General features: G+C 46.9%; 1 protein-coding gene across 5 annotated transcripts; it reads right to left on the bottom strand.

Moving 5' to 3' along the window:
* Positions 1-51825: 51825 nt before the first annotated feature.
* Positions 51826-126393, bottom strand: LOC116586549 (core histone macro-H2A.1). 5 transcript variants are annotated; one of them, XM_032336667.1, is made up of 9 exons: positions 126164-126393; positions 116838-117043; positions 94801-94907; positions 94167-94364; positions 76733-76843; positions 67672-67762; positions 63217-63306; positions 61013-61187; positions 51826-52585 (listed from the first exon to the last, which is right to left on the bottom strand). In XM_032336667.1, the coding sequence occupies exons 2-9, from the start codon at positions 117007-117009 to the stop codon at positions 52420-52422; spliced, it is 1110 nt and encodes a 369-aa protein (XP_032192558.1). In that variant the 5' UTR covers positions 117010-117043; positions 126164-126393; the 3' UTR covers positions 51826-52419. The 5 variants fall into 5 exon arrangements, with proteins under 5 accessions (XP_032192558.1, XP_032192559.1, XP_032192555.1 ...); XM_032336668.1 differs by having other exon boundaries at positions 76733-76840; XM_032336664.1 differs by lacking the exon at positions 67672-67762 and adding an exon at positions 69475-69574 and having other exon boundaries at positions 126164-126392.
* Positions 126394-144179: the final 17786 nt, after the last annotated feature.

Below are 144179 nucleotides of genomic sequence, written 5' to 3'. Positions count from 1 at the left end.
GGAGCTTCAACATGTGAAAATTTGAAGGGACAGAATTCACTTCACAGCATTTTGTAGAATTTCATTTAATATTTCTGTTTTTGTTCTGACACTGTAGCCTTTAGCTATACTTGGTGATCTCCAGACTGTTTCACCCATTCCTGATGGATCCTTTTCTTTTAAGTCTTCTGCCAGAGAGGTGATGAGGTTGTCACCAGGTTACCTTGAATGAAGATGGACAGCTGAAGGCTTGGGCATTTCTCAAATAGATTATAAACCATTCCTCCTTTTAAAAAAATGTACACTCATCCCCATTTCCAGAGGTAATGTTACTGCCAATTCCTGAGTGTTTGACTTTTGGTTTTCATCACTGTTGACTTAACGACTATATTTTTCAAATCTCTTAAATTGGTTACCACTTACCTAGCTTCCAAAATGTTCTCTCCTGTTTTCTTTGTTCTGTTTTCTTTGTTATACCATAAAAGTACTGTTCTGTTGTCACTTAGTGGCATTTCTGGACAGAGTAGAGGTAAGTATGTGTTTGTTTAATTCTCTGTCTTTAACAGGACGCCATATGTCTCTTTCCCTTGAAAGCCAGTGGAAGCCCAGCTGATGAGTTAGCTTAGATTCCCGTTCCATTTCTCCCTCAAATCTAGTGTTTCCACAAAATGTCTCCATGGATTATCCAAATGTGTTTGATTTTGATGCATCGATTGATTTTTGAGGACTGATAGTCTGACGTCACTTGACCAGAACATATGATATGCTTTCTGAGCTCATCCCAAATACACAAATCTTCTTAACAAATCCAGAAAACAATTTGTGTTTTGAGTTGAACAAAGACTCCACATCTTCCCGAGCATCATTTCCTTACATTTAAAAACTAGATCTATTTCCAAAGGAAGCTAACCCATATGTGGTTGGTTTTTTTGTTTTGTTTTGAGATGTTGTTTTGTTTTGTTTGCTTTTAATACATCAGAATATTTCTTCATAAAACACTAGTGAGGTCAACATTCTTTATTAACTTTTTCTTAAGTGAGACTTTTTCATTAGTTTTCATTTAGAACATTTCCCCACCCCAAAATTTCCCAGCCACAGCTAAGCTCCCAAAGATCTGAGTTTCTTTTGAAGTTTTGACTTTTGTTGTGTTCTAAATAGGGCAAACCAATGCCTTCTAAAATCTTGTGGGGTTTGTCAGTGTTGCCCAGGTGAGCAGATCTGCACCCAGAACCCACTCCAGAAAGCATCTTATTCCCCGGTGCCTTGGGCCAGGAAGAAAGCACATACCTGCAGCACTCTCTTGTTCTAGTGATCTACTATGACTTTGCGTAGATAAGAGTAAGAGATGTGCCTTGGAGAGCTCACATCTAGTTAGAAAGTCTAGGAAAGAAGGAGAGGTTCTATCATTTCTTCACTACCTACTGGGGCCAGGTAATGGAGTGAGTGCTTTGCCTTTATTATCCAGTTTAAACCTAAGGATAAACATGTATTTCATCTAAAATTGATACCCATAATAAGCCTTCCAGATAGATATGGTTGTACACCATTTACAGAATAAGGGTACTGAGACTCAAAAGGTTACTTAACTTGCCCAAGTTTGCATAACTAGCACGTGAAAGGGAGGCTGGTTTCCAAAGGGGGCTGGATTCTAACCCATGAAAATCTGGGAAATGGTTGGGTTCCTGGCGTGGAGTGAATATTCAGTAATGATGTGGCATCGATGTCCCGGAGCCCAAGGTGCATTGTGTGAGATTGAGAGGAGACGGATGAAGGCTGCTACCATGAGAGAGGTCACGCTCGAGGTGACTGTTATCCCGGATCTGTCTCTGTCTGTGCTGCAGCCGTGTGTCCACCCACATCACTGATGTCTGTTTCCGGGATCCCGCTGGAGCCTGCCTGCTGCCCTCGCTGCTTTCCTTCCTGCTCTCTCTCTCTCTCTCTTTTAAAGATTTTATTTATTTATTTGACAGACAGAGATCACAAGTAGGCAGAGAGGCAGGCAGAGAGAGAGAGAGAGAGAGGAGGAAGCAGGCTCTCCGAGGAGCAGACAGCCTGATGTGGGGCTCGATCCCAGGACCCTGGGATCATGACCTGAGCCGAAGGCAGAGGCTTTAACCCACTGAGCCACCCAGGCGCCCCTCCTTCCTGCTCTCTTAACTGTCCATTCACCACACGGCAGCCAGAATGATCTTTTTTCTTTCTTTTTTTTTTTTTTTTTAAATTCAAGGTAGAATTTACCTACAGTGAAATGCACGTAACTCAAACGTGTAAACTGATGAAACTTTGACAAATGTATACTCTTGCATAATCAACACCGGAGTCAAAACATTGAATATTTTCATCACCCCGGAAAGTTCCGTTATGTCCCCTTGGGGTCATTCCTCCCTCTGATAGGCAACTATTCTTATTACTACAACCATAGATTAGTGTTGCATGTTCTTGAGTTTCATATAAATGAAATCACACAGTGTATACTCATTTGTGTCTGGTTTCTTTCACTCAGAGTAATGTTTTACGATTTACCCAAGCTGCTGTGTGCGTTAGTAGTTCGCTATTTAAATTGTTGAATAGCATTGCCGTTGTATAAAAATACCACCGTTTATTTATTAATTTTCTTGTTGAGGGAGCTGTTGGGTTGTTAAAGTTTGGAGCCTTCATAAATGAAGCTATTACAGACACTCTGGTATGAGAGATTTTTGTGGACATACATTTTATTCTTTTGGGTGAGGAAGAATAGAGCTACTGGTTCTAAATAAATCTCCCTTTAACAGTTTAAGAAAAGGTAAAAAATTTTTCAAGTTGTTTATCATTTAGTACTGCTACAAGCAACATATATGGAGTCTGTTTTTTTCTCTTCCCCACTAGACACTAGAATAGGTAAAAATGAAAAAGACTAACAACACCCAGCACTGGAGAGACAGGGGATCTGTGATAATTAGATGTTGATACGGGGGAATATAAAGCTTGACCCTGTTACCTATTTCAAATGAATGTTTGGAAATACGGGATGATGTAGGAGTCAAGGTTCATTTCCCTCCTATTATTATCCAGTTGTTCCAGCATCATTTCATCATCTTCATCTTCATCATCATCATCATCATCTGGTGCTGCTCTGAAAAAAGACTTTCCTTTTTCATTTGAACTGCTTTGGGTCTTATGTCAAAAATCATATATGTGGGAGTCTTTCTGGGTTATCCATTCTATTCCCTTGATATATTTGATGATCTTTATGTTTTTGCTATGCTATCTTAATTTAAAACTTGTTTTTATAGAGGTCTAATTGACATACCATTATATCAGTTTCAACATAATGCTCTGACATTTGTATATACTCTAAAATCATAACAAATCCAGTTATATTAATTTATTACCATACATAATTGTAGTTTTTTCTCATGATGGGAAATTTCAAGGTCTGCTCTCTTAGCTACTTCCAAAAATGCGATAGAGTACTCCGAATTCTAGTTACCATGCTGTACATGATATCCCCAGGACTTTGTCATCTTCTAAGTGGAAATTTCTACCTTCTTACTACCTTGACCCATTTCACCCTCCCCACTCCCCATCCTCAGGCAACCACCATTCTGTTCTCTATATCCATAAGCTCAGATTTTTCTTTGTTTTCTAGCTTCTACATAAAAGTGAGATCATAGGGTGTTTGTCTTTCTTTGTCAAACTTACTTTTTATTTAAGCCTTCTTTAATATCTCTTCTATCTTATAGTCTATGGTGTAGAGATCATACATAGCTTTTTTAAAAAATGTATTATTGGTCTTCTATATCTTATATTAAATTTATTTCTAAGTATTTTGTGTTTTATGATCCAACTGTAAATGATGTGTTTTAAATACCATTTTTCTTTGTTGGGAACCAGTATATGCAATGCAATTCACTTTTGCATTTTGACTTTTATTCTGTGACCTTGCAAAACTCCCCCATTAGTTCTAATGGTGTGATTTAGGGGTGTATGTATTCCTTAAAATTTGCCACATAAATAATCATGTCATCAGAAGAGAGTGACTATCTCTTTCTGACTGATCTTCATGGCCTACTTATTTGTTTACTTGTTTACTTAGCCTTCTGTACTGAAAAGATCTCTAGTACGGTGCTGAATGGAACTAGTGATAGGATCTGTCCTGTACTTGTTCTCTGTCTTAGGGAAGAAAACTTTCAACATTTCACCATTAAATATAATATTAATGCTATTAGCTGTCACTTTTTTTCTGTAGGTACCATGTCATAGGCGGTCTCCATGATGGTCTCCAAAGATCCCTACCTAATTTTTTTCACTTCCCTGTGCACTCTCCTTTCTTGAGTATGAGCTGGCCTTATTGACATGCTTCTCATTAGAAGCAAGATTAGAGGATCATGCAGAAGTGTTGAGATGTCACTTTCAAGTTTAGGTCATACAAAGACTGTCTTTCATCTTGGAGTTCACTCTCTCTTGCTCCTTTGCCCTAGGGGAAGCCACATGCCATGCCATGAGCTGCCCAGTAGAAAGGCCCACATGGGAAAGGACTGTGGGTGTCCTCCAGCCAACAGTTAATCAGGAACTGAGGTCCCCTTTCCAATAGCCCGTGAGGAACTGAATCCTGTCAACAGCCACATGAGTGACCTTGAAAGTGTCTCCTCTTCTAGTGGCATCTTTAGAGCAGTTGGCAGCCTCAGCCACAGTTGGATGGAATTCTTAGGAGAGCTGCTCTTGAGCCCCAGGCTCTCAGTAAAGCCATACCCAGATTCCTGAGCCCAGGAACTATGAGATAATAAATGTTTATTGTCCCTCGCGTTCCTGGTTTACTAAGAATCTGCTTCGTGACCAGGCACTGAATATTGTTAAATGCTTTTTTGCACCAGTTGAGATCATTAGATGGTTCTTACCCTTTCTTCTGTTAATATGGTGAATTATATGGCTTTTCAGTTAAGCCCCACATGGTCCTAATATATTATCCTAAGTATATATTGTTGGGTTCAGTTGACTAATATTACTTCAGGTTTTGCCTCTGTTTGTGGGAGGTACTAGTCTGTGCTTTTCTTTTTCCTATTAAAATATAATTTACGTTCCATAAAATTCAGTATTTTATTTTATTTTAAAGATTTTATTTATTTATTTGACAGAGATCACAAGTAGGCAGACAGGCAGGCATAGAGAGAGAAGGAAGCAGGCTCCATGCCGAGCAGAGAGCCCTATGCAGGGCTCGATACCAGGACCCTGAGATCACGACCTGAGCTGAAGGCAGAGGCTTAAACCACTGAGCCACCCAGGCACCCCAAATTCAGTATTTTAAAATTACTGTACAATTCAGTGGGCTTTAGTATATTCACAAGGTGTGTAAACATCAGTATGTGTAATCCCGTAACATTTTTATCACCCCAAAAAGAAATCCTGAACTCTTCTTCAGCTTTTATCCAAGCCCTGGGCCACACTCATCGAGTTCTATCTCTGTGGATTTGCCTATTCTGGACATTTCATATAAATGAAATCATACAGTCTGTGGCCTTTTGCGTCTGGCTCTTTCATTTCGCATGCCATTTTTAAGATTCGTTCACGTTGTATCACTACTTCATTCCTTTCCATGGCTGACTAACATTCCATGGTATGGATAGCTCACATTTTGTTTATCCCTGGTCACTTGTCGACATTTGGATTGTCATCACTGTTCAGCTGTTAGGAATATTGCTGTGAACACATGAGCAAGTTTTGATGGAGACGTATATTTTCAGGGCTCCTGAACATATGCTAGAGTGTGAAATTTCTGGGTCACCTGGGTAAGTCTATGTTTAAGTTTTGAAGACGTATTACCAAACACCTTCCCACAGTTTCCCACCATTTTAAATTCCCATCAGCAATGTGTTAGGGTTCCAGTTTTTCCACATCTTCACCAATACTTGTTAGTACTACCTTCTTGATTATATCCATCTTTGTGGGCATGTAGTGCTGCCTTCTTGTGTGTGTGTTTTTAAAAAAGATTTATTTATTTATTTTAAAGAGGTGGAGGGAGGGGCAGAAGGTGAGGAGAATCTTAAGAAGACTCCCCACTGAGCGCAGACCCTGATGTGGTGCTCAATCTCATGACCCTGAGATGACAACCTGAGCCCAAACCAAGAGTCAGGCGCCTGGGTAGTGCCTCCTCATTGTGATTTTGATTTGCATTTCTCCAATGGATAATAGTGTTGAGGATCTTTTTACGTACTTATCACTGTTTGAATATCTTCTGTGGAGAACTGTCTGCTCAGCTTTTGTTCATTTTTTGAAAAATTAGGTTATCTTTTCATTATTGTGGTATAATAGCTCTCTGTAGATTCTAAATACAAGTCCCTTATCAGATATGTTTTTTGCAAAAATTTCCTCACATTCTGTGGGTTGTCTTTTCACTTTCTCATTTTTTTTCAAAGATTGTATTTATTTGTTTGACAGAGAGAGACTGAGCAAGAGAAGGCACACAAGCAGGGGCAGAGGGAGAGGAAGAACAGGTTTCCCATTGATGCGGGGCTCGATCCCAGGACCCTGGGATCATGACCTGAGCCAAAGGCAGACACTTAACAACTGAGCCACCCAGGGACCCTCACTTTCTTTTTGATGTCCACTGAAGAATAGTGTTTTTAATTTTGGTGATGCCTAGTTTACTTTTTAAATTTTGTTTCTGTTAGTCATATCTAAGAAACCGTTGCCCTATCCAAAGTTTTCTTCTAAGGACTTTATAGTTTTTGCTTTTACAGTTAGGTGTTTGATCCACCTGAAGTTAATTTTTAAATAGCGTGTAAAATAAAAGTCCGTAGTCATTCTTGCACCTGTAGATATCCTGTTTTACCAGCACCATTTGTTGAAAAGACTACTCCTCCTTCCATTGACCTATCTTGACACCTCTTGTCAAAAGTCAGTTGGCCAGAAACCTTTGGGTGGCTCAGTCTGTTGAGCGTCCAACTCTTGATTTCAGCTCGGGTCATGATCTCATGGTTGTGAGATGGAGCAATGCATAGGGCGCTGTGCTCAGTGGGGAGTCTGCTTGAGAGTCTCTCTCTGCATCTCCCTCTTGCCCTCCCTTACCCCCCCACATGTGCTTGCTCTCTCTCTGTCTCTCTCTCTCTCTTAAATAAATTTAAGAAAACCCTTTGGTCGTAGATAGATGGGTTTTGTTTTTATGGAATCTCAGTTCTACTACTTTTGTGTATATGTCTCTCTTTTTGCCAGTACCACAGTTTCTTGATTACTGTAGCTTTGTAGTTTTAAAACTGGGAAGTGGGAATCTTCCACCTTGTTGTTATTGTTCAAGATTGTTTTGTCTGTTTTCAGTTTCCTTAATTTTTATATGGATTTTAAGATTAGCTTGTCAATTCCTGCAAAAAGGCAGCTGGAATTTGTATAGGGATGTGTTCAGTCTGTAGATTAATTTAGGGAGTATTGCCATTTTAGCAATATTAAGTCTTCTGACTCATAAATGTTGGATGACTTTCAATTTACTTAGCTCTTAATTTCTTTCAACAGTGTTTTGTAGTTTGTGGTTTTCTTGTATTGACTTTGTTTTTTGTGTGAGGGCAATGCTGGCTTTACAGTATTAGTTGGAAACTGTTCCCTCTTTTTCTAGTTTCTGAAAGACTAGTATAGAGTTGGTATTCTTTTCCTTATGTGTTGGTTTTAACTCACTTTAAAAGCCATCCAGTCCTGAGAATTTGGGAATATTTTAAAATATGAATTCAGTATTTTTAAAGGATAAAAGGAACTGTATACCAAAATAGTCAGCTTTACATTATGTTAATTTAGAAAATAAAACAATACGGAGCTTTTCAGATTTTTAAATTTCTTTTTGGAGTCAGTTCTGGCATTTTTCAAGAAACTTTCAAGCAGCTTTTTCAAGCATCTTTCAAGAAACTCCACTTCTGTTTAATTGGCAAACTTATTGGCCAATAGTTATTTATAAAATTCTCTTATTATCATTTTGTTGTCTCTAGGACCTGTAGTGATGTCTCTGTTTTTATTCTCAGAATGAGTAATAGTCTCCTTTTCTTTAAAAGTCTGACTAGATTAACTTCTTCTTCTTCTTCTTCTTCTTCTTTTTTTTTTTTAGATATCTGCTTTTGGTTTCATTGATTTTCCTCTCTTTTATTTTCTATTTCATTAATCTTTGTTCTTACACTTATTATCTTGTTCTTTTAAATTATTTTGGGTTTATTTTGCTCTTTTTTTTTTTTAAGCTCCTAAAGGGAGAAGCTCCAGTTTTAGATGATTCTTCTTTACTAGTATAAGCATTTGAAGCTATGAGTTACCCTTTAAAGCGTGCAACAGATATGTTGATTTTAGATATGATTTTTTACTTAGTTATGTTTTATTTTGATTAATTCAAAGTATTTTCTAGTTTCATGTATTTTAATTTATGGTATTTGGTGCATCCATATTTAGGATTGTGTCTTTCTATAAATTGACCCCTTTATGGGCACCTGGGTGGCTTAGTTGGTTATTTGACTCTTGGTTTTGGCTCGTGATCTCGGGGTCATGGGATTGAGCCCTACAACAGGCTCCGCGCTCAGTGGGGAATCTGCTTATCCTTTTCCCTCTGCTCCTCCTCATGCTCACTTGTGCACTCTCTCTCTAATAAATAAATAAAGTCTTAAAAAAGTAATACATTGACCCCTTTATCATTATGAAATATCTGTTTTTACGTGGCATTATTCCTCAACTTAGAGTTTGTTTCTTATTAATAAAGTCACTTAAGCTTTTTCATGACTAGAGTTTGTCTGATAGATCTTCCTATGTATTTTACTTGTAATATATCTGTCTTATTTTAAAGTGGTTCATAGAGAATATATAATTATGCTCTATATTTGTTATTCTATCTAGATTGAGACTCTCTGCTATGCCCTTTATTGTACTATTTAGAATTAAGTTTTTATTTTGTAATTAAATGTAAGGATAGATATGGTTGGATTGGGTTTAACTGTAGCATGCTGCTATTTATTTTTCTGTTTGTTCCTGCTGTTTTCATACATTTTAAAAAGGATTTTCCCCTGCCTTATAGAGGAATTGGGGATATTTTTTTTAATGATTCCATGTTAATGCTACTCATGGCTTATTAGGTTCACCTTCATTTTACTGTTTTTTTTTTAATTTTTATTTTTAGTTGTTACTTTAAGTTTTAAAATGTGCATCTTTAACTTGTCACAGTCTATCTTTAATATTATGCCACTTTATTTATAATAGGAGAATTTCACAATTGTACAGTTTTACATCCCCCTTCTTATCCCTTGTGCTATTTTAAAATTTAATTTTACTTCTACATAGGTTGTAATACCATATATGTATGTATGCATATATATTTGTATTAAACAGTCACATATGTCTTAAATTTTGAAAATTTCTATTTTGTAACATCTTGAAACTTAACAGAAAAGTTGTAAAATTCCTAGAGTTCCTATATATCCTTTACCCAGCTTCCCTTAATGTGAACTAGCATCTTGCATAACCATAGTACAATTATTAAAAGGAAGAAACGGATATTGATACAAACTGTTAACAACACTTTATTCAGAATTCACCAGAATTCGTACAGATGTTAATTTTCTGTTCTAGGAGCCCATCCCCATTCTTTCGTTCCAGTTAACACTCACCCTCTCCTTAATGGCTAGCAATATATGACAGGTCCTCATCTTTATTTACCTTTGATATTCTTGATACTTTTGAAGTAATTTTATGGAATGTCCCTCAGTCTAATGTTTTCTCATGATTAGATTGAGATGGTGCATTTTTGGCCAAGATAGCCCGGAAGTGGTGTGCCCTTCTCAGGGATCTTCTCAGGGAGCATATGATGGTACGTCTTATTATTACCGGTGAGGTTTACCATTGGTCACATAGTTCACGCCGTGTCTGCTGGGACTCTCTACTGAAAGTTACTATTTTTTCTTAATAAATCTCTTGGAAGAAATTCTTTGAGATCACACGAATAGTCCATTTCTCCTCAAACTTCCTCTCACTAATTTTAGCATTACAAATCTTGTCTGCAGCAATTGCTGTGATGTTCTAATGGTGATTTTCGATTTCCCTTATTCTTTCTGCCTGTATTAATTAGAATTTTTCTGTAAGGAATAACTGTCCCTTCCCTCTCTGCATCCTCTTTCTCTCAATATTGACCCATGTCTATTTATCTTATGCTATAGTTTACTCTCTCATGCAACTTTTTGCCCCACTTTGGCCACTGGGAACTCTTCGAGGTTCCTGAACTTTTCATATGTCCTCATCCTTTTCTGAGTACGTCTGTACCTTCTGGCACCTGTGGTGCTCCCAGGTCTCCTTGCATTTTATCTGCCCCAGCTTTGGCTTTAACCAGCTTATCCAGAGAGCCCTGGTTATGGTGACAGTGGTTTTTGTTTTCTAATTGAGGAATGATATTTAGAAGCTAAGATCTAAGCAATAAATATACTCATTGTTATGGGGATGTCATTGTTTCTAGGTTCTACTGGGCACTACGTGGTGATACAGATAAAGGTGTGTGTGTGTGTGTACTAATATATATACATATGTACTAATCTATGCATACACTCATTTACATTTACTTTTGTAACTGTCTCAGTATATTTTAAAAACTATTAGTTCACATGGTTACTTCTAGTATTGATACTGGTATCCAACCCATTACCAGCATTCATTCTGACCTTTCTCATTTGCTTACTTTTAACTGCCTCCTTGGATCATTAGAAACCTAGTTTTTATTATTTGCAAGATGTGTATTTATTTGTTCAACTCTAACATCCATATAAAGCTGCTTCAAAATTCCCAATTCATATCTCTTTGAGAAACAACTTTAGTAACTACACCATACTGTTTAGATGCATTTCTTTTTCTCTTTAGCTTTACAGTAACTCAGCAAAATTTAGCTTTTGAAAGTTAATTGGGGACACCTGCATGGCTCCTTTGGTTAAGCAGCTACCTTAGGCTCAGGTCATAATCTCTGGGTCCTGGGATTGAGTCCCACGTCAGGCTCCCTGTACCGCAGAAAGTCTGCTTCTCCCTTTGCCCTTCCCCCCACTCATTCTCTAGTCTCTCTCTCTCTCTCCCTCTCTTACACTCTCTCTCAAATAAATAAATAAAATCTTGAAAAAAATGAAAGTTGCTTGGGTTAGTTCTTTTCTTCCCTACCCTCTCCAGTGTGTTTACGCTATTCATTTGTGATACTCAGGCTACAATTTACGTTCCGTCTTGGGTGCTTACCACATCCTGGTTGATTTTATTTTATATAAATTTACGTTTAGTAAAATTTGCTCTTGAAAGTTTATAATTGTAAGATTTTGACAAATGTATAGGGTCTTGTCTGCATCAGGAGTCATGATGCAAAATGGTTCTATCACCTCCCCACCAAGTGCTGTCCCTTTTTAAAAAGATTTTATTTATTCATTTGAGAGAAAGAGAGTGAGCCTGAGCTGGGGGAGGGGCAGAGGGAGAAAGAGACTCCCTGCTGAGCCAGAAGCCCAACGTGGGATTCAGTCCCAGGCCCCAGAGATCATGACCTGAGCCAAAGGCAGACACTTAACTACCTGAGCCACCTAGGTGCCCCTGTGCTGTCCCTTTTTATCAGTCTCTTCCCCACCGTCTTGTCCCTGGTAACCACTGATTTCTCACTTGTTTGCCTTTTACAAAATGTCATAAAAAAGGAACCAGACAATGTGTGGCTTTTTTAGGTCTGACTTTTTTCCTTTAACCAAATGCAGTTAAGATTCATCCAAATTGTCTGAATCAATGGTTTGTTCCTTTTTTATTACTGAAGAGTATTCCATTGTACCCTTGTGCCATTGGAATGGTGTTTATCCACTGACTGGTTGAAAAGCATTGGCATTGTTTTTAGCTTTAGGTGATTAGGAGTAAAGATGTTAGATAAACGTACAGGTTTTTTGTGTGAACATAAATTTTTATTTCTCATGCGTAAATACTGAGAACTGAGGATTTTTGGTCATATAGTATTTCTGTGTTTAAATCTATAGAAACCTGATAAATTGTTTTCGCAACAGTTCTGTCATTTTGCATTTCCACCAGCAGTGTATATGAGTCCCAGTTGTTTTGAACCCTTATCAGCAGCTGGAATTGTCATTTTGAAAAATTTACACATTGCAATAAGTATGTAGTGATTTCGTTGTGGTTTAAATTTGTTTTTTGCTTAATGACTAATAACATGGAACATCTTTTCATATGCTTATTTACCCTCTGTGTATCTTTGATGAAGTGTCTGTTTAGATTTTTTGCCCATTTCTTAGTGATTGCTTATTTTCTTATTGTTGAGTTTTGAGGTACTTTATATATTCTGGAAACAAGTCCCTTATTGAATACATAATTTGTGAATATTTTCTCTTATCCCATGGCTTGTCTTTTCATTCTATTAATAGTGTATTCCTTTTCATGTTTTTACCTTTGATAAAATTGAATTCATCAATTTTTCTTCTATAGATTATAATTGTGGTGTAGCCAGAACATTTTGGGGAGAATTAGCCTTTGAATGATACTGAGTCTTGCAATCCATAAACATGGATTTCTCCATTTACTTTGCTTTGATTTCTTTCATCATGACTTAGTTTTCATCTGTAGATCCTGCACATTCATAGATTTATACCTAATTATTTCAGTTTTTGGTGATATCGTAAATAGTACTACTTTATTAATGTTGAATTCCAGTTGTTCATTGCTAATACAGAGTAATACAATTGATTTTTGTTTGCTGGCCATATATCTTACAACCTTCTTAAACTATTTGTGGGAGCCATCTCAAAGGTGGCCATCTGCTAATAGAGACAGTTTCATTTCTTTCTTTCCAATCTGCATGCCTTTTATCTTTTTCTTGCCATATTGCACTGGCTAGGACTTCTAGTATGACCTGAGTAGAAGTGGTAAGAGGGGACATCTTTGCCTTGTTCCCAACGTTAAAGAGGAAAGTGCTCCATCTTTCAGTCTTAAGTATTTTAACAGTGGTTTGTTTTTGTAGATGGCTTTTGTAACGTTAAGGAAATTTGCTGCTGTTACTAGTTAGATGAGTTTTTATTCTGAGTGGATTTTGCAGTTTGCTATGTCTTGGTTTTTCTCCTTTAGTTGGCTAACATGGTGCATTATGTTGGTTGACTTTGCATTCCAGGGATAATGCGACTTCATTGTGATATCTAATTCTATTTTTGTATTGCTGGGTGTGACTTGATCATATTTTGTTGAGGATTTTTGCATTTGTAGTCATCAGAGATATTGCTCTGTAGTTTCTTTCCTTATATAATATATTTATCTGGTTTGGTATTAGAGCTATGCTAGCCACATAAAATAAGTTGATAGTCTATCCTTTCTCTTGTCTGTCAGAAAATAACTTGGTTTAATTAATGTAGTTTAGTTTAATACTGTTTTAGTCAGAAAACAAACTTTGTTTGATTTCAATTTTAAAAAACGTATTAAATCTTATTCATGGCCCATTATATGATCCATCTTGAATAAAATATCCATGTGTACTTGAAAAGAGTGTTTAGAGGGCGCCTGGGTGGCTCAGTCAGTTAAGCATCTGCCTTCAGCTCAGGTCATGATCCCAGGGTCATAGGACTGAGCCCCACTTTGGGCTTTTGCTCAACAGGAAGCCTGCTTCCCCCTCTCCTATTCCCTGCTGGTGTTCCCTCTCTCACTATGTTTCTTTCTGTCAACTAAATAAAATCTTAAAAAAAAGAAAGAAAAGAATTTTTATTGTAATAGTTATGGAGTAGTCTGCTCTATAAATGCCAATCTGGAACTCTGTTGTTAGTGATCCCAACTACCTATGTGCCTATGTTTTCCTGAGGTATTGAGTCTTTTATCATTATATACTATCCCTCTTTTTCCTTGGTAAGCTTCTTTGTTCTAGAGTCTATTTTGTCTGGTATTAATATAGCCACTTCAGTTCTCTTTTGATTGGTTTTGATATGATAAGTCTTTTTTCATCTTTTTACTTTTAACCTATTTGTCTTTTTGTATTTAAAGTAGGGTTCTTTGGGGGGTAAACACCCACTAGTGCAACTACTGGGTATTAGGGGAGCTCTTTCTTTAACATCTTGAGGAAACCCCATACTGATTTCCAGAGTTGCTGCACCATTCTCACCAATAGTGCAAGGGGGTTCCCCTTTCTCCACATCCTTGCAAACACTTGTTTTCTGTCGTTAATTTTGGTCATTCTAGCTTGTGTAAGGTGGTATTTCATTGTGGTTTTGATTTGGGGGAAGAAGTCAGGGAGGGAGACAAATCATGAGAGACTCTGGACTGCGGGAAACAAACCGAGGGTTATAGAACGGAGGGGGAGGTGAAGGGATGGGATAGCCAGATGATGGGTATTAAGGAGGGCATGTGTTGGGATGAGAACTAGCTGTTATATGCAATTAGTGAATCACTGAGCACTATAGGAACTTATGATGTACTATATGTTGGCTAACTGAATATAATGAAAAATAAAAAGAAAAATACAAAATCTTTAAAAATACTGGGAAAAAATAAAGTAGATTTCTTGGATACAGCATAACAGTGGGACTATTTCTAAACAATTCACACTCACAATCTCTTTTAATTGCTGTATTTAGACCATTATGTTCAAAGAAATTATCAATAGTTACATTCAGGTCAACCATTTTATTGTTGTTCTATTTGCCTCCTCTCTTTTGTTTCCCCCATGTCTCATTTCATGCCTTTTTTTTTTTTTTGATTAACTGAATCTTTTTTGGTCCATTTTCACTAATCTGTTGGCTTTTTAACTACATCTTTTTAGATATATTTTTTAGTCTTTGCTCTAGAGATTATACAACAAAATCCCAACTTTTCAGTCTATTTAGAGTTCATGTTTTACTGTTGCAGGTAAAATGGAAAAGGCTTACAGCCATAAAGATACTCTTAACCACCCCCCCAATTTATGTTAAAGTTGTTTTGGGTATTATATAAACATTCATTGGGTCCTTCAAAGCTTCAGGGTTCTGCCAATTATCATTTTTCTTCCAACAATCTTTTTTAAAATATATATATATTTTTAAAATTTTATTTATTTGAGAGACAGAGTATGAGAGGGAGAGAAAGCATGAGAAGGGGGAGGGTCAGAGGGGGAAGCAGGCTCCCTGCTGAGCCCGGAGCCTGATGTGGGGCTCTATCCCAGGACTCCAGGATCATGACCTGAGCTGAAGGCAGTTGCATAACCAACTGAGCCACCCAGGTGCACTTCCAACAATCCTGTGTTTTTTAAAAACTTCAAAGGAAAAAAAAATTCTCTTCTATTTACCCTTCCTGCTTCACTTTCTTCATTCCTGAAGATCCAGGTTTCCTTCTGGGATCATTGTCCTTTAGCCTGGAAAACTTCCTTTAGCATTTGTTTTAACACTATCCCACTGGTGATGCATTCTCTCAGGTTCCTTCTTTGGAGGATGTCATTCTTTTGCTTTCATGAAGGAGATTTTCACCGGATGCAGAGTTCTAGGTTTTTCTTTCAGCACCCGAGTGATGTTGTTTCACTGCCTTCTAGCCCCCAGGGTTCTGATATGAAGTCCGTAGTATTTCAAATAGTTGCTCCCCCTGTACAATGTGTTGTTTTCCCTAGCTGCTTTCCAGATTTTTGCTTTATCTTTGGTGTTTTTGCAGTTTGCTTTTGAAGTATCTGGTGTTCTGTTCTTTGCTTTCACTGCGGTTAAAACTACCAGCATACCTCGTTTTATCGTGCTTCACTAAATTACATTTTGCAGACATTGCAAAATTTTTACAGATCAGAGGTTTGCGGCAACTTTGCACCGAGAAAGCCCGTTGGTGCCTCTGATACCATTTTTGCAATTGCATTTGCTCACCTTGGGGCTCTGTGTCACATTTTGGTAATTCTCATAGTGTTTCAAACTTCCTCATTATTTTATTTGCTGTGGTGACCTGTGATCATTGATCTTTGGTGTCACCTTTGTCATTGTGTGTGAGTATCCCACACTGAGCCTATATGGGACAGCGAGCTTAATTGATAAATGGGTGCGTTCTGATGGCTCCAGCGACTGGCCAGTCCTCTCTCTCTGTCCTTGGGAGCATGGGCTGTGGATGAGAGTGTCCATCCTACTAGCTGGTAACACCTGGGGAGGGTTATGCTGGGCATTTTGACATGGCTGACTCAGTGATGTATGGCATCAGCATCACGATATCCTCACTTGGCTGTTTGATCACGGAGACACTTTGACATGGTCTAAGGAAAAACATTTTAAAATAAAATTAGAGCTTACAGGGTTGATTTTTATTACCTATTGAGGCAAATAATAGATGTCCCTGACTTTAATCCAATCGCTAAAATAGGAGGGTCTGGAATCGGGGAGCCTCTGGGTTGAGGTAGGGGTGAGAAAGATGTGATTTTACAACTTGTATTTCCTGGTGATAAGGCAGCCGTTAACACTTGGCTGATTTCTTTTTGGATGATGGGTGAAAATACCCTGTATCTTTATGAAAGGCCACTCTTTGTTAGGCATCCAAAGGGCAGGCCTGGGGGTCCAGGCACGAGGGGAAACCAAGACCAGGGTGGCCTCATTCTGCCAGAATGGAGGGCTCTGGACCCTCACAACACTAGCCTTAATCCTCCTGCCCCAGGACATTTTTGTTCCCTCCCCACCACCCTACCCATGCCACACTCTTGGCTGCCTCTCCTTGTAGGAGAGCACTGGGTTTGCCTGGGAGAGCACTGGGGTGTGGTGAATGGACACAGACACCGTGCTTTCTCTTCAGACTGCTTCTTTGATGTCTCAAGGTTTTCATGGGTCATTTTTGCCTTTCCTGGAGGCATGTGCTGCATTGGCGGAAGCAGAAGCTCCGATCAGAAGGCTGTCTTAAATCTCAGCTTTATTGGCGGGAGACGTTGTCTACGGGAACCGTCAGTTTTTGAATCAGGTGGACAGGGGCTTAGTGTGGCTCTTGCCACTTAATCGAGCAGGTGAACTTCTCTGAATCTTGGTGCTATGGGCTCAATTGTGTCCTAAATTCATGTTGTAATTATACTCACCTTAGCCCCCAGTGTAATTATACTCACGGTGTGTGTGTGTGGGGGGGGGGTTAAGGAAGGAATTGAATTTAGATGAGGGCATGAGCAGGGGAGGGGCTCATGATAGGATCAGTGCCCTTGTATGAAAAGACACAAGAGAGCTTGGTCATGGGCTTACCCAGAACCCCCTGCCCTCCACCCTGCTGTGTGAGGATGCGATGATAGACAGTTTGCAAGCCAGGGAGAGAGCTTTCCCCAGGGTCTGACCGTGCCAGCACCCTGATCTTGGACCTGCCAACCTCTAGACCTATGGGAAATTAAACTGGCTGTTGAATACCACTAGGCTGCTGCATTTTGTTATCCTGAGAAGACTAAGATGCTTGCTTTTCCTCTCCTGTAAAACGCAGGTTATGATACTTACAGACTGTAAAGCATTTGTACTAACTATATATTCGTGACCAGTAACCTTCCAGTTACCAGGCGTTTCTTTCATTCATATCATCACAGTTATCATTGTGATAATATACATAACAAGAATTTCATTTCGGGAAAGGAGATGTCCCCCTAAAATGAATGATCAGGATTGACTCAAGTTTCCTTTCTTTGGCAACAAATTCGAAAACAAACTGTGTTTCTGAACTAAACCACTTATATCACATGCTTTTCTGCCTTCTTAAACAGTAGCATAAAGATAACACCTCAAGGTGCGTAATGTTGGTAAGGGTATGGTTTTGTGAACCTGTCTCATGAATTTGTACTTGGGATGTTGAACATTTCTCGTGTGTTATTTGCTGTCTGTGTATCTTCTTTGGTGAGGTGGCCAGATCTCTGACACGTTTTCGTTGGGTTGTTTTCTTTTAAGAGTTATCCCAGTCTGTGGGCTTTCTTTTTATTCTCCGAACTGTGTCTTTGAAAAAGCAGAAGTTTTAAATTTTACTAAAGTTGAACCCATCAAATTTTCCTTTCACGGATGTGTTTTTTGGTGTTGCTTCTGGGGTTTCAGTGCTGACCCAGAACAGCTCTACACCTGTACAAGTAATTGATTTTGTTTTTAAAAACCTACAACTCAAGAACTTGAGGCCCAGGTGATTCCACTGGTGAACTCTATCATATAGTTAAGGAATAAATAATAGCAAGTTTATATTAACTCCTTCAGAAAATACAGGAAGAAGAAATACTTGCCATTTTATGAGCACGGCATGACCTGCTAACAAAACCTGATGAAGAAGTACATAAACTCTCAGATCAATATTTTTCCTGAACAGGAGAACATAGGAGGCACATTGTGGAGACAAAAATCTTTCATGTAACTGCATCAAAACAAATCCAGCGGTATGAAAATGGATACTACATCATGACCAAGCAGTGTTTATTCTAGGAATGCAAAGTTGATTTAATACTTGAAAATCGATTATTTTAAGCCACCTTAACAGAGTAAAGAGGAAAACCATGTGATCATCTTAAAGACATAGGAAAAGCATTTGAGAAAAATCAACATCATTATAATAAAAATGTAGCAAATTGGAAAGAGAAGGGATTTCTTCAATCCAATAAAAGACATTTACCAAAAACCTATAATTTATCTCAAGTCTAATGCTAAAACGTGAAGCACTTTCTTCCTAAGATTAAAAGTAAGATAAGTTGTCCACTTTGATCACTTCTGTTCAGTACGGGGAAATCCTAGCCACTGCCGAAAGTCAAGTAAAAAAAAAAAAAATGGGCCTACATATAGGGAGGGAAGAGTTAAAATTGTTTTCATTTGGGGGCAATATGATCATGTATGCAGAAAAATCCTAAGGAACCTATGAAAAAACAACTAGAACTGAAACCATGAATTGAGCAAATTCAGAGGATAGTTTCATTTGTGTATATGAATTGTCATCCATTTTTTTCCCCCATATACGAGGAGCAATTAGAAAATGAACTTCAAGAGAGAATTCCACTTGTATTAGTTATAAAAATCTGGGGAGCCTGGGTAGCTCAGTTGTTAAGTATCTGTCTTCAGCTCAGGTCATGATCCCAGGGTCCTGGGATCGAGTCCTGCATCGGGCTCCCTGCTCAGCGGGAAGCCTGCTTCTCCTTCTCCCACTCCCCATGCTTGTGTTCCCTCTCTCACTGTGTCTCTCTCTGTCAAATAAATAAATTTTTAAAAAATCTTAAAGAAATTTTTAAAACCCATAAAATATATAAAGGGAAATTTAATGGAATATGTGTGAGACCTCTACACTGAAAACCACAAAACATTACTGAGGATATTTAAAGAGACTTAAATAAATTGAGAGAGGTGTCATGTTCATGGACTAGAACACTCAATATAGTTAAGATGTCAGTGCTCCCCAGTTAATGTAATTCCAATCTGTCATGGTGAATTTTTCTGTAGAAATTAACAACTTGATTCTAAAATTCCTATGGAAACACAGAGGTCCTAGAATATCCTAAGTAATCTTGAACAAGAAAAACAAATTTGGAGAATTTAAACTACCTGATTTCAAAACTTACTATTGAAGTACAGCAATTTCTGGTATGAAGGTTAAAACAGAAGTAGCAAAATCGATTTTATCTGTAAAAATTGAAGCAATACACAGAATTAAAAAATGTAAAATAGGATGTTAATTATCTAAAACATGGAGGGTGAAGTAAAAATGTGCTTTAAGAATGTGTTTGAACTTAAGCAACCATTAACGTCATATGGACTGCTATTTACATAGGAAGTTATGTATGAACATCACAGTAACCACAACCCAAAAACCTAAAATAGTTACATTTAAAAAAAAATAAAAAGGAAGGAACCCATGCATAATACTAAAGAAAGTTGTCAAATCACGAGAGAACAAGAGAAGAAGAACAGAAAACTACAAAAACAACCAGAAAACCAGGAGCAAATGGCAATAAGTAAATACTTATCAATAGTTACTTTAAATGCAAATGGACTAAATGTGCCAATCAGAAGAGCGGGTGACTGAACAAATCCCATCTTTGTACTGCCTACAAGAGACTCATTTCAGACCTAGTGATACATACAGACTGAGAATGAAGGGATAGAAAAAGATACTCCAGGCAAATGGAAGCAAAAGAAAACCTGGGGTAGCAGTACTTACATCAGAAAAAAAAAATAGAGTTTATTTTATTTTTTTTAAGTAGGCTCCATGCCCAGTGCAGAGCCCAGTGTGGGGCTTGAACTCAGGACCCTGAGATTAAGACCTGAGCTGAGATGGAGAGTCTGATGTGTAACTGACTGAGCCACCCAGCTACCCCTAAAAAAATAGACTTTAAAACAAAGACTGAATCAAGAGACAAGGAAGGACATTACACAACGTTAAAGGAGTTAATCCAACTAGAGGATACAATAATTACAAATATCTGTATACCCAGCATAGGAGTAACTAAATATATAAAGCAGATATTAATGGATGTGAAGGGAGAAATGGACAGTAATACAATAATAGTAGGAGACTTTAACACCCCACTTACATCAATGGATAGCTCATTCAGGCAGAAAACCAAAAAGGAAACATTGTCTTTGAATGACACATTAGACCAGATGGATTTAGCAAACATATACAGAACATTCCATTCCAATACAGCAGAAACCACATTCTTTCCAAGAACACATGCAACATCTCCAGGATAGATCACATGATAGGGCACAAAATAAGTCTCAGTAAATTTAAGAAGATTGAAGTCATATCAAACATCTTTTCCAACCATGGCAGTATAAAACTACAGCTTACTTACAAGGAAAATTTTGGAAAAAACACAGACACATGGAGGCTAAACATGCCAGTAAACAATGAATGGGTTATCAAGGAGGTTAAAAAAAAAAAAACTGGAGACAAATCAAAATGGAAACATGATGGTTCAAAATCTTTGGGATGCAGCAAAAGCAATTCTAGGAGGGAAGTTTATAGCGATACATGCCTGTCTCAAGAAACAAAAAAAAATCTTGAGCAATCTAACCCAACACCCTTTACATCTAGAAAAAGGAGAACAGAGTCCAGGGTTAGTAGAAGGCAGGAAATAAATTAGAGACTTAAAAACGTAATAGAAAAGATCAGTGAAACTAAGAGCTGGTCTTAGGCTTATCCTGGTGAGCACTAATGTATAGAATTGTTGAATCGCTGTGTTATACTCCTGAAACTAATACAACATTGCATGTCAACTGTACTTCAGTTTTTTAAAAAAGATGCTACAGTTTAAGAATTCCTGAAATAGCACTTTCTTGTCCCCGAGGACTCTAGTGGCATATATTCCTGCATTCAAGTCAGTATGCAATACCCAGTAAAGATTATCATAGATTTTGCAGTCATTCACACTAAAATGTTCCAAGCATTACATTAATCTTCTGAGGAGACACAAGATGAATCATTAAAACAAAACAAAGATCTGGTTCTTTGCAAATATAAACAACCTTGATAAAGCTTTAGCCAGACTCATCAAGAAAAAAAGAGCGGACTCAAATAAAATCAGAAATGAAGGAGGCTATGTTAAACCAACACTACAGAAATACTAAGGATTATAAGTGACTGCTACACAAAAAGGATATGCCAACACATTGGACAACATGGAGGAAATGGATCAATTTCTGGAACCATACAATCTTCTAAGACTGAATCAGGAAGAAATAGAAGATCTCAACAGACCAATTACGAGTGACGAAACTGACTCACAGATCAAAAACCTCCCAGCGAACAAAAGTCCGGGACCAGATGGCGTCACAGGTGAATTCTATCAAACGTTTAAAGAAAAGCTAATACTGATCTTTCTCAAACTATTGCAAATAAGAGAAGAGGGAGGAATGCAGATCAGTAGTGGCTGAGTATTCCTGTTCATGGATAGGGGACCCAACTGCCCAGGGAATCAGTGGGGGATAGAATTTTGGGGGACAGATATGTTATGCATCTCGATTGTTGATTGTGGTTGTATGAATATATATAATCACCAAAGTTAATCAAACTGTATCTGAGTGTTTTTGACAAATTGAGTGTTATTGACTACGATTTATACCTCAGTAAATCTGCAGAATAAGAAAATATTTCAAACACACACACACAAAAGCTGACCTTTCCAAGTGCTCTCGAGGATATGGATTAACTGTAAACCTCACACACAGTCAAAGTGTAGAATTGTGCAGCCTTTCTGGGAAGTGGGTTGGCAGCTTGTTTTAAACTCACATTCCCGCTTGACTGTCTTCCATTCCTAGGTATTTATTCAAGAGAAATGGAAACATATGTCCACCACCAGCTTTTAATATGCATATTAAGAGCTGTTTCATTCATAAGAGCCCCAAACTAGAACGAACCCAAATGCTAATCAGCCCCACAGTAACATACAGGCTATGGAGGAAGAGTTGCAAACACAGTGTGCCGAGACAGAGACGCACATCTTCGTGATTCCATCTCCATTAAGTTTTACAAGAAGCAAAGCTGGTGACTGAAGGACACATGTATCCTTGGCTGGCAGGGAGGGGAACTGAGTATAGAAGAGTACAGGGGAGTTTTGAGGGTGCTTGAAATAGTTGAGATATTGACTACAGTGCTGGCTACCTGTGTGTGCCAAAATGCAACAAAGTATGCAAAATGGATACTTTTACTTCACCTAAATTTTGTTTCAACAAAGTTAGAAGAAAAAAAAAAAAAGATGCCAACCAAGACCTTGAGCCCATGGGAAGTTTCAACACGTTCCTCAAATCATAGCCCGATACAGATATTCTGTTTAAGATCCTGCAGCCCGATCTGAGACATTCCTCATTAAAAACAGGGGGGAAAAAATGTAGAAGCTTCTTTTTTAGAGAGGGGAAGTTGGCAAATCAAGTCACTCTCCTTAGGACTTTGCTACCATTTAACGGGAACTTTGTATCTCTCTAGAGTCTAGAGTCTCTTTGCCTTGGCTCCCAGCACACAGCAATTTGTGAAAGATGGGGAATTGCATTTTTGGTTCTAAGGACTCATCATGCTTTCTGTAAAGGCGAGGTTGTCCTTACAATTTCTGGAAATATGAGCAGGGGCTGGCTTTTCAAAAGGACCACTAAGTCCCTTGTTTCTCCATTCATATCTATTGTACACATAAGAAACTTGACGCTATAGAGATAATTTCCATGGGGGGAAAAGCCTTGTTATTTCAATTACCTAGTGGCCGTCATTTAAAGTATTTATTTTATCTAGATAATTGATCCACCAGCCTGCTCTGGAGGTGGCGTAGATCTGCCGCCTTTGGAAGTGGGCCCTGTTATTGAGGACAGGGATGTGGCTGGCCTAGGTCAGTGTTTCACAAGCATCCTGTTCAAGTTCACCCTCGAGCCGGGCACCTGGGGGAGCTGCCATTGTGTCCTTCTGTCACTTGTGGCTCAGGTCACCATGTGTGCGTGGCATGGCTTGTAAATGGGGAAATGGGATTCGAGCTTGGAGCTTGTGACACCTTGCTATGGAAAATAAGTGATGACCCAGAGACAGCCAGGGAGACAGTCCCGCTTTCCTTGTACCTCAGATGCCAGCTTGCTTCATCTGCCCACCACGAATTGCTGGCCTGCCCCACGTGTCTGTGTCTGAGGGTCACGGCCAGGGACAGGCCACATCACCCTCCCACAGCAGCCGGCACAACCTGTCTCTGAAGTCCTTGAGAGTCTGGCCCAGTCTGGCTCCCCCCCCCCCAAGTTTTGTAGAAATTGTGTCTCCCAACCTCTCGGCCCACCTGTAAGATCCCTCAATTTTCTTGTGAAAAGACCAACCAAAAGTTCTCAGGGTTTCAGGAGCTTGTGTTACCCCCTCCTCTACCAAGCGCATTTTACACTGGATTGAATTTCCCCTCTTTATGCAGGAATTCAGCCCTGTGCACAAGAATACCACCAGGGTCATAAATATTAAGAACAAATTTTTCTTTCCTTTTTCTCCTGCTTTGCCCCAGCCGTGGTGCCAGCAGCAGAACAAGGCAGGTGTGTAGTTCTGTGTGGCTCGCGTGGGTTCTGTGGGCTCCCCGTGGGCAGGGGGTGCTGGCCTGGGTGGTACTTGCATTGCCGAGGCAGGAGAAAGGCTTTTGTGCGTGTTCAGAGGCTGGGGTAAGGTTCACGGTCAGGTCATGGCGCCAACATTCTTTTCTCGGCCACAGCAGCCGCGATGGGCCCCAACGGGAGAAGCCCGGGCAGGGGGGCACGGGTCTCAGGAAGCAGAGCTCCAGCTGCTGTGTTTGGTTTCCCTTTGGTCCCAGGGATTTAGATAAAAGGGCTGCTTTTATTGATTGGGGAGCTTGGGGGAGGGAGGAGGCTCTTGATGTCAGCCTTTGCCTTTTTGCTTTTCTAAGCAAACATTTATTGAGCATTTACTGTGTGCCCGGCATCCTGCTAAATGCTTTTCAGGCGTTATCAGTTTGAATCCACAAGACACCCCGTTGTTGGAGTCTCTTTTTGACAGAGGGAGTGAGTACAGCTCAGGAAGGTTAAGTTACCTGCCTAGGGTCACACAGCTTATTAATGGGAGACTCTGTGGGCCCTGGAGCCCTCTGTCACTGGGACTATTACACTTGTCCCCTCTCTGTTCTTCTCGCCCTTCCCCCTCCATGCCTGCCCCATGCACCTGCTTCTGTGCCACCAGAGCGGTCTTTCCAGAACTCAGCCCTTCTCTGCAGTCATCAATGGCCTCCCTTTACCCACGGTGCAAATTCACACTGTGATATGAGCTCCACTTACCTTCTCCTAGGAGACCCACTGAGCTGGGCCCTTTCCATCCTGGGCTGCTGTCCCTCATACCGAGTTGCCCCTCAAGAATCCCTGAGCCCAGGCCTCCTGCCTGGGTCTCCAAAGCCCCTCCTGGAAGGGCACTCCCTCCCTGCCAATCACAGCTCCTCTGTCAACCCCCTGGGGTCCCTGGCATGTGTGGCCTTGGTAAAATGGAGTTCTGGGGGGTAGGTGGTATATATTGTTTCTTTCCACCCTGTTCCCTGCACAGAGACTGGCCTGTAGGGGTGTTCTGCTAATGCTTCTTGTGCTAACTTGGGTGGGCAAACTTAATTTTAGCCTCTTTGTCGTTGGCATGCAAGGTGCTTCATGGTCTCAGGACTCCTGCAAATGCCTTCCCTGACTGGCATGGGCCCCATCCCTGCCTAGTAATAAAGGTAGAGGAAGAAACTGACCAGTGATGGGAGAGGAAGGTGCTGCTTCTCCGTGGGCGGGTGGGCTGAGGAGGACGAAAAAGATGATGACCTAAGGGCCCACCATCCAGGGAGTAGAATGGGGCCCAGGCCTGGGCTGAGGGTCTGGCTGGCTCTGGACTGACATGGGAAATGCTGGGGTAAGATACGGGGATGGCCAGGGCTTGACATCAGTCCTATGCAGGGACCTAGTGGGAGGGCAGGTTAGGGGCTTCTGGAAGCACAGGTGTTACCTGGCTCACAGGAAACCAGAGGGGCAGGGATTATCCTATTTAAGATCTCAGAGACAGATGCCATTTGCTGAAATGAATTAGGACCCCAGATGGGTATGTGAGTTGCAAAAAAAAAAAAAAAATCCTCAAAGAGGTATTACTGGGGGATCAGTGTTACCCACTCTCGTTGATGAGCTGATCATGCTTCCACGGGAACGTTCTCACTGGGTCCTAAGGGGAAGTCTCCTGGACCTCAGTTTTCCTCCTCTGTGGCGTGAAGTTCCAGCACAGCGACTGCCTGACCATGCAGGGGGTGGTGTCCCAGAGAGAGACTCACCCAGCCTGTGCTGGGTCAGTGATGAGGGGGCTGCCCCAGGACACAGTGTTCCCGAACCCCCTAACTTCTGCACTCACTCTGCAGGATGGCATAGAACTTGACCCTCCTGGCTCATTGCTTCCACATGGTAATAGTTCATTCCCTTTTATACCAATTCTGAGTCTTAATAAGAGTTTCTTGGTTGAGGGGCAAGTCTCTTGCCATGCCTAGCCCACCGTGTAGGGTACTGATGGGTTCATTTTGCTCCTGACAACCGTTAGAGCTGTGCAGGGTTGGGGGGAGGGGTTGAAATTGTAATTTGTGAAATGGAGCAGCTGGGGCTCATCCTAAGGTCACATAGGTGAGTGGCGGAGGTAGGGGGCAAGTCAGGTTTGGCTTACTGTGAGCACTGTTATCCCGGGCCACCCTGCCAGCCTTGATCTGACCAGCTCAGCCCTCCTTCCCTGGCTCTCCAAACATGCTGACCACTAGGTGTGCCAACCAGGTATTTCTGCAGCCCGCCCTCTTGAGGACCGGTAGATTGTGGCTGGGACAACCCGTCCCTTGCTGAGCTGAGGCCCGTGTGCGGCTGAGGGCACTCTCACTCTGGAAGGCTCTTGGTAGAGGCAGCTTGGGGCAGCCTTGCTTTGTTTATAGTGAGCTCCCAAGCTTGATGGTTCAGAGAAAAACACAGAGAATGACCATCTGGGTGACGACACCGGCTCGCAGGCGTCTGTTGGTGCTGATACACCCTGGGTTACGTTAGAGGGGCCCACAGGCTGGCTTTTCCACTGAAGGACATTGGAAGGTCATCTGGAGGGCCCGTGGCTTGCTGGCCACTGCAGTGTGAGGGCCAAGGGGCAGGACTGGAGCTCCGGTAGGAGCTCCTCTATCTGTGTCCTCAGGCCCAATCCGGCTTCTGATTCTGCTCCTCTCCAGTGTGGGAGCCTGAGGGTGCCGCTTAGCTCTGAGCACTGACTGTGAGGTTGGCGGTGACCATGAGGACCCGCATGGTGACGATGCCGGACGCTCCCAGGATGGGCTCGTGGGTCACGGAAAGCAGCCCCTCAGTGCTACAAGGGCTTGTGGTTTGCTGGCTTATGGGTGGTTGGCGCGGCCCTGGTGGAAGGGAGTCCTCCCAGGCCCCTCCGGCGGAGGCTGGGGTGTGTGTTGGGGGGGGTGGAGGCCAACTGGCCTGCTGACCCCGCAGGACAGGTTCCTCTGCAAAGTGGACCCCGCGCCTGGCCTGAGCCCCTTCTGCACGATAGACACACGGAGATCCTGTTAAGGCCGAGGCGTCCACTGTTCAATCAATCAGGCTAATCTGCCTGGCCCTCGATAAGGGCAGGGATCAGGTTTCAGGGAGATTTTCCCGGGATTACTTCTAGTAGCCGCTCAGTCTAGACGGGCCTCTCAGTTACAGGCGCACAGACAAAGGCGAGCACCGGGAGTGCCCGGCCACAAGGCTGCCCGGAGCCCTGCCATGGGCCGCTCCCTCCCTCCCAGCCCCTGCTGTCTTCCTGGGCGGCCGGGGCAGGGGAGAAGCCAGCTCACTGACTAGGGGCCTCGTGGGTGCAAGGAGGGTCCTAAGCCCCTGCAGTGTGCCCAGCAGGGCCCCAAGTTGCCACAGTAATATGAGCGGTTGGTGTCTGTGGTGTCCTCACTCTGTTCCAGGTGCTGTGAAGGGCACAGCTCCCCTTTATCTCCTTCAGTGGTCTTATGACGGAATTACTCTTGTGCCCATTTTAAAGATGAGGACAGTCAGGCAAGGAAGGTGGAGGTAGACAGTGGTGGAACTGGGATGTGAATGGGGACCTGTAGTTGGGCTTTTTCTGGGAACTCGGGCAGGGATTGGTGGGTGAGAGAAGGCTGCCCAGTGCTGAGGGCATGGGCAGTGATGTCTACCCACCGGCCTTGATTCTGGGCTATTGACCTGGTTTTGCTGCTTGCTCTGGGACTGGGGCAGGCTGCTTTGGGATGTCAGTTTGCTCGCCTATAAAATGGGCATGGCAGACAGGGACAGTGCAGGTCAGTCAAGAAGAGCGTGTGGAAAGTGGTTTTGGGAACGGTGAGGGCTCTGCCGCTGCCAGTCCCTGGTTTCTGACTTGTTGTCTGGCCATGAGCGAATGAATGGATCAATCTGAACAGCCTTCCTTGTGAGGGAGAATCCGCAAATCCTGTAGTTCCCGCCTCTCCCTCCCCAACTCCCAGTGATCCTTGGAAATGTGGGGAGCAGCTCAAGGCTATAAGGGACGGGGAGCTGTGGGTATGATTCCCCCTCTCCAGTTTTCCTGGAAGGTGAGCAGATGGCATGTCCCCCCAGCTGCCCTTCTGGGGACACGCAGGTGTGACCCCTCCCACTCAAATACTGCTGTGTCCAGATGGGGGGTGTGTGTGTGCACTTCTCAAGCTTTTGGAACAGAACCTAGAGAGGGAGCTTAAGAAAATGTTTTTGGGGGGCTAGAATAGAAGCTTTGGTCTTGTCTGTGGATAATTGAGGGGAGGGAGACAGACACATGGTAGGCTTACATGGCTCTCCATTTTATGACTTACCTGCCTTAGGTTTGAAAGTCTGTCGATTACTTTCTGGTTCTCAGCATCCCACAAAGTTGAAGATCTGCCTCAGGAGAACAAAGCATCACTCATTTAATGGATTAGCTTTCCCCAGAGCAACAGAACCAAAAATTAATACCTAATAAAGAATAAAAACAGGGGCACCTGGGTGGCTCAGTGGGTTAAAGCCTTTGTCTTCGGCTCAGGTCATGATCCCAGGGTCCTGGAATTGAGCCCCGCATTGGGCTCTCTGCTCAGCAGGCAGCCTGTTTCCCCCTCTCTCTCTGCCTGCCTTTCTGCCTACTTGTGATCTCTGTCTGTCAAATAAATAAATAAAATCTTAAAAAAGAAAAAAATAGCAAAATTTGTAAGTTTGACGAGACCCTCAGGCATTGCTCTTCTGTACAAATGGCTTCTATCTCCAAGCGTTTTTTTGTTTTAAAAGGCCTCAAATCAAAAATTGACCTTGTATATGAACCTTAGTGGGAGGAGGTTACACAGAGATAGCCTTGGGTGGACTGACATGTGCACCCCTTCCCCCAGTATGGTACAGTTGTCTAACATGTCCACTGTGTTCTTCAGAGAGGAGTATACATTGACTGAGAGAGCCTAGCGAAGAGGGAAGAGGAGGTCTGTGTTCAAGGGACATAGGGACGAAGCATGAGGAGCTCATGGAACTTGGAGTTTCAGTGACCTGAGTCTGAGACGTGGATCCACCATTTCACCAGCTGCGGGTCATTTGGCCCTTCTGAGTTGAGCCTCTGCTTTCCCATCTGTGAAATGAGGAGAACGGTAGGACTGAGGTTGTCAGGCCGTTGTGAAGGTTGGTCTGAGATGGCCAGGCATGAAAGGGCTGTGTGAGGAGAACAGTCTTTCAGAAGGCCTTGCCCTTGGGAGGATGAGCATGGAGAGCCATTGGCAGAGCCATCGATTTAGTGGCTGGGCCTTTGTTGTGGGCTCTGGGGGTGTTTAATTTGCCCTGCATAATCAGCCTTGGGTGCCTCGACTCATTTCCATTTTCACAAATGCATTTAAAATGCCACTGGGCTCAGAACAAATGCCAGTTTAACTCTGTAATGGAGTCTTGGGTTTTCGCTGAGCCACGCATGGCTGCTCCCAGCACGATGAGCAGAATTACAGTGAAATCAGCGTGTGTTCATGGACGTTGACTGTGTGATTAGCATCTCTGGAATTGTCGAACCCTCATCTTTTCCTCGGTCCAGGAGTGAGTGAGGTCAGGGAAAGAGAGGTGGGAAAGGAGTCTCTGGTGGAAACCGGAGACATGCGCTACAGAAAAGGGAAAATGGCAGCTTTTCTGCCACCCTTTCTCTGTAGAGTCTTGAGTGAATCACTTGGCAGCTCTGGCCTTCAGTTTCCTTAATCGGTCAGATGTGACCATTCCTGTGCTGTCTGTCCACTAGGGTTTTTGGAAGACCACATGAACATATGTACTGAAAAGACGTTTAAAAACACAGAATCTTGTGCAGATGTATAGAGTTGTTACGGATGGAAGAATAGGGTGTGTGGGTAAACGTTGGCAACACATGACTTGTCAGGTTTTGTAGTTCCATTTTTGGCTTCGGGGAGCTACGAGGGACTTGAAAAATAGGCCAACCAGGCAGATGTTTATATTTCTAGGAGCCCACACTGTGGGTTTTTTTATGATTAATTATACATTAGTCCATTTTCACAAATAGAGTGGTGCGGACAAAATGGTGGCTCTTAGAGGCGAGCACTGCATGTAAGCCTTATCCGTGTCACCTCAGGCTCAGGCAAGGGAGACTATGTGCCCAAATCATGCAGTTAATAAGAAGTGGGATAGCATGTGAGCCCCTGAAATCTGTGGCCCTCTAGTATCGCCAGTAAGTCATTTACAAGTGTTTGATCTTTCCTCCCTCCCTTCTTCTTCCCCTCTTCCTCCCTTCTTCAATAATTGTGTCAAAAAGTCCTTGGGTGTTGGCTGCTCTGGTGGAGTGAGAAGCTTGGCAAATCTTCACCCCTCCCCCCAGAATAGTGATAAAACTGGATGAAAGTGTCAAAAACCACCATTTAGGTGTCCTAGAAACTCACTAAAATCACACTTTTCTGGCCAGAACATAAAATGATACAACCAGCTTGAAAACCAATATAGATTTGGCAGTTATTTACACTAAAATATCCCCCCAAAAGTTAAACATAAACTTACTTTCCAACCCAATATCCACTCTTAGGTATCTTCCTGTATAGATCTCCTTCATCTCACAGTGGGTTGGGTATCCCAAGGATCTCATCCTAAGTTGTCAATAATGTACGTGGCAAGTGTGCTTAATACACCTAACCTACCAGACCTCCTAGCTTAGCTGAGGAGACCGTACATGTGCTCCGAACACTGATATTAGCTTCCAGCTGAACACGATCATGTAACGCAAAGGGTCGAACCTCTCATGGCATGTTTGGATACTGCACTGAAAGTGAAAAACAGAACGGTTCCACGGGGACAGGGTGGTTGTAAATTACTGGTGGTTTATCCTCAAGATGGCATGGTGACCGGGAGCTATGCCCCCCCCCCCCCCCACGGCCAGCACTGAGAGAGAGTATCGTATGGCATATCGATAGCCCAGGAAAAGAGTGAAATACAGAACTTGAAGTCCACTTTCTGATGACCATCACAGAGTTGAAAAATCGTAATGTGAACCATCTTAAGTTGGGGACCATCTGTGTTGGATTTCCATTATTGCTCTTACCGATCACTACAAAGTAAGTGGCTGAAAACAACACAAATGTATTATCTTATGGCTTTGGAGGTTAGAGGTCCAAAAGGGGTCTCACTGGCTAATATCAGGGTGTCACCAGGGGTGCATTTCTTCGGGGAGCCTCTGGAGGAGAAACTTGCCAGCTTCTGGAGGCTGTCCACAGCCCCTTGATTCATGGCCTCCTTCTTGCACCTTCAAAGCTGGCAATAGTGGGCTATATCCTTCTCATGGAGTATCTCTCTGACTTCTTCTGCCTCTTCTCCTTTGAAAGGACACTTGTGGGTACAGTGGGCTTGCATAGGGAACCCAGGGTAATCTTGCTTTCTTTGCACCAGCCGATTAGCAGCCTTAGTTCCATCTGCAACCTTAATTTCCCTTTGCTGTGTAATGTAACATATTCACAGGTTCTGGGGATTAGGACATGGACTTCATATAAAATAACCAGGATGACCTTGTTTTCTGAGGGTTGGCTGATCGAGCACATTGGTCATCTTTGGAAGCCATTGTTCTGCCCTACCACACTACCCACAGTAAAAGAAAATATGTGTCCACACAAAAAGCTGCATATGAGTATTTTCACAGCCTTGTACATGATAGCCCCAAACTGGTAGCAGTCACAATGTCCATCACCTGGCTGATGGATAACAAAGTGTGACATATCTAGAAAATGGGGGTATGATGCATCAGTAAAGAGAGAGTAATGATACACATTCAATCCCAGATGAGCTTCAAAAACATGATGCTAAGTGAAAGAAACCCGTTGCAACAGATACATAATTCCCTGTACATTTGCCTCTGAAAGAGGCAAATCCATGGAGACAGAAAGCAGAGTGGGCAGAGTGGGTGCCTGGGGCTGGGGAATGGGGCCTGGCTGAAATGGACAGTGGGAAGTTCGTTGGAACGATGGAAGTATGTGCTAAAACCAAATTGTGGTGATGGTTACACAGTTATATGAATTTACTAAAAAATCACTGAGTGGTATTCTTTAGACTTGGTTGATTTTATGGTCATTGACAATTCACTAAAGCTCTTTGAAAAAAGAAAGCACTGGGGGTGCCTGGGTGGCTCAGTGGGTTAAGCCTCTGCCTTCGGCTCAGGTCATGATCTCAGGGTCCTGGGATCGAGCCCACTTTGGGCTCTCTGCTCAGCGGGGAGCCTGCTTCCTCCTCCCTCTCTGCCTACTTGGATCTCTCTCTGTCAAATAAATAAATAAAATCTTAAAAAAAAAAAAAAGAAAAAGAAAAAGAAAAAAGAAAGCTCTCATGCAGGGCCAACAGGGAAGCTGGCAGAGGTTAAAGGCCACATGAAGAAGGCGGCTCACTGTGGTGGCAGCCTCGCGGTTTGGAGAACTTGGTTATAGACACCGGGATTGAGCAGATAAGTGAATACATTGAGAGTGAAGGAGGCTGATTTTCCCACTGTTAGAGGAGGGAGTTACAGATAAGGAAAGGGGAAAGTGAGAATGAACACAGTTATATTGGACTGTAATTGGAGGTATTTGTGTAAACGTGCGGCTTCCGATATTGATAAATGTAGAAATTAGCGTGTATGTAACTATTACCCATACATATAGATGTGTATCTACATTACAAATATTGGTACTCTCTTTCCACTAGGAAGGCCTAGCAACCAGGACAAATAGCACACCTGGTTTGCCCAGTAATGTTTTCTAACACCACGTTCCACTAATGGGGACTAGGAATCCTTGGAGAAATGGCTGATTCCAGGGACAGGGCAGGAAAAGCATGCAATATGCTCGAAATATTTTCTGCCAGAAAGTCAGGACATGGTTGAAGGGGCTCCCACTAGTGCAGTCTGGGACATTGGAGCATCAGAATAGATCATGATAGTAGTGATGATTTAAACCCACAAGAAGGCCATCCGTGAGTCCACTTTGGTGTAAACGATGATGTGTGGGAGAAGAGAAAGCTCACATCATAGTAGAACGTCAGCAGACCAATATAGAAGCAGTAATGAGGTTAGGAAAATCTCCCTGCAGCAGGCATTATAATGATAATTATAATATTATAACAGTCATTATATAATAGTCATTATATAACAGTCGTTATTTATAATAATGATAATTATCCAGGCAAAACTAAATAATTAAAGTAGTTTCGCATTAAAAATGTTAAAATTTCATCTCTATGTGAGAGCGTGCCACGCCTTGTTCTTGGCTCTAATTCAGAACTGACTCAGATGGGAAGCACTGTTTGATTCTGCCCTGAATGGTCCCAGGCCACTTTTCTCCAAATTTCTTTTCATCTGTGTGGTGCTGCGTTCCTTCTGTCTTCGTGTGCGGTGGGTAACCGTCCCCTTTCTGCTCTTGCCACTGTGTCACCTGCAGGTCTCCTAGGCAGTCTGGGACACCTGTCCTGTGGTGGCTGGGACACCACAGGAGCAAGCTTGTCAAGGGCTGCGTCCTCTATTCTTCTGGGACTTGCCATGTGGGGACAGGGCCTGGGCTGTTGTGCATGGAGGCTGTGGAGTCTGTTTTGTCTGCTCAGATTCCTTGTGGCCTCTTGCCGGCTCCAAAATTATTCTGAAGAGCTGAGAGTGCCATCACCTTTGGTTTGGGGGCTTTTTGTTTCCAGCAGCATTGCTTGACAGGTCAGTGTGGGAATGGGCATGTTCCACTCGACGCCACAGCCCACAGGTTGCCGGAGGCAGTAGACTGGCCAGCACCAACTGTGGAGTGAAGCGTCCTTTGACAGCCGATTGTAGGTGAATGGTGACCTCAGGGGTGCCTTCCAAGAAAACACTATGCAGTGATTCTTCGTTGTTCCGAGCTGGGTAATGGCCTGTCACACCTCTAGGCCCAGAACGTTTTGCCGTTTCTTCGCTTGCCAGTCCACACATTCCACAAGACTCTTCGTTTGCATGGTGGCTAGGCCCCTTTGAACCCCAGAGCTGTCTCTCTCCTTCCTTCTTGGAGCCTGGGAGGGAGGGAGTTGGGAGAGCAAATCCCCAAGACAGCTGTCATCTCTGGAGACCACACTGCCAGGGGCACCTTTGGGTGTGGGGATTTGGGCAGGACAGATGGCCCTGGGCTCTGGGAAGCTGTCCCAGGAAGTCTGGTTTACCACACACAAATAGATGTTCATCATCCTGGAGCTGGAAATTAGGTTTCTGGACTGATTTTTATGTGCTGTTTATGTTGGCCACTGTCCTTGGAACAACCTTGGCCAGCTGAGGGTTGAGGGAAATCATGCCTTGTCCACTTGGAGAGGGTCATTGAAAAAGGGATGGGCTGGCTGGCCAGGGACTTTTCTGATAGGGTCTGGCATGCCCCTGCCTGACAGGACTCGGTTCTGATTTGGGCTGAGTGCTCCCTTGGGAGTGGTAGCAGGGGTATTGCCAGCCAGGAGAGGCCCCAGGAGCGTGCTTACATCAAGTAGAAGGCACTTTTTTTTCCAGGGAACAACCCTCATGAGCCAAGGAGGGTCTGCCTCTGTGGCTATGCCGCAGAGCCTTTGCGGGGCTCTTCTTGCTTCTTGCAGGCCCTGTCACGTGGATTTGAGAAGCACCCTGGCACATTCAGCCTGTGTGAGAGAAAACACAGGCTGGGAGCTAGCGCTATGGCCTTGAGTCTCGTGTCTGCCAAGAGAATGAGACAGTGTGTGCAAGCATTTCCCCTTTCCCTTTTGGAGCTCAGTGTCCTCATCTGTCATTGAGGGGGCCAGAGCAGAGGCCCTCGAGGTTTTCTTCCGGATGTCATAATACCTGCAGAGACACGTGCCTGGCAATTCTCCATGGTAAAGGGTATAAGTATTTGTTGCCATAGGGAGACCCCTTGGCCTGGAGCTCATCCAGGCAGGGGGTGCATTGCCTCTTTGCAGGCAACATGTAAGATCTTTCCTTTGTCTTTGGCGTTGTGCAGTTTCCCTGTAATACGTCTATGTGTAATTTTTTTTTTTTTAAATACTACTTAGGATGCCCTGGGCTGCCTAAGACTGAGGCTTAACACCTTTTACCCATTCTGGAAAAGGGTCTGTCTGTCAGGATTTATCTCTTCTCTCCTACTCCATTTAGGAAATCTGTTGAGATAGTTCATAAATAAAGTTTCTCTTTCTTCCATTTAATTTTTCAGGGAAATACTGAAACCAGCACCATGTCGCTCGTAGATTTCCCTCATAGATTTGTGTGTTGGCTCTGGTGTAAGGGTCAGGTTCAACTCTGGTCCACAGGGCACTCGTCTCAGGACCCAAGCAGAAGGGGCGGCAAGTACCTGGGAGGTCAAGACAGACCGCGGCAGTGCCTTTCACCTTGGCCTATTTCATGTCTACTCAGATTCCACTGGCCCAAGTACCTCATGTGGCTCAGCCCAACTGAGCGTGTGGAAAGTCTACTTGACTCAAGGAGGGGGTTGAGGGGAGGTGGCTGTTGGCTAAACACTAATGCACTCTACCCCCGCCTGTCCTCTCAGGCACAAAGACTCACTTGAAGACTCAGACAGAAATGTGCTTCCTCCTTCCCCAAGACAGGATGGAAGTTTCATCCGGTCAGTCCAGCAGGCTCAGGATCTTGGGACTGACATCATTTCTCTTGATCCAGAGGCCTGTGAACTGAAGGGACGAGCATTTGCCTCCCACACCCCTCAAAAAATCCCCTACACAAAATGCCGTTGAAGAGCAGGGACAAAGTAACCACAATTATCCTTCAGTTATCCCTGAAAAGAGGAGAAATGGGAGGCACCAAGCAGTGGTCCAGGGTAGTCTTCCTCCTGGGAAAAATGCTGTGAGATCCTCTTATCATGGGCTTAGGCAGTGTTCCTGGATGAGGTCCTGGTTCTGCTCTCTCGGTGTAACACCTGGGTCCACAGCAAAAATACCTCCTGATTGGGGATCTGGGTGGCTCAGTGGGTTAAAGCCTCTGCCTTCGGCTCAGGTCATGATCCTGGGGTCCTGGGATCAAGCCCCACATCTGACTCTCTGCTCAGCAGGGAGCCTGCTTCCTTTTCTCTCTCTCTGCCTGCCTCTGCCTACTTGTGATCTCTCTCTCTCTCTCTCTCTGTCAAATAAATAATTTTTTTTTTTAAAAACCTCCTGATAAAATAAAACCTTAAAAAACAAAAACAAAACAAAAAGCTTCCTGATAGCTCCAGTGGCTCACAACAAAAATATTTTTTACTCAGGGGTCTACAGGCCTTCTGTTCTGCTCCAGGCTGTAGGTCAGGTTCACGTGATTGCACATGTGGGGCCCAATGTTGAAGGGTGACTGCTCTCTAGGGTACGCTTCTCTCATGCTACGTCCCAGAGTGTGAGCCCAGCTTACAATTCTTCAAGCATTTCTTTCATGTCTCTGCCCCCTGTTCTGTCCTATCTCTGGACCACTTCGTGAGTTCTTTCTTTACATCTTTTCCACTTGAGTAATTCTTGTGCCAGCTGTAGTATTTACTGGGTTTCTGATTTCGTTTTTCATTTCTAGAAACTCTAGTTGATCGTTTCTCAAGTATGCCTGGTCAGTTTGGAAATTTTCTTTTTCCATTGGGTTTAAGCTCACAGGCCTTATTTCATGTTTCGTTTGTGTAATCTGGCCCTTGGGGGTCAATTTTGCTGCCCTACCTGCTGACTTTCTCTCATAGTGGCTTCTTTCCTTGGATATTTGGTCATTTTTCATGGTGAGCTCATATTTAGCTGATGGTCATCTGCAAAATTCCCGAGGGCCTGGGCTGAACGTGTGTGCTCTTTGAGAGATCATGTGAATGCTGCTTCTTGGTGTCCAGCAATGTCATCTACCTGAGGTCACTTGAAATCTACATGTATCCTTGGAGGGCCCCCGATGGAGGAGGTGTTGTAAGTTCACCTGAGTGAAGGCAGGCTTGAGTCATGCCCTCCCATGGGACACTCCCTGGGTCTATCTCCCTCACTCAAGTCAAGGCTGGACATGGCCACGTTTCCTGGTGCTCTCCTTTTCCAGTGAGTGGACAGGAGGGGGTGTAACTTCCAAAGATCTAGGTCCAGACAGAGGTTCCAGTTTAGCCCTCCCCTGTTTTGTGGGCCAGAGGTTTTTTCTGCTTCTGGGATCAGCTGATGCCCCAGGGTAGCTGTGGTTTCAGCACTCACATGGCTCAGGCTTCTTCAGTTTGAGCTCTTAGCCCTGTAGGTTCCCTCCTCTCTCCCTCCTTCTTCCCTTTCCTTCCTCCCTTCCTCCATCCTTCCCAATGTTTCTTCTGTCCTTCCTCTTTCCACCTTTGATAAGTCTTTGCATTTAAATTTCTATTTATTATGTCTGACCCAGCATTTCTGGATGTTTACAGTGGGAGTGTGGCCTGGTACATTGCCAGGAGCTGGAGGCTCCAGAAAGGTGAGAGCCAGCCGAGAGATGGGCACTGTGTGCCGTCGGGGAACCTCGGGGAGAGCTCCCTCCACATTCGTGACTGTATAGAAAGCCATACTGGCCACAGGATCTGTGAGTTTTTCTCAGAAATTCCTTTGGGTTTGGGGTCCTCAGGGAGCAAACACTAAACCACCACCTTCCCCATGGCTTACGGGAGTGAGCCTACAACTGGCAATGGGCTTTGTTGAGTGGAGCTATCTGGTTGTGTGGATGCACAAGGCGGGGGTGAGGGCGGAAGTGGACAGTTTTGGGGGTTTTGCTTTATTTAAGGCCTCAGAAACCTTCCATGAACAGGCCAGCCTTTGCCCATAGAGGGTTTCCTCCCAGGGATCCACACATCCCTGGACCTTTTAACAACCTAAGAAAGCTAATCAGCTCTCTATCCAAAGAGGCACCGAGCACAGACAATTACCACAGCACTGAAGCATTTCAAGGCTGTTATAAAGAAGGCTGAGGCAATGACAAGAAGGCAGATGGACTGAAACATTGCTGCCTAATCCCCAGCACAGACACAGGACTGGTCACTGCTCTGGAGCAGACCCTCTGTCCCTGGGCCTCAGTTTCTCTGCTACCTAGACATTGCCCATGGCTCCATCCACTCTAGACTTGTAGCATTCATTGACTCCAGGCTTGAACATGGCTCTAGGCCCATGCTTTGCACGGCTTCCCACGGAGGAGTCCTTGATCCATTCAGAAGCAAAGAGAAACTATTTTGCAAATGATTGAAAAAGAATTCTCTTAGAGAGTAAGAATTCCATGGGGTGGTTAGCAGGCAGGCCTCAGGATTTGCAGAGAGATACCAAGCATCCAGATAACTCAGGATGTGGCAGAGGGATGCCAGCTCTTCGAAGGGGCTGCCAGGCAGCCTCGGCTCCTGCCTGCAATGCCTCCCCAGCCTACCCCTTCCGGAGTGCACAGCCAGAGGGCTCCTGTCCTCCTGGCCTCCGCGGCTGGGGTGCTACAGGGACTGGCTTCTCGGGAGCCACAGTTTAAAACTACCCCTGCCCTTGAGGGTTTGATCTCCCGCAGCAGATGATAAATTGGCCGCAGGCACTGAACCAATTGCCCAAAGAGCTGGAAACATCGTAGCCCACCCTCTGCCTGCCATCGCTCACTCAAAGGAAGAAACAACACTCAGCCACGATGCTGAAATAAAAATAATTCTTTCGTAGGTTTGCTGAGCACCAGATTCTAGGTAGGTTTCTGGACCCTAAGTTTTTCTCACTGATTTAGGAGCCTGCTTGCCTCCCAGGCCTGGGATGCTTTGCATGCCAGCATTGATGGCTATGGCCTGGAGTCTAAAAGAGCTGGGACTGAACGTTCAATGACTTACCCAAGGTCACACAGGAGACCTTGGGTAAGTCATTGAATGTTCTTGGTTCCCTTGTTATCAGAAAGAGGAGAACGGAATCTTCTGTGCAGAGCTGTTTCGGCACTAAGCTGCCATTTATGGAGTGCTTGCTGTGTGCAGGGGACGTGTACCGTGTCGATTAATATTTGCAGTAACCTCATGGTGGGGGGCGGTGGAAGGGTAGTATTATTCCTATTTTAGAGATAACTTGTAGGCTCTGAGAGACCAGGGGATGCACCCAAGACCACAGCTGGTACATAGCACAGCTGGGACTGGAATCCAGAAGTTGACGTGAATTCCTGCCCTTTGAAGGCCTTGCACACCTTAGGGGCACAGTAGGCACAAATGAGTGAACAAAGAGAAGAGAGCTGCGTGCGTTGTCTCGACCATGCCGGGCCTCGGGCATGAACCCAGGATTCCTGTGAGCTGGCAGGCAAGCAGACGGCCTCTTGGGGATTGCTCCAGTGCAAGGCAGGGCAGGAGAAAGCCCTCGGGGGTGCCCGAGCAGACTCTTCCTCTTCCTCCTGGGGCAGGCAGGCCTCTGTGGAGGCTGAGCCCAGATCCTGGATCCTGGAGGCCGGCGCAGGGTTGCTGAGATTTAAGGAGTAAGTTCAAAGCAGAAAGGAAGCTCTCTTAAAAATGAAGGGCAGTGTGAGTGTCGGGGGCCAAAGGAGGATGGTTGAGAATTCCTAGTAAAACTTTACAGCTTCCGCATCTCTGCTCCTCTAAATTTTCCCATGAAAACTGCGTGTCTGGGGGGCCGTCTCGGCTGAGTGAGGGCAGGAGCCGCCCGTTAGCCAGGCCAGGCAGGGCTTTCCGGCTTCATTAGTGGCCGCACACGGCCCTGGTGGACGGCAACCTAATTGGGGGCCACAACACAGGCCCATGGTGGGGAGACACTGCTGGCCGTGCCCTTGGGGGCTGAGATGGCCTTGCCGTGGCCCGCCCGCCCTGCCGGCCGGCATCTGCTCAGAGGAAGCTCCGCTCTTGTCCCATTTATGCATATTGACTTAGTGGAGTGCAAACACGTTAAAAGTTCACTTTCTCCTTTATAGGAGTCTATAAAAAGGCTCTTAAACTGGAGTCTCAGGGCTTGAGCGAGACAAATGTAGGATTGGGCCTTGGGGAGGGTGCCGTCCGTCCCCCGGCCTTCAGCACAGAGGCGTGAGCCCATTTTGGCCATTTCTTCAGCTTGGAGTCTGGAAGCCCCGGCTTGGCTGGCCCAGCCGCAGAGGACTCGTGCCCGCGGGCGCAGGGCTCCAGATGTTTGGCTTCTGGTGAGTTCCTGCGGAGGGCTGGCCGCCCTCATGGCCCACTGGGGTGTAAGAGCCAGAGAGGTGGCTTGCCCGGGGCCTGTGGGGGTGCCTGAGATCCTGGGGTCTCTAAGTGAGCACAGGAGAGGAAATGTCCCAGGTCCTCAGTGACCGGCTAAGTGAGCTTCGTGATAATTGTCCCTGGTGACTTGGATCCCGGGGATGGCCTGCTGGGGTGAGGGAGAGGGTGGAGGTCCAGGATGGAGTTGTGCCTCTGGAACCACAGAGCCCACGGCATACCCGTCCATGTAAAATGTCCCCTCTAAAGAGTGACTTGGTAACCAGGTCAAAAGCCCTGGGGTCAAGCCTTGGGGGGTGATTTGCAGGCTCTGGGAAATGACTTTTGCTTCTCAGTCCATACTGTTTCCATCTGTCAAGTTGGGAGCCTGTCCCTGCTCCACTTGCCTGCCTCTTGGGGCGGCCGTGGGGCTGCAGTGGGAGAGGAGTGTTTGGGAATGGTGGGAGAGATCTGTAGAAGGTGGCCCTGGCGTGGGGTTCAGCACCTGGCACTCCTTTGTTCGGTGTACAGCTGACGGATGGGTCAGTGAATGATGCTGGAGCATGTACTGGTACTCACCCCAAGGGCCTAGCTGGTCACCCTGTCTGGCTCACTGGGTCTCAGTGACTTCCATAGCCACGGCTTTGGGCAGGAACTCGGGAGCTGGTCCTGCTCACAGGCACACACCCTGGGGTGTCCCCCTGATACCTGCCGTCCCCTTGGTCCTGCCTAGGGCTGTGCTCACTGAAGGCACTTGGTGGCGCAGCTGAGGTGTCCACCTGTTATCTCCCTACCCGGTGCCTAGGCCTGGTGAGAAGGTCCCTTTGGGCACTGAGGGTGGTGAGGGTGGAGTGAGGGCAGCCCCAGTGGCCAGCAGCAGCCTTCACAGGCCTGTCCTGTGCAAGGAATTCCATACAACAACCAAGAGCGAGAATGAGCCTCGACCCAGGCTCAGAGAGGTCAGAGCTTTCCTGAGAGCAGAAAGTGTTCAAAGCCAAGGGAAAGGCAGAAGGGAGATAGAAACCTTCTGGAAAGAATAGCCAAACCTCTGGGTGCAAATCTCATCAAGGCATAGGAGGTTAGCATGGGTTCTGCCCCTGAGGGTCAGGCTGGCTTTGAAGTCCGAGCTGGTCTTGTCTCTCTACCTTGCGTCAATTCCTTAGTCTCCCTGAGACCATTTTGTCATGAGTAAATTGGGGATATGTCACTAACTGTAGAATATCTGGGGGGCTTCAATGCAAGAATGTGAGGCAGCCAGCACGGGGCCTAAAACAGAACTATCCTGTACATGGATATTACTATTTCTACCACCATGATTAGCAATCACTGTCTTTATCACTTTTGGTAGCCTAGAACCATTTGCTGGTGGCCATGCCCTGGCCATGCTTTTTGTTCCATACACTAAATTAAATGGTATGAAAAACTTGGGGTATCTTTCTGGAGAGCTTCACAGACAGGTTCTAGAACACTGTTACCCAATACACAAGCCACCCACCATGCTGAGCACTTAAAATGTGACAAGTGAAAATGAGGAACTGAATTTTATATTTTACTTCATTTTAATTTAAACAGCCTTATGTGGTTAGTAGCTATCATATTGGACAGCACAGTTCTAGAAGGTTCCCTGCGAACTTGCCTAGCTCTTCTCTGAGCCGTGTTAGTAGCAGATGGAGAAGCGTTTATCAATAATTCCTGCACCTTCTGCTACATACAGTAAAGGCTGGGTTAGAATTGTACATGGTATCAATAACCACCTGGCCAGAGTCCTTTGAACTTGGCCCACATAGAGATCAGCTGGCTAACTCTCAAACACGGACCAGAGCCCAAGTTTGGGTGTGGACCTGCCATGGCTTCTAACATTTATGGGAATCTGAGCATTAGAAAGAAGTAGTTCACGTTTTTGTCCCGGACACTATGCTGCCAGCTCTCTTTTACAGACAAGGAGACCACATCCCCAAGAGGTGGGGTGACTCACCTAGCCCCTGATCCCCTCCATGTTCCTCAACCCACAGAAACAGAGGGCCAGCCAGTTTTCACACTGGTGGAATGCCATAGTACAGCTCAAGGTCATGGGCTGCGGAGCTGTTCTCCCGGGCAGAACAGGGAGTAGCTTCCCATTTTATAGCTGTGAGAATGGAGGCTCAGAGGGGCCAGAGGACCTGCCCAGAGTCCCCAGGGCCTTGGTCCGTCTGCCAGGGGCAGGGGTGGTGCTCAGGGCCTGCTGGTCTCCGAGCCGGCTTCTCCCGTCACCTGAATCCTTGCCGCCGTGTTCCGACTTCCTGCGGCCGCTGCCAGAGTGGACAGGCCATACCGCAGGGCAAGTCTGCACCAATGGGAGCCCAGGCTGGGCCCTGAGTGGGGTGGTCCTGCCTCAGCAGGGCGGGTGTATTGGTGGGGGGGTGGCTGACAGCTGACAGCCTTAATAGGCACATTGTCCCCTTGCTGCCGAGAGTGCCGCCCGGCCACTTCCTCACACGCGGCGCGCTGATGAGCTCATGTCTGAGGCTGCGGGCGGCACAGGGCAGCCGGGCTTGGCTGCAAGGAGGCCCGGGGCTGGCGAAGCCCGCGCGGGCTGGGGCCGGCAGGGTCGTGAAGCAGAACGTTGTAATGAGCGACGCCGGCTGGATTTATGGGGCTGCGCACGTGCGCCTGGCCTTCCTGCGAGGGCCTCCGCACGGGAACAAAAACAAGTCCTGGCTCGAGCTCGGCGCGACTGGGTCTTAACAAGAGCCCACTAATTACTGGAAGGCCCCGGCCGGGTCCCCAGCCTGTGGTGGAGCAGAGCTCGGGGCTGGTTCCTGTGTCAGCGGTGGCTGTGCGGGGTCCTGGGTCTCTACTAGGGAGGCCCAACCGGAAGCCCAAGGCCCCTACCACTTACTGACAATGGCCTTGCATAAGCCGCCGACCTCCTCCTCGCTTCTCCTCATCTATAGAATGGGGAGTGTCCCCTCGGAGGCCCCTGGGAGACAGCACTGGAGGACGAGCGAGAGCTGACGTCACAGTTTTCCATTCCTAGTTCCGAATCCTGGGTCTGCTAGCTTCTGCTGTGCGACGTGGCCAAGTAACTTGACCTCTCTGAGCCTCGCTCCCTCACCTAGGAAACAGGGATCAGAATCCTCATTTTGTGGGGTCGTGAGGAGGATTTGACCGGTGAATGCACATTGACTCCTTAGTGAACCGGGCGCTCATGCCACTGCAGCTTCTCCGTGCACGGTCCCATCTAGCTGTGTTGTGTCTCTTGTTTTCTGCCCTGATCGTGGAAGCGGCAGATGGGTTCTTGAAGGCCCTTTGTTGTTGTGACTCTGCTCCTGTCTCATGGTGTCTGGGCAGCAGAGGGTCAGACCCATTCTGTCAGGGACCTGTGTGTCCCTGGTGCTCTTTCTGGTGGTACAAGGGCCTGATGATGCTTGAATCCAGGCCTTGGGCATAGCAGGCAGCAAGACTTTGCTCTCCTCTCCTGGGGCTGGAGCTGTGAGAAGAGGATTCCTGACTTGGGCTTGTGTACTGGGCCACAAATGCCGCGAGGGGCCCACCAAGGACACCTGTCCTGGGGCCAGTACTCTTGCCTGGAAATTCTGTGCGTCCATGCTCACTGGCATGAAGGCAAGGAGCCCTTGGCTGCAGGAACTCAGGGGTCTCTCCTGAAAGCATTTTCTGCCATTTTCCCTGTTTATTGATATCGTGGATTTAGCATCTAGCCAGAATGTTCAAGAGCCAAAGAAAGCAGAAACACCAGATGCCATGAGATCTGGGCTGTGGTTAGCAGTGTGGCACGAGTGTGCTGAGCTGGGGCCTGGTGCCAACATCAGACTCCACTCTGAAGCCACCGTGTGCCCACATGAAGCCAGAGAGCCTGCGGGGTGGTACCCCTGGCTGACTCGTATAGGGCTGGAGTGTCAGCAGTGATCATGTTCTCCCCAGTCTCCTCACTGCCTTCTCTGGGTCAGGCGCTCTGCCTGGTGACTGGTCTTCATGGTCCTGCGTGGTCCTTCGTGGACTCTGTTGGAGCCGTGATTCATGTAACCACTGAGAGCATGCCCCTTCCCGCCCTAGGCCCTCAGGGCAAGGAGCTGAGGGTGCCATAGAGGGCAAAGGTCCTGATCCCCGGCCTCATGGAGGGCAGGGTTTCCTTCACTTACTGCTGCGTGCCCGGGACCGTATATAGTGCTGGGCCCAGAGGGCTCAAGGGATCTGTGCGGATGAGTGATACTCCCTGTGTGTTGGGGAGACAGGCTTGTCAGCACAGGACAGCTGTCCAGGAGACACAGGGCTATGGCATCTAGCCCTCCTAGAGGGCATCTAGGCCAGAGTGCGATGGGATCCGGGAAAGCCCCCTGGAGGAGGTGGCAGGGAGGTCTAAGAGCAGAGACATGAAGGGTTGAGCAGGATTACAGGTAAAAGGTGGCAGGGCTGTTTCCAGCCTGAGGAACTGGCATACACAGAGTCCTGAAAGGAAGATGAGAGTGGCCCGAAACAGAATCCGTATCGGTGGAAAGAGAGGCAGAGGTAGGCAGGTGAGGCAGGCGAGGCTGAGCTGCCTTCCTTGGAATCTAAGCCTGCAGCAACTTTGGACGGCAGCTTCTGAACTTACATGGGTCCCTCTTCTCTTATCCATTCTGCAGATGGAGATGCTGCAGGGGATGGTGAGGACTGAGCCAACTGTGTGCACGCCCGTGTCTTGCAGGCTACAAAGGGCTGAACAGGTGAAGGCTTTGGGTGCTGGGGTGACTGGGGCCCCTTGAGGCCAGGGAGGGTTCAGGTGAGGGCCCCCTGCCAAGCGATGTCCCTCAGGTGTCACATCACCTCAAGGTAAGCTGTGAGCATCACCACAGTTATTTGGATTTGCCCGTAATTACATTCTAGATGCACTGTCCGTGGCTGTGGACAAGTGTATCCTACGCACTTTGGCCAAGGGAAAGTTCCCCACCATTGGCCCACCCCCTGCCCACGGTGGCATTGACCCTCTCCAGGATGGGCCAGAGGGCCTGGTGAGCTCTCTCTGGGGCTTGGGAGGTTGCATCAAGAGGGCACCAGAGGCAGGACCTCCGTGGGACGTAACAAGGAGCTGCCGGGGTTCAATTATGCGCCAGCCCCGGTGCTGGGCCGTGTGACTGACAGCTCATTACCCTGCTGCCATTTTGGGCGGTGGAATTTAATCTCCCAGATGGGAAGCAAATCAATTTGTCCATCCACTGCAGCTGAGCCTGCTCGAAGTCTACCCTAATTTATTCTCTTAAGCTTCAGAAGCCTGGCGGTGTTAAGGCAGAGAAATAGCGGCTTTCCCGGCCAGCCCAGGCATGGAGTGCACAGGCGGGCATGGTGAGATGCCGGAGCCTGGGGCCTGACCAGACAGCCATGGTGGCCAGCGGGGGCTGTGCCTTCAGCCACGGTTCTGGTGTGGGTGGCTGGGCTCATCACTGGAAGAGGCGTATGTGGGGATGGGACTGGCATTGACAGCCAAGTCATCGAGACCAAAGTCGCCTGCTCCCTGGGCTCAGGGCCAGAAGGGACTCCTGCCAGCAAGGCACGTATGATGCACTTTCGTGTGTTCAAGGGCTGGGTTACCCTACGCTGTGGTCATGGGTCTCATTCTAAGGCTTTGGACACAAGATTTGGCAGGTATCATTCTGGGACTCTGAGCTTTCTGCCCTCAGTCAAGTGTGGCCAGACGCTCGTAGCCACGGTGGTGACCTTCACCCTGTGAGGCTGGGACAGTTTTCAGGGCAATCGGAGTCCTCTTCCCTGGTGATTACATTACCTGTGGCATGTGCTCTGGGACCTGTCATGGCTCCCTCTCCACTTTGGGTGCAGGCCCCAGCAGACCTCGGAGGGCAGTCTAGTGGTCCCTCCGGAAGGTACTCAAGGGGACTGTGAGCAGAGGTCTGCATTTACATGGTAAAACTGGCCTCTCTGAGGAGAAACTTCGGCAGCTTTGTGGGAGACAGATTTCGGGGTGCTCCCGTTCAAGGTGGATGTTTCTCTGCACATCCTTCAGTGCTGCATTCTGCTGACACAGGACTCTAGAATCTTCTAGATGTGTGTGAGCGTGTGAGAGAAAGTATGGGTATCAGGGGTGTGGGAGGGGTGATCCTCCCTTTGGTGGGAGTAGGGTGTGAGCAGGATGGTGGCTTCCACGGAGAGAGCACTTTCTTTCTGGAGTTGGACAAAGCAGCCCGGCTGAGTTGATTTTTAGAGGTCAGAGAAAGGCCAGTCTATTTACACACCTTTGCTGAGGAGCATGGCGGGGCAATGATGGGGGCCGGGATTAATGAGCAGGTTTATTACCTCCCTGTCAGGAGGGTCATGGGATATTATTTTGATATCAGGGGGCCCCCAGAAGCAAACACAACGGGTTAGATTCTCAATAGAAGAAATGCTGGAGAAAAAGGGAGCCTCACCCCTGGCCATTGAGTGTTTCCCTTTCTTCTCAGCCAGGGCTGGGCCCAGGACCCTCCTCCCACCCCAGTGCTTTCAGGGGGATCCCTCCAGGGCCGCACCAAAGCCAGCTCCCAAGATAACGTTGGACGGTGGCGCCAGGCCTGGAAAATTAAACATCGCGGTTGCTAGTGAAGGAAGCAGTCACGCCAGCCCCCAGCCACTGCGGCCTCTGATGGGGAGCGCCGGCCTGGCCAGGGGCACTGACAACACAGCCCGAGTGCCAAGTGAGGAAACTGCCTGAGGACTGCCTGCCCCCGGCCCCGACCAGCCCAGGCGGGTCTTCCAGCCTCAGGCCCCAGGACTGGACTGGGATTGGTGAGACTGCACGACAGACCGAAATGACTGTGCATCTCTTCTTTTTCAGTCTTCGCTTCCCGCCTTTACTCTGCCAGGGCAGACTGTGGCTGTGACCAAAGGTAGCCGGCTGACCCCTCAACAGGAAGGAGGAATTCTGCCAGATGGACAGAGGCACAGACAGAAAGCCCCACATGCCAGGGATAGGGACGGGGAGCAGAGGCTGCATGTGGGGTTCAGGTCTGGGCTTCTCAATCCCCAGCAGACCCCATGGCTCCCCTAGCTGGGCCTGTAGACCTATGTGCCATCTGGCTACTTACCACCCATGCCCTCGCTCCCTTGGCCTAGGAGACCGTGGCCCATCCTAGGAAACCCTGGTGTCTAGGTCATCTGCTGCACAGAACCTTCCCTGCACACTGGGCCAGTGAGCACGACTCCCTCCTGTGTCCCTGCCTGTCCGACAAGCATGGCTCCGGGTCTCCCACTCTGCTGGACAGAGGCACTGTCTAATCTGCCTTTGCAAGAGGCCTCAATTTGAGGGCTCTTTTATAGTATGTACCCAGCAAATCTCGCTGGCCCCTAGATGCTTTAATTACATATTTCTCTTCATCTGTTCTCAAACACGTCTGTTTATGCTGCCAGGGCTGGCCACAAAGGACCTGTCAGTGTATAGGCAAGAAGGCCTGCCTAACTCGGGTGAAACTTCATGGTGCATATCAAAGGAAAGGCCACCTTTGGGGGTTCAGATAACATAGAGTGGGGAGAGCTTTGTAAAGTCTGACAGCTGGGTTTGAATTCCAGCTGTAGCCCTGAGGGTTGTGTGGCTTTGGGGGAATATGCCTCGCCTGGAGAGAGGTGTGCTGTATTTCTCTCATCTATAAAATAGGGATAGTGTTACACTGTTGCGGGGTTGCGGTGGGAAGTAGCAGGTATGGGTGTAGAGGACCGGTGTGCCTGGGGTACACACACAGGAGTTATCATTTTGGGTCCCCTGGGTCCCAGTGGGAGCCATGGAGCTGTGTGAGATCTCAGATGCGGGAGGTTGAGGGAAATGTCTGGGTTAGGCAGGGCAGAGCTCAGCTGCCGAGGGCTGGGACTGCTCCTCAGGAACAAAGTGGGGGGTGTTGTCTGGCTGGTGCCGCCACCAGATCGCAGGGCTGCGTGGCCCCCAGGTTGCAGAATAATTTCATTTTTGGTAAATTTCATAACTGCCAACCAGTCTTGTGAATAGAGGCGCATGTACACTTCGAGTTTCCCTCCCAGTCACACCAACCTCTTTTTAAAGTAATGAGCTGTTTTCTTTTTTCCCTGTAAACATGAGGCTGACATCAGAGAACAATTTTTGATCCTGGTTTTAAAAGCTAACTGGGTGGTTTGGACATGATGGGAATCCCAGGCAGTTGGCTGGCTTCTTTCCTCCGTTTCACTGAAAAGAATTTCTTCAATGGGAAATGCATCTCAGGGGCGAGATGCACTTTGGATTAGTGAAAGTTTAGAAACATTTAGGTGATTATGGTAAATAATTCACGCAAATCCTGACAAATGCAACCTACTCTTTTGTGCATGTAGAAGGGCGAGCAGAAACCAGCCCCCTTCCTCTATTTGCTTCCCAGTCCTTTTAGCGCCATCTAGTGGAGGATCCCCGCTAAACACAGGATTGGCTTCTGTGGTCCGTCCTTCAAAGTTGAGGAAATGCAGTTCACATCTAGAAGATTTTTAACCCTGAGTTTGTTCTGTGTTTCAGTCTCTGAGTTAGAAATACCACCCAAACTGCCAAGGAAATGTAGAAAAAGAAAAACAAAGCTGGGGGCATCACGTTGCCTGATTTCAAGCTCTATTACAAGGCCGTGATCACCAAGACAGCATGGTACTGGCACAAAAACAGACACATAGATCAATGGAACAGAGTAGAGAGCCCAGATATGGCCCCTCAACTCTGTGGTAAACTAACCTTCGACAAAGCAGGAAAGAATGTCCAATGGGGAAAAAAAAATCTCTTCAATATATGGTGCTTGGAAAATTGGACAGCTATATACAGAAGAATGAAATTCGACCATTCTCTTACACCATACACAAAGATAAACTCTAAATGGATGCAAGACCTCAGTGTGAGACAGGAATCCATCAATGTCCTACAGAATATTGGCAGTAACCTCTTCAACATCGGCCACAGCAACTTTTTTCAAGACATGTCTCCAAAAGCAAGTGAAACAAAATCAAAATGAATTTTGGGGACTTCATCAAGATAAAAAGCTTTTGCACAGCAAAGGAGACAGTCAATAAAACAAAGAGGCAACCCACAGAATGGGAGAAGATACTCACAAATGACCCTATGGATAAAGGGCTGGTATCTAAGATCCATAAAGAACTCCTCAAACTCAACACTCAAAAAACAAATAATCCAGTCAAAGAAGGGGCAGAAGACATGAGCAGATACTTCTCCAAAGACACACGAATGGCTAACAGACAATGAAAAAATGTTCAACATCACTAGCCATCAGAGCAATTCAAATCAAAACCACACTGAGATACCACCTTACAGCAGTTAGAATGGCCAAAATTGACAAGGCAGGAAATGGCAGGTGTTGGAGAGGATGTAGAGAAAGAGAAACCCTCTTACACTGTTGGTGGGAATGCAAGCTGGTGTAGCCTCTCTGGAAGACAGCACGGAGGTTCCTCAGGAAGTTAAAAATAGAGCTACCCTACGACCCGGCAATTGCACTACTGGGTATTTACCCTGAAGGTACAGATGTAGTAAAAAGAAGGGGCATGTGCACCCCAATATTCATAGCAACAATGTCCGTAATAGTCAAACTGTAGAAGGAGCTGAGATGCCCTTCAACAGATGAATGGATAAAGAAGATGTGGTCCATATATACAATGGAGTATTATGCCTCCCAAGGATGAATACCCAACTTTTATATCAACATGGACAGGACTGGAGAACCTTATGCTGAGTGAAATAAATCAAGCAGAGAGAGTCGATTATCATATGGTTTCACTTACCTGTGGAACATACGGAATAGCATGGAGGATATTAGGAGAAGGAGGGAAAAAATGAAGGAGGGGAAATCAGAGAGGGAGAGGAACCATGAGAAACTATGGACTCCGGGAATCCAACTGAGGGTTTGGGGGAGGGGGTATTAGGGAGGGTGCATATTGCGTGGAGCACTGGGTGTTGTCTGCAAACAATGAATCACAAAAGGAAAGAAAGAGAGAAAGGGAGGAAGGCGAGAAAGAAAAAAGAGAAGAGAAAAGAAAAGAAATGAAATACCATCAGAGCAACCCGGATTCTCTCTAGTTGCTGATTACAGTGAGTCCTGGATGGCAGTGGTCGGCATCTTTGCATTTGAATCTGATTGTGCCTTACAAGCAGTGTGATCATTGGCAGGTTCCGTAACTCCTCCCAGCCTCAGTGTTCTTAGCTGCAAAATGGCTCTGATAACGGACACTGCCCACAGAACTATCCCTAGGACAGAAAGGAATGATGCCCACATGGGCCTCAAGACGGCGCGTGGCACACGGTGAAGGACCGCTCTTTCCAGCTCCCGTTAGCCCTGCTTATTTCTCGTGCTGCTGCGCGCCGCGGGCTCTCCCTGCAGCAGTGATGCTCTTGGGTGAATGGCTGCAGTCAGGCTTGTCCACGCATTCTCATCAAGAAGTAGGACATCTAGACTCGGTAGAGATCTTGGGGAAGAAAGGTAAAGGTTTTAATAACACCTTACTTTTAGGAGAAACTTGGGAAAAAATCATCTTTCAGGTTTTCGTTAGCGGCAGTGTCTTTTCACTGAAAAGCGTGGTAGTGTGATGGCTCAGAAAGTCTATTTTGATTTCATTAGGCACAGTTTGGAAAGGAAAAATGGTCCTTTACCTCCGTCCATTATATGCGGTGTGCTGCATATTTTCTCTTGGTTAAAGTCTGTTTTAGAAGCAGAAACGTCTTTTTAAAGAGAAACAGTCTTCTGCATTGTAGGCAAATTTAGATAAAGGCAAACGCACCTTTAGAAGGAAATAGTGTCTGTGTTTTGCTGACCGAATTTAGGTAAAGTGTAGCTACTTTGGTCCAGCTGGGATCTAACTACAGCTGACCCTTGAACAAGATGGGCTTGAAGTGTGTGGGTCCAACTTAGGCAAGATTTTTTTTTTTTTTTTTTTTGGATAAATGCAGTACAGTACTATAAATGTGGTTTCTCTTCCCTGTTTTTTTTTTTTTTAAGATTTTATTTATTTATTTGACAGACAGAGATCACAGGTAGGCAGAGAGAGAGGAGGAAGCAGGCTCCCTGCTGAGCATAGAGCCCAATGCAGGGCTCGATCCCAGGACCCTGGGATCATGACCTGAGCCGAAGGCAGAGGCTTTAACCCACTGAGCCACCCAGGCGCCCCCCCTATTTTTCTTACTAACATTTTTTTCTCCTGCTTTCTGTATTGTAGCAATACAGTAGATACTACATATACAGTATAACTCATCGGCTCTGTTATCAGCAAGGCTTCTAGCCGACGGGAGGCTACTGGTAGGTAAGTCTGGGGGAACTCATAAATATGTGGATTTTTGGCTGTGTGGGGGTTGGTGTCCCTGACCCCCATGTTGTTCACGGATCAGCTGTCACCTGTATCACTAAACGATAACCCATGACCTCGAGAAAGCGTTACAAGGTGGCAGCACATCTTGGGGACCTTGGTGGTGGCACCTTACCCTTAGAAGGTCCTCAACAGCAGGTCCAACACAGCCCCAGCAGACGGCTTGAGGCTTCGGCAGCTCTATTTGGCAAGTGGCCCAGGGACACTGGGCCCATCCATGAGCTGGAGAGACCATCCATGGGGGGCGGGGGGGGCGGAGGGGCAGATGGCAGGAGAAAGCCGGGCTTAGAGTTTAAAGACCTGACTCGAACACTAGTGCCATTGCTGTCCGCATGGCGTTCAGTATATCTGTTTCCTTATCCATGAACTGGGGACAATACCCCTCCCCAGGTATCACAAGGCTGGAAGGAGAGACTTCACAGGAGCTCCCCCTCCAGCCTTCGGGGACTGAAGATGCCCGTGTCTGGGCAGTAGTGGCCTGTGGTGCTTCGGTGGAGGCAGGGGGAGGGGGGAGGATTACAGAGGTGGGAGGGGGTGAGCAGCTGCCTCGCGCTAGCCCCCCATCCTGTGATGAGAGGAGCCCACCTAGGGCTCAGGGGCATAGTAACTTGAAACAAGCCAGTCAAAACAGCAGTTTAACATTTTACTAAATCAATTCACACAAATTCCAAATTGCAAATATAATTAAGGACAACAGATTCTGTTCTGCCTTTTAAATCTTTCATTTTCAAATCCATCATTAAGACAAAAAGTAAACAAAAATTAAGTCTGCTGCAAATTCATGATTTTTCTTCTTGAGGAAAAAAAAAGAACATTATTGTAAAAAGAACGCCACTGGGTGTACAATAAAGCACCACGACACACGGTTACAAAACAGGCTTCCTGGATTCGGCCACAGATAGAAGACACTGCTCTCCCCGCTGCTCTGCGTCAAGCAGGATTTCATTAAAATAAAACTATAAAATCTCCTAGGTTACACTAAAGTCAGACACGGTCTGGAACACAGTGCTTAACAACAGTAATGCCAACTATCAGTGCTAACGTAAAAACATTTTAGAAGGTCAAAAACAATTAAACTGGAAACCAAAACCTTATTTTCCCTAGATGAGCAAAATTGGAAATGAAAGGGTCCTGCCTCCCAACAGGAGTGATGGGGAATTTTCGTTCTTTCTTTCAGATCGGAGGCAGGGGCACGGCGCGGGCTGGCTCTGTTGCTCCTCAGCCTAGTTGGCGTCCAGCTTGGCCATTTCCTGTACGTAGATGCCTATACTCTCGCTGTCAAAAAGCACGAAATACACCGTCTTGATGGAAGAGGACATTGTTGACACGAAGTAGCTGGAGATGGCCTTCAGGATCAGCTGAGCTGCTGTCTGCTTTGGAAAACCATTCCTGCAGGAGAGAAAAGCACTCAGCAACCAGAGAGATGATGACTGCCACGGCCCTGCCTCATGCTCCCTCCCTCCCAGAGGCCCCCGAGGCCGAGGCCATGTGCCCTGCTTTGCCTCCTGTTGCCTTAATGCCCCTGGCAGAGACAGAGGGCTGTGGGATCCTGTGGCTGCTCGTACACAGGCCTGAGAAAGGCCCGTGCCTGCCACACCCCGGAACGACAAGTGTGCAGAGAACTGTGACCTTCAGGAGGATGTCCCATGTGCCCTCAGAAGGGACACACCAGGCTTTCTGAGAGCAACCAGCTGATGGGCAGGATCTGCGTGTGAGGCATTAAGTCTCCCAAGGGTAAGTCGAGCTCCTGTTTCTCCTCGCAGCATCACCGTGACTAGCATGGGGCCTGGCGCATTGCTGTGGGTCACAGTCCGTGGGACAGTGGGACGCTGGAGCTTCTCCAGGGGTGGGGATGTGTGTGTGTGGGGGACTGTTCTTCATGCCCACAGGCAGAAGGACTCCATCCCTCACATGGGCCTGAGACCTCACAGTACCAGGGCTGCTGGCCTGGAATGCCTCCCAGGACACACCAGCTCATACCACCCAAAGGCCAAGGCCCAGGGGAGCTGCGGGTGCAGGGAACAACTCCTGGCCCAGGAGGCCTCTGCATCTTGAGGGGCAGCATCCGAGTCTCCAAGCCAAATGGCTGTGAATTCACACCTATTTCCGCTTGTGACGAATGCCCAGTGGCAACTGCAGAGATAGGTGTGCAGAATTCTCAAGAATTGCAAATGAGGTCTAAAAAGACTGACACCACTTGCTCCAAGGGTGCCTTAGGCTGTTTCTGGTCAACTCTGCAGGCACAAGACCCAGGTGACCCGGGACAGCAGCAGGAACGGAGCAGCTTGCCGAGTCTGGCAGAAATCATGCAGGCTTTGGAGCCGGGGGGCCCTGGGCCCAGATCCTCAGCAAAGAGTACCTGGGGTGAGTCTGGGGCCCATTTTCATGGGGTTTCTTTGTTCTTTAGCAGGTCTACAACCTTCAAACGCCCCTGAGCGTGGGCACTGTTGGTAGCCTGAGTGCTGGGCCGGCCTGCCAGCTCTGGCTGCACTTCTTCAGATGGGGAACCTGCTGCCAGGTAAGAAGTTCTCTATTGCATAAGACACGGGATCTCTTGTAGTGCTCTGAGCCTTCCTCACTCAGTGTCTGGGAGTTCTGAACCACCTTAGGACCCCGAGCAGCTCAGAGCTACTGGTGAAAATCACTCTGGTGACCCACTTTGCATCAAACAGGGCTTTGCCCAGCTTTGAAGATGAATCCCCAGTAACTTCTAGATGCTTCACAATGAAGCTTGTTCTTAGCAGAGAAGGGCTGTCACCCAGGGCACATTCCCAGCCTGTGCAGAGTGGCCTTTCGTGGTAGTGGGGTGTGAGCAATCCCTCACAGCAGGGCCCCCCTTCCTCAGCCCCACGACGCGCCCACAGGAGAGCCCGCACACGCCACCCTGCCCGCGAGGCTGAGGGAAGAGCGGCACAGGCGTGCCAGCCAGGGTGGTGCCGTCAGGCCCAGGTTGCTCTGGAGCCGACCCCGGTGCTTGGTCTACCAGCACAGGAGGAAGGGCGACCAGCAGGTGGGCAGGGATGGAGGGTGGTGGAGACCATGCGGAATGAAGGGTTTTGCTGGGAGTGGGGACAACTGGGACCCCCACGGCAGGTCATTCCCCTGCCACCTGTCATCCCCTCTCAGATCTGCGACTCATCTGGGGAGGCAGCTGTTCTCGCACCTGACAGGCCCTGACAGTTGAGTTTTTGCCGCATAGGTTGCCCCCAACAAGGCACATGTTGGCAAGTGCTTGAGGACCTAAACTTAAGCTTCCGTTTGGGGGAGGGGGTGCTGGGGGCAGGCGTCTGCAGTGAGGACATTCCCAGGGACCTGTGTTGACATGAGTGTTGGGGCAAGTCCACCTCGCACCTGCTGGGGGTGCATGACTGCTTACGGGCTGCCCCTCACCTGGTCCTGCTGGCTTTTGTGCAGATACAGGGTCATGGGGTCACTGGAATAAGGGGTCACCCTTCTGAGGGTCTCCCTAAGAGCAAATATTTATTTTCCTGTTGTAAATTCAGCTGCTGCCCAAAGGGGATGCCAAATGACAGCCCCTCCGTTCATCCCTGGTGAGAAAAGCCTGAGGCAGCGGCAGCCTGCGGCCGGTTCTGCAGGAGTGGGGAGCTCGAGGAAGCTGCGGCAGCACAGGGAGGAGCCGGGCTCCAGCCAGGGGAACGCTGAGGGCTGCTGGACCACGCAGAGCTTCGTGTGTGGACATGGCTGGTGGGGGTGAACAGGGCCATGAGGAGTTGATCTCAGCCCTGGAAGTCTGGCTCCCCACAGCGAGGGCTCCCTCTGTCTGTCTCTGCATCGCAGCCGCAGGGGATGCTGGGCTCCAGTGAGGATCTGTAGAATGTCCCTGCAGTCTGCTGAGGGGCTGGATGGCTGCAGCCGCCCTCCTCTCGCGCTGGCCCAGCCTGCCAGCCCGGGGGCACAGTTCTGTCGGCTGCCCTCACCCACACTGTGGCTGCTGTGTCCGAGCTGGGTGACAGATGGGGCCGTGCAGATACTCTGGCTCCTCGGCTCTTGCTGACCAAAAGCACGTCTGTCACTCCTGCCGGACTCCCGCCCTTTCCCCTTTCAGACACAGGCCTTCTCCTCTAGCTTTCCATCCCCTTCCGCTCTAGACTCCTGAGAAGGGCTGTGTGACGGTCAGTGAGGGAACATTCTTTTTCGTCCCCCTGTATCAACCGTTCTCCATTTTTGCCGGTCTCAGCATTGCAATGGGCTTGTCCACACGCAGGGTGCTGGGCTCCCCCTGGCAAGTTCGACTCAGCAGGTCCAGGGAACGCGTTCTTCTCCTGTAGCCTGCATAGGCGTTTTAATCTGAGCTCACATGGTGGGCCCCATGGTGAAGATCCTCTAAGTGCGGGAGAAAGGTGGGGGTCCAAGTTGTCAGGCCTGGCAGGCCCTACAGCTTACAGAACAGGGGCTGCTGTCCACTCTGAAGCTCACTGCTGGGTACGGGGGAATCGCAGTTGTTTCCAGAAACACCTCCCATTGACAAGCCTGTCTCTCTGTCGCAGGCAGCCACAGCCTCTAGAAGGACGCTAGCCACAGGACTGCTGCTGCTCCAGACTGCACAGGGCACCGGTAAGAGCTTTCCTTATGTTCTCAGGGTTGCGTGGTGGCTTTGCAGAGCCACAGTTCAAAGTATTTGTGGCAAAACAGAATGTCAAAGTGGCTGCTCCCACAGGACCGCCATAGGTGCCAGGTCCTGTGCCCACACATTGGGGGCAGCTGTGGCACATGCAGTGGCCCTCCACTCTTCTGGGCCGGGCAGCTGCCCAGGGTGTGAGTCCAGGCCCTGCCCCTGGAGCTCGCTGCCCATCCAGGGCAGTGGGCTGGGGCATCCATGCACCTGCTGGCCCAGGAGTCTGGGAGTGGTGAGCAAGAACCACGCAGGAGGTCCTCTTTCACTCCCCGTATCTAACCAGCGGGAAGTCTTGCACGGGCTTCAGGAAGGCTCACGGTGTGGGAAGCTGCCTTCCCCTCAGGCCCCACAACAGTGCTGGTCTCTGCACCTTCCTGGGCTGATGGGGCAGCCTTAGGCCCTCAGAAAGCTGCTGGCAGGTCTGCGATGCCTAGTCATTCTAGAGAGAGGAGGGGCCGCTGGCACGCACAGTGTGGCAGGGGCCAGCTTCAGGAGACCAACAGCCTGTGGGGTCTTGCTCCTCTCCTGGCTTCCTGGCTGCTTGTGTTCCCTACTGGTTGTTTTTCTGTAATAGCCCTCCCAGCCTGGCCAAACCTTTGGTCTCCTCCCCAGCTCTGGCCTGTTGCCCCTGTTGACAGTCACTTTATCTGTCTTCTGGAAAAGACCAGAGACCATCCCTCTCACCCCAAGATACCGCAGAACAAGAGGGGGTTGGGGCTTCTGTTCTGGTGTCAGATTGGGGTGTGAATCCCAGCTGCCCTGGGGCATTAACCTGTCCAAGCATTGTGGGTACTTGGGTGCCAGCTGGTGATGCCCGGGGTGCTGCTGCTCCCCACAGGCAGGTGTAGCCTCCGGGCCCCACTCAAGCCCTATGGGGCCTGTTAGGGGCTGCGAGTCCAGCAAGGTCCTTAAGTTACTCTGCAGCCAGTGCTTTCGACCTGGAGCAGACTAAGGAGACGGCTGAGCTTCCCCTGAAGTCATTCCGATTGTCTTGGACAGCCCTTCCCAGGGTCCTGGGCATCAGCTTCCCTAGACTGGGGCAAGTGGACCACAGGGGCTGCTGTGATCTGGCACCCTTTGGGCCAGCCTGGTCAGGGATGGAGGGGGCTCCGTATTGGTTGTCTTTCCATCCCACCTGGATGGCAGGGGTTCTGGGCTCACCAGGGCCACATCAGAGAAGAGGGTTTCGTTCCTCTAGCACTGCTGAGTCCCCACCTTTGATGGGGGATCGCCAAGCATCCCTGTTATTGGGAAGCTCCCCTGTGGGGCTGGCAGGCATACAGGAGGGATTCTAGGCCAGGAGCAGTGTTGAGCAGGTTGATCAGGGACGCTGGAGACTCTTGTGCAGAGAGGCTGTGTCCTGGGAGATGGAAAAGTCCAGGCCAACTTTCTGGAGGAGACCGTCTGGGAGCTTGCCTTGGAAGGCAGGGTAGGATCAAAGGTGGATTCTAGATGGATTCTGTGCTGGACCAGTCCACCGGTCTATCTTGGCAGTCTAGAAAAGGGTAGGGCTGGATGGCACGGAAGGTTTGGTGATGCTGGGAAAGTGTGTGTGCCCACGTGTCGTCACTCTGCTGCCAGGATTAGGTCTCCTGCACCCTGTGCTACTGGGTCTTTCTAGGCATGGAGATGGGCCAGGGAGCACAGCCAGCCCGCTGTGGCCTGTTACTTCTCTCTCTCCAGGGTATTTTTGCTTGAGGCTACTAAGTAATTCTCCCCATTTGGTTTGGTTCTGTCCTATTTATCTTCTAAGGCTGGTGGTTCCCAGGGTGGAAGGAGGCTGATGTCTAGGCCCAGGCAGGTCAGGGAATTCCAAAGTGGGGTTTCCAAAGTTCCCTAAAATCCACTCCTGTAGAGAGTGCTCAAGCAGTGGGACAATCATCTGCTGACCAACTGGAACAGAAGGAAGGGGTTCCATGTGCCTCATTTCAGCAGCACTGACGCAAAGGACTTCCCCTCAAATTCTGGCTCTACCCAGTCTAAGCTGTGGCACCTCAGGTACGTGTGTTAACCCCTCTCAGCTTCTGTTTTTTTCATTTGGTTTTGTTTGTATGGACTTAATGCCAGTGCTCACCGGGTTGGGTTGTGGGGAGATAATGTAGATCAGGAGTTTTGCACAGGGCCTGGGACTCAAGCAATGCCCATAAGTGGGAGCTTGAGAAAAACAAACTGGCGGTTCTTTTAAGCTCATAAACCTAAGCAGAGTTTAATCAAGGCCCCAAAGTACCTCTTCTCTTTATACTATGCCCCCCAGAGATGGGTTGCCCTCAAATGTCCAACAGAGTTGGGGTATCCGTAAATACTGTGACCGCAGTGCCCAGGGACTGGATGTCCAGAGGCCAGAGGTGGTGATCCTGAGGCCAGCCATGGCCTCCAGTGGGCTCAACTGCTTGGCAGTGGGGCCAGCGGGCTGAGGGTAGGCATTCACGGCTTCAGTCATCCTGCACGGGCTGAGAGAAAGGGCTCCTGCTGCTCTTTACCAATGTATTTACATTTCTATACTGTGGGGGTTTTTTAATGTGTCTTTTTTTTTAATTTTTTAAATTTATTTTCAGTGTAACAGTATTGTTTTTGCACCACACCCAGTGCTCCATGCATTCTGTGCCCTCTCCAATACCCACCACCTGGTTCCCCCAACCTCCCACCCCCCGCCTCTTGAAACCCCTCAGATTGTTTTTCAGAGTCCATAGTCTCTCATGATTCACCTCCCCTTCCAATTTCCCTCAACTCCCTTCTCCTAACTCCCCTTGTCCTCCATGTTATTTGCTATGCTCCACAAATAAGTGAAACCGTATGATAATTGACTCTCTCTGCTTGACTTATTTCACTCAGCATAATCTCTTCCAGTCCCATCCATGTTGCTACAAAAGTTGGGTATTCATCCTTTCTGATGGAGGCATAATACTCCATAGTGTATACGGACCACATCTTCCTTATCCATTCGTCCGTTGAAGGGCATCTTGGTTCTTTCCACAGTTTGGCGACCGTGGCCATTGCTCCTATAAACATTGGGGTACAGATGGCCCTTCTTTTCACTACATCTGTATCTTTGGGGTAAATACCCAGTAGTGCAATTGCAGGGTCATAGGGAAGCTCTATTTTTAATTTCTTGAGGAATCTCCACACTGTTCTCCAAAGTGGCTGCACCAACTTGCATTCCCACCAACAGTGTAAGAGGGTTCCCCTTTCTCCACATCCCCTCCAACACATGTTGTTTCCTGTCTTACTAATTTTGGCCATTCTAACTGGTGTAAGGTGGTATCTCAGTGTGGTTTTAATTGGTTTTAATGGCTACTGATGATGAACATTTTTTCATGTGTCTGATAGCCATTTGTATGTCTTCATTGGAGAAGTGTCTGTTCTTATCTTCTGCCCATTTTTTGATATGATTGTTTGTGTGTGTTGAGTTTGAGGAGTTCTTTATAGATCCTGGATATCAACCTTTTGTCTGTACTGTCATTTGCAAATATCTTCTCCCATTCCGAGGGTTGCCTCTTTTTTTTTGTTGACTGTTTCCTTTGCTGTGCAGAAGCTTTTGATTTTGATGAAGGAGACAAAAGCGAAAATGAACTTTTGGGACTTCATCAAAATCAAAAGCTTCTGCATTTCTATACTGTTTTAATTCTGCCATGATTTTTCTGCCAGAGACTGTGGATGCCAAAAACAAAGTGTTTTATTTCCCCTCCTGAAACCCACGATTTATGGGCCGGCTCTGGTGTAATCCCAGTCTCTGTTCAGGAAAGAGAGGGCTGCCGTCTACGTGGCTCCGTGGGGCCAGGGGCTGCACACACGTGTTCACCTTGGGCATTCTGCCCTCTTGAAAGCTTTCAACTGATTATTTTTAAAAACTTTTTACTCTGTGAAAATTGTAGAGAATTATTTTAGGCTTCAATTAAAAGTTCCCAATACCCACATGAAAGAACATGAAATCACTGCCTCCAATAAAGGCTCCTATTGCTGCTTTCTTCAGAAGCACCTTTCGTCAGTGGAGATCCAAGTGCATCTGAAGCACTAATTGAGCCTCGGAGCTGTCTGTGAGGAAAGGCCGTCCCCAGAGCCCCCTCCCTGATAAGGCAGGCCAGAGAGGCTAACTCATTCAGCAAAGGTCCCACAGCGGCACAGTGCCCAAGAACAGACCATTTGTCAGAGGGAGACCCAGGGGGTCCCAGTCTGAGGACACAGGAAGCCTGTCCCAGGCTAGCAAGCTCTGTCACTGGCGGTGTGGGACCCTGGTGAGGAGAGTGCCATTACAAGGCCTGCCCAAGGTGGAAACAGCAAACTGCTCTCTCTGTCCTCCTCGTGGGTTGGGAAGAGGAGTGCTCTGAAAAGAGGAGCTTCCTAGAAAAGCGAGGAAGGAGTCTGAGGAGCAATAATCAGGCTCTCCCAGCGCAGCCTATGGGGCCCAGGGAAGTCAGCGTGGTGTCGTCACACAGTCCTGCCTTCCTGGGGCACTGGGAGGAGCTGACGGCAGACACCCAGGGAGCTGCACAGTCTGGATGGGATGCCCTAGGTGCAGCCATGGCCAAGACAGAGCCCAGGGTTGGGGTCTCTGTTGGGCCCAAGATGTCCACACTTCAGCCTCTGCAGGCCCGTTTCCCTTGGCTTCGGTGCCCAATCCAGACTGTGAGCCTTCCAGGACGACCCCGTGACAGGCTCTGCAGCCTGCTGTTACATTCCCAAAGCCCTCTCCCTTCTCAGAGTGCCTCGGATGCTACTAGTGCACACAGCATCTGTCGGGGCTTGCTCAGGGCTGGGAGGTCAGCTGGGCCCAGCCCTGTTTCATGGTTACTTAAGTGCCCACTCCAGCGCACCCCTCCTGAGCTTGACAGCAAGACGGGGAGACAGAGGCAGAGTGCGCAGGTCTGGGGGAGGGGAAGGACGCTTGGGAAAAAAGGTGAGAGGCCGAGAATAGTGCAGTGGTGGGAGGGCACCCTCCGCACAAGCATCCCAGCATTCATACCTGCCCTGTCTGCCCCACTCACTCCACACCTGGGCCTCTGTCCTGCACAGTTCACTGTCTCGGCACACCCTGAGCTCGCTTCCCATGCATCTACTGTGATACTGAAAATTTTCTGCTGGCCTCAGGCTTTCTGTCTCATGGTTACTTAAGTGCCATGAGGTCTGCTGGCCTCAGGCTTTCAGCACATCCACTAACGACATCACAAGCCAAGTGTCCTTACCTGCCACTGCCAATAGATGGGAACGCGATGGACTTGAGCTTCTTATCATCGGCCAGGGCCAAGCAGTTCTTCACTGTCTTTTCCAGAAGTTCCTCACACTTGTCTGCACCCCAGACAGGACTGTTACAGTGGATCACAAACTTGGCCGGCAGGCCATGGCCTGCGCTGACAGCAGCTGGAGAGAACGAAACAGAAACAGTGAGGTCCATCCCTCTGCAAGGCTCACGGCACCTGATGCCCAACCCAGAGCCCTCTGGAGGCTGCTCCCCAACTAGACGTTTTAGGCAAGACATTGGGCCATGGCCCACCCTTGGAAAGTTGGCGTCAGTATCCATCACCACCAGGTATTTTAGCCAAGATGACAGCGAGCTCTCTCTGTACCCTCCCAGAGACAGAGCCTGGAGCACCTCACTCAACCGAGTATGTCAGCAGCCTCAAATGTGCCTTTTGGGGTCTCCAAGCCCCAGTTAGTCAGGGGACTCATGTACAGATAATGACAACGTAGCTAGATTGCCCCGGCACAGTTTAGGAAAAAAGCAACAGGAAAGCAGCTCTGGTCCATGAACCACTAAGCACCATGACAGACAGCTCTAGAGCTGCCTCTTTTCCCTCACTGACCCCCTCAATGTGGACAGAACTCAGCTCTTCTTCCACGATGCTATTTTCCAGTCCTGCAAGAGCCACTTTGTCTACCTCTCCATGTCCACACCACAGCCAGCTCTTGCCCTCAGGCTCTCCCCCTTGTCAGATCCAGAGAGCCTGGCCTCCAGTGTGTTCCCCACCCCAGCCAGGGTGGCATGTCAGCGCGGGGTCTCCCAGAGCAGGTTCTGCAACTCCCATCCCCCAAGACACACCACAGAGCCGGTAGTTCTGGGTCCACGGGTAGTGAGTACTGCCTGCTCTGTTTCCGCACGGGAGCAAAGGGAGGCCTCCACATGCCGAGGGACAACCGTCCTCATGGCTGATACAACCTGTCACGGTAGGTTGTGACACTACTAGAGACCAGGAGAGCATGATGTGTGGGTGGTGTCTCACGGAGCAGTAGCAACAGCCCAGCAAAGTTACAGGTCTGCTTCTGAGTCTTGGCTCTGCTCCCTGACTGACTGGAGAACCCTGGGAGGAAGTGCTGATCTCTGGCAATGAGAGACTGGGGTCTGTCCCTGGGAGAAGTCACAGCCACATGTCATGCGGGAAAAGACTGAAGAAAACATCCTTACAGGGATCACCTTTGGACAGTGGGGAAGGGCTGTGTTTTATACTACCTTTCTATGTTTCAAAGTGCCTTAAAACATCTTGTAAAATAGATGCTAATACCAAGAACAAAAGGAGTTATTAAAACAGACAGACACGTTGTTAGCCTTGCTAAATGTAGTGGGTTTGCCTCCGCTGTGTGTCAGGTGTCACTAGCTGACCTGGGTGAGTGGTAGCACCAGGACTGCCCCTTGTCACAGCTCTACCCAAGGGTCACCCAAGGGAAGAACCTCCAGGCCGGTGCAGAGAAGGGCCAGGAAGGGACTGAGGAGAGGCCAGGAGCCCCTGGCTGGGTAGTTAATAATGCAAGCTCCTCCCTTGTCCCATATGGCATTTTGGTGGCAATACCTAGAAGGGCTTGGAAATGCCCTGTACCCTGATGCCATCCCCCTTTGACCACCTCACGCACCAGAATCCAGGCCAGCAGCAGGAAGAAGGACCTGATTCTAGCTCTTAGCAATCCTTCTCCCTACACCAGATTCCAAGTCATTTTCTTATCCCACCTTTTCTTAGAGGTGGGACTGGCAAATGGAGAATGTCTCTTGTCTTGCCCGTCAGAAACACAGATGGCTGAATGGAAAGGACTCATTTGCATGTCTCCCTCGCACTTCTGCAGATGGCTCAGTATCACTGTCGACAAGTCTCGACTCTTAGCTTTGCCAAACTCGGCTGCTCTAATTCCTTAAAATGTGAGGTCTAGGCATCAAACATTCAAAAGCTATTTTGAGCAATAAGGAAAAAAGTGGAAGGGCACATTGTACAACCCTTAAGCTCCTCCTGACAGTTTGCATGTGCTAAGCCCAAGTCATAAAGCTGACAGGTGTCCCTGTGGCTCCGGCTCGGAGACAGGTGCCTGTGGTCATGCACTTCTCAATTCCAAGACGCCTCAGAACCCTGTTCTCCTGATGTGGCATGAACCACACCCGGATAAGTAGGGTGCCTCCCCAGCTCACCTCCAGCGACTTCCAAAGGCCCATTCTTTTTTCGGAGCTCCAGAACCGCTTCCACAAACTCCTTACCACCTTTCTTCTCCAGCGTGTTTCCTAGACAAGGACAGGGTGAGGTCAGACAATCATCCTTGCATCTTGGGGCACAGACAGACACTCAGCATGTCAGGTGATTACAGACTTCAAATGATCTGACCAGCTAAATCTCCATATGGCTGCAAAACACGAACTAAGCCTTGGTGAGGTTATCAAAGTGACACTTGCAAAGGACCCACCACTGGCCAATTGCCCGAGTGGTCATTGCTGTCCCACATTTTGACTTGGAGTCAACGGAGATGGGCTGGAGATGGGAGGGACATGGGACAAGCCTGTTGCTTGCAAGCGTGCCTGTCCTACATGCTTTTCCTTGCTGTGAGAAACCAGATGGTGCTGGCTTTGGAGGCTCAGGCCTCCACTAGATTTTCTTGTCCCTGAGGAGAACCCCCAAATAGGGAGGCTATAGGGAAAGCATACCATGCTCCTATGAGGGAGCCAGGTCTGCCCTTGGCAGCAGGCCCAGAAGAAAGCATTCAGATTTGGTCACCTCTGGACTGGCATTATTACCATGCTTCGTTCCTATTTTGCAGCTTTAGCTTCATATGTGAATACAAAAAAAAAAAAAAAAAAAGAAGAGAAAAGGAAAAAAATGGCCTCAGACAGTATTTCCTTCTTCACACTCATGACTCAGAATCACTTTAGGTAAAGGAAGGCAACATCAGAAGCAGAGCTTAAAGGCGAGCTTGTACCCCATGGAAGGTGACCGACTGTTCGGGGCCAGATTGCCAGGATTAAATCCAGTGGAGGTAGGCAGCCCCTCTTCTTGAGCTGGGGGTCCTGCTGAGCGTTCAGTTCCTGCTGCGAAGGCGGGTGCCCACATGAGATGGCCAGCGTCTACGTGGCCTGCAGCTTACAGGCCCACAGCGTTCTGAACGAGTGACCACATCCTCCTCTCAGGTTTGGCCAGAATGGGGTCTCAGTCTTCCTTAAGCTCTGATTCGTCAGTTTTGCACATTTTAAAGTACTTTTCCTCACAAGAGGATGAAATACTCCCCTTAAGATTCACCGTTTATCTTGGAAAATTCTCAGTTGCACTTGGCACGCTGTGATACGTGTCACTCAGTACATCAGAGCACACCAGCCCAAATTCTCTTTGGATTCTTCACCCTCTCGTGACTAGGTCTGTTTATCTGAGACGGACCTGCCTCCCAGGCAGACTGGCCATGGAGGAGCGAACTAATCCCAGGAAGTATTGGGAAGGGAGAGCACGCAGCCCGGGCACCATCCCCCATCAGCACCGGGGCCAATGGCAGGCACTGACCAGCTGGCAGCAGGTCTGGGGGGTATGAATGCATATGACCAGCAGGCCTGTCACCACCCCACCCCGCCCAGGGCACTCTCAGATGTCCAGAAGAAGGGAGAGATTAGCATGTGGGATGCTGGGGAGGGAGCCAGCATCCCACATTAGCTCAGCTGATACCCTCACGCCTGCGCTGGTCTTGGAAAGCAGTCACGGATGCTTTAAATGGCAGAGGAATCGGGAAGGAAAATACATCCACTCCAAAGACTTCCATCCGCTGGCTGTGGCAGCTGCTGTGCATTTCTGACCAAGACCAGCATCACGGAAGGTGGAGGAACAGGCATGAGGGAGCAGGGTCGGGCCTCACAGTCCCATCCACCCTGCAGGAAGTGCAGGCTCTGAGGATACCCCCAGGGGAGTGAGGCCCAATTAGGGGATCACTCAGAAGATCATGCAACGGAGAAAAAGTAATCTTTAAGTCTGAATCTGCTGGGTCCCAAACACTGCTGCCCACCGCACCTGGTCTGGCCTTCCCTGCTGACCCGTTCTCCAGCTCCAGGGAGGGAAAACAAAGCTGCTCCAAGCGGAGCTATGTTAGGTCTGCATTCTCTATCAAATACTCTTTGGGGGAAAACTGAGAAATTTGGAAGGTAAAATAAAATCCGTACTATATTCAAACTAACAACTCCTTTCTAAAGCATATAGTATTAAGAAAATGGGCTGATGTATTATTAAAGGTGCTTTATCTTAGGAAGAGCGTTTACTTTAAAATTTTTACTTGTAATTAAATCTGGCTTTAATTAGAAGTGAAACTTGCAAGTTAAAAATACACTCAATGCAATTCCCAAACTTAAAGATTGAAACCCTAGGTTGCAGGCATTCACCGCGGTCAGGACCGGACCCCTACACACACATAGGTATGCACATGTTCATGTAGACACACGTGTACTTTGTAACAAGAAACAGGCCCATTTCAAGTGTATTGTCAACACTCATCATGGAAGACTCTTGCTTTTTAGGCTCCACTTCAGGGTTAATCATAGTAAAGCAATTGGCTTCTTTGCCCCCAAGCATAAACATGTGTTACTCCCATGAGAACAAGAACATTATTTCATGCTCAGAAAGCAGGCATAAGTATCAGTGTTCAAAACAGCCTAAGCGAAAATTTAGGCTTGGACAAATGTCAGGCTAAGCCTGTGGTCTATTTCACTGTTAGAAAGAACTGTGATGGGTAAGAGTTAATCACGGGGCTAAGCATTCCTGCACTGGCATTCCTTCTTCCAGCAGTCTCGGGTCTCAGGAATTCACACCCAGGGAAGAAATGGAGTGACCGTGTCCTAGCTTCTGCTTTTCCCCTCTCGCACATCAAAGTGGGAGCTGGTACCAATTGAGACCATGGATGAATCTGGTTTGTCATTATTTTTGGAAATGTCAAAGGTAGATGGGTTCAGTACTAGTCTGGACTGGTTCACTAGAAACAGCACTGAGATGGGCTTTGGAAGACCTGGGTTCTGGCACAGTCACTTGGGGTCCTCCTCAGCCAGTAAAGCTGTCTGGACCAGGTGAGGTGCCTGCCAGCTGTGACAGTGTTCATGAGCGATGTGCCACATGACCTTGGCTGAGCTCTGGGGGCCAGGTGACGGATAGGTCACCGAGGCTAATAGTGCCTCCCCTGCCCGTCTCAGTGGGCTGAGGGCAAGTATCTCACAGGGCAAAGTATTAGCACGGTCACGATTCCAAAGACACCAGTTGTGATCACGGTTCTGGAAGGATTAGGTTCCTTGCATGTTACCCCAGAACTGGCTCCTGCCCCCATCTCAAAGCCTCCAGCTGTACCTCTGGGCATCGTGAATCCTGCTGACCACACACCTTCCACATCAAAGAAAGTCCCTTTCCCTTCTCCTTGGGACTGGGAGAGATACTTTTGCAGGGAAAGCTTGCTTATTTCCATCTCGTCCCAAGTCCTGGACGGCAGGGTGAACCCAGGTCTTAGTCACTCCTGGCAGAAAGATAAGCTCTTCTCTTTACTGTTTATTTTCCTCCAAATAAGTACTTCCCTCCCATCGAGTTTTCTTTGATTAAGAAAAGGAGTATCTTTCTCTTAAGCTGCCTGACTTAGGAGCTCTTAAACTCCTCCAACATCTTGTGAAAGTGGAGTTTAATTGCCTGCAGCCTGATTTCATTTTGGCCTGGAGGCCTTGGCAAATCCCGACTTCCCAGCCAGTGTGTCTTTTCCATCCATGTCCCAGATCCAAAATGCCCAGGAGAGTAATCAGCCCAAATCGCAGTGGCTAGGGCAGACTGGGAACGGCAGGCTTTGCTGGTGACGCTTAACAGAGCTGGACAGCCTCAGGCTGCTAACACTGTTTGCACTTCAGTGTCTGGGACACTCAGGAAAATCCCAGGAGCCTCGGCCTGCAGGCTGACTGCACTTTTGCCCTGTATTAGAAAGGGCACTGCTTTAGGAAGTGATGTTCAAATCTACCACCAGCATGCTGTGCTCTGCTGGGGACAAGCACAGCTAGCTACTGGCCAAATCCTAGGTGCATGTGAGGGTGAGACCAGACAGGAAGCACCCATCATAGGGCAGGCACAGACCCAGGTGCCTCTCATTGTGATCACTCTTTCATCAATAGGGAAACTGAGGCACTGAGGACTTAAGTTCCTTGCCTAGTCCTCCTAACCACGAAACGGCAAGGCTGGGATTTAAGCCCCTTCCACCTAGCTCTAACCCTGTGCCTTCCTGCCAAAACATCCAGATGCCCGGACCTCACCGAAGTAGGCTTGGCAGCCGCTCGGCCCATCTCCCTGGCAGCTGAATCCAGGGTGAACCCAGTCTCCAACAAAGCTGCGCCTCGTGAAGCAAATGCAGAAAGGACGCTGCTGAACCAGTTTCCAAACCAGAAGTGTGCCCATCTGTCTGGGAGCTGTGGGAGGCACCCTGGCGGACAGCTAGCTGTCGATTTCTCGTGGTCACAGCCCAGGGACGGGAGACCTCGGGAAGGTCAGGACGGCTGGAAGTGTGAAATGAATGCAGCCCTGCATAGCTGTCAAAGGATCAAGCTGTCTGCGGCGGCCGACTGACCATGCACACACACACTCGGCAGCACCCGGCTAGGCATTACCTACTTCACCACCGGTGTAGAAGTCAGTGTTTGTCGGGTGAACGACAGCATCACTGTCGATCGAGGCAATGTCAGCCTGTACAACTTGCAACTATAACAGGTAAACAAATGTATATCAACTGTGTTGGACCGAGACCCACGCACAGGCACATTTACTAAGGCCCAATGGCAGGGCTGGCCTACCTGGTCGATTCCAACATATGAGCCCAAGGGGCAATCAGTCCACGAAGTGTGCGCACATGTGGATGGGGGTGAGGAAGAGGAGGAGGAGGAGGAGGAATATCAAATGTGACATGTTTAAATTAAACATTTGAATGACATGTCCAAAAAAAGAGAAACACACACATGAGATCATTTCCAAAGATTAAAAGAAAGAACAAAACAACGAATGCCCCATTTCACTTCGCAAAAGCCTCTAAAACTGGCACCCCATTGAGAAGACTACTAAAAACATGGCATCTGTTTTAAAAAAAATGTGGACTATCAGGCCAACCACAATGACAAGTTTCTCCATTTTGTCGGCAGCAACATTCAGAGCAGGGGTTTTAGTCTTAGGGCATGCATCGTTTTGTCCGCCTTTGAGGGCCATCTCTTGAAAACCAAGAAAACAGTATGTGTGCATAGAAAACTGCCTTTATCTTCCCCCTCAATGGGTAAAAATATTTTTTCAGGTTTGCCGTTTATTCTAGCCAATCTTATTTTCATGTATTTTACATATAAAAACATACTTTAGGTTTGATCCCTGCCTTTTCTAGTTTATGGCCTTTTTTTTTTTTTCTTAAAGAAAATATCTGCATGAAGAAAGTATATGGGTGGAAAATAAGTTTGGGCAGGGCATTCTTGAGTCCCTGTTCTCATGTTTCCAGCCCACAATTATATCTGGTTTGCGAGGATTGGGCCCAGGCTCTAGAATGAGCATCTCTGCTGGTAAGAGATGCTGCTACCTGACACAGTGGAAACTGTGGAAACAAGGTGGAAACAAAAGGCTTCAAAAACATACCTAGGTCAGCATCAGGCAAGAGGCTGCCTCAGTGGGCATTAGCTCATCTGCTGCGCCTGGCAAGGCTCACAGCTAGGAAGACAGGAGCCTTCACTGAGCCCCTGAGCGGACAGTTCCTCTGTGCAAACATCAAGCCACAGACTGGGACACCTGAGCAGTACCTCTTCCCTTGCCCTGAGCTGGGCAGACACCATAGCTCTGGGGCAGAGCTTTCCTCTGTAGGAACTCCCTCAGAGATGTTCAATATTATCCTCTAATCAAATAATTCACGAAGTTGGCATGCAGTCATATACTGTTTTCGGTCATAGGAAATGCTGAGTAGGTGGTAAATTTGGGGGAAACCAATTTGCTGGTGGATTAAAGCCAATGATGAACCGATGCAGTTTAATTGGCTCTTCAATTCAGTCTAAGCTTTGTCATTTCTAATTAAGGCTTAAATGGAGAAACTATCATTTTGTAGCAACCTGAGGTTTTTCAGTTCTAAAAAAAAAAACAAACACATTTTTTAAAAATCCCTCCCAGGTAACCAGCAGTCAGTATGATCATTATGGAAGAGAATTTAGATAGCAGTATATTGACCAACCAGGGAAAGTAGCCAATTGCACTTAATGAAACATCATCAGATCACTTCCATTTGAAATGGCTTGGCGTGAGTAAACATTCGGGGTTTATCCTCAAATGTCCATCTTGGATTTGGGAATTTGGCTTGACCCCCTGAAGTTTGAGAAGATGAAAAGCCTAAATTCTGGGCTCCATAACTTTTCATCTGACAGCTGGCGGTGCCAAACCCCATCCCCAATTACCTAGGTCATCTTTAAGGTCAATGTCAGCATTGGTAGGATTGATTATGGCCTCCACCTCAAAGCCGGCTAAATTACTGATTTCACTGTGAATAAGGTTCAGCTGAAAAGAAAAGCATGAGGTGGGAAATAACAGGACAGCCGGGAAGTCACAGAGAAGTGAGCCTTGGGATACAGATGGAGGACAGGGAACACTCCAGCTGTCTTGGGTGCAGAGGGGGATGGGGAGTCGCTGGCTAAAACGAATCCGTTTCAGACAAGACTCAAGTGCTGCTCAGGATGCTGGAAGGAAGCAAGCTAGGCTGAGGGTCCAGGACCTGCTGGGTGAGGCTCGGGGTAAAAGGGAGGCATAAGCCATGTGGACTGGTAGATCCACTTCCCCTTGAAGAAACAAAGTAACAGCAGCTATCAGGACCCAGAATCAGAGTGTTCACTGCCGGGGGTGGGAGGGCGGTATATGTGACCTCCTCTTTGAGCCCCAGGATGGTACACAAGTCCTAGCTGGTTTGGGAAAGCCCTAGGAGCTCTGCCATTCTCCTCCAAGTGGTCATGGTCTTTCAGGGTGTCTCCCTCACCCTGCCTCCTGGCTGACCCCTGCCCTGCTCAGAGATGGCCAAGAGCGAGATGGTCTATGGCTTAGTAACATCTAATTTTACGTGCCTATTAGTCACGTAATACCAAAGTTCTAGTAAAGGACAGGACGAGAAAGAGCTGCTCTCCTGCGAGACGGTGGCCCTTCAAGAGTTGCACTTTGCTGAGCCCCTCTGGGTCAAGTATTTCCTCTAGTTTCATGAGCACAAAACCAACTGGCTTTTTTTTGAAGAGTCACTGAATGGGTTCCCTCCTCACAGATAGCCCATTGCTATAGGAACCCTCTGGCTGAAGAGAAGCCCTGAATTCTAGATTCAGCTGTCAGAAGGGGAAGAGGACTTAGCTGGCCCAGGACCACTGTGCAGGGTCCTACTCTCTCCCCTCCTGTTCTTACATACCAGTGCCTGAAGCAAAGTGCGCTCGCTGGCTTGCTCTCTCTCTCTCTCTCTCTCTCTCTGTAACGATGCTTATCTTTCAGTGACATGAATTCCCCTCAGCTGCAGCAAAGAGCGATGCCTAAGCAGCCCCCAGAGGAGCCGGTGCCTGGGATCAACTGTGCCCGGGGCTGGATGAGCAGCCCGCAGCCGCAGGGCCCAGCAGGGCAGGAGCTGAGGTGCACACTCGGACGAGAGGGCCATACGCAGACGCTTGGCAGGGAGGCTCCTGGCAACTTCGCTTCAAGGCACTGAACTGCTGGGGCCAAATGTTTTGTTGAAAACAAAACCAAACAGAAAACCTGACACTCTCTAAGCACCAGAAATATAAACCCACATTTCTCATTCCCAGAAGCACTCAGTAGATTATCAAAAAAAAAAAAAAAAAAAGGACCCACTTAAGCCAAAACTCATCCTCTGTGAGAAAGCACTTGGGGAAATAAATCTGGTCCTACGCTGGGCTGGGGAAAGACTCAGCCAGGCCCTGCCACAGGGCAATCGGCTCCCTTTCTAGTTAGGCCTGGAAGGTAGAAGAGGAACAGGTTTTCTCCACAGGGACTTCCTGGGGTCTGGGGGCTTTAGTGGACTGCCAACATCCCCAAAGCTGGAGGAAGCCCACCGGTGGGGGGGAGGTCTCACAGAGCACAGCTGTCTGCACTACAGGCTCTGAGGCTGGGACAGTGGCAGAGAAGAGACCAGGGTGAGGGGCTAAGTGCTGTGTTCAGGAAGAAGGGGTGTGGGTGGGCACAGACAGAAGGGGGAGGGGGCGCTCCAGGAAGGCAAGTGAATGGGTCAGGATTCAGGATAAGTTAGAGGGTTTGATCATGATATGTAAGTACTGCATCTTTGAATCTAACTTTAAGCAAATGCTGTTTACAAAAACTCAAGCTAATATTCCCTGCCTCCCACCCAAAAAAAACCCACCCCCAAATCCTACACTATGAAGTAGCAGGAGGTTGTTGAGGATGAAGGGAAAGGAGGAAAAAGGGAAAGCACCACTTGATTTGGTGTGGTATGGAGGAGGATACTTGGAAAGGACTATGAGTTTGCTTTCCTGTTTGTTTAAAAATATGTATGTTCAAATCCTTAAAATTCACACTACTTTTCCCCAACGGTATAGATGCTTCTGAACTTAATTTGTAATCACCTCATTGGAAAACCAGCTATTTCCATGGGCTCTGATTCAGCTAGCAGGGAAGACCCCAGAAGACTATCTCTGACTCTGCCTGGGGAATGGGATCTCTGGAGAAACTTGGGGGGGTGGGGGAAGAGGGGTGGCAGGGAGCTTCCAAACAAATTCCTTGGAGAATTCCCAGTTCCCTCTGGACTCCTCATCTTCCTGACAAGAGGGGTCCCACTCTTGGAAGTCCAGACCGCTGCACCGCAGGGAGCCACTACCACCAGCCAGGAGAACTCACGGCTAAGGGAGGACTGTCTCACTCTCCCCTATGCCTGACTCTTGCTTTTCTGCCTATGCTGGGCAGCAGGCTCAGCACTGGTCCAGGCTGAGGGTCTGAGCTGCAGAACAGTTTTGGTACGGTTAAATATATTGAAGTATTTGTTAAAAACCACCTCTGGACTATAAAGCATGTGTTTCCGGTGGGGGGATTACTCTGTGTATATCTGCGAGAGGAAGGGGTGGGGAGGGGAAAGGACAAGCCGGGGCAGGCACTCTGGAAAGACAAATGGGTAACCAGCTTGGCTTGGGCAGGCAGGCCCATGGACAGAAGCCAACAGTGAAATGGTCAAGAACAAAGGCCACAGCTCCTATGGACAGGAGAAGAAACCCCGTGAGCATGACATACAAATAGGCCATGCGTGCAGCGGACTGACAAGGATCCTGTGGTCCGGTGGCTATGCACAGATTGGCCTGGCAGGACCAGGAAAGATGGCCTGTCCTAGGAAGTCCTATCCCCTCCTCCCCTAGAGACAAGATCTCTGCACAGCTGCGCATATTCTCATATTAAGTCTGATTCTCTGAGAGGTGGGGCGTAGGGAGGAGGGTTACTGATGATTTCAGAATTTGAAAAAGGTCACTACTCCCCTATCTCATCACTGGAAATTATGGAAAAACAAGTTTTAATCCACAGTATGGGGAATTTAAAATATCCGAAGATTATTGGCCACTGTTAAGAGTGACCAAGGGGGACTTCCAGTTACAGAGCAGGAGAGGGTCCTACGTGACTGTGGGACTGGAAGAAGGGGACTTAGCCCGTGTCCTACAAGACCCTTCCACTTCTGGGCCCTGATTACTCTCCATTGGCTCTACTACAGCCAGTGTCCCCCTCTATTATGCCCACTTCTTCCCTCTACTGCTTGTTTTCTACTCATGACTGAACTCATTACTAGAAGCTCCTAGAAGGCAGAGTGTGGCTGACTCTTAGCCCCGAGTGCCACACAATGCCTGAGATGGTGCTCAGGTTGCTAGAGGGACACGGAGTTGAACTTGAATGTCAAGCCTCCTAACAACTCTGAGGTGAAATGGCCATCTCCCTTCTCTTAAAGTAGGGCTAACAGAAATGCCAGAGCTCGGGACCTGGGCCCTTGGCCTGGCTTGGACCTGAGGTAGCTCAGGGCCAACCTGGCCTTCTGGAAGGGAAGGCTGGCCCCCATCACTTACAGCAGGTCAGGTGGCCTGCCAGTGATAGGGAAGGAGCCATGGCTTGGAACTACTAGACAGACATGTGGGCTATGCCTTGACATTACCTACTTGGCTTACAGGAACCCTATTTATATATATATATATATAGTCAAAAACTCAATTTTAGGAAATGAATGTATTTGATAAACAGTATCTGAGTGACACGTTGGATCTAGCCTATAATTTTCAATTTTGGTGTCTCTCATGGCCTCATGATAGGCAAGGAAGGGAGAAGAATGACCAGCTGCATTTCCTTGTGCTAGCCTACAAAATGTCACTCTTGTCCTGACCCCAAAGTCCATTTCAACCAAGGTAGATGGAAAGGGTGAGGTGTTCCACAAAACTGTTTGTAGCCCCTGATGGAGAACTACGTTTTCTCCATGGCCCACGCCTGCCCTGCCTCTGGGATGAAGGGGCTTCTTTATCTGTGCTCTGCTGCCTACCCTGCACACCCTTCAGGTCTCCCAAAGGTCTGGAGGTGGCATCTGGTGCGTCTCTGGCTAGAACCTGTCACACAAAGAGAAGGACACAGGCAGGCCCTGCTGGAGGCCCAGGAGCTAAGCCAGCACTGTTCAGCCATAGGGTAGAAAGAGAGCGTCAACCCCTCCCTCCTCACTGCTGCTTTCTTCGCTCCCTCTCTCCTGACACTGTGCCAGCCCCTGCGAGTCAGGTGTATGTGTCTGGAGGGAGAACACCCATGGTACCCCGCCCCCCACCTTCAGTGGCCTACAGGGCTGTGGCTCCGATCCTAACGGTCTGGGGGCGGCCTGGAGACTCACTCGTAGCCTCCTCATGCTGCCTTCCCTACTCCTTCAAATAATAATGACCCTTCCAAGAAAGCCTTACATCATTTACTGCCACTGACCCAGATTTCTAGAAGTACACCCTGGAAGAAATTTTTTGGCAATAAAACCGTCAGGTTTTTAAATCTCTGAAAGGAAGCTGTGAATCTCTGTTGAACCACAAAGCAAAAACATGTGGTGGATTCAGATTCACAGAACCATCTCCTTTTTTAAAACAACTCATCAACAATGTGTGTGAACACTGGATAAAAGCAGAGTCACGAGGACGATTACTCCTGAGACTTGATCATCAACAATAACAAGATCCCAGCCTCCTCAACCCTGGGCTGGCTTCTCCTGAGAGTAGCTTAGCAACCGGGCCTGGCAGGGCCAGGCAGATCACCCTATTACCTTTCTCTACTATCACTTGCTTGCAAGAGTCAAGCCTCGGTTTCACTGTCACAGATGGGAAAACAAGATTCAAAGAATACCGGGCACTCTATGGTCTTCGTTCTGGGGTACCCTTCTTAGGACATTTCCAAAAGTCTAAGTCAAAACTGTCGTCTGTAAGAATGACATTTTAAAATGTGCTTTGTGGGAAAAGTCACGTCAGCTTTAGGGCTCTTGCCCCTGTTGCATTATATGCCATGACTTTCACCCCATGGTAACAGCCAATCAAGGGCCAGAAAGTACTGCTTGCAAAAAGCACTCCGGACAACCAACACTAGCTGCATGTCACCCCTCAGACGCCAGGGTTCCAGGAAGGGCTGCCGGCACACTGCTGATGCTGGGGCCCAGGCTGACCTGAAGTGCCACCTTATTCTGCAATGCCACATTTGGGGAGAAGGGCATGTGCGGCCCTGGATTTGGGGGTGCCCTGTCCTGGATGTGTGGATCTCAGGTCATTAATCTGGAAGCACACTAACGTGGAGTGCAGCCTTGTGGGAGCTGGTGCCCCTTTTCCCTGCTGACCTCTGACTGTGGGACGTGGGAAAGCCGGTGGGTGGTCTTTCTAGGTCTGCACTCCGCTCCCTCTCTGACAGCGGGCCATTCTACCCTGTGTTCAGCTCAACCCGTCCTCTCAGATCTCCCTTCCAAAGCCAGGACATCAGTAATGGGCACGTGAGTTTCTCAGTCAAGTCTCCTCTTCCATTTTCCTGTTCTTAAAAAACACTAAAGGACTGCCCCGCCCCCATAAGTTATTAGACAGTATCAGTACTTCTCTAGAGCTGTCTAGTCCCCCCGCCCCAGAATGGAGTACCGTCAGTATTTGTGGAACTGGCGTGGCTGAGTGTGGCTATTCTGGAAATACCTGACTTCATCCGGTCAGGGGGTGCGAGGAGGTCTGAGAGGAGGCTGGCTTTGGAGAAGGCAGCAAGAACCAAGAGGGAAGGGAGAGGCCAGGGTCGGGGCACCCAAAGGTGGGGTGGACGAAAGGGTGAGGGATGGTGGGGACGGCGGGAGGGACTGAACAGCTCTACCGGCATGGCAGGCTTGCCAGTCCAGCAGACGGTCTACACTGGGGATCTAAAGCACACCGGAGTGCCTCCTGAGCAGCACCAAACCCCAGCAAATGGGACGACGGCTCACGTTAACGTCCAATATATGACCCAAAGGACACATTAAAGGGCGTGAAAGCAGACCCAGGTGGTTGCCTTCTCTGCTGAGTTGAAATTTTTAAAATAAATAAAAAATATCTTAAACGAAAACTTGCAAAGCCCCAGACCTTAAGATGATAAGCGCTGCTGCTTTTTTTTTTCCTTTGAAAAATGCATACAAAATACAGATAATGGTTATAAAATGTCAGCGGCGATGGTTATTTGCTGGAACACAGGGTCCACCACCGGAAATGCATCATGAGAGCCTGAGTGCAATCAGGACAGGAAGGAGGGGGAAGGGGAGGAGGAGCACTTGCAAGGCAGGAGCAGGAGGGCTGTGTCACTTGAGATGCGAAAGAAAATTGACAGTGAGGTTGTAAAAATGATGCAGCTTCAGAACCAAACTGTTAGCCACAAAGCAATTTACACGGAAGGTCAAATTCATGCCTTTCATTTTCTTTCATGAAGGATTAAAAAAATTAAGAGAAGTGGAATTCCCTCTCTCTCCACCCCCCCCCCTTTTTGGGTGTTAATAGAGAAATATTAATTAACTCTTACTCTTAGGTCTTAAAAGCCTTTGCATCATTTTTATTTTCAACAAAAGTGAATCATCTTTTTACAAAACCATGGCGTCCTGGCAAAGCTGCATCACTGGGATGGCTGAAAATACAGTGCCCACGGTTAAAACAAACAAAAGATTGGCTTGAGGAAAGTCGAGAGGTGGCTCAGTGTCCCGTTACTTAAGGACGTCTAGAAACAATCCCGCCCCTATCAGAGGCTCTGCCTGCAGGGCCCTCCACAGCAAGCAGGGAGCCAGCAGGCTGCCTGCTAGACCTTTCCTTTTCCAAGACCCAACTTTGACTTCAGGCTGTTTTTCTGGCCGGAGCTACATGACCCATTTATCCCATTAGCAGCTCCTTCCACAGACTAATCCCAGGCTGTCACTGTCCCCCTCCCCCGCTAACTCCCACCACAGGAGCAGCCTTCCCTCTTTTTAGCCCTATCTCCTCTTCCCACCCTGGAGACAGTCTCCCCCAGTGCTCCTGCGGAGGCCCTCCCTGAGACCATCCCGCAAGTCCCTGCCGCCCGCTCTTCCACCCACACCCACCAGGCCAGGAGCGGCCTTTGGGAATCCCCAGGCCTTCCTGCAGCAGAGGTGGCCTCCACCTGACTGTCCCAGGGCCACGAGCCAACTGAGGCCGCGCATCTGCCTACCTTCTGTCCGAGGAAGAGGCTCTTCGTGGAGAGGACCGTGAAGCCGTCGGCCGGCGTACCCTCGGTGGTGCTATCAGCGCTGGCGGCCTTGCTGACTTCCCCCTGCTTCTTCTTGCACAAATACAAGAGTCACTGTGAGGCCCCACAGCAGATACCCAAGGAATCTGGGCTTCTCTAACAGGGAGGTGGCTCCCAGGCCCTGCCCATCATCCTGCAGAAAACAGGCAACTACAGCACCACCAGTTTCTGGCCTTTCTCAAAGTAGGAGCCACAGGCTCTGTGAAGTCCAGTAGTTCTACCAAGAGTAGTTTCATCACTGTGTAATCTCAAAATACTGCTACTTAAAGGCACAACTGTATTGCAGAGTGATAATCTACAATAATTACTTTCATTAACTTAGACCAATTAAAAGTCTCTTAAGGGTCTTCATTTTCTAGATGTGGACACACTGTACAAGTTTGAGAGGGGAAAGCGAATTGTTTCTGATCATGAGTTCTCAAAGAGCCAAATGTCAGACCGAGGACCATAACTCTCCACCCTTTCCCAGCCCAGGAGGTAAGACACTCCCTGACTGTCCTTTGAGAAACCAGCTGTGGAGAAGGATCCCTGAGGTGGGGTGTTGGTGAGCCCTGCTATTCCCAGGGATTCCCTGCCCTCCTGGTAGGCACAGCTATCAGCACGCTCATGGGGGGTGACGCTAGTCCCCATCCCAACTAGACTCAAGTATGTATACCCTGGGGTTCCCAAGAGCCCTGCAAGCTACATTGTCCCCAGAGGTTTAATTTCAAGACCCTCAACTTTCTAATGGACTTTTCCTGAAACTCATAGGCCCTGAGTGATATGCACTTGTGACAGAAGTCTCACGCCCCATCTCCTTGTACCACCACCCTGGTCCCACTTCCCATTACTGGCCTGGCAGCCCCCACCCCCAGAAGTAGGGATACAGGGCTTTACAGAGTCTTTCATGCATTTCTATTAAGTAGGAGGACAGTATCAGAAATGGGTATTTTGTCTCACTGGGGGATGTCCGCCTTCAGATATATCATGGACTGAGGATAGTAGTTTGTGTTTAGACACTCCACCTTTTCCCTTCCCCCCAGTTGCTATGAAAAAGTACATCACTTGGGGCGCCTGGGTGGCTCAGTGGGTTAAAGCCTCTGCTTTCCGCTCAGGTCATGATCTCAGGGTCCTGGGATTGAGCCCCACATCGGGCTCTCTGCTCAGCAGGGAGCCTGCTTCCCCCTCTCTCTCTGCCTGCCTCTCTGCCTAATTGTGATCTCTCTGTGTCAAATAAATAAATAAAATCTTTTTAAAAAAAAGTACATCAGGGGCACCTGTGTGGCTCAGTGGGTTAAAGCCTCTGCCTTCAGCTCAGGTCATGATCCCAGGGTCCTGGGATCGAGCCCCACATCGGGCTCTCTGCTCAGCAGGCAGGAGCCTGAATCCTCCTCTCTGCCTGCTTCTCTGTGATCTCCGTCTGTCAAATAAATAAATAAAATCTAAAAAAAAAAAAAAAAAAAAGTACATCACTCTTGAGGGGATGCTCCTGTGCGAGCAAACCAAGAAGGCAGAGGCTGAGAGGTATTCCAGAGACTTCCTTAAGGCTCTGGACCCACTAACTCAGGGCAAAGTCTGTGCCTGTTTAGGGATTCACAATCATTCACACATTAACATTTTTGCTTACACTGAAAAAATAGTCTAGTTTTATGGTCTGCTTTAACAAGAAGGGCTGCTTTAACTAAGGTCTACAGCCAAACTGGAACGTGTTCTGTGAATTCAGTGAGCTAAATCTAAGCTCCAAGGTTTGGATATAAATGCTGAGACAAAAGGCATCTCATCAAGAAACAGGGCATTAACAAAGCTAGGTTAAAATGATAGCATTCTGGTTGTCCTAATTCTTTCAGCATACCAGATCTGACCAGTAAAAGGGAACCCAAGAGTGCAAGGTATAACCTACAGGGACGTTGTAAGTCTTAGTAAGCCTTTGTTGATACACTTTCCAGGAAACAAGAAAGGGAAAGGCTGGATGACAAATGCTTTCACTACTCAGATGTTTCTAATTCTGTGCTTTCACCAAAATGGGAGAAAAACCAAACTGACTGAACAGCTGAGAGACCATTAAAGAAAAGGCCAATGGACCTCACAGCCACGGCCAATTTCTTAGTTGTGACCAGTGTACCGGGGTGATGGAAGATGTTATGATGGGGAACGTGGTGAGGGGTATTGAGGAACTCTCTGTACTGTCTCTGTAACTTTTCTGTCAATCTAAAACAACTGTAAAATAAAACGTGCATTAAAATGAATTGGTGACAGATTACTAGGTGACTGTTGGCACTTAAGAGCTCAGAGGACTGAGTGATGTTGCTTTAACAGAATCCTTTCCATTTCCACTTACTATTGGTGAACAAGATGTTCCCAGTACTTATGCCTGTAAATTTACAAATATGGGATGCTAAACACTGCCTTATTTTAACAGTAAGTCAAACTAATCTTATGAACTTGAGTTAATTGTTAAAACTGCTATCTCGATCTCTATCTATCCCATAGATGGGATACAGTTCCCAAAATACAGTATCCATAGATACAGTTCCAAGAACACTTTCTCCTTAATAGTTATTAAATTTGTAAAATATTTATTGGTTGGATCAACTATATATTATAAGTGTGATAACTGTCCAATCCTGTAAAATCCGTAATATTTAGTCCCTTTATAAGATCACAAGAAATTTTTTCCAAGAACATTTAAATTATATACATTATTTTTGTGGGAAGATCATTACAATATCACCACCAGCATTAAATGTGTGGCATTAGGATAAAATTTTGTGGGACAAGTGAAAGGGACATACAGGGTCAGGGAGAAAAGTGATGTAAATTTTCTACTTGTTAAAAAAAGAGCTTATCTACATTTTTAAAATAATGATGACAGTATTCCAAATCAATGCAGTGTTTTGATTTCTTTGGATACATTTAAATGAGTGATGAAACAATTTTTTATATAAATTCTAAATGTGTGAGATACAAAGATTTTCAAAATTCTTATAAGAGGTAGGCAAGCAAAAAAGTTTGAGAATCACTACTCTACCCAGTGAATACCATGCATACAGGAGGTGCTCAATAAATGCTTGGGAATGGGATGCAGTTTTTAAGTAGATAAGGATTTAGTGCTTATGCCAAAAAACACTTTGACTTTTTTTAAAAGGTTAGAATAGCCTTAACTAAACAGAATTTCAAGGATTCAACAAATGGAGCTGGTTGTATTGAGAGGAGGGGGCTGTGACAGCTTCCCTGTGCCCCTGGTACAAGTCAGCAGCTGCCTATGAAGCCAAGCTATAAGGCTTAGCCTGTATTGTTTAATACTGGAGATTTTCAGCAATGGCTCATTTGCTCATGGCCTCCTCCATTAAGCTGATGCCCACACTGTAAACTGGTAGGACCACTATGAAAAACAGTATGAAGCTTCCTCAAACATTTAAAAAGTAGAATCCAAATGATCCAGCAGTTCCACTTCTAGGATTATAATCAAAGGAAATAAAAAGCACTATGTCAAAGAGGTAACTGCACCTCATGATCCCAGCAGCCTTATTATGACAGCCAACACAAAGAAACAATCTATGTGTCCACAGTCAGATGAATGGATACAGAACTGTGGAAACATTCAGCCATAAAAAATCAGTAAATCCTGACAGGAAACCCACAGAGATCCAAAAAGATGAACCTAAAGAGAGCCATTAGAAAGACACATTATAATTAAAATGTCAAAAATTAAAGAAAAGGAGAGAATCTTAAAAGCAGCAAGAGAAAAACAACTTGTTAAGTACAAGGGAACTCCCATTAGACTATCAGCAGATTTTTCAGCAGAAATTTGCAGGCCATAAGAGAGCTGGCACAATATATTCGAAGTACTGAAAGTAAAAAAAACGTCCAACCAAGACTATCTTACCTGGCAAAAGTGTTCTTTGAAATTGAGAGAGACAACATTTTTCCAGACACACAAAAAGCCAAAGGCTTCAAACTGGCCATACTAGAAATGTTAAAGGGACTTGTTTATTCTAAAAAGAAAGAGTGCTATTTAGTAATAGGAAAACATATGAAAGTGAAACTCCTTACTAGTAAAGGTAAGTGTATACTAAAGGGTAGTGACTTAATCCCTTATAAAGCTAATATGACGGTTAAAGACAAAGGTGGAATAAAAATTAGTACAATAATTAATTAATGGACACATGAGATTAAAAGACAAAGTGTAACACCAATAACATGAGGGAGGGTAAAAATGCAGAGTTTTAGGAATGTGTTCAAACTTGCACTATCAACTTGAAACAAACTGAATAGGTTGTTATAAATCAGCCTCACAACTGAATTAAAACAATAACATTAAAAGGATCATATACCATGATCAGGTGGGATTTATTCTGGGGATGTAAGGGTAGTTTAATAACCATCAGAGTGATATACTATATTAACAGATGGAAGATTAAAAGCATATGATCACTCCAACAATGCAGAAAAAGCATATGACAAAATTCAACATCCATTTATGATAAAAGCTCTCAAAACTGGGTTATAGAAGGCACATAACTAAACATAATAAAGGCCATAAATGTCAACCCAAAAGCTAACATTATACTCATTAGTAAAAAGTTCAAAGTGTTTCCTCTAAGATCATGAACAACACAACAAAACCCATTCTTGACACTTTTATTCAATAGTATTAGAAGTCCTAGCAGAGCAATTAGGTAATAAAAAGAAATAAAAGGCATCAAATCAGAAGGGAAGTAAAGCTGTCACTATTTGCAAACAGCATGATATTATATATACAAAACCCTAAAGACTCCTCCAAAAACCTGTTAGAATAACTGAATTCAATAAAGTTGCTGGATATCAGATTAATATATAGAAATTTGTTGCATTTGTATATGCTAATAACAAATTGTAAGAGAGAAATTAAGAAAATCCCATCTACAATGGCATCAAAGAAATAAAATGCTTAGGAATTTAACCAAAAAGGCAAAAAACTACACATTGAAAACTATATATTGTACACTGAAAACTACAATACATTAATGAAAGAAACTTAAGAAGACACAAGTAAATGGAGAGAGCTCCTTTGCTCATGGATTGGAAAGATTAAAATTGTAAAAATGTCCAGACCAACCAAAGCAACCTAAAGATTCAATATAATCTCTATTAAAATTCCAATGGCATTTCTCAAGGAAATAGAACACTCCTAAGATTTATATGACATCACAAGAGACTCTGAAAGCCAAAGCAATCCTGGCAAAAAATGAAGGAGAACGCATCATGCTCCCTGATTTCAAATTATATTACAAAGATATAATAATCCAAACAGTATGGTATCAACATGAAAACAGACACATAGACCAATGGAAAAGAACAGAGAGCCCAGAAATGAACCCACATATATATTATCAATTCCTGACAAAAGGAATTGATATATTCTTAGAATATACAATGCGGAAAGAACAGTCTCTTCAATTAAATGGGAAAATGGGACAGCCATATGCAAATGAATAAAGCTTTACCAACATTTTACATCTTATACAAAAATTAACTTAAAATGGATTACACATATGAATGTAAGTCCTGAACCCAGAAACTCCTAGGAAACAGATGGACCTTGTTGTTATTGGTCTTGGTAATGATTTTTTGGATATGGTATCACAAAAAGGCAACAAAAGCAAAATAAACAGTGGGACTACACCAAACTGAAAAAAATTCTGCAGAGCAAAGGAACCATCAACAAAATGAAAAGTCAACCTTTAGAGAAACTTGCAAATCATATACAAACAGTCCCTGACATCCAATGATTTGACTTTTAATTTTTCAGCTTTCCAATGGTGCAAAAGCTACACACACATCAGCAGAATCCATACTTTGAGTTTAAATTTTGACTTTTTCCCCTAGGATAGCAAAATGTGGTACTATACTCTCTAGTGATTCTAGGCAGCAACAGCTAGTCACAGCACCCAATCAGCCACACAACCATGAGGATGAATGACTAAAATACTTATAAAACCATTCTGTACCCTCAGAATCATTCTGTTTTTCACTTTCAGTAAAGTATTCAATAAATTACTTGAAATATTCCAAACTTTCTTACAAAATAGGTGAAATGGCTTTTGTGCGATGATTTTGTCCAACAGTAAGCAAATTAGTGTTCTCAGCACATTTACAGTAGGCTAGGCTAAGCTATGATGTTTGGTAGGTTAGACGTATTAAATGTTGTTTTCAACTTAATAATATTTTCAACTTACAGTGGGTTTACCAGGACACAACCCGATCATAAGGCAAAGATGATCTATATCTGATAAGGGGTTAATATCTAAAATATATAAAGAACTCATACAACTCATACAACTCAATAGCAAAAGGAAAAATTTCTTGATTAAAAAATGGTCAGAAGAGAGAAGGACAGAAGGTATATTGCAGCAAATTATAACAGAGAATTTCCCTAATATGGCAAACAAGCATCAAAATCCAGTAGGCAGAGAGAACTCCCCCTCAAAATCAATAAAAATAGGTCCATACTTCATCATCTAATAATAACACTTACAATCTTAGGGAAAAAGAGAAAATCCTGAAATCTGCTTGGGACAAGAGGTCTATAACATACAATGGTAGAAATGCTAGATTGGCAGCAGACTTATCCACAGAGACCTGGCAGGCCAGAAAGGACTGGCATGATATATTCAGAGCACTAAACAAGAAAAATATGCAGTCAAGAATACTACACCCAGCTAGGCTTTCATTGAAAATGGAAGGAGAGATAAAAAGCTTCCAGAACAAACAAAAATTAAAAGAATTTGCAAACACCAAACCATCCCTACAGGAAATATTGAAAGGTGGTCATCTAAGCAAAGAAAAAGCCTAAAAGTACAGATCAGAAAGGAACAGAGACAATATACAGTAACAGTCACTTTATAGGCGATACAATGGCACTAAATTCATACCTTTCAATAGTTACCCTGAATGTAAGTGGGCTAAATGCCCCAATCAAAAGACACAGCATATCAGAATGGATTAAAAACACAAGACCCAACAATATGCTGTCTACAAGAAACTCATTTTAGACCCAAAGACATCTCCAGATTTAAAGTGAGGGGGTAGAAAAAAATTTACCATGCTAATGGACGTCAAAAGAAAGCTGGGGTGGCAATCCTTACATCAGTTACATTAGATTTTAAGCTAAAGACTATAATAAGAGATGAGGAAGGCCACTATATTATACTTAAAGGATCTGTCCAACAAGAAGATATAACAATTATAAATATCTATGCCCCTAGCATGGGAGCAGTCAATTATATAAATAAATTAATAACAAAATCAAAGAAACACATCGACAATAAAACTTAAAACTTTAACACACCCTCACTGAAATGGACAGATCAGCTAAGCAAAAGATCAACAAGGAAATAAAGGCTTTAAATGACACACTGGAAAAGAAGGACATCACAGATATATTCAGAACATTCCATCCCAATGCAATAGAATACACATTCTTCTCGAGTGCACATGCAAAATTCTCCAAAAGAGATCACATCCTGGGTCACAAATCAGGTCTCAACCAGTACCAAAAGAGTGGGATCATTCCCTGCATATTTTCAGATTACAATGCTTTGAAACTAGAACTCAACCACAAAAGGAAAGATGGAAAGGAAAATACATGGAGGCTAAAGAGCATCCTACTCAAGAATGAATGGGCCTACCAGGAAATTAAAGAAGAATTGAAAAAAATTCATAGAAACAAATGAAAATGAAAACACAATTGTTCAAATCTTTAGGACACAGCAAAGGCGGCCCTGAAAGAAAAGTATATAGCTACACAAGACTTTCTCAAGAAACAAGAAAGGTCTCAAGTACACAACCTAACCCTATACCTAAAGGAGTTAGAGGAAGAACAGCAAACAAAGCCTAAACCCAGCAGGAGAAGAGAAATCATAAACATCAGAGCAGAAATCAATGAAATAGAAACCAAAAGAACAGTAGAACAGATCAATGAAACTATGAGCTGGTTCTTGGAAAGAATTAATAAGCTGGATAAACCCCTGGCCAGACTTACCAAAAAGAAAAGAGAAAGGACCCAAATTATTAAAATCATGAATGAAAGAGGAGAGATCACAACCAACACCAAATAAATACAATTATTGGAACATATTATGAGCAACAACACACCAGCAAATTTGACAATCTGGAAGAAATGGATGCATTCCTAGAGACATAAAAACAACCAAAACTGAACCAGGAAGAAACAGAAAACCTGAACAGACCCATAACCAGTAAGGAGATTGAAGCAGTCATCAAAAATCTCCCAACAAAAAAGAACCCAGGGCCAGACGCCTTCCCAGGGGAATTCTACCAAACATTTAAAGAAGAATTAATACCTATTCTTCTGAAACTGTTCCAAAAAATAGAAATGGAAGGAAAACTTCCAAACTCACTTTAGGAGGCCAGCATTACCTTGATCCCAAAACCAGACAAAGACCCCTCAAAAAGGAGAAGTACAGACCAATATCCTTGATGAACATGGATGCAAGGATTCTCACCAAAAAACTAGCCAATAGGACCCAACAGTACATTAAAAAGATTATTCACCACAATCAAGTGGGATTTATTCCTGGGCTACAAGGATGTTTCAACATCCACAAATCAATCAATGTGATGCAATACATTAATAAAAGAAAGAACAAGAACCATACGATACTCTCAAACAGTGATGAAAAAGAATTTGACAAAGTACAGCATCCTTTCTTGATCAAAACTCTTCAAAGTGCAGGGATAGAGGGTACAAACCTCTATGAAAAACCCACAGTATAGATCATTCTCAATGGGGAAAAACTGAGAGCTTTTCCCCTATGGTCAGGAACACAGTTAGGGCTATCCATTAACACCACTGCTATTCAACATAGTACTAGAAGTTCTAGCCTCAGCAATCAGACAACAGAAAGAAATAAAAGGCATCTGAATAGGCAAAGAAGAAGTCAAACCCTCCCTCTTTGCAGATGATATGATAGTTTATGTGGAAAACCCAAAAGACTCCATTCCAAAAATGCTAGAACTCACACAAGAATTCAGTTAAGTGTCAGGATATAAAATCAATGCTCAGAAATCAGTTGCATTTCCAAACACCAACACGAAGACAGAAGAAAGAGAAATTAAGGAGCTGATCCCATTTACAATTGCACCCAAAACCATAAGATACCTAGAAATAAACCTAACCAAAGAGGCAAAAAATCTGTACTCAGAAACTATAAAATACTCACAAAAGAAATTGAGGAAGACACAAAGAAATGGAAAAACGTTCCACGTTCAAGGATTGGAAGAAAAAATATTGCGAAAATGTCTATGCTACCTAAAGCAATCTACACATTTAATGCAATCCCTATCAAAATACCATCAATTTTTTTCAGAGCAATATAACAAATAATCCTAAAATTTATATGGAACCAGAGAAGAAACCGAATAGCCAGAGGAATGTTGAAAAAGAAAGCTACAGTTGGTGGCATCACAATTCCAGACTTCAACCTCTCTTGCAAAGCTGTAATCAAAAACACACACACAGATGAATGGAACAGAATAGAGAGCCCAGAAATAGACTCTCAACTCTATGGTCAACCGATCTTTGACAAAGCAGGAAAGAATGTCCAATGGAAAAAAGACAGTCTCTTCAACAACTGACACTGGGAAAGTTGGACAGCCACATGCAGAAGAATGAAACTGAACCACTTCCTTACATCACACACAAAAATAGACTCAAAATGGATGAAAGACCTCAATGTGAGACAGGAATCCATCAAAATCCTTGAGAAGAACAGCACCTCTTCAAACCTCAGCTGCAGTAACTTCTTCCCAGAAACATCACCAAAGGCAAGGGAAGCAAGGGCAAAAATGAACTATTGGGACTTCATCAAGATCAAAAGCTTTTGCACAGCAAAGGAAACAGTCAACAAAACCAAAAGACAACTGACAGAATGGGCAAAGATATTCACAAACGACATATCAGATAAAGGGCTAGTATCCAAAATCTATTAAGAACTTATCAAGCTCAATACCCAAAGAATAATCCAATCAAGAAATGGGCAGAAGACATGAACAGACATTTCTGCAAAGAAGACATGGCAAACACACACAAGAAAAGTGTTCAACATCACTCGGCATCATGGAAATACAAATCAAAATCACAGTGAGATACCACCTCACACCAATCAGAATGGTTAAAGTAAGTCAGGAAATGGCAGATGTTGGCAAGGATGTGGAGAAAGGGGAACCCTCCTTCACTGTTGGTGGGAATGCAAGCTGATGCATACACTCTGGAAAACAGTATGGAGGTTCCTCAAAAAGTTGAAAACAGAGCTACCCTACAACCCAGCAATTGCGCTACTGGGTATTTACCCTAAAGATACAAATGTAGTGGGACACCTGGGTGGCTCAGTCAGTTAAGTCCCTGCCTTCAGCTTGGGTCGTGATCCCAGGGTCCTGGGATCGAGTCCTGCGTCAGTTTTCTTGCTTGGTGGGGAGCGTGCTTTTCTCTCCACCTCTGCCTGCCACTCTGTCATAAAATCTTTAAAAAAAAAAAAGTAGTGATCCGAAGGGGCACATGCACCCGAATACTTATAATAGCAATGTCCACAATAGCCAAACTATGGAAAGAAACTCTATGTCCATCAACAGATGAATGGATAAAGAAGATGTGATTCACACACACACACACACACACACACACACACACACCATGGAATACTATGCAGCTATCAAAAAAGAAAGCTTGCCATTTGCAATGACATGGATGGAACTAGAAAGTATGCTAAGCGAAATAAATCAATTAGAGAAAGCCAATTATCATATGATCTCTCTGATATGAGGAATTTGAGAGGCAGGGCAGGGGGTCATGGGGGGTAGGGAGGGAAAATAATGAAACAAGATGGGACGGGGAGGGAGACAAATCATAAGAGACTCTTAATCTCAGGAAACAAACAGAGTTGCTGGAGGGCAGGGTGGGTGGGAGGGATAGAGTGGTTGGGTGATGGGACACTAGGGAGGGTATGTGCTTGGTGAGTACTGGGAATTGTGTAAGACTGATGATTCAGAGACCTGTGCCCCTGAAGCAAATAATACATATATGCTAATAAAAAATACAGTTACCATATGATCCAGTAATTCCACCACTCGTTATGTACCGAAAGAAAAGGAAAACGCTAATTTGGAAAGATGTATGCACCTCTATGTTTATTTCAGTATTGCTTATAATACCCAAGACAGAGAAGCAACCCAAGTGTCCATCAAGAGATGAATGCACACAGAAGTGGCATATGCATATATTATACACATGCACACATGATGGAATATTACTCAGTCATATAGAAGGATGAGATCTTATCATATGCAACATGGATGGACTTAGAGGATATTACGCTAAGTGCAATAAGTCAGAGAAGATAAATACCGTATGATTTCACTTACATGTGCAATCTAAAACTCAGAAGAGATGAAGAAAACAAAAAGCAGAAACTGAATCATAAATACAGAGAACATCAGGCTGCCAGAGGAGAGGTGGGCAACATGGTGGGCAAAATGGGTGAAGAGGTGTAGGAGGTTTAGGCTTCTAGTTATAGAGTGAGGCACAAGGATAAAGGTTTAGCACAGGGAATAAAATCCATGATATTATAGTAAGGTTGCAGGGTGACAGATGGTAGCTACATTGGCACTGAGTGCCGTGAAATATACAGAAAAAACAAACTGCTATGTTGTATGCCCTGAAACTAACATTGTAGGTCAACTATACTTTTAAAAAATACTACGAAAATAGATACAAGCTTCCAGTTATGAGATAAGGAAGTAGAGGGGATGTAATTCACAGCTCCCAGCTACAGTTAACGATGCTGCATGGTATATTTGAAAGTTATTAAGAGTAAATCCTAAGAGTTCTCATCATGAAGAGAAATGAACTTTTTTTTTCCTAGTCACATGAGATAATGAATGATCTGAATTTACTGTGGTAACCACTTCACAACTGATCTAAGTCCTTGTGCCGTACACCTTAAATATATGTAGTGCTGTATGTCAAAGATATCTGGATAAAACTGGGAAACAATGCTAGAGAGGAGAGGAGGTGGAAATTTTAAGCAGAGTATGTATCAGGAATGCACAAATATATTCAATGAGAGTCCAGGATGTGTTATTTAAAACAAAAATGTTTGTAAGCTGTTGGCCCCACTTGCCTCCAGCAGAGAGCTGTCGGCCCTCCACCTACAGAACAGGGGGGCTCTGCCAAGGTAAGTAAAGGGTCTGTGGTCACAGGACACATGAGGGGCCTGAAGTCTGGGCTCTGAAATTCTGCATGTGATTTCTGGTTCTACTACTGACTACTAGAGCATGCTGCTTAACTTCCTCTCCCTTCGATTCCTTGTGGGAAAACGGAGTCTAAGCTGGGAGATCTGATAAACCAGTGGCCTCGAGAGAAAGCTGCCAAAACCTGTCTGTATAAGACAAGCCATTCCTTCCCAGTTCTCTCCAGTCTGGCTACTTGGCACACAAGCTGAGTCTCTTGCATGCGAGGATCCCAGCCCACGACAGGGTAGCTGAGGTGCACTCAGATGCCTCCTGAGAAGTCACTACATTCAAATGACAGTAACTGTTCCCCTAAGCTTTACATAAAGCCTGTAGTCAGGGATTACTTCCCTGCCCAGCCTTTCGGATTCAAATACCATTTTATGAAATGGTGACAGCAGGTGGTAGATTTTTTTCAGATCCTGGCAGGAGGGGGAAAAGCTAACAAGCAATACTCTTTGTCAGTCTCCAAAAGGATGGACTTTGGGGAATTTCATACTGTTGAACAAATCCACAAGCTCCCATATATCATACCTGTACCCAGCTTCATTCTGAACAGCACACACCTCTTCAATCAGAGTCAGGGGGAGACCTATTTAAGAACACGCAGGGCTGAGTGTGCAAAGAGCCTTATGTGAAATCATCAACCTGAGATGACCTCTGCCCAAGCTCTTGTACCCGGATGTCTGACCTGCTAGGAATCTCATTAAAAGGCCAGTAAGATTTTGCAAGGATGGCAGCTTCTCACAAGAACCAATGCCTTTCTTTGGCATCCCTTTCCCAAACATTCATCATTCAATTTTCAGTTTAAATATTCATTTCTCAAAAAAGAAACGGGCGTCCTACTAAACTCATCATGGGCTTCTTGCCAGGCAGTGAGGAGCAAGCCTATCTTCACAATTCAGGGAGTGATTTCCACATGGGGGTGGAGTTCAGTTGGGGGGTTTTGCGAGTTTGTTTGAAAAGTCCTAGGTGAGACTGAATCACTATATTGTACACCTGAGACTGCGACAATGCCATATGTTAACCAACTGGGATTAAAATAAAAACTTAAAAAAAAAAAAAAAGGAAACAAAGAAATCGGGTGAGAGAATTTTTTAATCCAGATTTTTGGCAAAAACAGTCTTTCTTGGAGATTATCCTATGGCTCTCAGTGATCTTTCTGACGAGGGGTCTTAACCTGAAGACTGAAGCCTAAATGGCTTCCTTCGAATCTTCAGGATTTTTATGCATTGGAAAAACCTAATCTTAAGAAGGGTTCCTAGACCCTCCAGCTGCCAGAGGTGTGCGTGTTATGGAAACGTCAGAACCTCACATCCAAATCCTGTCGGGTGCTGTCTGGGAGGAGGCAGGCAGGCTGGCTGGTCCTCTGCCACAAGCGGTCTCCCGTCAGTCACTTGAACCCCCGATACCCTCCCCTCACAGGCCTCTCTTCCAGTGCCACCTGACCAGAGAAGCCTCACCCAACGGCCTCTGAGGGTAACGCCACCTCTGGCGTCCCTGCGGTGTTTCTGTCACAGCACTCTCCTTCCCACACCTCTGTAAGGACTCTGACCCCCTCACTAGACCAAAGCTCAGCAAGGGCCTGTGTTCACTGCCGTACCCTCAGGAGTAAGAGGAACGAGGAGCATGTGCAGGGGCGATGACTGTCGATCGAACGGAGGCATCTTCTTTCAACAACTTTGGTGTTTGCTATTAAGAGGAGGCGGCAGAATCTGAAATTTCTGAATGGGCTCAGACGCTCTCTAGGTGAGCAAAAGTCACCAGAAATCTGTCTGCCTCAGCACGTTCCCGTTGGGGACTTTGTCCTGCAGACCTGTGAGCACAGACACCTACATACGATCTGGTCGGAATGCTCAGAACAACGGCAAGGCCATTCACAGAGACCTGTGAGGATGGTGATGCATCCTGTCCAGGGCACTAGAAACACACCATGGAATATTCCAGAACCAGCTCTCTACCAAGTGCTGCGGAAGAGCAAGGGAGTAAGAGCAGTGGCAAAGCTGTGCGCCAGGCACCACTGTAAGGACACCACGGTGTTCTCTCCTCAGGCTCCCAAGCCCCATGTTCGAGCTCCATTCCACTGATGAGGAGACTGTGACACCAGAGAAACTCAGTCACTTCCTAAGGTCACGCGGCCAGAAAATGGCTGAATTAGAACACAAAGCCCAGCAAGCCGGCACCCCTCACCACTGCGCCACCCTGCCAAAATGGGGGGTAGCATATTTTATGTGTATTTATATTTAAAGGCAGGGACAATGAGCAGGGCTTTACAGATCTCTACGCTTTTCCATGCACAGACTTTCTGAAAGGTACATCAACGTTACAGAGACTGCTCTGGGGAGGCGACGTGGCAGGGGCCTATGGTGAGAGCTCTTACAGCATCCTCCTTTGAACCATCCCCACTCTTACTCATGCTACCTAGTCAGAAACACGGTGAACATATTCAGGCATGGAAATGTGAGGTTGGAATGGATGCCATCATCTTATGGGAGGGGGTAAAATGAGGCACAGACTTGCCTGAGGCCACCCAGGCAGGCAGGAAGAGCCCCATGGCACCATCAGGGCCCCGGACTCCCAGTCCCAGTGGGTTTCGTGGCCTCCTCTCACTGGATCCATGATAGCTGACTCAGCTGTCACAACTGGAGACTTTCAAAACCTCCCAATTACATCGAATTGGGGGGAAAATTATGATTTGGAATTCAAGTGTTGACACTTGAAAAATACCAACTCCCTTTTCCTCCAAGTGCTTTAGCATGTTACTAAGGCTTTCTCTGCATGCCTCTGGAAAGGTTATTTTCAGAACATTCCACTTAAACCTAGGGATGCAGGTTTTCTGCTGTTTCTGGGAGCTGACACCACAATTTACATTAAACAAATGTTTTGAAAATTAGCTGTTCACGGTTCCAATTTCGGCTTCCCCCAGGGTTTAATGTTAGCCAAATACTGGTACAGTAAGCAGACAATGTGTTTTATTGTGTGGAAGAAAAACAGACCACCATAACAGACTTCCTGCTTTTGTAATCAAGGGGAAAGCTGAGTGTTTGAGTGATTATTGGCATATGGTTATTAGAAACAGTGAGTTCCAAATATAGCTACTAGAGCTAAAGACACACACACACACACACACACACACACACACACCCTTCATTTCCAGTCCAAAAAGAAAGAAACAGCCTTCCTAGTGTTTGGTAAAGTGGGAAGGCCAGAAAGCCGTCAGGCAGTAACTACTAGGGGAAGACTGGGGTGACAGGAGCAGGGTTCAGCCCAGGGATGCCCAGGTTTGCCCAGGGCACACAGTTAGAGGGACTGCTCTGAAGTCAGCGAGCAATGGGTCCACACAAACGAGGGCCACGCGTGGGCCACAGCTGGAGGAACGCTAAGCCAACCACCAAGGGCCCCGCTCTGCAGGCAGCCAGCTCCCCGGGGCCCGTGATCCAGAGATGATTGTCTTGGCATCTTCATCATCTCTTTTAACATTTAGAAAGGCGTGCACAGGCGCTTTGCCCCTGCCTTCCCTGTCCTCCTGCTCCTCCCCGCAAATGTGAATGTTCAAACGGGAGACAGAAACAGTTCGAACTGCTAATTCTATACTCGGCAAGAACAAGTAATGGAACATTCTGCGACATCCCCGCCTGGCCAGGAGCCTCCCCTAGGACTTGGGAGCTGAGTGGAGCATAAGTGCCTGGAAAAGCTTCCAGGACGCTCTTCGCTGACGGGTTTCCCTCTCAGAGAGCTGGCCCTGATTCTCAGCTATGTGGGGTGGGTCAGGGCAGTGGCCTGCGGACAAGACGAATTCAGATTGTTTTGTTTTGGGGGAAGCATTTGTTCATACCCACCAGCATGGACAAAAGTTACAACAAAAGTTGCCCAAAGGATGGGCAACAGTGTAGACAGAAGTTGGGGGCCAGAGGCCTGCTCTGTGGACCCACTCGAAGCAGGGTACATGCTGGGAGGGTGGACAGGAGAGGGGTGCAGGGGCAGTGCTCCTGCAGCCTGGCCTGGTAGGTGTCCTCCCCATCTCATCAGGCCAAAGGCTTTGGGTTCTGGTGGGAAGAATGTGCCAACATGGCATCTGACCCACAAGGCTTCTCCAAGGAACTACTACTGAGGGTTTCACAAAACAGGCAGGTCACCTTCTGCCAGAGGAAATTTCCTCCTACTCTGGCTGGAGACCAGAAGGCTCACACCTGAGGGGGTGCCCCAGGGCAGAGCAGGACAGCTTAAGATTCCATTTTGTTAAGGAGGCGCTCTGACTGCCCAGTCACTAGCTGGTTGGCCCCAGAAGCTGTGACAAGAAGCCCAGAGGCTGGGACCAGGAAGGAAGAAACACAGAATATGTGTTTCAGGTGCTTTGGGGCCTCCTGTTGATGCTGAGACAAGGAGATGCAAACTCCCACAGGCCCAGACCTCCTGAGAGTGGGCGGCGGCTCCTCCACTGTGAGGATCGGGGCTGGGGATTAGCTGGTCTGTCCCCCCACCCCCATGAAGATGTTAGGTCCCACCCTAAGAATGCTTCACTTGCCACAAAAACATCAGCACCTGGGACCTCATCTCAGGCCAAGCTGGGTCTGGCAGGAGCATCTGAATAACGCATCTGTTTTCTTCCTTAACAAGGCAACCATTCTGAAGAGCGAACTGTCTGAACCATCCTCCCTCAAAGATGTTCAGAGGAGGACATGCAGGCATGGCAACACAGTGAGAGTTCTGAGAGCATCGGGGGCAAGAAGGCAGCCAGTGCCTTAAGGTAGGACTCAATGGCAGCTGCCCCAGCACAGGAAAGCTCTCGCATATCCAGTTCCTTCTGCAGAGGTGTGAGCCTCTCCCTTGCAGGCCAGGAATGGGGTCCTTGCAGCCTGGAGCTATCTGCCCCGGCCTCTTCCCCACATCCCCCTTGCCTACAGGATTGTGGGGTTTTGCTCTGATTCTGGCTGCTGGAGCTGGGCTAGCCTCTCTGCGAGAGCTCCCATGCAGGTTCCCTTTGTCCCCGGATAAGCCCTCAGCAGGAGGGAGCTACTCTGGACCTCACCTGCCTCACCTGCACGCACTTGTCCTGACCCAAAGCACACAGCCCCACCCCTTTGTGTACCTTGGATTTCCGGGCCCCTTTCTTGCCTCCTGCTTTCTTAGACACGGGCTTCTTCTGGGATGGAGACTTGGCCTTTTTGGCTGGGGGTGGTGTGATGATGGCTTCCAACTTCCCTTTGGATCCTCGTTTCTTTGCTAGCAACTCTGGGTGGATGTTTGGTAACACACCCCCGCTGGCTATGGTGACTCCTTTTAGCAGCTTGCAGGAAAATCAAAGTAGCAGATGGTTAGCCCGTCCACCAGGCCCCTGGCCTTCAAGAAGTCTGCCCTCCCCATTCACATTCTTGCTTTGCTCCATCAAGGTCTTTCCTCCAGGGCATCTCCAAGGATGCTGATGGGACCCAGGCTCACTATACAAGGGAGAAAGGCCTCAGAGTAACCTCCCTCCGGTGGAACTTCACTACCTTTCTTCCAGGGAGAGCCAAATACCTTGATCCATTCCCTCCTGTCCCCAAATAAAGCCTCAAGGAAAAACTGGCACGGGCACGTGGGGGGAGGGGAGATTTAGAGAAGCTACTAGTAGTCCAAAATGCAGAACACACCTCTGGCAGCCCGCCAAACACCAACCTGTGTTTCTCGGGCAGAGGGACTGCCTGTCCAAGCGTCTGGCAGGCGAGGGAGAGAAGCACCCATACCTGATTCAGCTCCTCGTCGTTGGCCACGGCCAGCAGGATGTGCCGGGGTGTGACCCGTCCCTTCTTGTTGTCTCTTGCAGCATTGCCTGCCAGTTCCAGAATCTCAGCTGTGGGGAGCAGAGGGGGAGAGCACTGGTCATATTAGAATGTCAAGGGGGGACGCCTGGGTGGCTCAGTTGGTTAAGCAGCTGCCTTCAGCTCAGGTCATGATCCCAGGGTCCTGGATCGAGTCCCACATCGGGCTCCTTGCTCGGCAGGGAGCCTGCTTCTCCCTCTGCCTCTGCCTGCCTCTCTGTCTGCCTGTGCTCGCTCGCGCTCTCTCCCTCTGTCTCTGAAAAATAAATAAAATCTTAAAAAAAAAAAAAAAAAAAAAAAAAGAATGTCAAGGGACCTCAGGCGTCCTCCCAGGCCCCATGTTCATGGCCCTGGGCACGGCCAGCAGCCTCAGGAAACAGCTACCCCAAGGCATGAAGCTGCAGGTGCTCTGCCCTGCCACACTGAGAGCTGAGTCGGCTAATTGCAGATGTGCTCAGTGGAACCAGGAGACCCCTCCACTCCGTCCCCTTTGTTTAGGATATGAAAACATGGAGGTGGAGAGAGAAGGGACCCACTGAAGGTACCCCAGTAAGAAGTGGGGGAGTGGACAGGAGACCCTGTTCCCCAGAATGGGCACCCTGCAGTGCGGCCCTAGAGGGAGCTCTGCTTTCTGAGTACTGGGCCCTGTCGGGGTTCAACACTGACCACCTACACATTCAGACTCAGAACTAAAAGGGTAGGACGGGACTCCACGAAGTCAACATCCCAAGAACAGAAACCAAAAGAGGTAGGATGCAGCAGAAGAAGCCAAAGAGGCCTCACAACCAAATGCAGTGTGTCAAACCTATCAGTGCTTGATGGGATGCTGATTACCAAAAAAAAAAAAAAGGAGAGAGAGACAGAATGAGAGAGAGCTATACAAGTCATTCTGGACAAAACTGAGATCTGAACACAGACTGGAATTAGATACTAAAGGATTATTGATCTTATTGGGAGTGACTGTAATGTCACTACTCTGAAGAGAACTGCAATTTACTCTCAAATAATCACAACCAACTCCATGGAGAAAATGTGGTGATGCACTAAATGCTATTAAATCTAGGTGTGCAATCAGAGTGTTCCTCTTTCAGCATCGTGTATGCTTGACACTGTGAACTTTAAGATTTTACTTTTTTGAGAGAGAAAGAGAGAGAGAGAGAGCGAGCACACACACAAGCAGGGGTGGGGCAGAGGGAGAAGTAAACTCCCTACTGAGCAGGGAGCCAACTCAATCCCAGGACCCTGGGATCATGACTTGAGCCAAAGGAAGAGGCTTAACCGACTGAGCCACCCAGGCGCCCCAGCACTGTAAAACATTTTACATACTAGACAGCTAGAAGCCCGGACCCTTGTTGGTGCTTGGGTTCATGTGCCTGTCTTTCAGGACAGACCCTTGCCGGACAGGACGATGGTGCTTCCATTGCACCTAACATGGGCCAAAATCGCTAGTGCCCTTGGCAAGAGTTTTTTCTCCTCCAGAGCACAGTTCTCTTGGACAATGTCAACATCATCCCTTCCTCATTTTCTAAACCCAGACTGTCCTGGAACGTATCTTACACTCCCCTCCCCCATGTCTGCAATTCTGCCCAGGCCACAGCCCTGCCTATGACCCTGGCTCAGGCCGGACCCCCTCTGGGTACTGAAGAATTTCTAGTATTCTGGGTTATGTTATCAATACTAGAGATCTCCAGCAAAGTCAGAACTCAGAATCATTGTAAAATAAGAGGAGAACAGGTCCTGTGCTTAAACTTTATGATATTCCATGGTCCACATGAAGGAGAGCTAGCTGCTGGACCCAGGGCGGTAACTAGGGCATAAAATGCCTGGCTCCTCACACAAACTCTCCTCCTGGGAGCGGTGGAGAACTAGCCACAGCCTGAACAAGTTTCCACCTGGAACCCAAGGCATGAACTCAGAAACTCGGTAATCGCGTCACTGAAGATACATCCTCCCACACCCAGAGACACCATGAGACCCCTACCTACTTGATGCTCCCAGGCATCTCACCTTGAATTTCCCATTTGAGAATCACTACAATGAGGCCCCATGAGGACCTGATGAGAACCAGCACATTTCCCACCCTTAAGCATTAATCTCAACGGGGCTGTTCCCCCCACAGCCTGAGGGCGGATGGTAAGGGAGAGAGCCCACCTTCAAATTTAGCTGAGGCTTCCCTGTACATGATGGTGGCAGTGGGCTCCAATGCCCAGCAGAGATGGACCTATCTCAGCCAAGCAGGAAAGGGGGCCCGGGAGGCCCAAGGGACCCTAAGCCCCACATGCCATGATACAGAAATGGGCCCAAGCTTGAGCTTCTTCCTCCTCCACTCCTGGAGGCGGCACCACACTTGCAACACTCTGGTCCTGCCCGTGGCTGGGGAGGAAGGTCCCGTAGGAGCCTCAGCTGATGCGAGCACAGACTCTAGGATAAAGAAAGGAGAGCTAGCCAGAGCTGTCTCTGGGGGGAGCCCAAGCAGCGAGAAGCTCAAAGAGGAACAGCTGGTACCAGAGCAGTCCTTAGCCAGCACTCCTCCTGGTCCCCACTATCCCCGCACCGCCTCACCGTGCCCTGCTTTCTGGGGCCACAGGGAAACATGGGGCAAACAGTACCTGCAGGGCCAGAATGTACAGAAGGAGTCTGGTGGATTACAACCTTTCCCCCAGAAGGTGCTAAGAACGCTTTACCCTGCCTGCATTAGGCAGAGACCCACCATGGTGCCCTAAGCCCACCTCTGTGAAATTATGGCTTCTCAGGCAAGAGGACATGGCTTATTTCTTCCTCCTGCCAGGAGTGGTACTGAGAGGCTCTTCTCAAGAGAAGGGGCGGTGGCCACCATGGGGAGACCTGTGGTCTTATTTTAGGGACTGCTCCTTTAACTTCTGGGTGTGCAAGTGAGGATGTGATGATGGACACGGAGACCGGGGAGGTCGGGAGGGGTCACCATAACTCTTAGTCGCCTTGGGCCACTCCTTTGGGTGAGACACAGGCAGCCTGTGACACAAGGATATAAAGCACAGCAGTGGCCTGTAAGTAGCTCCCACTGCTCAGAGATCTGGAGATCAATTCTCCAGCAGCTCCCCCTCGCTTCCAAGAGCTTTTCTTCCCCCAGAACTGACCCAGCCCCAGGGCTCATACTCTGTGGCTGAAACCTCCATGGGCAGAGTGACTCCACTTGGGAATATCAAGGGGTGTGCTCACCTACTGTTCATTCAGCCTGGATCCATGTGGGAGTGACCCTAAGGGGCAGGTGTGTCCAGTGGGATGAGGAGCACTGCAGCTCCTTGCTAAAGAGCTGGCATGTGTGTTGGGGGGGCGGGTGTCTCATTCCTCTGTCTGTCTCACCAAGGAGCAAGAAAATTCACGGCTCTTCTCTCCCCACAAATCCCAGCGTGCCTTCCATCTGCGCATGCCCAGAGGACTGGCCCTCCCACCCTCTACCGCCCAAGGGTGGGCCCTCAGTTCCACCTGTGGGGAGGGGTTGTCAGGTGGGGACAACTAAGTAGGGCACAGATTCACGATGCAGCTAGTTGAGCAAGAGCTTGATCTTGTTTACTCCTGCATGTTTTCCAGAGGGTAGTTACCATAGCAACTCATTTGTCAAGGGACAGGTGGAGACGAAGCACGTCAGAGGTGAGATGAGAAGCATGTTCCACTCCCATCCGTCCCCCGGTACATGGCAGCTGGCAGAAAGCTGGGGCAGTTTAAGCAGCCTCGAAAGATGTAGGCCTCATCTGACAGCGAACAAAGGCAGGAAGCCAGAGCACTAACTGAGCACTGGCCAAGTCTTCATGAGTGCCCACCCTATCGTCCTCGGGCCCATTTCGGCATCAGCCATCACAAGGGGCTTTCCTGGCCAGGAGAGGGCTGCCTGCTGCTGGGGGAGAGGGGAGGCAGGCAACGCCAGCTGCTCGTCAGGTTGGAACAGATCCCCTCGACTCTGTAGGGGCAGAGGGTGCTGGCTTTGAGGAACAGGAGCAGGGCACAGGCCCCCCAAGGAACTTCCTCATTCACTTCCCTTCCTTGTAACTGATCCTCACCCTTGCGAGTGACAGCAACAGCAGGATCATGGAAGACCAGGCTCAGGGCTGTACACCGTTCCGGCCATGGCCCTGGGGAACCAGAGCCGGCTTCAGCTGTGCCTCAGCTTACATGGAACCCATGCCTTCCCACAAGGGAAGGTTTCCTGCACCTGATTCATCTTGAATTTTGGAAGGACTTATGCATCTCTTAAAAAAAAAAAATTAAAAAATATATATATATGTTTTTTTTGTTACCCCCCTCACCACCTGGGTTAAAGGGAAAGGATTCTGGAAAGAGAAGAATCGGGAAAGCACCACACCTACAGATGCAAGTCCTTTTCACCATTTCCAGAGCTCACTGCTTGGACCCTCCCTTGGAGGGAGTTTTCAGGAGCCATGGCCCTGGGGGCTATAACCAAAACAAATGGAATCTGCAAGAAACCACAGGAGGAGATTGGGCAAGAGCAGTTACAAAGAGAAGAAACAGACCCCTCACCAGGTTCTCCACCAGCTCAAGGCAGGACTTCCTGGCCAGCAAAAGGAACAGCTTTGTTACCAATGACCAAAATGGACAGGTGTGGGAACCCCAAGCACGTGGGCTCGGCTCTTGAAAGGACTGCAGGTGCACTAAGGTTCCCCATGATAAGCATTGCATGGGGCCAAGTTAAATGGTAAGCAACACTGGCCAGCTTTTGAGCTATGTTTTCATTTTAAAGATCTCTTTTAAGATCTAACTTGCAAGACACCCCAATATCTTCCTGTTCCCACTCCTGGCTAGTTCCCACTCCTAACTTGCAAGACACCCCAATATCTCCTGTTCCCACTCCTGACTACTTCCCACATCAGGCAAGTAGTGAGCCCCCAGATACATCATCTCTAGTGGCCGGGCCCAGCAAGGAGACCTTATTCTCTAATCCGAGCAGCAGGCACTGCACAGACAGCCCTGGGCCCACCATTCCCCAGGCTCACGGAGCATGACTGCTTTAAGACCGTTTGACAAAATTCCCACAGCTGTGAATAATGGCATTATTTGGCAGCCTTTCAGCTACAGACCAGCTGTCTGAACGTGAATACCTTTGACAGGTCTCCTTTCCAAGTTCACCCAGAGACCAAAGGCTTAGTCTTCCTTCCCTCCCCTCCCCCACAACCCCAAACATCTTGAACTGAACCATATCTGTTGGAGGGAAGCATTCCGTCTATCTTCCTTGAGGGAGATGAAGTCATGGCTTACAGAATTAGAGTCCTAACAGCTAACAGGTGACGTGTGCAGGCTGCGCCAAACTCTAAACACAAACCTTGCAAAGGCAAAAGGCGGGGGCTTCCCCGGAGCTGTTTGAAGCATCTCCCCTAACAAAAGAGATTGAAAAGAACAACCAGAAATCAAAGGAAAGCAAATGTTCACGTAATCCCAAGGAGAAAACAGCTATTTGCTACAAAGCCAACAACATGACAGGCAATCTGTTTATTGTATTTCTTTCAGTTCCTCGGGCTTCCATCAGCAGTTCACGGAGTTCAGAACTGTTTTACACCATTCTGGAAAGCCTTAACCCAATCAACCCCAATTGGGGAGTGATTGCTCAGAGTTTCCTGCATCCTGACTGCACCGCACTTTCCTCTATTTCCTCCGGGGACCTAGAATCCACCAGCCCCCACATCTCACCTTTTCAGATGAGCGGCAGAGTCTGAAACCCGCCGACCTGTCAACCCAAGGCTTCAGGGCCTCACTCATGGGCCACAGCAAAGCTCTCCAGTCTGCTCATCCTGGGCCTCAAAAGAGCCAGGGATTCCAAAGAGAAAAAAAAACAGCAATAACAGAAAGTAGCAATTGTGTGTATGTGTGCAGGATACAAGGTATTTGCTAACAATAAGCCATTCTGTTGCTTTTCTGCAGATGTTCCGAGTCTGACAAACACTTGTCCCTTGCTGTTAAGCCCACATTGCAGACCCTCCTAAGAATCCAGGAGCATCTGCTCCAGTCTCCCACCTTCCCCATGTCTCGAAGTAAGATAGAAACGCAATGTAATTTGGGAGTTCTAAAGTAGCTGTTTTTCTGATTTCAAAGTAGAAATAAGTAAATCTACATTCTACACATTAACAAAAAGAGGGAGGATTCTTGAGACCAATACTACCTTCCTCTTACCCAGCACCCCCAGCCCCGCACTCAAGTCCCTTCCCTTTCTGCAAAGCCTTCCCGTGTCTTCCCCTGAGTCTTCTGCACTTCTCTGTCAGCTCACCTTCTTGGTATGTCTTCGGGGGCGGGGGTGGGGTGGGGGGGGAGGAGGGTGCAGTCCCCTGGGGTGCCATGGCAGAGCTGGGGTCTGCGGTCAGACAGGCCAGTGTGAATCCCAGCCCACGCACTTGGCTGAAGACGTGCCGGTACACACCGCAGGTGTGCATGCCCTTTCTATGGAAGGGGGATGATTGCGAGGTCACTTTCCGGGAGGTGAGGATTCCTGACTTGACAAGCTGCGGCGTGGTTACCACGGTGGTTAGGTGTCAGCTGCCTGTTTCAGGGACTACGATCACACACTTCGTCTTTTGCAAAGCCCACCAGGCTTGATATCTAGGGGAAGAAAACTATCCTTTCTTTTCCTTGGGTTCCTCCATCAAAATAATGGGCTGGCTAAGTGCATAGATGCTCTCACGTGTGTAAAGAGCCAGGAGAAGGAAAGCAACACAGGAAAACCTGGTGTTTCCTCATCGACAGTCTACTCTGTGCTGTTACACTTAACAGTTACATATGTTTGAAAATGCACTTGAACCCGATTAACCTTGGGACTGCCAGACTTACCTTGATAGAATGCAGCACCCGGAGCGGCCCCACAGGCAGTCTTTGCCTCGGGATGGGGCCGGGGGCTTTCGTCTGACCCCCATGGCGCGTGTGCCAGGGCAGAGGCAAAACCAAAGCCAGCTGCCCAGACAGCACGAGCCAAGGCCCAGGACAGAAGGTGGAAGGATGCCACGCTGGGGTGGCCCCAGAGAAACCTGCTCTCCCCCAGGCCCTGGTTGACAGCTGGGCAGGACCCTCTGCCCCGCCACTCACTCCTTCTCAAAGACTGTTAATTTACAAAGAAATGGTTAGTATGTGTGTTTGTTTGGATACGGAAAATCGCAGCCATTTGCTCTTAACTCCTCTCAGGAAGAGATGGACATTCAGAGAGCTCTGATGAAATGAAATGATTTGAAAAGTGTCATGTAAAGAGGAAACTCATTTAGAGAGCCCTGACAGTGCCATTTCCCAGACAGACTTTTACAGAGGGAAATGAGGAAGGCGTGTATGGTGGACAGCCCTGGTATGGGGGGTGGAGGCGACGCCTATCCCTGCACTCACGACCATGTTCCCCAAGATGGGGCGCCCTGGTGCCTCCTCTGGGTGGAATCGGGGACTCCATCAGAGGGAGACACTTGACCCTCTTTGGTGCTGTTTCCTTTGTGCACAACTGTCTTTTCAAAATGTAAGAAATGAAAACGCGGTGTGAATGAGAAGAGGCAACTACGGTGTGTGCACCCCCTCACCTTAGAGACACTATGTCACCCTCCTACCCGGATATCTGTCCCTGCCTGCTTAATCCTGCTTCTCACAAGGGTTCTAAGCATGTGGAGTTTTCAGGTTCTTTTCATGACTGCTTTAAGAGCATTACGAGTGTGTAACAGCAGAGGAGGCGCTGGCCCTGTCTGCCCAGGTGGATTCCCAAGGCTGAGGGCCACGAGTCCACTGTAAGCTTTGTCCCCCTCTTTCCTAAATGGAAGATGAAGGGACATCGGGCAAAAAGCTATCAACCCTCCAGTCTCTCCTCCATGCCGCTGAGCCATATAATCTCCCTCATGTGGATAGGCGCTACCCTCCCCTCTCCGAGGACTCTGTGGCTCCCCTTTCCCCCAGAACCTCACTTGTCCTGCTGCTGATGCAGCCAGCGCTCCCCCAGCACTGACCAGACTGCCCCTTCTCTATGGCCCAGCACATGTCATGCCAACAGCCACCAGCCCTCATGTGCTCAAACCCATCTCCTTCCTGTCAGTGACCCCTTGTCCCTCCAGGCCCATCCCTGCAGGACCCCTGTTCCCCTCTGCCGAGGCCAGACCCCAAGACTGTCTCCAGCCTCGCACATCACCTGCAGCTGCTCGGGGTTTGCCCCTCTCAGGAGGCTTTGTCCGCCTCAGCCAGGCTGTGGCTCCACTGAAGACCCGAGCCAGCCCTCCAGGACTGGGCACCTAGCATCCGTCCCGCAATGTCCACAGGAGACACAGGAGATTGCAAAGTGGACCTAGGGACCCTGAGCACCTGCAAACCACCCCCCCTACCTGGCCCGCCAGCTCTCCTGGTAATGGCTAAGGCCTGCACTCCTGAGGCGAGCCTGCAGGAGGTGGTCTTCTCAAGATGGGTTATTACACAAAATGGCCTTGCAGAGAGAGGTTTCTTAGGCCCTAAACCCCAGTCTCCTTCTAGGCCAGACAGGCATGTGTTACCATATGTAAAGCAGTGAGCCAGTGCCTGACACATGGTAAGTGCTCACTAATAAGGAAGACGTTTCATTACTTATACTAGCCGGCCTCGGCCTAGTACTCAAAGCACTGGCCCCCATGCCCCTCAAATGAACATAACCACAAGCCACATTCTCCATCTGGAATAGGGGACCACCAGGGCCTGGCGGGGGGAGGTGGGAGGGCAAGGAAACCGACCCTGCTCAAGGTAATTGTCCACATTTTCTGATGCTGACTTCCAGCAGTCAACCCCCAGATTTACAGAAGCTGTGCAAAAATGTGGACCACAGACTACCTCAGTCACCAGTTACCATGAAGGACATCCCTCAGGAGAGCCATGGCAAGGGAGGCCTATGATTAGTCTTTCCCAGAGGCCCTGCGTTCCCACACGGTTCCCACTGTCCTACAGACAAGAAATGTGAGCTCTGGCAAAACAAGAGCCTCCTTCTAATGCGGGCGACCTCTCTAAACGTCTTCTATAAAGGCCACTCTACACAGCGTACGCGGGGATGACAGCAGTCCCACAACAGGACCCCTGGGCATCAGGAGCCACCACAGGCCTCTGAGGTACCAGGGAGACATGCTTCCAGGCCATCAGTTGGAAGGCACATGCCTCAAAAGGAAGGTGGGATATAAAATGAAGGAGGAAAGACATTGAGGAAGGGGGGATTGGAGGCAGGGTCAGAGCTGTAGGCGGGACGAGCAGCCCAGCAAATGGCAAATCCCCAGGCCCAGTTATCTTCTTGGGCAACCAGCATGGGAGGGAGCGTGGGAGAGGCATACAGGGAGACTGGGGGTGGGGAGGCTGACTGTGGTTACTACCCTTTGGGTCTGTCTTCTTGCTACAGTGTATTTATAGCTCTGAGGAGTGACTTTGTGCTTTCACCATGTTTTATTCTGGGTTGACTAGACCTAGAGAAGCCTTCAGGCAAGCAAAGAAAGCAAGAGAACTATAAATATGTTCTATTAGTTGGTATCTTTCTGTTCAAATATGAGCAAGAGAGAAGACGCCTGTAGAATTCTTATCACTTCCTTCTCCTCTCAGTAGGTGAGAGGTGCTTTAAAACCATTCTTGCAAGTCATCCACAGAGAGACCCTGGGGTGCGGCTAGCACCCCTCCTGGGATGTTGCTATTTAAATCAGGTGGCTGGCTCCTGGCTTCCTCTCCTTTTCAAGGTACAGCTGAAACATCCTCAGTGGCTTTCCCATCAGAGGTGACAGATCAGTCCTTGATAAAGTTCCCATGCCTTCCCATGTGCCACATATGTGGCCTGCCCACACGTGCCCTGCCACTTCCCTCTTCTCCACCCGGTCCGGCTGTGCCCTGGTGTCATTAGCACAACCTGAATCCGGCTTCATTTACAAATCCAGGGGGCAGGTTCGGCTCCCATCTCATCAACGTCTGGCAGCATCTGCCATTACCAACATTCTGTCCTCCTGAAATTCATCATCCTCTAACTGAGCTTCTGATCCTTCAGCGAAAAACTACTTACGAAGCAGCTGCACAACGTGAGCCTTTGTGCTAGTAGCTGAGCTCATGGTGCTGAGGGAGAAGAGGGGAAGGCACGTTCCCAGCCCTGGGGTCGGGAGTATGGCCTCCGACAGGTCTGACCCACCACAGACCCTCACTACAGATCTGTTGAAATGAACACTGATCCCTTCGACCCTCAGCAGCCCGCATGGCACCTTGCACCTGGCCAGAGCTTGGTACCTCTTTCACAAATAGGTCATTGCAAATGGATCGCTAAAGGAGTACACTAGGCCCTGCAGCATTCAGATCATGATTCTGGGTGGAAGTGTGGGCACGCTCTCCAAGGCACTGGCCTGGTTTCATGTATTAGAGACGACGCTCAGGCTCCATGGCAGGCAGTGTGAACTATAAAGCAGTCATCCCAGGGGAGGGCAGCCCCAAGAGAGCCCAGAGTCCAGGCAAGCCTCCGCTCACAGTCTCAAGTCAGGTCTCAGGGTTGGCAGAGAGGCCTGGGGGTTCTGGGGAGATGTTCGGGACAGAGCAGCAATCCCCAGATCCTCCCAACCAAGATTCGGGCTCAAATATAAATGTCAGTCACTGAGATCACATGTACCCATTAACCTGATTCATTAATCCTTGGCATTTCATTTTTAAGATTTATTTTGAAATGAAAAGGGAGAAGAAAAGTATCTTCAGAAAAATACAGAACACACATAAGAAATTAATGCTGTCTCCTGGGAGGAGAATTAGGTAAGGAGAAAGAGCAGAAAGGGAAATGCAGGTCTTACTGTGTGTCCTGTGGGGAGGTTTTACCGTTGGTATACATCACTTACTAAAGAAAATAAAGACAATGAAAGACCCACGAAATATGAGAAACATAAAGTATGTAACTAGACAGACCAATCAAACAGAAAATAAAGCCCAGAAATAGCCCTAAATATATCTAGAAATTTCATGTGTGGTGAAGTAGCATCTCAGATCACCAGGGAAAAGATGGATATTGAATTGATTGTGTTGAGATAACTGGGTAACCATCTGGAACAAAAGGAAGTCAATCCCTAACTCACACTATGTATCAGGATTAATTTCAAATGGATCAAAGTAAAAATGTAAAAAATTTAAACCATAAAAAGACTAAGGAAGAGCATGAAGAAGTTCCTTTGTAACCCTGGAGAGAAGTAGACTTTCTGAACAATGATTCAAAATCTAGCAGAAATAGATGATAAGAGACTGCCACTATTAGGATTATTCAGATAAACCTGGTAATTCCACAATGTATAGGGATATAAAATCATCAGGTTGTACACCTTAAATATATACAATTACAGGTGTCATTTATTCCTTAATAAAACTGAAAAAAACCCAAATTATTCAAGTAGATGTTATTACGTATAATAGAGTTAAAGAAAAGTTTGAAAATGAAGAGAAAACAAATTATCAAGAACAACCAAGCAGATTAAAAAAAAAAAATCCCAACAGGACTTCTAGAAATAAAAGTTTCAAAGCTGAAATTAAAAATTCATTGGGGGACCCAAGTGGCTCAGTTGGTTAAGTGTCCGATTCTTGATTTTGGCTCAGGTCATGATCCCAGGGTCGGGAGATTGAGCACCAAGTTGGGCTCCGTGCTGGGTGTAGAGCCTGCTTAATATTTTCTCTCCCTCTCTTTCTGCCCCTCCCTGCTACAACTCAGGGGCCTGCACAGCATTCTCTCTCAAAATAATCATCATCATCATCAGTGACTGAATTAAATAGTATATAAGATATAGCTGAAGAGAGAATTAGTAAATGGGGAGATAGTCCTAGAAGACAGAGCAGAAATAATTATCTACAAATAAGTTCTGCAAGACAGAAATGAAAATTATTACTGAGATGAACAGATATGGAAAAAAGAATGAGACACTAATGTGTTTGGCTTGTGTTTTATAAGTAGAAAGAGCCTAGAATAGAGATATTGAAGAAATAGCAGCTAAAAACTTCATGGATGTGGTAGAAGCATGTTCACGGACGCCTGGGTGGCTCAGTCTTCTGAGCATCTGCCTTCGGTTCAGCATCTGCCTTTGATCTCGGGGCCAGCATTGCCTTCCCTGCTCAGCAGGGAGTCTGCTTCTCCCCCTCCTTCTGCCTGTCCCCTGCTTCTACGCTCTCTCTCAAATAAATACAAGAAATCTTAAAAAAAATAATAATAAAAGAAGCATGTTCAAAACCACAGCCTGAGAAAAATTATCACAAAAGGACTCACAAAATGAAATTCTGAACGATGTACTTCAATCACAAATAAAGTGATCCCAGACAGAACACCTGAGAAGAAAGAGGCACACTCAGTTTGGGGCATACCTTTTCCCCGCCTGAATCCAGAAACAAGTTTGGTTTTGCTGTGGACTTTTCCACTGGCCCCAGCGAAAACAGAACCCTTGCTAGGGAACTTGTCTCTGCATCTATAGACCCAGTGGCAAAAATGAAAGTAATATGTGACCCTTCATGGGGAAATAGTGAAGCAAGAAGGAGCCTCCCTGACCACTGGGCGTTTCCAGGCAATGCAGCGCATCTTCAAGGAAACAGAGAGGAACAGCTGCACTCCCACATGCAAAGTCTAGACACAGACCTCACATCCTTAGCAAAAATTAACTCAAAATGGATCACAGACCTGAATGTAAAACACTAAACTATAAAACTCCTAGAAGATAACATAGGGGAAAATCTGCACGACCTCGGGTTTGGCGACGAGGTTTTAGATACAACGCCAAAGGAGCAAAACACAAAAAAAGAAATGATACGCTAGCCTTCATTATAATCAGAGACTTCAGCTCCGTGAAAGACGCTGTTAAAAAATAAGAAGACCGGGGCGCCTGGGTGGCTCAGTGGATTAAGCCGCTGCCTTCGGCTCAGGTCATGATCTCAGGGTCCTGGGATCGAGTCCCACATGGGGCTTTCTGCTCAGCGGGGAGCCTGCTTCCCTTCCTCTCTCTCTCTGCCTGCCTCTCTGTCTACTTGTGATCTCTCTCTGTCAAATAAATAAATAAATAAATAAATCTATCTTTAAAAAAAAATAAGACCAGTCACAGACTGGGAGAAAATGATTGCAAAAGAAAGCAATGAGGCCTTTCCTTTCTCTGAGCCCAGTGCCAGAGTCCATGCCCCGGCTCTGAGAAAGCAGGGGAAGCAGGGCCGCTGTTCCACGAACAGGTCACGCTGACACTGTCGTGGACCCCCTCAGGGACTCCTCAGAAGGACTGGGTGGTGGACAGATAAGAACTCCATGTTTGTGCTCTGTGGCAGGTACACAAGCTTCTGGGATCCCTGTGCTGTCCTGCCGCCCTCCACATCTGCGGCAGGGGTAGCAAAACTCTGGGAATGCCACCCCTCCCCTCGGAGGTTTCTGAGCTCTCTCCTCCAGCCTGAGACCTGTCCCACCTAGCCATCGGACACCACGTGATGAAGGAAGTATCAAAGGTGCGTTGTGATAAACCGCTTCTCCGAGCACTCCTCCTTTGTCTCCCACCATGGAATCATCTCCTCCCCTGGGAGGCAGAGGGAGGACTGCCCGTGCAGCATCTCCTGAATTACCTCGCAATTTGCTTTGTGAGATGGATGGTGATGATTTTCTGTGACTGGCTATCAGTGAAGCTCATCAGTAGCGGATATTAATAAAAACAAATAATTGGGCTAAAATCTAACTCCCTTTCCTGCATGTATGCACGAAAGGCATCCAGTACCGCAGCTACCTCTAGGCAGTGGAATTATGAATGAGTTTCAACTTCTTACATTTTTAAACACAAGTTGCTCCTATAACCCGTAATGGGAATAGGCATTTAAGCACTGTCTGCATGCACTGGGTACATAGCACATTAGTTTCAACTTCGGTGTTTCCCACTTTTTCTAGCTGCAGCCCTCTGGCTCATTAAAATCCCCAGTCCTCCCTTGCGTGTGTGCACACATGTGCACGGGTGTGTGTGTGTGTGTGTGTGTGTGTGGTTTGTTCAGGGCTATGACGCTAGTAAAGCGCTTTGCAGAACAGGGAGCACTGTGGGGGGCTGAGAGCCCCAGAGCAGCAGGAACGCCCAAGAAGGTGCTCATGAGAGCTAGCTGGGCCCTGGCCTGAAGTGAGTCTAAGGTAGAGGTGGTCCGGCTAACACACCAGAGACTCATGAGGAACTCAGGGGGCATCGAGGCATCAGGAGCCAGTCTGGCTGTCCTCCTCTTCCTGCCCTATTTTTAGCTGCATGAGTACAGGACACACTTGGGTGTCCTGGATAGGAAAGTGCTAGGCAGTCCAGGTAAGTGACAGAGCCAAGTGCAGGTTCTGCCTACCTCAATGTGCCAAGCCTGTCAGGTCCTTTCCCAGGCCATAAACACTGAACGTGATGGATGTTTGCTGAAACGAGTATGTGTATCAGGGCATGCTGTGGACAGGGAGGGCTCCCCCTCCTGCACTTGGAGGACACAAGGTGGGGCCGGAATGCAGCCCAACCCCTAATACCAAAGGGATATGCAACACCTGACCCACTTACGGATCAGAAATCAAGCAAGCTGAAACCTGGGCAGAAGATAATCATTTCATCAGCCAAGTCAGACAGCAAGGTATATTTTTAAGAGCCATCCCTCTTCCTTGGGTTTTTGTCGTAGGACGCAGTCAGGTACAAGGGCGGGACCCCATTTAGTCTGCAAAGTGGCTGTAAGGTCACCCAGGGGACCCTGCTTATTCCCCAGGTCAGGGGCTGGCCCTGTGAATATCACCACAGCAGCTTCCCATGACAGCATCTGCCAGAAGAAGGTGCCAGGGGCTGACTGGACAAGGGGGAGGCTCTGGTCCCTGACAAGACAGGAGAGGGATGACCAGGTCTAAAACATGGACTCTGGGGGGACAGGGCTTGGGAAAATGAAAGGAGTGAGGGATTAAGAATACAAAAATCTGGGGTGCCTGGGTGGCTCACTTTGTTAAGGGACTGACTCTTGGTTTCAGCTCAGGTCATGATCTCAGGGTCATGAGATTGAGTCCTGCATCAGGTTCTGTGCTTAGGGCACAGTCTGCTTGGGACTCTTTCTCCCTCTGCCCCTCCCCACGGACACCCGACTCTGTCTCCCTTTCTCTCTCTCTCTCTCAAAAAAATAGATCTTTAAAGAGAGAGAGAGAGAAGAAAAGAATATAGAAATCCAGAGGTCTTCATCATTTTGTAGATTAGATCCAAAGAAGACAGAAAAAAAAGAAAATTCTAGCCACAGCCTTATATAGAAATGCAATCCTGCTTTGTAGCAGGATTTCGTAGCAGGATCCTTATGTAGAAATGCAATCCAAAGCCCTGCTTTGGCTGGTTCATGCTCCCCATGGGTTTTTAAACTGGATTTAAACTGGGTTTTTAAACAGAACACAATTTAGGAACCCACATCAGTGGCTATCTTGGGAAGGTCCATACTTATCACAAGGCATCCACATTCAGTCTCGAGAGCTTTCCATCCTCCTTAATATTGAGAAACCCTCTGAGAGTGGACTGGATTTTTGCAACAAGCCTGAGTACTAGAAGGGAAGCTAAAGCACAAGGTTTGTAATCAGGCTATGGGATAGGGTTCCTGCACCAAAGAAAGAAAGATAAAGGGAAAGGAAAGGGAAAAAAAGAAGAAAGAAGGAAGAATAAAAATAAAAAGATGTCACTGCCTATCTTTTTGGATCTGATAAACAGGAGCCAGGCCTGTTCTCTCAGGGGTTGGTTGGGTAAATGGCTCCAAAGGTGCTTCCCTTCTAGGGAGTCAGTTCCTTGGGCCAGACTTTTGGGGGTACATCACTGTCTGGCACAGGGCCTGGGGTCTAGCAAACTGTCACCAAATTAATATCTGAGCAATTCAGCTTAGTGAAATATATGCTATGGGCTTCCCAAGACACCACCTTACCTAGCGAACGCTGATGCACTGCTGCTGGTGCATCGGGCCCCTCTGAGCCAAGCATTGCACCCCAACGGAACAAACCAAAGCCTGCTCTTGGGGAGGCTTTCAGTTTTGTTTCTTCACTTAGCCTGCCACACGGTGCTGCTGTCATGGGGGTAAGCCATACCAGGGTCCCCCACGCTGCACCATGCAGGGTGTTGTAAGGTATCCCTTGAGATACTTCTGTGACAAAAGTTTGGGAACGAATGTGGATGACAGTTCCTTCCCATGGAGATTCACAGGGACACCCACATGGTAAAGGCTCTGAAGAGTCCTGCAGTAAACACAGCTGCTTCTTGGTGGTTTCCAAACTAAAACAAATTCCTTCACTGAGAAACTCCTCTGAGGTTATTCATATAGCCATCTCAGAGGAGGAGATGTGAATCAAGCCGTCTTCCTATCTTGGCCATGGAGCTGTGTTTTTTTGGTAGAATACCTCTTAAATTTCATCACTTAGGTTCTGCTACACACAGCTGGAGCAATGCTGACCCACAGAGCCTTGACCCATGATTTAAGACCAACAAATCAGGGATGCTTGGGTGGCTCAGTTGGTTAGGCATCCGATTCTTGGTTTCGGCTCAGGTCATGATCTCAGGGTCGGGATATTGAGCCCCATGTCAGGCTCCATGCCGCAGGTGGGGTCCCCTTGTGATTCTTTCTTCCTCCCTCTCCCTCCCTATCTGCTCCTCAGCCCCTCCTTGTGCTCTCTCTCTAAAATAAATAAATAAATGAAATCTGAGGGGGAAAAAAGGAGCAACAAATCACAAGGGTGCTTGCTCTCTGCTCTTCCATGCACTTTTCAGTTACCACCCCTTCCCCTACCCCCAACAGTAGGACTCAAGCACCTTTTACACTTCTCCCTTTTTCTGCCCTGTTCCTTTATTGGTCTCTGGGATGATGTGTCCCAAAATCACTGGATATCTCACTGGGGCAAAAGCCATGCCACAAGTTGCTCATTTCACATCTCATATCTATACCTTCCAGCAGTGCTATGCTGGGCACAGGGGAGAGATTCCAGAGGCTTTCAGAAATGATCCAAGTCAATTTCCCTATTCCCTTAAATGTTATCATTTAAATGTCATGGAAGGGACAAGCACCACAGTACCATGGGGTAGAGGTGATGGTTGGACAGGGGCTGCCCCAATGGACAGTGTCACATTTCTTGGGAAGAACTCTGGAGAGGCCAGCAGGGAAGTAGAGCCAGGCACCCACGGATCTGGGGAAGGAGCTGTCTGGTGGCTGTTCTAGAGGTTGCCTTTGCCTTTTAAGTACGACAGATGATTGGGCTCTGGACTCAAGAGGAGAAACAGAGGCCAGCTTCACATTTCAGAGCAAGATGCAAGGCTACAACCTCCTCCCATACCCACTCCAGCCTGGAGCAGGCCATAAGGAGGAAAATTGGGTCCCTTACCCATGAAAACATGCTCTGCATGGTTGGGGGGTGTCACTGGGCTCTGATGGCTCCCAGGCTGAAGGTCCACTCTTGGCTCAGACATTCTGAATGCCGGTGGGCCTCTGCTCTGGCATGCCCAGCTCCTGGCTAACTAAAAAATCCTTCAGGTAGATGTCCATGCATGTGCCAGGTGCCCAGGATGGAAGGCGCCTCCAACATCAGACAGATGAGTTTGCTAACAGGACATCTTGGTGTTGAGGCTGGCACAGGCTTTAGGGGGAGGACTTAAGTGCTGCTTGAAACAAATGAGAGAGAGCAGGACTGAGGCCGCCAAGGCATCCTCTGCAGGTGCCGGTGAGGCTCAGTGGGCTCTCAGCAGCTGAAGGACCACACGCATGAGTGGGCAGTGACAGCCCCATCACCATCATAAAGGAAGGTACGTCAACTGCCAGAGTTGGGGTATTAGGGACTTCCTCCTCTCTCTGCCTTAACCCCAATGCTAAGGGTCAGATGTGGGCCCTTACACTGTGTGGGGGGGATGAGCCCTTCCCCTGCGTCCCCTCACTGCAGCATCTAGGACAGTCCCCGCTAGCCCCAGGGTACAGATAATCAAACCACAGCCCAGAAATGTGAGCAACCGGCCTGAAATTGTGGACACCTAGGTCCACATCTTAACCATCCAGCTCTACTGCTTCTATGTGACATCCACTGAACATTGTGGTGTCCCATCTGGTCCCCAGGGCTGGATACCAGGGAGACATCAGCTCCCTGCTCTGCAACCACCTAGTCCCAACAGGACCCTGGTAGGTCAGCTGTCCTATTAGCAACCTCATCCAGACCCCTCATCTCTCCACTGGGGCCTGCTGAATGCTGGAGGCCTGGCCCAGCCATGCCGAAGGGCATCAGCCATGCACTTCCCTTGCTAGGCCTGCAGCTCTGCACTTCCCTTGCTAGGCTCTGCAGACTCTAGAAGAGTCTGGGCCACACAGAGAACACAGTCCCTCTAACACAAACCCACAGCACTGCCTTCTTCTTGCCTGTACCTGTCTATGGACAAAAAGCTCTGTCAGGGGAAGAAGCCTGCAGCCATGCACTTCCCTTGCTAGGCTCTGCAGACTCTAGAAGAGTCTGGGCCACACAGAGAACACAGTCCCTCTACAGGGCCCTTTGGGTGACAGCTAGACCAGCAGAGGGGCTTTGGTTAATAAGCCTCCTCCATCTAACACAAACCCACAGCACTGCCTTCTTCTTGCCTGTACCTGTCTATGGACAAAAAGCTCTGTCAGGGGAAGAAGCTCCAGCTTCAATACTAGGGCCAGAGACACATTCAGCAAGTTCCTGCTGATTGGCTGGGACTTAGCTCACACGCCTCATGCTGGAGCACCACGTCTGGGCCACACCCTGGTCAAGGCCCTGAGCTGCTCGAGGGCTGGCACATGGGCTCCTCCCTCATCCTCGATCTTCCCTGAGCTCTGGGTTGAGGCTGGCACCCAGTAGGCACCTGGAGCACAGGTGAGTGGGTGGCACAGCCCCACTGCCAGCTCTCATGGGGCTGATGGGCCCCACCTCCTTCTCCAGGTGTCTGCTGAGAGCTCCTCGTCCCAGAAGCCTTCCTGAGCCAGTTCCTCTCCAGGTGCCCAGGTGCCTGAGCCCTGCTTTGGCTGGCTCATGCTCTCCATGGCGTCTATCCCAGGTGATAACCATCTGGGCTGCTTGGTTCTTTCTTCAGCTTTGACCATGAGCGGCACAGAACAGAGACCATTTCTGCCGCAGTCACTCCTGTGTTCTCGCACAGAGCCTAGCATGGGGCCTGATACACGGCAGGTGCTCAACAGGTTGTAGAATGAATGAGAAAGTGTCTGGAGGGAAGCAAAATAAAAAAGCGGAGCATCTGCTTTCCCATCCCACTCATGGAACAAAACCAAAGTTCTGAGGGGGCAAACAATCAGGACTTCCAATATGCACATGCTGTCACATCGCAGGCCAAGGTGCTCAGCACCAGTCTGTCAGTGCAGGCATGCAGTGCTTTTCCGAGGCCTGGAACAGTGTTTTCATTGGATGTGGCCCCAGAGCTCAGCTACTACCCCATCTGGCAACAGGGCACAAGTGACCACTACAAGACTAAGCACAGCACTAATATCTCAGGAGGTCTCCCGAAGTGTTTGTCATGTGGGCCAGGCACCACGGTGGGACAGGCATAGGGCAATGGTCAAGCCAGTGACTCAGCACTGTATACAGCCAGAAAAAAAAATGGCTCAGATTCAGTGAACTAGCCAGAAGGACTTGGTAAAATGTAAAAATATATATTATTCTTAATATACAGGGGTTAACGTGGCTGACACCTGAGTAAAACTTGCCTTGAGTTACTGTCCAGTGCTAGTGATGGGCATCCCTGGCCATTCCCACACCCCTCTGTGACCACTGCCACATACCCACGAGAGCTGGGGAGAGGCACAGGGGGTGTGGGTGCAAACAGAAGCAAAGGGCCCACTGACCTCAAAGTCAGGAGCACTGTGCTCGGCTCCAGAGCTGGCCAGCCACAGATGAGGAAGACATCCAGACTTTCTGTGCAGCACAAACAGTACTGCCTTGGATATGCTGGAGCAATGGTAACCCCTCACCCCTGCCCCACACCCTGCCAACTAAAAAACAGAAGCTTGAAGGAAGAAATGAAACTGATCTGATACTTGACTTAATGACAGCATCTGTGGACATCCCAGTGACAGGGACATCATGGCCTTCAGGACCCAGGAACCACCACCTGACTGGGTATGCCAAGCACGTCAGCTTTCCCATCATATTCAAACAAAGCCCTCTGGCTGTCATAGCAGTCTGGAGTTGGTGGAGCATGGGCTGTTGTCAACATCTGAGTTGTAAGGAAACCGGGGTCCAGAGAGGTTAAGTGAATCACTCTCGGTCACACAGCATGTAAACTGACAAGCCAGAACGAAACAATGTCCTCTGCCTCCTATCTAGTAACTTCTCCCCTGACTGCCAACATTCCACATGGCTTTTTTGGGCATGTCGCAAGCTCTGGGCCTCTGGTTCCTCATGTCTAGAATGCGAAGAACCACACCTAGCTCATGCGACCAAGCATGCTGCCTCTGAGAGTCTGAGAAGCAGAGGGTTAAATGTCCCAGAAGTGCGGACGCCTCCCAACTATAACCCACCAGTGATTTCTCATGCCTTGGTGCTTTGAGAAGAACACAACAACTTCATGACCATGTTTTTAGGGAGGAAACCTTGGTGTCGCCTCACTGAGAGATGGGAGAATCAAGAAGTGATCCAGCGTTCCTGCTGCGTGTTATCACTTTGGAAGGGGCACCATGTCTTGCTAAGTCCCCTTGTCTGGCTGTGGGAGAGGTGGCTGCAAGATCGCAGGTGCCCTTCCTGCCACACACCCCGAGGAGCATGGAGCACTAAGCAGTAAAAGTGTTACAATGACCCAGCAGGATCTGGGTCCCTTCTCAGCTCCTTACTTGCTCTATGAGGCCCCAGGCAAGCTCTCTTACGCTCTGAGGCTGGTTTTCGAGTCACTACAGATGGGGGTGATATCCCTCCTCAGCTGATTTCCCGCAGTGGCCATGGAGCCACCAGTGAGACCAATAAAGTTATTTTCGGTAAAAGGACCACCCCTGACCCCTGATAGAGATAGCTGATTTTGAGACTGGGGCTGGGGAAATTCAGGGTGAGACTAGAACATCTCGTTGTGGGGGAAAGCAAGAAAATGTGTAAGAATGGAAGAGGCCACCACAAAGGACAGCAGAAATGGCCTGAATGTCAAATGTGAGACTGTGAGACAATGAGACAAGAGACAAGACACCCATCCTGGGTGATAATGTGTAGTGTATAACCCAATAAAGATGTCCATGAAGCAACGCTGTGAGTCCAAAGAAAAGAAAGAGGGAAAGGCAGAAGGAAAATAAGTTCTTTACAGAAGAATGCCAACTAATATAAGCAGAAGAAATGACAGAAACAGAAACAACATTATTTCATAACCACTACAGCAATAACCGATTCAGGTAAGAACATCCAGGAATGCCAAAGCCATTGGGGGAAGACTGTGATTCAGGCTGTGCAGAAATCCTTAACCATAGGACCCCAGTGAATCACCAACGGCAGGACAAACTCAGGTGCCTCCTGACACAATACTAGACATGGACACAAGAGCTCTTAGGCCATCCCCCCGTCAAAAGTGCTCAACCCAAATGCAAGCATGAAACCAACCCAGACTGATGGACATTCTGCAACACAACTGGCTGCACTCTTCAAAAAACATCCATATCATGGAAGATTTAAAGGAAAAAAAAAAAAAGGTAAGGAATTGTTTCAACTTAAATAAGACTAAAGAAACCTGACAACTAAAAGAAATGTAGGATCCTGAAATGGATCTTGGATAGGGAAAGAAAACAACAACAACAAAAAAACCACACACACAAAAAAACTACAAAGACCAATGTTGGGAGATTAAAGAAATTTCCAAATGGACGGCTAACGGCAGAATGTAAACAACTGGGGCATCTGGGTGAAAAGGTCCATTGTACTACTCCTGTAGCTTCTCTGCAGGTTTGAAAAGTCTCAAGAGAAAAGGAGCCCCATGGTCGGCTCAATCCCTACAGGGTGTCCGGACCGCCATGACGCAAATCCAGGGGTGCCCCTAGGGGGACTCAGGTGTACTCACCCGTCAGGTACTCCAGGACAGCGGCCATGTACACGGGCGCCCCCACTCCGATCCGGTACTTGGGGTGGCCTTTCTTGATGTACCTCAGCATCCGCCCCACCGGGAAGATGACTCCTGCCTTGGCGGACCTGGAGGTTTTGGTAGACTTCTTCTTCCCACCCCGGCTCGACATGGTGGCAGCCCTGGAGGTGGATCAGTAAAGCACACTGTGGAGGCAAGAGGCACAGACGTCAGGACCATGGGAACGGTGTCTGCCCCCCGGCCCATGCTCCCCGGCCCCTAGGGGAAGGGCTACTGCCTGCAGCCACCGAGCCCCCACCGAGCCCAACTGGGGCCCTCTGCTGGAGCACCTCGCCCCTGAAAAGAGAACAGCAATGCTTTTCACCTTTGATACCGTAACATCCATTTCAGCGGCCATTTCCGCTCCAACACTACTCTGACAATGAGTGCTCTTAAGTACCTTGCCTTTATGCCCCATGATGTAAAAGGCAATGGGATTTCTTGGCGATGTCCTACACACTTGTTCAATAATTGCATTTTCATATCCTTGAGACCAAGATGGACACACGCGGAAGCCTTCGTGAAGGAAAACTATGACACCCGCCCCCAGCAATGATGGAAAGCCTGCTACCTAGGTCGTCTGATGAAAGCAGCATCTCTACCTCATGATCCTTTCTCCATGGGGCCAAGAACAGCTCACCAGAGTTCAGCAGGATGCTGGGCTGTAATCACAGGCCCTCAGAACACTTCCAGTCTGCTAGCTGGGCCTGTCCTTAGAGAAGACGGAGAAGTGCTTGTCTTTCCTTGCTCCTCCTCCCCATCTCCATCCAAAATGCCACTTGAGTCCAGAGGATACTCTGTCTCCATCAACTCTCAGAAGGCCTCTCCTGTCCACCCGACTATGACTGAATCCAGGCCATCACGAACATCTCCTGAAGAGGTCTCTCCACAGCGGGCCATACTCTCCAATCGCCCTGCCCTCCGGGCTGGTACAGAAACACCTGAATGGTTAAGGGCTCTGATCTGAAAGCCTTCTCTGGCTGCCACATTCCTGAGGAAGAATCAACACCCTTGGCCCGTCATGGAAATGTCCTAGAAATCAAGGCCTGGCACATCCATCGGCTTCACCCTATACCTCTGGTGCTCCAAACTTGGGCACAGGGGGAGTCACACACAGCTCCCCACAAATGCCCTCCCTTTGGCAGGGGCCCTGCCCTTTGGCCAGGACTGCCACTATCCCTCTCACTTGAGTTCTGCCAACCCTTCCCCAAGTGCTCAGATCCAGCTGCTCCATCCCTGGGCTGCCTTGCACACGACAACACGATGATGTGGCTATGCCCCCATCTCTCCCATCAGAAGGTAGGCTCTCAGAGGGCAGCCCCTGGCTGCACTCCTAGCAGAGCATCAGTAAGGTCTACCCGTGTGCTAAGAGGATTCAAGGTCTCAAATATTCAATGACAGCATTCAAGTCATTCATGCACTCGCTTCAAGAACTGTGCTGGGGAATGGAGACAGCAAGGCACAAGGCAGGTGGGATCTTCTCTGTTCTCCTGGAGCTCATGGGGCAGAGAGAGATGCAATAACCCTACAGTTATTTAAGTGATAACCATGAAAGGCAGCGAGGGTGCTGGGAGAGGGGTTGTGAAGAGGCCTCAGCCTATCCTTAGGTACCAGGCAAGCATTTCCCAGAGGACATCTATGTTCAACTGAACATTTGTTCACTGAATTTGTTCACAAATGGGCAGGACTCTCTACTGGTAAACTGAGGTCAGGCTGTGGGCTATGTAGGTCACTCCAGCTCCAATAGGCCATGCCACAACACCAGCAGAGGCCACAGAGTTAGGAGTCCTTGTTACTGATGCCCAACCCTATATTCAGAACACACTGTGGTCCATATAACATCAGGGTGATGAATAAGGTCATCTCAAGACTTCTGCCTGACACAGATAGCCAAAACAGCAGACAGCAGATTCTTGGGCACTCTAATGGGGCAGTGGAGGTGGTGGCTGGACAATTATGATGAGAACCTTACATTTCTCATCAAGGGGCACCGAGTCTTAACTGATCACTGCGAGCTAAAGAGAACCCCAGAAGGGCCTGAGTTTCTCTGAAAAATTTAAATGGCCCCATTTCCTCTTGCAATGGGCTCCATTTTGAAAGAGTCCCTGCAAACAGGTGTCCATGCGGACTCTGAGCAGGAAGTAGTATACATACACACATGTGCACATGTGTGTCTGCAGGGAAAACTGTCATGGGGCTTCCCAGCAGTCTTTTCCTATAGTACAAATGTGTTTCACGGACCAACCCCACACCTCTGGACTAGGAGTTTTCAGATCTGAACATTTCCCTTCCTTTAGCAGGAGAGGCCTACGGTCAGTGATGATTAATGCAGCTCAGCCCTGTTCTTCCCAGAGCCCTGGTGTCAGCTCCCATCCCCAGGCAGAGCTGTCTGGGTATGTTTGGGGCTGCCACTGTGGCAAATAGTCAATGTCCTGTCCCAGAGAGGAGCCATTAGCATTCACGAGCCTGATGGGCCCTCGAAATGCTCCTGGTGTTTCCCTTCCACTCCAGCCTTTACATGGACATGCTGGAGCCTCCCAAGTACATACCTAGCTGTGGCCCCAGGGCTCTGTTCTGACTGCCTGTGGCAAGGACCCACTTGAAAGTCCCATGGGCACCTGGAACTCCCTCCTCTGGGTTTCTCAGCCCCAGCAGTGACAACCTCATGTCCCAAGTCACCAAGCAGTAGTCAACCTGGGCCCTACTTCTCTGCCCATCTTCACAGTGCCCAGCCATGAGCCAAGCTCTGTTGAACCCGCCTCGTAACTTCTCGGGCCTTTTCTCTTCTCTTCGGCCTCCCTGCCTTGATTCAGTTCTCTCTCCTCACCTATCATCCTCAGCTCCAGGCTCTCTCCATGGAGGCCAGAGGATGTGTGTCCCCCCTGCACGTTCCCCGTCACCCTGAGCCGGCCACAAACAGCATCCTTCGCCTGTTTCTGAGGCACTGCTTCCTGCCGCCCTGACTTCCTGACCTGTGATGCAGGGTCCAGAATAACTCCCCCGCCTCTGACGCCTTTTGTGCTCTTTCCGATCCACTGCGCTGGCGCTCATGCTATCCCTGTCCTCAGACCCGACCGCTGACTGGCGTCACTTGCTGCTCCCTGTTTCCGAAGCTCACCTTCTGGAATGTATCGGTGCACCTGCCTCCCCTGCCGGACTGCACTGCAAGCGACTTGGTGCCAGGTGGTTAGCTCGTCCCTAAGTTCCTGGGTCCTAGGCAGGACCTTCAACATCATGGATCCCCAAGTGTCACTCTGCTGAGAGGAGAACATCTTCACACCTAACTTTTGGTCAGGCTCCTGATAACACAGCCCCATGTCTTCATCCCCCAGGGCTGACCCTGCAGCTCCTGCTCCTCACCCCTCCCCATGTTCTTCCCGCATTTCTAACTGTAGGTCCCCAAGCTGCAGCCACAGCTCGGAGACATTCTGGCGAAGCCATGCAGCCTCTGACATCCAGTGATACGTGCTAACTTTAAAAATATCTTTCAGAAAATCGCCTTGTAGCTGGGCAGTCTCCAGATAAACCCGCAAGTCTGCCCAGTCCATTCCACTCTTCAGGGGTCTGTGGAGACATGGGCGGCCATGGCCAGGCACCCCCATGGGGAGAGAGTGGCTGTGATGGACGTGGACATTGAGCACTAGGGTTAATGACAAATTCCAAAGTCAGACTCGCTTCATTCGGGTTGTGGCTCTGCTCCTTCCTGCCTATGTGTCCTTGGGCATGTGACATAATGTCACCCTCAGAGCTTATCTTACCATCAAGCGGGGATGAAGACAGAATGGACGCCGAGCAGTTGGTGGGAGAACAGAACAAAAACATGCATATACAGGGCCTGACAAGCACTGATGGAGTAAGTGCTCAGGACAGTCAATAAAAATAACAACAACGTGTATAATTTGAAAAGAGGCCGCCTCCTGGAAAGATGATGTGGGCTATTCATACTGGCAAGGATGGCACCAGCTGCTCTAACAAACAAGCCCCTACAGCTTGTTTCTCCCTCGTGAAAGTCCAAAGTGGGTTTCCATGATTGGCTGGTGCTACTGCACATGAGTCATAGGCCCAGACCCCTCCCATCCCTCACAGCGCAATTCTCAGGGTTACCACAGAAGGGAAAAGGGCATGGAGGATAATGCATGGAGGCCCTCAAGGGCCACACCTGAGGGGGAAGGGGGTATACCACTACTAACCATAATTCACTGACTGGAACTTGGTAATACGGTCTCACCTAACCCCAAGAGCAGCTGAGAAATGTCCTTTAGCTATCCAGTCAGCAGAGAAAACAGCCAGCTCCATCACACAACAAACCAAGGTAAAAATTGACCATGAAACCAGGGTGTGAGCAGCCAGCCAAAGCCCGTTGGGTCCTATGTGACCCATGTCCTGCATCCAGCCTCGTCTGAGAGTTGGATGGTCCCCTGTGACAGAAAAAGTGGCTTCTAACACACTTGGTTTCTCAAGGCACTGATGTTGCTCAAAAGAGAAACAGCTCTACTATCTTGTCAAACCGACAAAACTGTGTGCTTCCTTCCTGGACTAATCATCCAGGAGGGCACCCCATTCAAGAAACTGGAAGTCCTCACCCCTAGAGAGGGCCCCCATGTGCTTTGACGATGGTTACATGGCTTCAGGCAACCTTGGCATTCATTCATCATGGCACATCATCTTAGCTGGGTCTTTTTTGACTGGAAATGAAGGTTCTGTGGTTGATCCTGAAGGGATCTCTGTGGTCTTTACCTCTGCAACCCCTCTGACTACAAGTCAATCACAATAGACGCAAACCTTGCTTGCAGAAGCCCAAAGCTTACCCAGAGTCGCACACTGGTGGAGAATGGCTGTATGGAGAAGTTAGCCAGGCTTGAGTGAGCGGCAAGTCTCTTACCACAGGCCTCCCACAAACCGAGATGGGACAGGGCATGTGATCTGTCCTCATGGCACAGGACTAGGAAGAAGGCTGGCTGTGAAACCAACCTCCTCCACCTTAGCAGTTGCTACACTGTTTCATCAACGCCAATTCCCTTGTCTGTTGTGAAGGGATACACCAGTGGGCTCTGCTTACCAGGCCCCCAACAATCTGTGATCTGGTAGGTTCTAAAATACTGGCTGGATGGTGACTGATCAGTTGGCATTTATAGTAGATGGGGTGCTCTTGACAAAGATGAGGACAGCATTTCCAAAGGTCATAGGCCACAGGACTCAGAGATATGGCAAGCGGGACATCAGTCAGGCACCTTCAGTGAGACCATTCATGGACACATACCTGGCCAGTCCCTGTGGGAACTCATATCCTCAAAATTCTGGGAGCTCGTGGAGTCACCTTAGGGATTCCCAGGAAGGGAATACCACAACTGCACCAACAGCTAAAGTGGGAGCCACGAAGGGGCCTTCCCACTCCCTGATAATTCTATGGTTCCTGCCTCCTCTCTTGCCATGAGACTAGCTCGGTAAAAGATGAAAGAGACCAGAGGGAAATACTTAGCTTCCGCGCATCTGTAAATGACTGACCTCCGTTAAGGCTACAGCATAGACAACTCTTTATCAGGGCACTTACAAAACCACTGTAACCAGCGGTTGTGAAGTCTTTTATTATCCAAGCAATGAAATTCGTGCATATTGATCCCGAATGAAATATTGACCAGAACTGCTGGGGAGCTGCTAGTCAAACGGCCCTACTTCCAGCACCCGAGGATGGAGGAATCTGAGCAATCAGTGGTTCAAGTCACTGCTGCCGAGAGGACCGCACCATCCACTCCCTGCAGCTGGATAAATGCCCACGAGTCCGCATGCATTTGTCACTTCCCATCAACTCCAATCGTGACAGCCAACCTGAGGCCCTTAATTTGAAGCGTGGGACCACTAATCCTGTTGACGGCATTCTCTTCCATTTACTCCCATCATACCAGATGATTAACAGTGTCACTGCTGTCATGTCCCCAGAGGCACAAGGATCTACTCCACAACTATCACTCACAGAGCCGGGCTTCAGAAACAGCCCTCTGATTGGCCGAGAAGAGAGACTTGCTCTGGTACACTAGCCAATCAGAAGAAACATCTCTCTCCATTCATAAAACACTACATCATCAAGTGAGCTGGATGATTAAAGGGCTTACGGTCCACCTTCAGTGAGCCAAGGGATTACAAACAAGGAGAGAAGGACAAACTGGGATAATAAATAAATCCTAAACTGCAAATTTTGTTCCAGCACATGTATCTTTCTTGTGTGTCAGGTTTTTGTAGTGGGGTTAAAAACAGAAGCCAAACACAAGTATTATTTAGGAAAGAGTTTCCAGAAGGCTAGTCTGGAATTAAAACTTCACCTAAGACCCCAAGCTCGTGATCTACGCTAAAGGAATTGCACTAACTTTCAATAGCAAGGCACTGTCTCCCTGCTTCAAGAGGAAACTTTCCTTCCCACCTCCTCTCCCTTTTAAAGGTTTGTGCCATATTTAAGATAGCCATTTCAATGGAAGACTATCAAAGGAAAAGTTTAATGTGAGCTTCAATAGAGAAGGACCCGGGTTGGATGTGGCTGGCATCAAGAAGCCATCAGTATTGCTGAATGGTTGAAGTATTCCCAGTAAGAATAAAGAACATCTAGCCACGTCTCTCTCCTGCTCAGAGCCTTGATGGTTTCTTCTAGCTTTACCTGACTCCCTCTAGGATTCAGCCATTCTGAGCCCCTGGCAGTTCCCCCATATGACCTCTATTCTCACTGTTCTAAGACTCAACACATGGGGCTCCCCAGGCCTCAAAACACTTATCCACATCTGCCCTCCTCTGCCCAGTCAATTCCTACTTGGCTTTCTATAACCAGGAAGGCTTGCTCCTGCTTATGTCACTGTTCTGGGGGACTACCATGAGAGTTACTGTGGCCTTCTGCCACCAACCTTACAACAGCCACTTGCCTATCTTCTCTTGCATTACCTTCCCAATGATGAGGACTGGGCATCTCTTGATCATGCTCCTGACCCCAGAGCCTGACTCAGAGGTGATTCTCAGGAATTATTTATTGAAAGACGGTTTAGATATGATCTGGCAGGCTTGATCCAAGCACAACAAACTATACAACTCTTCAGAACCCACTTAGGCTCTCTTGTAAGAGCTGGGATGGCCTCCAATGTGCTTCTAGAACTATAGAATGTGGGGGAGGACCCACAGGATTGGCATGGGCCTCCCAAAACCCTGCTGCTTCCCAGCATATGTGCCAAGACAGAGTTGTGAAAAAACCTAACATGAACCCAAGACAAATCCAACAAAAAGCAGAAGCCTGCTGTAATTCTGATCAATAGCATATATAGGTTCTTACTTGGTTTGACAGCTTGGGGTTTGCACTTTGGTTTTATTTTAATAAATCACCTTGAAATGACCAGGGACAGCATTAGCTCTGAACATATTAGAGGCAGGTCCCAGAGTGCAGAATACATGTACTCCAAGCCTCTCTATGGGAAAAGGATAAGGGGTCTCGGAGTTCTACTGTCACCAGGACCAGAAGAAATGGCAGACAAAGATGTCCCACTCCCTGCCCCTGGTCCCTTGGGTACGGACCACACCAGTGACTTGGGGCTGTGTGTTAGAGTGTCACAAGTGGTAGTCCAGACCACTCCTCATTCTAAAGACCCTACCTCAAGTAATTTTTCGCTTAAAACTCTTCCCTCCTTCTTAATACCTTCATCTAGCTATCAGCATGGTAGGCTAAAACAAAGTAACAGAATGAAGAGATTTCCTGCTCTCCTCCTAAAACTAGAGGGGGAAGAATTTAAAGACTCAAGGGTCTTCTGGTTTGGGTTGGCTTTTTGTTTGTTTTTTTTTTTAAGAAAAAAATTTAAATTTTTAAAGCAAATCTATCCCCATTGGAGAGGCTTTTGTGCAAGACCTGGGATGACACTGTCCGACTCTAGTCCATTTGTACAAGGGGTCTAATTTCCAGTTGCAGGCATAAGGTGGGCATTTCAGAGTCAATAAGTGCTCTGAGGGCACCTGCAGCAGGTGGATTCCACCTAACTTACACCTAGAGTCTCCCATTCAAACTTAAAGCTCTTTGAAACTCCCCTAGTCTGCTGAGCAGGAAGCCTGGGACAAGGTACTTTGCCCCCTCTTTAACGGTAAAACCTCAAACCACAAAGGTGGAAGAAAGAGAAGCCAGCAGGAAGGCCCCTCTAATTGTCTATTTTTATATGCTGTTTATTGGATCATTAAAATCTTACAAGGATTTCATGGTAATTGTAATTGCTGAATTCAAAGTTTGCCTTAGCTGTTTGTACAGATGTTTCTCGCTTTCAAACTGTGCAGTATTTTCCCTAACATCTTGTCTGAAAGAATCTTCCAATCTACTGACCAGATCCCTGAGCGATCCGTGGTCCCAGGAGTGGAGGCGGGGCGCGCCACTCCGCACACCTGTTGTCAGGTGACACCGTCCGCAGCATCCAGTGCTCTCACCTCCCCACCCCTCCCCACCCCCAGCGAGTCCCTACCCTCCCGGCCTTCTCCACCCTGGGAGCCTACAGCCTTCCGGAGTTACCTTTTTAAAAAAACTCCCAGCCACGAAGCAAACAAAAGGCCGATCAGAGAAGATGAACGAGGGCAACCGGGGTGGGGGGTGGGGTGGGGGGTAGGAGTGTTCCCGCGTTCCCTCTCCAGCCACTCCCTGGACAACCCCCTCCCGGGCCCTGCCTGGCTCTGATCCCACGAGTGTATCCCCCCAGCCGCCAACCCTCCCCTCTGCGCAGAGACCGAGCCAGACGCCTACACCGCCGCCACCTGGCTCTCGGGCCTGACTTATTGTGCAGGGGCCGGCAACTCGCGGGCCGGCGGGGGCCTCACCAAGTACAACTCCGCGCACCGCAGCTCCCGGCCGCCCAGGCCCAGGCTGGCCGGCCAGCGCCGCGGGGCCTCCGCGGGCCTCGGGCTCAGCCCGCTCGCGCGCCCCGGGAAGGGTCGCCGGGAGAGGGGCCAGCACTGTTGCCTTCCCACAAAAGCGCCCAGGCGCGGGCAGGAGGACGCGGTTTGGAGAGAAGTTGGCTTCCGGGTTTGCTGTTTGAACAAAACCAGAGAGAATCCCGCGCGGCCCGGCAGGGCCTGGGAGGGCGCCGAGCGCGCGCCGAGGCCCCGCATGGGCCACGACGCGGAGCGTGGCGACCCGAGCCCGGCGGAGCGCCGCCCGTGCGCGCCAGGCTCGGCCGCTCCCGGGTCCCCGCGGCCGGAAGAGCGGCGACCGGACCGGGCGGCGGGGACCAGGCGCGCGGCGAGGGGGCCCGCGCGGCACTTACGGGGCGGCTCGGCGGCGGCGGCGGCGGCGGCAGCAGCTAGGTGTCCGGCCCGTGCCCTCTCGGCCGCTCGCGCCTTTTCTTTCCGCGCTCCTCGCTGGCCCGCCCGCCCGCCTCCTCGCTTCCCGCCCGCGCGCCGCGCGCTCGCCCCCTCCGCCCGGCTCCGCTGCCGAGTGAACTGGAACCAGTCGCCGCGGCCCCGGGATTCCCACAATGCACAGCGCGCCGCTCGTCACATCCCATGCCGCCCCGCGCGTCCGGCCACCCCTCCCGCGCCACCCGGGCGCCCCGGCCTTGACCCCGGTCCCGCGGCTGCGCGCGCCGCGGCTTCCGCGCTCCGTCGCCGGCACGTCGGCGGGTCTGTCCGCCGGCCGCCCCGAGGCCCCGCGGACAACCCGGCTGGAGACTGGGCGCCGGACGCAGGGCCGAGCCCCGGGCGTGCCCTGAGCACAGTGCTGGGAAAGGCTCCGGTCCCCAGCAGAGAAGTTTCTCCCGCGCGCCTCCCAGCCTCTGTGTCTCCAGCGACACTTCCTGAGCACCTACTGTGTGCCTGAGCACGGCACTGTAGCCGACTCAACCCTAGAAGCTTTCCCGTCAGCCCGGGGAAGGGGAGGCATAACTGCTGTTACCAGCCAGCAGTGCGTGTACACCGCCCGCACACCTCAGAACTTGCCGCTGTCTTTTGGTGCAAGGCCCCGCCGAGCCCTCTTTGGCTCCCTTGGGCTTCTTTACAGTGACCCCCGGAAGTTGGACCTGCTTTGTCCATGGAAGCGGTTAACTACTTTGATTCATCCAACCTTCACTATTGGACCCAAATGGATCTACTGCCATCAAAAGTGATTATCACACACATTTTTTTTTTTTTTAAACCGCAGACAAGCAGAAAGAGAAGGAACCACTACAAAGCCCATCTATATAGTCCTAAATTGGTTTCTTGCTCGAAGGCGTTAGTGCCCCATCCAGGGTACCTAAATAGGGCCTTTTCTCTACTTCCTTCCCTTTCTTGGCCAAATCGCGATGGTGGAAGCCACCTCGGCACCCAGCTGTGGACCAAATTTAAATAATAATACACACCCGCCAGGAAGAATGTGAAGTTTAGTGTATCTTGCTGAAGGTGATGGGAAGAGATTAGAGAATTAATTCAAAACCACTCCCGGGGCGCCTGGGTGGCTCAGTGGGTTAGGCCGCTGCCTTCGGCTCAGGTCATGATCTCGGGGTCCTGGGATCAAGTCCCGCATCGGGCTCTCTGCTCGGCGGGGAGCCTGCTTCCTCCTCTCTCTCTCTCTCTCTCTGCCTGCCTCTCTACCTACTTGTGATCTCTGTCAAATAGATGGATAAAATCTTAAAAAAAAAAAAAAAAAAAAACCACTCCCGGATTTCAGGCTGTAGCGGTAGCAGCAGTGGTAACCTCCTCCCCTTGCTGTGCTGCTTTCACATCACACCTTAAAAATTTGCAAAGCGGGGGCTCCTGTGTGGCTCAGTAGATTAAACCTCCAACTCTTGATTTGGGCTCAGGTCATGATGTCAGGGTCCTGAGATGGAACCCTGCTTTGTGGGCTCTGGATTGGGTGTGGAGCCTGCTTAAGAGTCTTTCCCTCTATGTTTGTTCCCCACCCCAGAGTTCGCTCACTCTCTCCTAAAATAAATAAATAAATAAATAAATAATTGAGATATAAACTGACATATAACAATGTGTGAATTTAAAGAATGGGTTGACTAGATACATTTATATGTTGCAATATGATTACCACTTCTATTACATCACCTAATTACTTCTTTCTGTAGTCAAAACATACTAGTCCTTGACCACCTCACAGACACTTCTGTCTCAGGGCCTTTGCACTTCTCTTCTTCATCTTGGAACACTTCCTCCTTTCCCCATCTGCATGGCTTACTCCCTCAGGTCTTTGCTTAAATGTCACCTTCTCAGGGAGGTCTTCTCTAAAATTTGAAATGCCACCCCATCTTACACTCTCCCCCTTGCCTGCCTTATTTTTCTTCACGGCAGTTACACTATCTGACAGGTCAACTCTTTAGCCTCTTGTCTTTATTTCCCTACTAGATTTCAAACTCCCAGAGGTCAAGGATTTTTGCCTGTTTTTTTAACTGTTTAATCTTCATCACCCACATTGGTGTGTGCCACAAAGTATGGCCTCAGTACTTAATTGGATTACTGAATACATAAATGGCTTGTAGTGAATACTGTTTTGCAATTTTTTTTCATTTAAAAAATTTTTCAACCCTGAAATCATGACCTGAGCTGAAATCAAGAGTCAGACAATCGACTGAGCCACTTAGGTGCCCCATATCTCAATTTTTTAAAAAAGGGAATAATGAGTGCGGAGTTGGAGTGAAATGAGTGAAGGGGAGAGTAACAACAGATGAAACTGGAGAAATGATGATTCTTTGGTCTCCCCATAAAAGCATTAAGGATGTGTGAGATTCCCTCAGGGAAGCTACAGATGGGTGTCAGGGAAGGTGCAGAGACTGCCTCCCTTGTCCTTTTGTCCTTCCCCGGGTCCTTGGGCAGGCCCCTCGGTTTTGCAGAGGTCAGGCAACAGGTGAGGTTTCTGTGGGCCGCAACAAGTCAGAAGGATACCAGACTTTGTTTATTCAATCAACAAACACTTGCTGAGCAGCTACTTTGTGCCAGGCCCATGCCGGTGTGTTGCCACGCTATCCAGACCCTGGTCCAAAATGTAGGAGGTACTCCTGGAAACCTTAACAAGTGGCAACACTGTAGCTGAAGGGAAGGCCAGGCCTGTGTGGAGAGGGGGAGGCCCCTATAGCCTGCTGGTGTCCTGGCAGCAGACAGACTTGGGGGTTTTTCTTCCCCAGGTCCACAGCTATGGCCAAGGTCAGACACAGAAGATGACTGTCTAACAGATGCCAGTCTGCAACCCTAGGAGGCGAAGAAGTAATTCAGAAGTAATTCTGCAACCCTAGGTGGCCAAGAACCGTCCACCCCAGCATTGGCTCTGTCTTAGTGAAGAGCATGTATATCCCATAATTTGACCCTCACCATAGGCAGGCTCTTTCTCATACATTTCTGTTCCCATTTTACAGATAAGGACAATATACATTTGGGGGGGGGGGCAAGAAATCTGCCTGAGATCACAGAGAGGACAGGCAGTGAGGTTCAAATCCAGGTTCATCCAGAACCTGAGTTTTTGTAACTTGCACCTGAAGCATACTTCTTAGGGGTTGGTTTCCTCTCGGTGCTCATCCAGGCTTCCATGCCCCCTCCCAGGGCAGAGTGGGTCTTTTTGTCCCCACTCAGTCCCACACCACCATCCATGTGTTAGAGTCTATACCCCACCCCCAAGAGGTAATCTCAGCCATCTCATCCCCAATACTTCTCTACAGTGCACTGTTCTCGTAAAACTCACCGGCAATATTGTTCCCCATAGCTGTTCAGGCAGAGGCCCTCTCTCTTTCTCTCTCCAGAAAACTCCACCTTCTCTCTCTTTCTCTTCTCTCCTCCTTATTTCATATGCCTTGTTCTTTCACCTCCTCGGTGACCTGTCGCCTCACCTAATCTGGCTCGGGGGTTTCACCAGCTTTTTTTCCCTCCAATTGCAAAAGAAATGCATGTCTGCAATGTGGAACTTGGAAAATCAAAATGCACAAAATATGAAAATCTCCTTAGTATCCCACTGGCAGAGAACCACCACTCTTCTTCCAGCTCTTGTATCCGTATCCACTTGATAGTAAATATATTTGGATTTCCACTGCATTTACTCCTTGTCACCAGCTTTTCAAGCTTAATAGTCTTTTTTGATCATTTTACCAGGTAGTTATTCTACAATAGCAGCTCTCAAACTATTTGGATTTAAAACCCTTTTATCCTCTTAAAACATAGTGAGGACTTTAAAGAGATTTTGTTTATATAGGTTGTATCTATCAAAATTTGCTGTATTAGAAATCAAAACAGGACAATTTTTAATATTTATTAATTTATTCATTTTTAAATATACAAAAATATATGATTATTTGTATGAAAAACTATTATATGCTCTAAACAAAAAAAAGGAATGAGTAGCATTGTTTTGCAATTTTGCACATTTCTTTACTGTCTGATTTAATAGACAATAACTAGATTCTGATAGTCCCTGTATTTAATCAGCTACCACATGTATTGAAGTATTCTAAAAAAAGAAAAAAAAATCCAGCCATAGACAGATACATATTTGGGGGGAAAAGCAGAGGATTTTAGGGGCACCTGGGTGGCTCAGTCGTTAGGTGTCTGCCTTCAGCTCAGGTCATGATCCCAGGGTCTTGGGATCGAGTCCTGCATCAGACTCTCTGCTCAGCAGGGAGCCAGCTTCCCTCTCTCTCTCTGCCTGGCGCTCTGCCTACTTGTGATCTGTCTGTCAAATAAATAAATAAATCTTTAAAAAAAAAAAAAAGAAAAAGAAAAGCAGAGGATTTTAATAGCCTCCGAAGATTCTTTTGCATGTTCTTCTTTGATATTACACCAAAATCAAGAAGCAGGAGTTTCTTAAAGGTTAATTGCAATGCAGAATCTAAAACTGAACAATAAACTCGGTAACATAAAAGTCCATTAATCTGTCTTATACCTTGAATGGATGTTTTAGCCATGCATGATTTAGTAAAGTCATACCTTGGTCATTTAGAAAATAGTTGTTTCAACGGGGTTATATAGCTCTTCTTATCTTCCAAATATGAGCACCTTTCATTGTACAATATCAGAAAATCACATTCCTTTTTTTAAAAAAAGGTTTTATTTATTTATTTGACACATGAGAGATCACATGCAGGCAGAGAGAGAGGGGGAAGCAGTATCCCTTCTGAGCAGAGAGCCTGATGCGGGGCTTGATCCCAGGACCCTGAGATCATGACCTGAGCCGAAGGCAGAGTCTTAACCCACTGAGCAACCCAGGCACCCCAGAAAATTACATTCCTTAATAGCAACAGTTTTCTGATACCATCAAAAGACTCTAAAGTATTGCTAAGTTGTAAAGCTTATAGCAGCAAAGTACAAGTATCCCAAAACTGTAATTTTTGCTTGAAAGTTCAAATTTATCATTGACAACATAATGTTAGTTACTTTCCTTGAAGTGACAGGTTCATTTCATGCATTTTCAAGAAAATGCCTAACGTATACGCAAGACTGTATTATGATCTCTGTGGGTGTTAGGCATTTTGCATTCATTGGGCCCTTCCTCTGTTAAAACAAAACATAAACCAAAAACTTAAAAAAAAAAAAACCTCCATTGATATAAATACAAATATATTAACGCTACGTATTTAAATTGTGCCTTATGGAGAATTCGGCCCTGCACATAACCAGGTCTGAACAAACATAGTTTGCCAGTCAGGCCCAACTTCTCCAACAGGAACATTGCTAAGGCTCACAGGACTTTATGGGTCCACAGAAAAATTTTCTTTTAAAATCAGAAAAAAGAAAAAGCAAGTTAATTCTTTTAGATAGAAGAAAAAATATTTTGATTAATAATATTAATTTATCTCTCTTATAGCAATGTGGTCATAAAATGTAATTTTTATATCTTCTATACAGAGAAAAGGATTCACAAAGGCAAAAGTGTTCCAGGCCCATGAAAATATAAACAGAACCCTGTGGTTGGTCAGTCATTGTTTCAAGTACAAATGATGTTTGGTGGGGCGCTTGGGTGGCTCAGTCGTTAAGCGTCTGCCTTCAGCTCAGATCATAATCCAAGGGTCTCGAGATCAAGCCCCGCATTGGGCTCCCTGCCCAGCGGGAAGCCTGCTTCTCCTCTCCCACTTCCCCTGTTTGTGTCCCCTCTCTCGTTCTCTCTGTCAAATAAATGAATAAAATCTTTTAAAAAAAATGTTTCATGTTAAAAACAGCTAGGTTAGCTCACAACTCTATCACACAAAGACTTTCTCAAGGCAACCGTCTTAGTTTGTAATATAGTAGAAGTGTTTGATCCAAACTTCTCACTTGGTCACCTAGAATGTTTAGAAATGTATTCGAAAGGATCAAGATTCAACTAATACTTTTTATTGCCTCATCAAGGACGTTCTTAAGTGAAACTTTTTTTTTCTTTTCCTGCAAGTGCTTGGCAATAAAGAACGAAACGATTATCAGTGCAGTTCGGCGCCCTTGCCGATTTCTACTAAGTCACCAACAGTTCTACCCCCCACCGTGTTTGCATTATTGGTGCAAAGATCAAGGCTGTGAAATGTCTAAATAACGTCTTAGTATTATCATGAGAAACTTTGACTTTGCGGACCCCCTAGGAAGGGTGTCAGTGACCTTCAGGGCCCTGCGGACCCCATTTTCTGAACCACTGTTCCAAACATCCTGGGGTTGTTCCATCAACCATTTAACCCCTTTCCTTACTGTCCCCCCCCCCCCACCCCCGCCAGGGTGTTTCTAACTCTATTACAAAGACACAATGAATCCCCTTAGAGATACACCTGTTGTGCACATCTGACGGCTGAGGATAAGTTCTCACAAGCCGACTGCTGCATCAAGGAAACCGTAGCTTGGAGCTTTAACACAGGGAGCGGAATGGCCCTCCAGGGAAGGTGGGATAGGATGTCCTAGTGCGCAGGCCTGAACATTCTTGCATTGCCCAGGGCCTCTTTGCCCCACCCTGAATGTTCTCCAAGACCTCTGATGATCTGAGGGTCAAACAGTGGGGGTCACTCTTTCCCTTGGTTTCCCCTTGATCTTGTTTGTGGAAGGCCAGCCAGGGAGTCTCCAGTTCATTCCTAAGGGGTTTTTTTGTTTTTTGTTTTGTTGTTGTTGTTGTTTGTTTGTTTGTTTAAGATTTTTTATTTATTTATTTGACAGACAGAGATCACAAGTAGGCAGAGAAGCAGGCAGAGAGAGAGGAGGAAGCAGGATCCCCGCTGAGCAGAGAGCCGGATGCAGGGCTTGATCCCAGGATTCTAGGATCATGACCTGAGCCGTAGGCAGAGGCTTTAACCCACTGAGCCACCCAGGGCGCCCCCATTCCTAAGGTTTTGTTCAACACATATCACACTAAGGACAGTGTGTGTGTGCGCTCGAGGGAGTTGGGTGGGGCGGCATCCCCGGAAAGAAAACCTCTGGCAAACCCCTCCCCCACCGTCACCTGCCCTGCAAACGGACAGATGGGCTCTTTTCCATTGAACAGGTGTATTTGTCATCTCTGCTGGCTGGAGCCTTTCTTCCTTGCTCAATTACTTCCGAGATAAGTCCTCTCTTTGATCTGCTGTCGGCGGCAACATCTGACACTTTCCCTTGTTTGTAGCAACCCACACCCCATCTCATCTTTGTTAAGCATTTAATGCCCTTCTCCAAGAGGGGTACAGGTGAACGTTTACCCTCGGTGATGTTATTGCAAAGGGGCTGAGGAAAACCATTGTAGGGTGTACATCAGAAGGAAGAAGGGCTATATTCCCTCTTTCTGGGCATCTCTAGATTTAATATAGTTTCCTTGAAGTTAGTGCTGAATTGAAAATGCAATGTGAAAAATTTAGGCAACCTGTAAGAGCGGTGGTCTTCCAAGTGCAGCCTATGGACCCCCGAGGAGTATGTGAGACATTTTAACAGCATCTGCACATCACAAGTACTTCCATAATAACACTAAGACCCTGGGGCGCCTTGGTGGCTCAGTCGGTTAAGCTTCTGCTTTTGGCTCAGGTAGTGATCCCAGAATCCTGGGATCGAGCCCCATATTGGGCTCCCTGCCCACTTCTCCCTCTCCCTCTGGCCTCTAGCCCTCTCCCCCGTTCGCATTCTCTCTCTCTCTCACATAAATAAATAAAACCTTAAACAAAAATTAATGCTAAGGCTTTACTTGCCTTTTCCACCATGCTGTCTTTGCACTGATGATAAAAAAAAAAAAAAAAATTGTGGGTCAACTATTGGCATCTCAGTTGCATCCAGGCAGTGGCCCCAAATTGCTAGCAGTCATGGGATTCTTCAACACACACACACACACACATGCATGCAGTGAGCTCATTTCACTTATTTAAAAATCTCCCAAAAGAAGCAGATTTAAACATTTTTGTAACTGCCACCATGATTTGACAGCTCCCCAATACTTAAAAACTTTCTGATGAGATTGGTGATGGTATTAACAAGTAGGATTTTCTGATATTGTATAGTAAAATCTGCACACATTTGGAAAGGTCTTATATATCTGATATATGAGAGTACAACTTAGTGAATTAGCATTTTCCAAATGACTAATGTATGATACTACAGCATCATGAGTAGGTTAAAAAAGAAAATCCGCTCAAAGCACAATGTCACAGAGTATGAACAGCTCACTGATGTTTTAATAATCTATGCAACTTTAAGAAACTACCACTTGTAAAGTTTGGGTACAGAATTTAGAGAATGACTGCACAATTATTGGAAAGGTTATTATAATACTCCTCCTTTGACTACATAAAAAATAAAATAAAACTTCCACATGGAAAAAATCCAACATAAAATCAAAAGATAAATGACACACTGAAAGAAAATATTGGGAAAATTTAACACAGGTTTAAAAGTATTGTTCCTGCCTTAATCTGTCTGGGCTGCCATAAGAAAATGCCATCGATGGGGGGCTTAAAAAATAGAATTTTCTCCGAGCTCTAGAGGCTGTCAAATCCAAGGTCAAGGCTCTGGTTCAGTTCAGTTTCTCTTCCAAAGCAAAGTCACTTGTCCTCACACGACCTTTCCTCTGTGTGCCTGTGCTGGGGGTGAGGGTGAGGGCAAGGGTGCAGATGGGGGTTAGGGGTTCTCTCTGGTGTCTCCTATTGGATTAGGGCCCCATCCTTCTGATCTCATTCAATGTCCATTACCTCCTAAAGGCCCTATTCCCAAATATATTCACAATGAGGATTAGGGCTTTGATATGAACTGTGAGTGAACATAATTCAGTCCCTAGAGGTCATATATATCAGATATATATGACCCATATATATGTGTATATATATCTCTTGTGAAAATTGTGGGGGAGGGGCACCTGGGTGGCTCAATGGGTTAAGCCTCTGCCTTTGGCTCAGGTTATGATCCCGGGGTCCTGGGATCGAGCCCCACATTGGGCTCTCTGCTGGGCGGGGAGTCTGCTTCCCCCTCTTTCTCTGCGGGCCTCTCTGCCTACTTGTGATCTATCTGTCATATAAATAGATAAAAATATTAAAAAAAAAGAAAAAGAAAATTGTGGGGGAAATTAAAACTATTGAAAAAGTGCTCAGAAGTTGGGAATAATTAATAAAAATATATAAAAATGGTGCTTACAATATGAAAAGATGTTCAACTTCACTCATAAGGAAGTGCTTATAAAACTATACCAAGGTATCACAAAAGTTCAAAAGCTGGAAACGGTGCTCTGTCAGCAGAGCTGTAGGAAACAGGCTCTCATATATTCCTGGTAGGGATACAAAGTGCCACAGCTCTACGGAGGGGACTTCCACATTATTTGATAAGCTATCTCTGAGTTTACCCCTAACCAAGCAATACTGCTTGTAGATTTTACTCTGAAAATACACCCCAGTGACAGGAAAATACAAACCCACAGGATTATTCATTGCTTCATTATTTGTAATTGCAAAATATTGCAAACACTTACATATCCAAGCGTAGGAGATAGGATGTGTTTACACACATATGTGTGATACAACGTGTATACACAGTAAGGACTACACATGGTAAAAATGAGTGATGAAGATCTTTATGAACTGATTATGGAGTGATTTCCAGGAGATAACATTAAGTGAAAAATGCGGAGGGTGAACATATATGGAATGCTGTGTTTTATGTAGGAATATAAGGAAAAGAAGAACACATACATATTCTCTCTACAGAGGACAATGCGGGGGGTTGGGGTAGGGTAAACCAGAAAACACTGAGGACAGTGACCTATAAAGGGTGAGGGACAGAAAGAAAGAGATACAGAACTATTTCTCTGAGTATATTGTTTTGCATACCTCTGGTTTTTGGAAGCAGGTTAGTGCTCTACACATTCAAAAACTAGCCTTTCATCTGTACTAACAGACAGGGAGAAAATTTTTAGAACTGAAGTCAGACTAAAACCAATGAACCCAAGCACATCTCTGGTGAATGTCATAACCCTCCTGAGGGCAAGGATAAAGAAGTAATCTGCTTTATTTTTTAATACAGTATTTGATACTTTCAGTTGGTGATGAGAAAGGGCATCAGGGAAGAATTACAAACAAATCCTGAACCACTTTTACTGATTTTGTTTTTCGTAGTGGCATGGGAAAATCAATTCTAAGACATCTCTACGTCTATTATGGTTTTAGCAAATGAGTAAATATTGTTATTAGGAGTCCGATTATCAGTAGGGAAGAAGGGACATATATATATATGGAATGGAGGAGGGGTGTCTGCATGGCTCAGGACTTTGAGTGACCAACTCTTGCTTTCAGCTTGGCTCATGGTCTTAGGGTCATGGGATGGAGCTCTGTGTCAGGCTCCAGGCTTCAACAGCTCCGGCTTCAGCTGGGGGTCCACTTGGGATTCTCTCCCTCTGCCTCTAAAATAAATAAACGAATCTTTAGAAAATATGGAATGGAGGAAGGTAAGATGGAGCTGTGTGAGAGTGAACTGGGGTTGGAGGTGTGAACTCACTTCTAAAAATACCAAAATATGAAACTTGGTGCATTAAGCATCTGACTCTTGGTTTCAGCATGGGTCATGATTTCAGGGTTCCGAGATCGAGCCCCTTCTCAGACTCCTCGCTCAGGGCAGAGTCTCCTTGTTTCTCTTCCTCTACACCTCCCCCTCCTCTCTCTCTCTCTCTCTCTGGAATAAATAAATAAAATCTTATTTTAAAAAATTAAAAAATAAAATACACATAAATGTGTATGTATCTGTGTGTGTGCATACATGTATATATATGTGTGTGTGTATATGTGTACATACATTCATATGTTTCCTAGCTCTGGCTGCTGAAAGGGCCAAGAAGCAAAGACCTCCCTTGCAGCAATAAGCACATCTAGGACCCTACTTCCTACTAAAAGAAGGCAGAGCTTCTTGGAGAAATGCCTGAGCCTAAGGCTGGAACAGAAAGTATACAAGATGAGGCTGAGATATCTTATTAAGCCGGAAAGTAAGAAAAATACACACACACACACACACACACACACACACACACACACGAAGGGGTCAAGTCATAAAAGCAAAACAGCCAGTTAGAAAAGCACCCATGAGCCAAATCTGGGACAATGTGAGCGATTCTTGAGTTCATACTGAAAATAAAAAGATCTCATAATACACATATGCACACCTATGCATATATACTTATATATAACATGTATGTTTAAAAATACATACTTACAAAGATGAGGGGAAGAAGTTCTCCTGCTTTAGTAGAATACTGAAATAACAAGCAAACGTTGAGAGAAGGTTGGAGTTGGAAAATCAGCATTTCACAACCGTGATTATAAAGATTGGTTTTGGCAAACACTCTCAGTGGATACTATATTAGTTTCTGATTACTGTTACAACAAATTGCCACATATTACAAGATGTGTCCTTGACATTTTACCAACAATTTGTTTTTTTTCTATCTTCCCAATAATAACACGATCCTAGACTATTTTCACCTAGAATACTTTAGCTCTCAACTTCTCATTATTCTCATAAATCTCCGACATATATTTTAAACTCCACTCCATTTCTAGGATTACTTTGTATGGTTTTATGCATTGATGTTTACCCACATATTTATCCTTCGTGATGCTCTTCATTCTCCCCTGCGTATCTGTGTTACCACGTGGGTCGTTTTTATTTTTCCCGAAAAGTCTGCCATTCGTGCTGGCAACCACTTCTCTGCTTTTTCTACTTGAAAGAAGTCTCAAAACCTTATTGCAGCTTCATTAACAAGAAATTCCATTATGGGAAAATTCAAACATTTACAAAGTAAGGAGAGTGTAACGAAGTCCCGCGGACAATGATCAAATTTGGCCATTCTTGCATCTTCTCCCAACCACACTTCACCTTGATGGTCATGATGATGATGATGATTTTTTTTTTTTAATGAGGAATTTTGCACAACGGTCTTCAATGTTTTTTCTTTAAAAATAAGAAAAGAGAGACCCATGGGTAGCACAGTCGGTTAAGCATCTGACTCTTGATTTCGGCTCAGGTCATGATCTCAGGGTTGTGAGATTGAACCCGTATGGAGCTCTATACTCAGCACAGAGTCTGCTTGTCCCTTGCCCTCTGCCCCTCCCACACCAGATGTATAGAGATAGATATAGATATAGATATAAATAAAGATGGCGTGGCTACAGAGAAAACGGTATTAAAGGAAATGCACAGGAAGGAAAACTTTCATTAATCATGGAAAGCACGAGCCTGACAGCTTGACTTGTCAGTGCTTCTCAGAAGATGGAACGTGCAAACCAGAATGACTGTTTTGTCTAGATTGGTTGGAAAAGGGGGCAAAGGCCACCTGATGCTTCAGAATCTCTCATACAAAATCAAACATGGAAGAATCCAAACCTCTAAAAGTAAGTATCAGGATATGTAGAAAGACAAGTGTTTTGACAAGCAAAATAAGTTTTCTGTTGGTGAAAGTAATTGTTTTTCCTCAGCTGCTTCTTTCTGGTGTAGACGAATCTGACTGTTTTCTAAGGAAGGAAGTTAAGAGGTACAATTTCAACGGCTGTGTAGAATACTCCACTCCGATCAGATGTAATCTGGGAACTCAGAGCTCTTGACCTGAAGTTTTGGTTGGTGTAGATGCCCAGTTTACACCAATTTTTAAAAGATGGGCAGTGGGGTGTGGCCTGACCCAACAAATTGATGAGGATAATAATTTTTAATAGTTCTTTTATTTTAAGGTAGGTAAAATGTATGTATATGGAGGTACACACATTTTACCTGTGTCATTGTGACGAATGGATATCTCACGGATTATCTCCTTTATCACAATCACAACAGTTTTATCACCCTTGAGTTCCTTCCCAGTGAATCTCTACCCCCAGAGACAACTAACGTTTCAATGTTTTTTCACCTCACATTGGTTTTGCCTGTCTTAGAACTTCATACAAAGGAATTAGTCAGTATACCACTTTCATGCTCCATTGTTTTTGTTCCTGGATCAATACATTTTACTGTGTGGGCTAATACTTCATGAATTTTTATTGCTGAATAGCAATCAGTACATTGTATAAATGTATCACGACTTGTTTATTCATTCTCCTATGAATGGATGTTTGGTTTGGCAGGTTTTTTGTGAGTAAAGGTGTGATGAGCATTTTTTAATAAGCTGGGTCACAAACATGTTTTATATCTCTTGAGTAAACCCCTCAGATTGGAATTGTTGGGTTCAAATGTAAGTGTACATTTAACATGCAAAAAAATTGGTGGAGTTTTTCCAAAACAGTTGTACCCTTTCTTTGTGCCTGCCAGCAACAGAAGAATTTTCATTGCTCCCCACCCTTGCTACTTTCCATTCAAATATTTCTTTTGTGAAATGTCTGTCAAGTCTTTTGCTTGTTTTTGTGGGACTGTTCGTTCTTTTAACTGTTAAGTCATATATATATTCGTGTATATATTCTGGACACTATTTCTTATATATCTTGCAAATATTTTCTTCCAGTCTGTGGCTTGCCCGCTTATTTTATTTATAGTCTTTTGATGAACAGATGTTTTTACTTTCAATAAATTCCATTTTATCAATGATTTCTTTTATAGGTTTGTCTTTCCAGTTTTATCTAAGAAATCTTTGGCCCCAGAGTACGAGGATATTTTCCTGAATATCTTTATGGTTTTAGCTTTTATGTTTAGGTCTACTATCCGTGGCAAATTAAATCGATGTCTAGTGTAAGGTGGGGAAGTAAAGCTTTGCTTTCCCTCATCTGGACCTTCAGTAGTTCCATTGCCAGTTGATGAGAAAATGTGTTTGGTTTGTTTTGGCATCTATACTGAAAATGAATTGACCATATATACATCTTTCAAAAGGAATGTATATTGCAGTCATTTGTGGAAAGATCGCTCCTCAGTGAAATCTTACTTCCTGTAATTGCCTCTGTAGTTCTCTGATACTTTTGAATATATGATTTTTATAAATTCTCTGAATTTTCTAGGCTTTCTCAGTGGGAGCATTGCCTTGTTACAAACTACCTCATTTACCTGGAGGGGGAACACTTTGAGCTGAATTTGCTGTCATAATTCTAACTTCCTGCACATGGATGCTCTTTCCTTTCATCACTTACGTGAATTTCAGGGTACAGATTTTCGTCTAAGCCCAGACTGACCATATTCCACAGTGTCTCAGCCAGCTCGGGTGGCTATAAGAAAATTCCATAAATGTGGGTGGTTTAGACAACAAACATTTCCTGTTTATAGTTCTGGAAGCTGGGAATTCCAAGATCAAGGTGCTAGGTAAGGACTTGTTTCCTGGTCTGCGCACAGCCACCTTCTTGCTCTAGCTTCACATGGTAGAGAGAGAGAGAGGAGTCTGGTCCCTTCCTCTTCTCAGAAGGACATTATTCTCATCATAGGAATCCCACCAGAGTCAACTCAATTAAATCTAATGACCTCCGAAGGGTCCCTCTTCTGAATGCTGTTGCATTGAAGATTAGTGTTCCAACATAGGAATTTGGGGGGAGGATCAAGTCCTCCATTCCATTGCACACAAGTTTTAGCAGGTTGTGTCTTCAATGCTATTGAGTAGGTTTCTCCTCTCTATTGAGATTTCTTCTTTGATCTGTGACTTATTTACAAGTATATCACTTACTCTTGGAATAGTCAACTGTTCTTATAGTAATTTTACTGTTCCTGATTTCTAACTTAACTCCACTGTGGTTGGAGACTATCTTCTGTAGGATTTCGGTTCTGTGACATTTCTTGAGATTTGCCTTATGACTCCATGTGTGTTCAATTTGGGCTAATGCTTATGTGCCCTTGAAAAGAACATATATTCATTCTCTCATGTTGGGAGGTAGTAGTCTATGTATGTTAGTTAGATCAACATTTTTTATTGTATAGTTTAATTCTGTTCAGTCCTTACTGATTTTATTCTGCTCGTTCTGTTACCAAGAGAAGTGTATTGGTGCCTCCCACTATAGTTGTACGTTTGTCTCTTTCCCTTTTAGTTTTTTCAGGTTTTGCTTTTTATATTTTGAGCCTCTGTTGTGAAGTGTCTACAGATTTGGAATTGTTACATATTTCCAGCTGATTGACCCTTTTAATATACACGATCCTTCTTTATCTCTAGTAATGCTCTGTTTTAAAGTCCACTGAGCTACACCAGCATCCTTTGGATTACTGTTTGAATTGAATGTCTCTTCCATCCCATTACTTTTATTTTCAGATTTTTATTTTATGTCATTTTATTATCATTTAATTTAAATTTTAGTAGGATCCACACCCAACATGGGGCTTGAACTCATGACCTTAGACCGAGAGTCACACTTTCTACTGACAGAGCCAGGCGGGACCCCCCATCCCATTAATTTTTAATAATGCTGTATCCTTCTAGTAAAAGTGTATATTTAAAGTAGCATTTGGTTAATGCTGTTTCTAAGTATGCTCTTAGACATCTGATTTTTCATCATTTATACTTACTGTTACAACTGATATTTGGGGCTAAGCATTGCAATTTACCATTTATTTTCTATTTGTCCCACCTCTTTAAGTTCCACTTCCTTTCTTACTCTCTTTTGTATCATATAATTTTATTATTCTATTTTTTCTCTGTTAGTTTTGAGTTCCATATTCAAAAGCTATTCTGTTAGTGATGAACCTAGAGATTATAATACGCATTTCTTATTTATTAAAATACAATATAAATGAATATTTTTACAATTTCCTGGACAATACTAGGATTTTAGAACTTCTTAACTTCACTTATCTCCTTCCTCCTGCTTTTTCTGCTATCGCTGTCTGTACCTAATAAAATATAATTATGTGTGTTTATGTTTATTAATATTTAATATGTGTATGATTTAATTACAAGCAATGTTAAATACATATTTACAATCCCACAAGACATTATTATGGGTGTTTTCAAAGTGAAAATTCATTTGGTTTAAACTACTTGTTTTTAAAAAAAAAAGAAAAAAGAAACTACTGTTTACTCTTTTTTTAAAATACAATTTTGTGTTAGTTTTAGGGTGACAGAAAAGTTGCAAAGATAGTGAAGAAAGTTCCACATACTTTGCACCCATTTCCCCTATTATTAAGGGTTTACATGACCATGGGGTATTTATGACCAAAGAGCCCACACGGGTACGTGACTTTTCCCTAAACTCTGTACTTTGTTTGGATTTCATTAGTTTTACCCTAACATACGTTTTCTGTTCCAGGGAACCACTTCGTATTCAGCCATTTTGTCTCCTCCTGGTCTGTTATGGGCTCCGATTTTCCCTGACTTTGAGGCGAGTGCTGAGGAGCACTGGTGTTCTTCGGGGCTCAGAGTGCCCTCCCCAGCACATGTGCATGTGTTCCCTTCTGCTCCGCCTCACTTCCCTTTTTCCCTCACTCCAGACTCTCTGCAAGTGCCTTTCTTAGTAAAGTGTCCACACGCAAGCTTTTGCTTCTGGCTCTCTATTCTAGGAAATCTGCAGTAAGACTCTTTTATTCCAGGGTATCAATCTTTGGGACCCCGACGGAAGACCTGATGGCTCATCACACCCTCTCCTGATTGGCAGGTCTCCAACTTCAGCCCTCGCTCCTGCAGAATGATAAGAGGCTGTCGTAAGTTCTACTCAGTTTCTCAGCTGCCAATTTTTGATAGCATTTCAACCTGAAAACCTGAGTTAGCTAATATCTCAGGAGGAAAAAAAAAAAGCACACCATATATCCGGTTCAGATTCCTGGGCTCCCCTTCTCTCTGAGATCTTGCTTCTAGAAATCCTGTTTTGCTCTTTACTGCCATTAAACCGTTTAAAAGATATATATTTTTGTCTTTTTTTTTCCCCCCTAGCTATTTTCAGCTAGAAGCTTGGTCTGGGCAAAAGCTAGTTCTCCATTCCAAGAAGCAGAACTCAAGCCTGGGTTTTCATAGGAAACCACAGGCTCCTGCTAGAGAAACTGGTGTTTCCTTACAGAGTCTGGTGGGCCCCCAGCCCAGCAGAGACCAGAGTGGGCTTGCCCCTCACATGCCTCTTGTTTTATTTCTATTTTTATTCAGTGTCTTTGTTTTCTAACTGCTTTCCACATTTGAGTGTGCTGGTGGAAGTTACCTTTAGTACAATTTTCCTTGCTACCTGCAGTTTACTTTCAGCTGGAGAATCTTATTTTATTTTTTGCTAATATATGTTTTCCTAGAAAATTGTCAAGGTTTTGAAAAATCTTGATGGAGGATCAGACATAATATTCACTTATAATTTTATTTTTTATTAAGTTTATAATTTTAATTCCAGTATAGTTAACATACAGTGTTGTATTAGTTTCAGATGTACAATGTACTGATTCGATACTTCCATGCATGACCCAGGGCTCTTCACAAGTGCCCTCCTTAACCCCATCACCTATGTCACCTGCCCCCCTACCCATCCACCCACCTCTCCTCTGGGACCCATCTGTTTGTTCTCTATAGTTAAAAGTCTATTTCTTGTATTATCTCTCTCTCTCAATCTTTTTTTTTCCCTTAAATTCTGTATATAAATGAAGTCATTTGGTAGTCTGGAAAGCTTTAATACATGTGGGAAAAATACAGAGAGCTAGTCCTTGGAACAGTTGCAAGGGAGATAGAAGTGTGTGGGGGGGGGTGTATCTCAAAGATGTTTTCCTCACTGTGCGGCATTCCATCACCCAGAGACCTTTCCATGATTGTGGTATCTGCCTCTTGCCCTTTCCATAGATGTAGACTCAAAAAAAAAAAAAAAGCTCGGAGATGCCTGAGTGGCTCAGTGGCTGAGCGGTCTACTCATGATCTCAGGCTCCTGGGATGGAGCCCTGAAACAAGCTCCAAGGTCAGCAGTGGGGGTTGCTTCGGATTCTCTCTCCCTCTCCCTTTCCTTTTGCCCCTCCCCCTTCCTCACTCACAGGCGCCCTCTAGCTCTCTCAAATAAGTAAATAAATCTTAAAAAAAAAAAAAAAAAAAAA

This window comes from Mustela erminea, chromosome 3, assembly GCF_009829155.1.
Source record: "Mustela erminea isolate mMusErm1 chromosome 3, mMusErm1.Pri, whole genome shotgun sequence".
Taxonomy (NCBI): domain Eukaryota; kingdom Metazoa; phylum Chordata; class Mammalia; order Carnivora; family Mustelidae; genus Mustela; species Mustela erminea.
This window is presented reverse-complemented; position numbering and strand designations above follow the sequence as displayed.

Coding starts and splice junctions, on each gene's coding strand:
- LOC116586549 (XM_032336664.1), bottom strand. CDS start 117,009: ATGTCGAGCCGGGGTGGGAAGAAGAAGTCTACCAAAACCTCCAGGTCC. Junction 61,188..63,216: donor GCCTTTGGAAGTCGCTGGAG/GTGAGCTGGGGA, acceptor CGTTCTCTCCAG/CTGCTGTCAGCGCAGGCCAT. Junction 52,586..61,012: donor CCATCTATTGGCAGTGGCAG/GTAAGGACACTT, acceptor TCTCTCCTGCAG/GAATGGTTTTCCAAAGCAGA.